Source organism: Eleutherodactylus coqui, chromosome 4 (assembly GCF_035609145.1).
Source record: "Eleutherodactylus coqui strain aEleCoq1 chromosome 4, aEleCoq1.hap1, whole genome shotgun sequence".
NCBI lineage: Eukaryota > Metazoa > Chordata > Amphibia > Anura > Eleutherodactylidae > Eleutherodactylus > Eleutherodactylus coqui.
The window spans coordinates 214813082-214936891 of record NC_089840.1 but is presented as its reverse complement, the minus strand read 5'-3'; the positions used below and the strand labels follow the sequence as shown (position 1 = coordinate 214936891).

The 123810-nt window shown below is 44.1% G+C and overlaps 2 protein-coding genes across 3 annotated transcripts; one reads left to right on the top strand and one right to left on the bottom strand.

Moving 5' to 3' along the window:
* Positions 1-5263: 5263 nt before the first annotated feature.
* On the top strand, positions 5264-15169 carry LOC136624861 (interferon-induced protein with tetratricopeptide repeats 5-like). Its single transcript, XM_066598793.1, has 2 exons — positions 5264-5350; positions 13028-15169. Exons 1-2 carry the CDS (start codon positions 5346-5348, stop codon positions 14415-14417), a joined length of 1395 nt encoding a protein of 464 aa, XP_066454890.1. The 5' UTR covers positions 5264-5345; the 3' UTR covers positions 14418-15169.
* Positions 15170-28835: 13666 nt separating this feature from the next.
* On the bottom strand, positions 28836-102444 carry SLC16A12 (solute carrier family 16 member 12). 2 transcript variants are annotated; one of them, XM_066598791.1, is made up of 7 exons: positions 102179-102444; positions 48165-48442; positions 43641-43744; positions 41596-41739; positions 34693-35278; positions 32411-32670; positions 28836-29831 (listed from the first exon to the last, which is right to left on the bottom strand). In XM_066598791.1, the coding sequence occupies exons 2-7, from the start codon at positions 48269-48271 to the stop codon at positions 29608-29610; spliced, it is 1425 nt and encodes a 474-aa protein (XP_066454888.1). In that variant the 5' UTR covers positions 48272-48442; positions 102179-102444; the 3' UTR covers positions 28836-29607. The 2 variants fall into 2 exon arrangements, with proteins under 2 accessions (XP_066454888.1, XP_066454889.1); XM_066598792.1 differs by lacking the exon at positions 102179-102444 and adding an exon at positions 56414-56528.
* Between the last annotated feature and the right edge of the window lie 21366 nt (positions 102445-123810).

Sequence of the window (123810 nt, the reverse complement as noted above, 5' to 3'; positions counted from 1 at the left end):
GGGACATAACAGATGAATGGAAAAAATCAAAATAGTGTTAAAATCGTGAAAAAATAACATAAAACCCCCTTTTTTACGCACTTTCCTGTTTGTATAAAAACAATGTTTAAAAAACCCATATTTGGTATCATCACATCCATAACAAGCTGTTTAATACACTACTTATCCTGCATGGCAAAAAAAACGTTAAAGATAACTCCTAAAAATGCTTATTTTGTTTTTTTTGTTTCCAAAAAAAAACCCAATTAAAGGGATCAAAAGAGACATATGTACCCCAAAATAGTACCACTGAAAACTGTGGTTTATCCGACAAAAAACAAAAATAAAAAAGTTATAGAACTTTGAATGCAATTATGTAAAAAACAATCCAGAAATAGTTTTTTTATTGTGCAAAAGTGGAAGTACCTAAAAAAAAGTTATAATTTTGGTATTGCCATAATCGTACCAGTCTGCAGAAAAAAACTTATCATTTCATTTATGCTGCATGATTAAAGGGGTTGTCCCGCGAAAGCAAGTGGGGTTAAGCACTTCTGTATGGCCATATTAATGCACTTTGTAATATACATCGTGCATTAAATATTGGCCATACAGAAGTTATACACTTCCCCCCTCCGGTGCTGGCGTCCCCGTCTCCATGGCGCCGACCAAAGCCTTCTTCTCCCTGGATTAGAGGCACTTGCGCTGAAGGGGCCGCTCCGGCGTGCTCGTGCCGCACAGGTCTTCTGCGCATGCGCAGAAGACCTCTGCGGTGCGAGCACGATGGAGCCGGACAGAAGAGGGCAGACTGCACAAGCGCGTCTAATCCAGGCAGAAGAAGGCTTTGGTCGGCGCCATGGAGACGGGGACGCCAGCACCGGAGGGGGTAAGTGTATAACTTCTATATGGCCAATATTTAATGCACGATGTATATTACAAAGTGCATTAATATGGCCATACAGAAGTGCATAACCCCACTTGCTTTCGCGGGACAATCCCTTTAATGCTGTAAAAAAGCCAAAAACAATGGCAAAATGCCTCACCTGGGCTTGTAAGGTTGCTAACTGGACCTGTGCAACATGTGGCCTGGTATGATAAATTGTGGTACTAATTGTTTCGGGCTGATGGCAGAGTTCATATGTGGTGGAGACCCCATAAAGCTATGGACTCTGGTAGTCAACTAGGCACTGTGCAATCTCTTGTTTTTTCCATACTGGTGGTTGGTGTGTTCTCTTGGCATAGGTTGGGTTCACTGGTCTGCCTTAACCCATTATTGACCGGTGCCCACTATGTTTCACTACTTGGTGACTATTTACAGCCTTTCAGGAATTCATATACCCACACAATCATGTGATATTCCAGCAGGATAATGCACCATGCCATTAGGCCCATGTTGCTCAGAATTGGTTTGAGGAGCATTCTGGAGAGTTCCTACAAATAGTGTGGCCTGCACGTTCGCCTGCTACAAGCCTAATCGAGCATTTATGAAATGTGGTGGAGAGGTTTATTTACACAGGAGATCCTGCACCTACTCCTTTCACAGAGAGCACACAGACCCATTATAGCCAATTAGACTATTCACATGACAGCTAATTCAAAATAAAATCACTACATGTCCTATTCTTGTTTGTAGTATGTTTCCCAGAGGAGCATGAATGGCCTTAGAAGTCTCCTCACACTTTCTAGGTGCTCTCACATCTATAGGCCTTGCAAAAAATTAGCCAAGCCAGAAACCTGCTGCACAGTTATGAGGGACAATCACCCCTGAATCAACTGTCTATGTATCTCTTCACTGTTAGGACTTTAAAACATAACCTTTAATAAAGCAATTAAAATGTAAAATAGTACTCACAAAGACTGACACACATAATACATAAAGAAAAATATTAATAACTCTGGAAGTGTATCTCAGAGGATTCTTGAAAATGTAGATGCCATATATCGTGCTTTCTAGGTATAGTGTGATGCCTTAACTGGTATCTATTCGAGGCAACGAATAACCATTTTAGGGTGATAATACACCCCCACAACGGTAGTATCTTCCTCTAAAGAAAGGTTTGTGCTTTGATTGTGGGCATGACGGGCATTTTATTTGCAGTTGTCCTGTGAGACCCAGGAACAAGCAACCAGTGATTCAGCGGGATCCACAAGTTGCTTGGTTGAATAAATCCAGGCAAGACGTCTCTGCTGAGGTAATATTAGATTTTAACGTCATATCTGCTGGTGTTTGTCTAGATAGCGGGTCGGACATTAATGTAATTAATTCTCGGTTTGCCCTAAAAGCTGGTCTGAAGATAAAGACCCTCCCTAAGCCAATGTCATTTACCACTGTACATGCGTCTCCGTTGCGTCTGAGACACATTGCTCCGGACGTGCGTTTAAAGGTTGAGCACTTTTATGTGGAAACTATATCGTTGTATGTATGTGAGGGTCTGCCCTCTGATATAATTCTTGGATTACCCCGGTTTAAAATTCATAACCCGATAGTCAACTGGGGTTCTAATGAGATTTTTGGGTGGAGAGCCCATTGTCTAACCAGGTGCATGCCTACAAATACCAATGTCAGGAACTATTAGCCCCATCCTGGTTCTGGGAAAAGTAATGAATTTTTGTTACCTTTGTACTACACCTGTTCCTTGCAGACTGTTGTGGCTGAGACCTATTGTGTAGGCACAATAGTTCTGTTCAAGATGTCATATGTATGTTTACGCTCCTTATTGTGACTGTTATGCATTATTTCACGCCGTATTCATAAGTCCTGTAAGACGTGCGTCCGTTGAAGGAGTTGGTATAAATATATATATTTTTTGTTTTTGTTTGCCTAAAGTGTCCAGAGGCCCCTTTTTCTGAGGGGGGATAATGTTACGTTTGTCTGCTCATAGTTAATTTTGCCAGCACACCTTGTTCTGTCCAGACTAGCCAGGGTTAACATCTCCTGTGCCTCCCAGTCAGGTTAATTAGGCTGCTATGTGTCTTGAGAAGTGTGCTGGTGATTGACAGGTCTATCTGCCTATCAGCTCCTCCTGCCTCCCTATAAGATCCAGCTCTTGCTGTCTGGTAGTTGCCGATTATTCTTCATTGTTCTCTGAGTAGTCCAGCTACTCTGACCTGCTGATTGTCTGGCCCTGGTACGTTGTGCCATTCCCTCAGTCTGCTAGCTAGTCAGCTAGCTAGTCTGCCTCTGTTTGTATCCTGCTTCTGTCAGCTTGTCTGCTAGACCCTGCTATTGTCTGCGGGGTTTTTCTATCTGCCTCAGTTCTGCTTTGCATTGTTCGTGTTGGTTCTTTGCATCTGCCTTTCCTGTCTGTACTATTGGGTATTAGTCTCTTGCATAGGTACGGCGGTCCCTGCCTGTCCCCCCTAGGTAGCGTAGGGTCAGAGTTGGAGGCCTGGACGTGTCCACCATCAGGGCTATCTCCAGGAAGGGATAGGGGCGTGGGTAAAGACTAAGGATCCCGGCGCCATGTGTACCTATGCACCCCACTAGTACCGTAACAGCCCTTTCACAAACTAACACCTCCTACTTTTATAGCTATTTCATCTGGTTATGTGTGCAGGTATACTTTGTGCATGTTTTGGTCAGTTCATTCCTTATGTTATGTCTGTCCTTGAGTCCAGTTCGCAGTTCTTCCCTTTGGTGTTCTGGTGTACATTGGTGTAGTATCTTCACTTTCCAGCCAGCACGTTCTGTTTGGACACAATGCCATCTTGCATCCGTGCTGTGACGTAGTGTGCCCAGCGGACGTGTCAATTTCACTAATCAATCGTGTGTTGAAAAATTCACACTTTCTCAACTTCCAGAATTCCCCCTTTAAGATGCAGATACAATTGACCATGACATTGGCAAAGCAGGAGAACGAGCACTTCCTGTTCCACCACCTTATGTGTCATTCCACATGATCCTGGCCAGAAGAGGCCAAGGCAGAAGGTGAAGGACACTATGAGAGTGTGATGGAGGTGAGCAAATTTATTTTATTTAATTGCCAGGGCACAATGGGGCCATATAGCTCAGAATGCACAGTGGAGGCTATACATAATTCAAGGGGTACAGTGGGGCCTATAAATAACTCAGAGGGCACACTGGGGCCTATAAATGACTCAAGGGGCACAGTGGAGCTTTAAATAACTTAGGGGGCTCAGTGAGACCTATAAATTACTTGGAGCAGAATGCGGCCTATAAATTACTAAGGGGGTCAACTGAGAAGGCCCAATGAGGCATATAAATTATTAAGGGGGTTATATGTGATTGTGTCGCCTAAGGGCTTATGTAAACCTGGAGCCTGTCCTGGCTTTAGACTGACATTCTGAAGAAGACTTGGTATAGCTAAAGTTCCCCCCACCCCCCACCAAAAAAAAAGGCTCCAAATCTGCCCCTGGTGCCAGCTGCAGTATATTCTTTCAGAAAGCAGATGGTTATCGGCTTATAATATAATTTTATTATTCTAAAATTCAGGTTTTATTTGAGTATATCAAAAGTATGAAAACTGTGCTGAAACTCCTGTCAGTGGAAGAGTTAGGCCTCATGTCCACGGGGAAAATCGGGCCCGCTACGGATTCTACATGTAGAATCTGCAGCGGGTCCCTCCTGCCCCGCGGACATGAGCGCCGAAAATACAAATAAATGAGAATAAACTTACCTCCGATCCGCTCCGTTTCTTCTCTTCGCGGCGGCGTCATCTTCTCTCGTCGCGGCCGGATCTTCATTCTTCGGCTCGGCGGATGTGCACGATGACGTCGGTGACGTGCCCCGCGCATGCGCCGGGCCGAAGCAAAATGATCCGGCCGCGGCTGAGAGAAGATGGCGCGGCGCCGAAGAGAAGAAACGGAGCGGGTAAGTAAAATATGATTTTTGTGTCCCGCGGATCCGGACGGCTTCCATAGGCTTCAATAGAAGCCCGCGGGAGCCGTCCCCGCGGGAGACCCGCATGAAAATGGAGCATGGTCCAGATTTTTTCATGCTCCATTTTTTTTTAAATCACTTTTATTGACGATCCGCGGGTATTTATCTACCCGCGGGTGGTCAATGCATCCCTATGGGGTGCGGATCCGCGCGCGGGAGAAGAGTTAAAATCCGCTGCGGATTTTAATTCTTCTTTTCCCCGTGGACATGAGCCCTTAAAGAGGAACATAAGACAGAGAAGACAAATAGTAGGTCTGGCAGTGAACAAGTTGGCAGAAATCCAGTTCTCACATCATAACAGGGAAAACAAAACCAGTGCATGGGAGTTGGTGTGCTGGAGTGTTTTTGCTTTGGTTTCGATTCTCTTCTTTTGTATCTGTTACCAGTTATCACATGACATATATAAAAGAGACCTCTACTGAAGCACCAGATTGCTGCAACCTGCACACCGAGACATTGAGCAGTCAAGATGAGGTAGATATAATATATCCACTATTGTAATTTAGCAATTCTCATCATATATTGTGTATATCGGCTGCACAGTACTTGAGATCTAGAAACTAGCTACTGTTCAGGAAGACATACAAATAGAGATGGAAGTAGATCATGGAGAAGTTTATTTTGTACATTGTGATAGCCAGAGGCATAACTTAAAGGGGTTGTCCCGCGGCAGCAAGTGGGTCTATACACTTCTGTATGGCCATATTAATGCACTTTGTAATGTACATTGTGCATTAATTATGAGCCATACAGAAGTTATAAAAAGTTTTATACTTACCTGCTCCGTTGCTGGCGTCCTCGTCTCCATGGTGCCGACTAATTTTCGGCCTCCGATGGCCAAATTAGCCGCGCTTGCGCAGTCCGGGTCTTCTGCTGTCTTCAATGGGGCCGCTCGTGCAGAATGCCGGCTCCGTGTAGCTCCGCCCCGTCACGTGCCGATTCCAGCCAATCAGGAGGCTGGAATCGGCAATGGACCGCACAGAAGAGCTGCGGTCCACGGAGGGAGCAGACCCCGGCGGCTATCTTCAGCAGGTGAGTATGAAGACGCCGGACCGCCGGGATTCAGGTATGCACTCTCCGGTTTGTTTTTTTAACCCCTGCATCTGGGTTGTCTCGCGCCGAACGGGGGGGGGGGGGGGGGTTAAAAAAAAAAAAACCCGTTTCGGCGTGGGACAACCCCTTTAAGGCTGCTGGGCCCCAGTACAAAATCTGGAACTGGGCCCCCAACTATAAAGCTTGATTGATAGTCTGGCGTCCGAGGAGCAGGTCCTCAGCCGAGGAGACAGCGGGGTAGAGAAATACCTTGTAACAGAGCTCTACCGTCTCCTCTCTAAGGGTAGCTCGGGACCCGTTACTGTTACTAACAGGAGGAGATCACAAATGGGGTAACAGTGGTTACCTGAAGTCCTATTTGTCACTTGTGACGCCAACATTCCATCCTCTGCAGTGAATCTTTGGAGATGGAATAAAGTAGTCCACGCACACAGAGCGTCTTTTCTGAACGAGAGCTGGGAACGTTCGGTTCTGTCCGTTTACTTAAACATTGCTATCAAATCACAATAAAGCAGTTCTTACAGTTGTGAAGCAGGGAGGATTCACAGGGTATTTGTGCATCCACAGGTGAAGTTATCTGCAGGAACTCACAATCCCGGCTACTCTCTCTCTCTCAACTATCAGTCACTAAATTGTTTCCTCGCTCTCTGGCGGTGTCTCTATCTCTCCGGATGCTCGCAGATCCTACGTGGCTGTTCCTGGGTGCGCGCTTATGCTTTCTTTGTGGTATGGGGAGTATCCCTGGAAAGGATAGGCCCAAGCGGGAACAGCAGACCACCTTTTGCCCTCCTCTATGTCTTTCTGTTTCCCACAACCACCACCTGTCTGTCTCCAACTCTCTCTGTCTGTCTGCTTGTCTGACATCTTTCCGACTAACTATCACACGATCACACTTTTATACTACAGCAAGATAAAATGATACATTTTCCAGACATGACCAGACATTAACCCATTCATGCCTGCAAACAAACATAACTGATGCAGTCCACAAACAACACAATGCACAAGACAGACATAAAACATATATTCTGAGGAGCTGAAGGGGACCCGAAACTCTGGGCCACTACAATAGTATTGATTTGCAATATGGGGAAGAGAGACTTTATTGGCCCCCTAGGGTTCCTGATCCTGGGTGTGACTGCACCCCTATAGTTACGCCCATCCATAGCTTACATAGTTGAGGTAATGTAGTAAGATTTAGTAAGATGTAGTAAGCTCTGCCACATCTCTGTTTGTATAATGTAGGGGTGTCAAACTTATTTTCACCAAGGCCACAATATAGTTGCTTTCAAAGGACCAATTATAATTGTAAGGGTGGTTTTGGAGCATAGGTGCGCCTAAACGAGGGAAATTGCCAGCTTTTTAAACTTTGCACTAGAGCACAGCAGTGTGAAAAAAAACGTTGGAAGATAAGTGCTGCCCTATCTTTCCTGCACATAGTATTCACTTTGGTGTAGGTCAGCGGTGACAGAAATTGCACTTCTGTCCCCAGGCAGGAGCTGCAGGCTGGGTTACTGGAATATGTGTGAGGCTATTCTCACACAGCGCTTTTTACAGTGTTTAGTGCAGCATTTCAAACCCCGTGCTAAAGATTGTTAAACATCTCCATTGATTCCAGTGGTATGTAATAAAAAGTGCTGAAAAGTTTGTGCGCTCTCCAAAATGATATGAATTGAATCTACATGATGTCTCACGAAAATCTAGCCCTGAGAAAGCTATATTGATGAAAACATTCATGGCAGTCAGAAGGTGGCAGTAGAATTTTTTATTTTAAAAGTATTCATGGTGGTATCACCATGATTGTACTAGCTCACAGAATAAAATTAAAACTAGACACCTCACTTCCAAGATGGCGGAATTGCATTTTTTCACATTTCACTCCACTTAGAAATCTTGCAAAAGTTTTTTAGTACACTATATGATACATTAAAAATTACCATTGAAAAATAAAACTCGTCCTGCAAAAAAATGCCATACAGCTACATCAATGGAAAAATAAGTTATGATTCTTTGAAAATGGGGAGGCAAAACTAAAACTTAAAATAACCAGGGCCACATGACTTACAAGGGGTTAATCAAGCGGCTTTTTTTTAAACTTACATTTTCGTTTTTTCCTCCCCACTTTTAAAAATACTGTAACTCTTTTATTTATCCATCAACATTGCTCTCTGAGGACTATGTACCACATAATGTACTGAAAAATGTTTTGAAAATTTGAAGTAGAGTGAAATTGAAAAAAACAAAATTGTGCCATCTTTGAGTGTGTCTTGTTTCTAAGGTGTACACATTGCAACAAAAATGACATGCTGTGTTTACTCCACGGATCAGTACAATTACTACGATACCAAATTTATATAGTTGTTTTTTTTCTGTACTCCTTTTAAAAAATAAAATATCTTTAGAAAAAAATTAAATAATTTTTTCCATCTTCTGACACCCATAACTTTTTTATTTTCCCCGATGTAGCTGTGTAAGGGCTTATTTTTTTGTGAGATGACTTGTAGTTTCTATTAAATGGCTGTGATTGGCTAATGCAGTGCCAGCTTTTATTGGCTGACGCCGCCTGAGTTAGCCAATCAGAGCATTAGCTTCCTGGAGGCGGGGATTTTTTTAGTCCCTATAGGGGACCAAACTTGTGATGGTTTGATTGCTCCTGCAGTATGATGCAATACCATAGTATTTTGTACTGAAATCTATTGAGCCAAAGGCATGGCTCAATAGGCAATCTGTAATGGCTGCCCTGAGTGCTTTCAGAAGATCCCCAACCGCCATGGCAACCGAATAGGACCCCACGATTTCATCGCAAGGGGCCATTCAGGACCCCCAAACTGTACATACTGGAGCACCAATGTGTTAAGGAATTTAACTACTGAACATCCTCTGTAAGGCTGTGTGGTGGATTTCGGTATGGATTCACGTCAAAAGTCTGCAATGGAATATGCGTATTTCAGCCTAGGTTTTGACGTAGATTTCATATCATTTAAAGAGGTGCTATCTGCACAGAAAAAGGAGGATGCAAACTCCTCACCGCAGGTCAATTTACGCTGAAGATCTTTTCAGCAACCTGTAAACACGATTTCTCAAAATCCCATGCACTTTGCTGGTGCTGTAATATGCTGCAGAAAATCCGCGGCATATCTGCCATGTGTAAACATACTCTAAAGAAGATGTACCAGCATGTCCAGGACATTATGGGCTCTCAGAGGAAATCACAAGCGTAAAATATAAGAGAGGGAAATGCAAGTCCCAGCATCTCCATATGGTCACTATGTGATATTGCAAGCAATTATTCCCCCTTTCTGTAAGAGAACTGTCAGGACTCGGGGTCCGGGAAACTGGAAGTCCCTGAAAATACCCGCAACCCCTGTCCCTACCTACTTGCCCCCCTGGGCTAAGCCCCAGGGCGACAACTGGGCGACGGTCCCTACACTCACTAAGGAAGGGGAACACTGGGACTAACAAACGGACAGACACTGGAACAAACAACAGCAAGGAGAGTCAGACAATCCGGGTTGGCAACGAGAGAGAACGCGGTACAAGAGGGGCAGGCAAAGGCAACGTCGGGTCAAAAGCAGAGAGTCAAGATCAGGAGTCAAAACATGGAGTACACTGGTGTAGCACGAAGACCAAACTAACACTGGCACTGGTCTGCAGACACAAGCAGGTTTAAATGCTGTCAGAGCTCGTGCCCCAGCAGCTGGTTGGGGCGGGGAGTCTGACAGCAGCTGAGTGCACCCAGCAGCTCTGGGGAACCCGCCCCCAGCCCTGCAGGAGGCAGGGAAAGAGACACATGGCTGGTTGCCATAATACCGCGGACACGACACGGGGCAACACCCACTGCGTCCCTAGCAACCCGGCGGCGAGGAGGAGCTTGGCGGCCAGGGGAGGTGACGAGGACCGGGGCCCCCCCTGCGCCGCACAGTAGCCGCACGTGTGACAGGACCAGCGGTGCGGGCACGACGGATCCGCGAACCGCCAGTCCTTACAAGAACTACAACTTACAGCATATCCAGGCTCTTATTTTGGACTAAAGGTATAAAAGGAGAGAAACAAACAACTACCAATTTTTTTCTGGTTATAAGATTTTACCCATCATCACGGGACCTCCAGTCTCCTACTGATTCCCCCCTTCCTCGAGATATCATCATATTCCTCAGCTCCACTGCCCAGCAGCACACATTTTAGTTACACTGCTGAGGTCCACCCCTACTTGTGACATCATCAAAGATCCTTATTCACTTATCTTCTACATTGCATGTCTTCTCTTCTCCTCTGTTTCGTGCTGCCCTCTTCCCACTAGCTGCCATCCTGAGGCAGAAGGCTCAACTTACCTCATTGAGAAAACACCCCTGTTCTCCGGTGATCAAAGGACTGGACATGTTGAATACCAACTTATCTAATCATTTTCCCCAACATCTGCCATCAGAAGAGTTTCAATATACCCATGCAAATTAGATAGGTTGGCTGAACCTGCTGATTTTATTGAATTCACCAGCTTTTATCTAATGTGTATGATCGGAATCAGTCACTTTACACAGTCTTGGCAAGATTCACAAGACATTAAAACTTCTGCCCCTAGATTAGCAAAACTAGAATTTAAGACCCTCTTACACACAAAAATAATTGCTTAAGGCTGGGTTCACACAGGGCATATTCCCGCCGGAAATCCCGCTGTTTGGCCGCAGCAGAAAACGTGAGATTTCCGCCGGGAGAACCGCCGCGGAAAAAGCCGCGGCGGCTTTGAAGCGGCCCGGCCGCTCGCTTTTCCGTTGCGGCCGGCGCTCCCATAGAGGAGAGCGCAGCCGTGACGTCAGTAAACAAAAAAGTAAAAGTAAATAGACATGCTGCATCTTTTGAAACCACGGCTGCGGCGGCCGCAGCCACGGCTTCAGCCGGACTTACCGCAGCAGATTGGCCGTCCCGTGTGGACGAGATTTCTGAGAAATCTCGTCCACATGGCTGGCTAATCCCGAGATTAGCAGCCGCGGGTGGATTTGCCGCGGCAAAATTCTGCGCGGCAAAACCGCCCTGTGTGAACCCAGCCTAAACGGGCTAAACAACTGAATGAATTGACAACATTTTTGCATAAAATTACACTTACAGATAATCCCTCATTAGCTAAAGCAAACTTTGTAGAAGGAGAACTAGTTGTTTGCTCAGGTGGGCATGATTTATGTGAGAGATTATCTGGATTCCACAGCAGAGTAAACAAAGTACTCACTGTGCAGGCAAGGCATACACAATGAGTACATTGTTTACTCCCCTCATGTCTTTCAAAATACTGAACAATTTCAGTTCAAGTGGACTTAATTCTGAGCAGCCTGACGACTATTTTTATGCTGGCAAAAAACAGCACTAAATGACAAGTGAACGAATAGTGCACAACTGCCAGCATTTACTTGTAACGATTATCACTCACTTTTGGCCGTTTGAACACATTTTGAGTGATAATTAGAGATGAGCGAGCACCAAAATGCTCGAGTGCTCGTTACTCGAGTCGAACTTCCCGCGATGCTCGAGGGTTCGTTTCGAGTAACGAACCCCATTAAAGTCAATGGGCGACTCGAGCATTTTTGTATATCGCCGATGCTCGCTAAGGTTTTCATTTGTGAAAATCTGGGAAATTCACGAAAGTGATGGGAACGACGCAGAAACGGATAGGGCAGGCGAGGGGCTACATGTTGGGCTGCATCTCAAGTTCCCAGGTCCCACTATTAAGCCACAATAGCGGCAAGAGTGCCCCCCCCCCCCGCACTGTCAGCATAAAGATCGTTCTCCACTGCCACAGCTGTAACAGCTGTGGCAGAGAAAAACAATGTTAGCCCATTGAATTCAATGGAGCCGGCAATACAGCCGGCTCCATTGAAAGCAATGGCCTGCCAGCGAGCGCGGGATGAATTTTCGGGAAGGGCTTAAAAATATAAGCCCTTACCTGAAAATCATCCTAAAATGTGTAAAAATAAAAATAAAAATGTATACTCACCTTTCCGCTGCAGCCGGAGTTCAGCCGCGTCTGGCCGGCAGTTCTCCTGAACTGCTCTGTGTAGTGTTCAGCAGCCGGGGATTTAAAATCCCCGGCTGCTGAATGAGCTGCCTCTGATTGGTCACAGCCTCACCAATCAGAGGCAGCTCTCACTCACACCCATTCATGAATTCATGAATGGGTGAGTGAGTGCTGCCTCTGATTGACAGCTGAGAGCTGCCTCTGATTGGTCCCTGCGCTGAGCCAATCAGAGGCAGCACTCACCCATTTATGAATTCATGAATGGGTGTGAGTGAGAGCTGCCTCTGATTGGTGAGGCTGTGACCAATCAGAGGCAGCTCATTCAGCAGGCGGGGATTTTAAATCCCCTACTACACTACTACACAGAGCAGTTCAGGAGAACTGCCGGCCAGACGTGGCTGAACTCCGGCTGCAGCGGAAAGGTGAGTATACATTTTTTTTTATTTTTACACATTTTAGGATGATTTTCAGGTAAGGGCTTATATTTTTAAGCCCTTCCCGAAAATTCACCCGCGCTCGCCGGCAGCCCATTGCTTTCAATGGAGCCGGCTGTATTGCCGCCTCCATTGAATTCAATGGGCTAACATCGTTCTTCTCTGCCACAGCTGCTACTTTATCTTTTCTTAATTGGTTTTCTCATGATTATTATGCTGTAAGTGCATTAAAGTGCTTTTTCCATCATATTAAGTGATGTGTATCACTAGAATATGCCATAAATCTATAATCAGTAGGGATCCAACCTCTAGGAACTCCACTGATCCTGAAATTAAAGGGTCTCCCATACAGTGAGGAGTCTACAACACTTGAATTGGGCTATACTGCAGGACAATACTGTGCATCAAAAAGCAGTAATAGGTGATGCAGCGCTACACTACTGCTGTGGCTCCTTCATTCCCAAGATTAGTAGGGTGTCAGACCACCACCAAACATGTGTGATCATCAAGTAAATTCTTATCCTAATGATAGGCCAACCCTTTTTAAGATGGGAAAACCCATTTAAGATTCTGGCCAATAAAGTTGAATATGAGCATTTATAGTTAAATTGTCATGGGTGATAGCTGCATAGTAACATCCATTTGTTTTCTTTTGTTTAGTGAAGTGTTAAAAAATGTGTTGAAGAAGCGTTTGATGAACACACAATGTCATTTTACTTGGAATCTGGATGATAAAGAAGTGGACATTGAAAAAGTTGAAGACAGACTTTATGAACAGATTCAGTTTTTGTCATTTGTACACAAATACCGGATGTACAATATGCTGGCCTTCACAAGTTATCTCAAAGAAGACTATGAAGAAGCTGTTGCCTATCTAAAGAAAGCTGAGGGACAGATCAGTGAAGTAGAGTCAGATGACACAGACGCCAAAAAATCCATAATATATGCCAATTATGCCTGGATATTCTACCACAAAAACCAAGTTATCAATGGTTTAAGGTATGCTAAGAAGATGCAAGAAATATGCAAGATGTCTGAATGCCACAATAAGCAGAATGTTTTGCTCTTTGAAATATACAGCGAACAAGGATTTTCTCTGTTAGCGTTCCATGGAAGTCATAGTGAAAGAGCAAAGGATTGTTTTCAGAGAGCTTTAGAGCTGGATCCAGAAAATATAGAACTGAATTCAAGCTATGCCATTTCTGTATTTAGACTTGAAGGCTATAGCTGTCTGAAAAAACCCCTTGATGAATCTTTTCTTCTTTTGCAACATGCTGCAAAGTTAAATCCAAAAGACACTGTCATCAAGGTCCTTCTTGGTTTAAAATATCAAGATCTGAATGAATCCAAAAAAGGACTTGTGCTCATAGAGGAAGCTTTACGAGTAACACCAGAATTTCCTTATCTCCTTCGCTATGTTGCAAAGTTTTACAGAAGAGAAGGTATGATCGATGAAAGCATTATGGTCCTTAATGAAGCTACCCGTAGAAACCCTACATCTGGTCATCTTCAACACCAACTTGGCATGTGTTACAAGAAAAAGATTATGTCTCTAAAGGACTGTGCAAAAAAATTAAAGTTAAATTTTCAGTCCACCAGGAACTGTAGAGAAGAAATTGAAGATGCAGTTTCCAAAGCAATATATCATCTGGAAAAGGCAGTGGAGTATAAGAAAACATTTGTGATTGCATACATTGCTCTAGCCTCCATGTACGGGAGAGGACAACAGTACCAAAAGGCTGAGGAAATATTTTACAAAGTGCTCAACATGGATAATGTCACAAAAGAAGAGAAGCAAGAGCTTCATTTGATTTGGGCCCAACATGAACTCTATAAAAAAAATTGTGAAATTGAGGCAATTGGGCACTTCAAAGAAGTCCTCAAGATAAAGTGTTTCACCGTCTTCAGAAGATATGCCATGGAAGAGTGTAAGAGTCTTGCTACGAAAATGATCTCAAGAAACCCATCAGACAAAGATGGTTTGGAATTGCTGGACTTTATCCACCAAAGTGATCAAGAGAATATGACAGATCAGGCCAACCACAAATAAGCCTTACAGACTGAGCAAGAGAAATATCAGGATAACTGATGTTCTCTGTAATGTTCTTCTAGATGCCATTGATCTAGATGTACACAGATGTACTTTTTGCATGTTAATAAGATGGGGAAGTTAAACTATGATGGCAAGTAGCCAAATGTCCATTGACAACAGAAGAAGGATCTGGTAGCACTTGGACAGTTCTCCTTACAAACATGGGCAACAAAGGCGATTACGTTACTGGTTAACATTGATGTACTTTAGGGACCACTGTTGGCACTACTGTGTGCTTAGCAAGCCTTATACCAATGATACAATGCACTTTTCTATTTCTATTCACGACAATTTTACACATATTATTTAATATATTATCTTATTGCATTTTCTTTTATGTTTGTACCCCATCTATGATCTACGACAGCTTTACATTATCACTATGGGACTCTGTTACATGGCTGTGATATTACATAACACACTACTAAAATATTGTAGCTCTCATTTACTCATTGAAATGTTACATTTTCTCAGATTATAGTCATAGCAATATATGTAACACATAATACATTATTAGGCCCCATTCAGGTGGTATTATTTGATTAGTGTTTTTGGAGGCCAAAACCCGGAATGGAACCTACAAGGCTAGAATATCATAGAAAGGTTTGCATTTCTTCTGTGTTTTGAACTAACTCCTAGTTTTGGCTTAAAAATACAGATGTGAAATACTGGTGTCTGAATGGGGTCCAAATAAGAAAAAAATATTTAATAAAGTGAACATACTGTATGTGAGCGTGTTTAATTTATGCACTGAGTAAATTGCAGATACCGCAACTGAAAACTAGGACTTATTCAAATATCGTCATAACAGTTGGGTGTATTTATTGACTCGTTAAACCATTAATAAACATACGGGCTTGGCTTTAATCCTGTGTCATAGTAAAAATATGTCACAAGATCAATGAGCGCTGAGTAGAGAATACAGGAAGCAGCTGTGCTGTTTCCTGTATGGGGCCAGGCGATCACCGATGACTCCAGGTATGTCAGAGCTGCAGGGTCTTAGTAAACCCCAACTCAGCTCTACCATTGCCTAATGTCACTGTAGGAGGATGTTTTCCCCTGTAATTGCGGCTCCTATGGATGCTGCTTCTATGGATGTCCCAGTTACAGTGGAAAACTGTGAAATAAAAAAAGACATTCTGAATGTCCCCCAGAGGTCTGATATGATGTCACAGAGGACATAGATGGTAAAAAAAAGTTACAAAAAAGTAAAAAATTATAATAGCATAGTTTGCAAATATATTTTAAAAAATGAAAGCAACCCACCGCTCACACCAACCTAAAGCATCACCATATCCACCCCTGTAATCCAAGACTATACAAATTATATCAGAATGTCCTTATAGAAAATGGCAAACTTATTCCTGTACATTATTTTAGCATAAAAAAAATATTTTAAAAAAATAAAGAACTACAAATTTTTAAAAATGTAAACAATTTTCTTTTTGTTCATTGCTTCTAATAAAACAAAAAAATGGGGAAAAAAATGTGAGAAAAGGTATTAAAAACAAAGCAAAATAATTTTGTCAGTTCATTGAAAAAAAATAGGACCGTAAAACCACCCCATGTATAAAAAGTATAATGGGGGCGGGAAAAATAAATAGGATGCAAGTCATGAAATGGCCAGAAATATTGTTATTCCTCACGTACAAACATGGCAGCTTATTCAGGCATGTCAGGTATGGTTTAACGGACATAAGAATAGAAGTGACAATCACTTTGCAATCAACCCCCATTGTGTTGCTTAGCAGTGTATATTGGAGTATTTTTACTGTACCTCCATATGCCCCCGGGGCTCTGTAGAAATAGCACAAAGAAGCTGTGAAGGTCTGTATTTTGGAGCTGTATTACCGGCATGCATTGCTGTACAGACTGCATGCCCATGACTCAATCGCATGTTTAAGACCTTAGAGAGGTTCTGTCAGCAACAAAAAAAAAATCTGTACTCACCTGTGCCTTACGGGGCCGTTCACTGGGAAGCTGCTGCTCTTCTCTTGTCCCTCCTGCAGCCGTGCGATCGTAGGGCAGAAGCTGGCAAAGTTCCAGCTTCCACCATTGCTTCGACCACTGTTGAACGACAAGTACTGTGAGGGTATATATATATATATATTGCCATATGTGTTTTTCATGCTTTTATACCTGTATGCAAGTTTTATTCAATTCCAAATGAGAAAAAACTTTAATACTTCGCCTTACATCAGATATCCCAAGGCTGAGAGAGATGTTCTAAGAAATTCAGAGAAGATACGGAACCAGACAAGGCCGCATGTACTTGGCCAATTTCCCAGAAGCGCTGGAACAAGATATCAAGATGTTCAAATGTACATAATTTTGACTGTCTTAGGCCAGAAATCCGGACTTCCCATATATGGATGTTAGGCCGGACTTCTTAGAATTGTGTGGGTAATTCTTTGCACTGGAGTTAATTGAATACGTGATTTTCTGTATAAGCCAGAGGCGCCTCACTGTCTAAGGCGGAAATCCGGACTGCCCATATATGGTTATGAGCCCATCACCCCCTAGTGGTGAGAGGGCAGAGGGTATAAGATCTCATGTAATCTGTAATAAAGTGCGCAGTTTTTTCTCCCGTGTGAGGAATGATACCAGATCCCTGTGTGTGGTGTCTCTTCTTACGGCCGGCAACGGGGCAAGTGGGGTGGGCCCGATTGGTGTTGCACTTAGAATTTTAACCCTCATAAATGGCGCCCGAACGTGCGGCGGTAAAATCGGAGCTTACAGCGCAATTCACCCGGATCCACGCTACTGAGAAACCGTCCTACTGCAAACCGAGCCTGATCAACTCACTTAGAACTCCAGGTAAGACAAGCATATATTTATGTTGTGTTTTACACTGCGAAGTCTTGCAGCAGGACTGACTATCTGTGGTTTGTGACCGGACGGGTTGGGTTAAGAGTTCTACACGGTAACTCGTGTGGGCTCCGGGTTTGCCGTCATGGACCACTGACCGTGATATGCGCACCAATGGCTCACCCAGAAACTAGTCTGTAGTTTATTTGTACTTTGAAGTCCGTAGCGTTTTAGCGATAGTGGAGATTGTTTGTTGTATCTGCAGAATTTTTTTCTCTTACTTTTTATTTTGTCTCATAGAAGAAGGGACCCTCGGGTTTAGTTTAGTTAGTTAATGGTTTAGCTGAGGAGGAGACGCACTCTATGAGAAGTCTCATAGAAATAGGGACTCTCGGTCGGTTTGCCTTATATATGGGGCTGACGATTTGATTTCAGAGAGATGCATTTTTATGGGGCTGGTTCCATGGAAGAAGATGTCCTCGGTTGTTTTGCCGGTATATAAGGGGCTGACAATTTGGAATTAAGAGGGATGCACTCTATGGAGCGTGTTATTATTATTATTATTGTTGATGTTCTAATATGCGTAAGATCTTATTAAAGAAGATAGAGCCCCTTAAGGGCTGCCGCCGTGTGGATGAATCTGTAGAATGTAAGAAAAATCTAATGAAAATGTGTGACACCGACCCTACGGCAGATTACAAAATGGTGTCTGGGAGGAGGTCTTTAGGACCCAGAGGTGCCTTGGAAGACCAAGGTTTGCTAGAAGGAGAGAGAGAGACAGTCAGAGAAAGTTACGTATGTACACATTATTTGTTTAAGAAAGTGTCCGTAAGTGAAATGTTGAAAAGTACAGTAAGTGATCAAGAGGGCGTCAGGAGAGTGTCTATTGAAAGTTATATTGGCAGTTAGGTAGGGGAGAGAAGTATGAGTAACAAGCAAGTCAATAAGAACGTTACAATGCATGTGATTGGTTGGTAAAGAAAGAAAATGTGTATAATACAAGATAGATAATAGATAATGTATAATCCATACTAGGTGGATATATGTGTGTATATATATATATACTGTATGTGCAAATAGTTAACAGCTTGCTCTTAGGGGAGAAGGGTTTGTTTACATGTAGCTGCAAAGTCTGTTCAGTCTCCAAGGTCAGGAAGATAACAGCGAGAGAGAAAATTCAATAACATCCTTGGTTAATATCTTTGCTTGCTTGCAATGAATTGAAATGAATTTAATTAGTTATACTGTCTTAGTAGGCAGGGAAATATAGTAATTTCTAATGTATATTCTTACTTATACAGGGGTTGAAAATGAATGTTGCAAGGTCCCAGCATATGTGTTAATTATGATTTCAAATGTTTTTTCAATAGATACGTTCTAAAACTTATTCAGTCTGTGTCTCATATTCGCGGAGAGATAAGAGATTTGTTTTGAAAAAGTGGGGGCTTTCAGAATTCACTCCAAAGTCAGGGTCACAGAAACTAAATACTTCAGCGTTTAATACAGCATATAATAGCTTCAGTAGATAAGAAATATAGAATATTTCAGTCACTCAGCAAACTTTTTCACATAATTTGTCAAAGATAGCGTTCATTTACAATCTCATCTCAATAGAATCATGTACTTTATGATAAGCACTCACCTCGGTGTTTTTCAGCTGATGTATGTATGTTTGCCAAACTTTTTTTGTCCGTGCATCTGCATGTACTGGTACACCTTCAATAGGGGGTGACGGAGCAGACTTGGGAGCATGGATGGATGAGAGTTAGTGACCCGTGTTTGGGCTGCGTGGAATGTGTGATGTGGAAATTGACTGGGGGTAAAAGTCCTACCCCATGCATGGGACTTTGCTTGGTTGAGATGTGGACGTATAGACGGTTAAGCTGAAATTAAGTTGAGAAGACGGACGCAATGTGCCAATATCGAAGGGGTGGAGCTATATGATGTAATAGTACGTAATAATGTTTCATCCCTCCTGCACAAGGGAGGGGGGAGAATTTTGAGCAGCTAGTTTTTTTTTTCCTGTTTTGTTTTTTTTCTCCTGTCTGAAATTTGATAAAGATATTGCAGGCAGGACCAGACTAATAATGAATTCACTTAAAGGGATATCACATTTCAAATATTAGTAGATGTTTTGTAGATTATTCTTCCCCGGTGTAACTCATGTTTCTGCTATTGGTGCTAACATTTTACAGGCCTTATCTGCATCCATCAAATCTTTTTACAATGTTATAATAACTTAAACCCGGCTACTATTCTTCCAATTGTGTACCCTGGTTTAAAGGGGGGGAGGAGAAGGCATAGGTGATCTAGGTATTGCAAGTCAGCCATTTTTAAATTTTTTGCAAGTCATTTTTACATTTTTAAAATTTTTTTGCAACAAGGTTCTAATCTTTTTGAAATAGAATACCAGCCTGATTGTCTAGCAGTGATGCAACAAGAAAATTTAAGTTTAAAAAGTTACTGAAGCCCTTGTTAATAATGCATATTTTGAGTTGTTTTTTATAGATGGTACCAGGGTGATTGACGACTCCACACTGGATATACGGTGGTTACACAACAAGATGTCCTAAAAAGCAGAATGTCTCCGCATGTCGCAGTACAAGAAGCGGACTTAAAAGCACTCACGGAGGCGTGTGGAGTGGCCACAGGTAAGACGGCAAACATTTACACTGACTCCCGGTATGCATTTGGCATAGCTCATGATTAAGGCCCAAAATGGAAGGCCAGACAGTTTTTTACCACAGCAGGACAGCCAATTAAGAATGATGCAATGGTGCAGAGTCTCATGGAGGCCCTACTTCTACCTGACAAAGTGGAAAGCTCACACCAATTCCTACACCAGAGAAGCAAGAGGCAACGCCATCACAGACCACACAGCAAAAGCAGCGGCCCTCAAGCCGTGGAAGAACAGAAGAAAAGAAGAATTTGATACTAATTTTGGACTTTGATTTGAACTTGAACTTTGCTAAAAACATTGGACTTTGATATGCTAAAGACTTTACAGTTAAGAAAAAGACAAATGGACTAAAAAGGGACGGCGTATGGTGAACAGTCAACAGCACTTGCTTACCATAGTCCCTGTGCCCCATGATGGCCCAGCTGACGCACGAAAAGACGCACCTCTCAAAGCAGTAATGATGACGACGCTTGAACAAGGACGGGTGGCTCCTTGGTTTTCTGTAGCTGCTGCATCATTTGTCCAGTTTTGCATGATCTTTGCCGTAAAGCAACAGGGCAGAAGTAAATTTGCCACATCACACTTGCCTAGACCACTCTACCCATTTCAGGGATTGCAAATTGGCTACACTCAGTTCCTACTTGTTGGGAAGCATGAATATGTGCTTGTTGTTGTTAATGTTTTTCAGGTTGGAGACCTACTCTGTTACCAAAGTAAATAAGCAGGTAACCGCACAGAAGCTCATGAATGAGGTAATCCGCAGATATGGGGTACCGGAAGTGATTGAGTCAAACAAAGGTACACACTTCACAGGTGAAATAATGCAACACATCATGTCTGTTTTGGGTATATTCCAGGCTTTTGACACACCCTACCATCCGCGGAGTAGTGGGAAAGTAGATACAAAAGGCGATGGAGGAAATGGGTAAATTTTGAATTGAGTGTCTTCCATTAGTTTTTCTTTTTCTCCGGAGGTGACATGCCACAGTAGACGAGTTTGGGGAATGATTTTCTTGTTAATGTTGTCATAGGTCTCTCTAAGGAATTGTTAGTAATGTATTCTGTAGTCTCTGCTTTTATCCCAGGTCCTACAGATGAGTGTCACAATCTAAAACCAGGTGACAGGGTCTATGTGGAAAAAGTTTGAGAGAGAAGCCCGGTTTGAATGTCCCTACCAGATGTTGTTCACCCAACTGCAGTCAAGCTCGAAGGAAAACCCACTTGGATCCACACTTCGCACTGAAAGAACTAATGATCCTGCATATCCTTTACATGCTATAATGTGGTACAATTCCTCTAACACACACCTTTGACTACTGTACACTAGCCCCCTGTTTCAGAACAAATTAATACAATCAAATGTGCAATATGAAGACTACACTAAGGGTGAGAATCCAACACCGCATCGTGCTAAGAGAGACATTGACGCTCCAGGTGGTAACTTTGATCCACATGTATACATAGATGCAATAGGAGTGCCAAGGGGGGTGCCAGATGAATTTAATTCTAGAGATCAGGTTAAAGCAGGTTTTGAGTCCTTATTTGCTATTGTCACTGTTAATAATAATGTAGATTAGATGAATTATATCTTTTACAATCAGCAGAGATTTGTAAACTACACCAGAGATGCTTTTGCAAGGGTTAGCTGACCAGTTAGGGCCCACTGCATCCATGGCGTTCCAAAATAGAGTGGCCGTGGATATGATTTTAGCAGAAGAAGGTGGGGTATGTAATTTCCTGTTTGTGTATTATCCCTTTAATGTGACCAAAATTTCCCTTGTTTGAAAAAAATGAAGAGCCAGTTCCGATAATGCCAACCAGGTACGTTACCAGAAGAATGGAGAGATGGACTAGTACTGTGTCTGCCTCGGTCTCATAAGATGGACTGTCAGTGGACTTCCCATTTGCCTAGGGAAAGTGCAGAAGACCTTAGGTTCCGGCGAGGGCACACCCTGTGGGGTGTTAACTTGTACAGATAGAGGGTATGGAGGCCCGGAAATAAGCCCAGGGAATCCATGGCCTCCTTCTGAGGTGAGGTAGGGATCCCTTCCCTTTTAGGAGTAGGGACTTACGGGCAGTGGAGAAACCCTGACGCAAGGGAGAGACGACCGAGGAAGAGTGCAAAGTCTGATGCTTGATCTCCATATTAAGTTTTTTAGGGGGGTTTGTGAGGGTATATATATATATATATTGCCATATGTGTTTTTCATGCTTTTATACCTGTATGCAAGTTTTATTCAATTCCAAATGAGAAAAAACTTTAATACTTCGCCTTACATCAGATATCCCAAGGCTGAGAGAGATGTTCTAAGAAATTCAGAGAAGATACGGAACCAGACAAGGCCGCATGTACTTGGCCAATTTCCCAGAAGCGCTGGAACAAGATATCAAGATGTTCAAATGTACATAATTTTGACTGTCTTAGGCCAGAAATCTGGACTTCCCATATATGGATGTTAGGCCGGACTTCTTAGAATTGTGTGGGTAATTCTTTGCACTGGAGTTAATTGAATACGTGATTTTCTGTATAAGCCAGAGGCGCCTCACTGTCTAAGGCGGAAATCCGGACTGCCCATATATGGTTATGAGCCCATCACCCCCTAGTGGTGAGAGGGCAGAGGGTATAAGATCTCATGTAATCTGTAATAAAGTGCGCAGTTTTTTCTCCCGTGTGAGGAATGATACCAGATCCCTGTGTGTGGTGTCTCTTCTTACGGCCGGCAACGGGGCAAGTGGGGTGGGCCCGATTGGTGTTGCACTTAGAATTTTAACCCTCATAGTACTACCGTCCACTGACTGGCCTGGCCGCGTCTAACCTGCGACGTCCTGTAGAGTCGACTGTGAGTGCGCATGTGTCCCCCTTCCTGGCGCGCCTGCGCACTCGCCGCCGACTCTCCGAGGACATCAGAGGTTAAACGCGGCCAGGTTGACGAGGAAAGAAGCATCAGCTCACAGGTGCTGATGGGGGATGACCCCTCACACTCCAAGTAGACAAGGGAGGGAAGAAATACAACGGGATTAAGTAAATTTACTTTGTTTTTTTAAAATGTTTTCTTTCCATAGGTTACAATGTACAGGGATGCAGGGCACAGGTAAAAAAATGGGTTTTGGTGACAGAACCCCTTTAATCTCATGCATCCTATTTCAGACACCAGAAGAAGTTACACCCTGTCACTGTCAGCCATATTAGCTGTCTTGAGGCTGCATGCAAGGCTCTAGCCAACTTCCGTCTTCATCTCGTCAACTCAAATGGGTCACGAATTTCACATAACCCTCCTATGAGACCCAACAAAATGTTAAAAGAGATGCCCAGGATTAGAAAAATGTGTCTGCTTTTTTATGGCAGTGTCACATCTGATTGGCTACATCAAAGTATTGCCGTTTCTGGGTGGTGGTGCTGTTTCTGGAAATAAAAAAGCTGATTTTTTTTCTAATCCTAACAACAACTTTAACTATAAATCTATGCCAGTACAGTCAAAGAAATGGCAAATACGTATTTTTAGCATTTAAAAGGAAATTTTTAATGAAAAAATGGGGGGGGGGAAAAGCCTAGCTTTTTCTTTTTTGTTATTACATGGCTAGTGGTGAGATGACAGTGCGATAACAGCTCATACAAATAAGGCACATTTAGACACATTAGAGACTAAGTAGTCAACAATAGAGCTGTGGTAGTAACATGAAATACCCCGCAACCTTTATTACTGTCAGCGGTGCAAAACAGCAGCATTGCTTATCTACAGTTGACGTGTTTTCCCCTTTACTAGCAAGGTGCATATAGTGTATGCAGTGGCAAAGCTTTACAACAGATTTCTGTTGCCGTTTCAAAAGTTGTAATAGTTCCAGGCATTCCAAATATGAAATAAAGCAACTTTGTAAATAGTTTTCATGAAGAATTTCAGGCCATTGCAGACCTACGTACCTCCACACCATTATGCTGCCGTGAAAATCACGCCCGCATAACGAGACAAAACCAAACCACTGATTTCATTGGTTTCATTTTCACTATTGGAATTCTCATGTGTTAATCCTACAATCGAAAAAAGATAGGACGTGCCCTATCTTTCTCGCATGTAGCTACTACTATGTACAAGAAAGCAACGGATATTCGCAGGAATTAATTTTTAACAAGCTTTAGTCCCAATCCTAATTGGCATATTTAAAGCCATTCAAACTGGGCACCACAGGGGGCATGTTAAAAAAACATGTTGAAGGGATGGCAAGTAATCATCGGAATAGATACTCTCTCACAGGGGACTCAGTGGGATTTGTTCGGTAGGGTCCTCACACTGTAGGCTTTATTTTTACAGGTGATCTTCTTTCCCTGCATGACAAAGTTAAAGAAGTTGTCTGGGCCTTTTATTTTTGATGACCTATCCTCAGGATAGTTGGTCCGCAGGGGTCTACTGCTTGGGATCTCCACCAATCAGCTGATCAATGGGCTGCTGTCACTGTGGACAGCACTGGGAGCAGATAGCGCTATCAAGAATGCAGCAGCCCAGTTGGGTACTATAGGCAAAGTTCCCATTTAATTCAATGGGAGCTTTGCTGCAGTAAAACTGGGCTACTGGAATACAGAAAGTGCTAATTGCTTCCAGCAAAGTCCACACGAAGGGCTCAACCACATGGGTGTGTTTTGGTCTCATTATTTTCTCATGATTTTCACGGCCGCAAAACGGGACGAAAACAAAACCATTGAATTTAATGGTTTTGTTTCCACTATCAGGTTTCTCACGCGTTATGACTATGCACGAAAAAAGATAGAACTTGCTTTATCTTTCTCACATATACCTAATCCTACATACGGGAAAGATAGGGCAGGACCTAGCTTCCTGCTTTTTTTTTCAAATTAACGCGCACTTGTGTGAAGTTTGAATAGTCAAATAAAAAACGTGGTTCATGCACTATGCAGTGCCCATGTTTTTCTCTCCTGACTGTGGTCCTGCAAATCAGCTAATCCGTGGACATCAAAAGTAAAAGTGCGGGACTACTACTTTAAGAAAAGAAAACCACAATGACCACCAGACTACAATGGAGACCCAAACAAAAATCACAGCTTCCTGTGCCTCTCAATTATATGTGTAGGGTTAGAACTTGGCGATAACTCAAGTCACATCTGAAATTTTCATGTGTTAACTGTGAAAACCACATAAGCTTATGTTAATTTAAAGGTCAATACAGAGGCGTAACTTGAAGCTTCTGGGCCCCAATACATAACCTGTAACAGGACCCCCAACTATAATGCTTTATTCATAGTACTGTGCTCCCTATATGGGGAAGAGAGGCCTTATGGGCCCCCTAAGGCTCCTTGTCCCAGATGCAACCGCATCCTCTGCATCCCCTATAGTTACGCCCATGGGCCTATTAGAATCACAGGTGAATAGTGTGAGGGCTTTTCCAGTGATTCAGATATGCAATTGCTCATTAAGGGTGCGTTCACATATAGTGGAAATGCTGCATATTTTCCACAGCATTTCTGCATCAAAATCTGCACCATTAGTGTGGATTTTGACAAGGATTTAGCGGTGTGTCCGCAGCTGATTTCAGAATGCCCAGCGCACCCATCACCTCCAATACTGCGTGCTGTCAGCCCTAAGATCACAGTGAACCCGGGCAACCACTAGGAAACACTGCCACTGGTCAGGTGATGAAGAAATGGAAACATGTGAGCAGCGGTGGCAGTGCTCACTAGCGACTGCTAGGTGACGATGTGCGCCGCGCTCTTGGGGATGGTAGCATGAAGTATTAGAGGTGATGGGAGCGATGGGCAGGCTGAAATCCGCTGTGGATACACAGCTGAATCCTAGTTAAAGTTGGCACTTATGTTGTGGTATTTAATGCGGAAAAGCTGCGGATTTTGCAGCAGAGATCTCCGTTATGGAAGATCCACAGTTTTTTGCTATGTGTGAACATACCCTAGAAGGGTTTTCATGGACATAAAGAAAAAGGTAAAATGAGTTTAAAATGAAGAAAAATGTAATACTCATCTATCCCGGTGGCTCCAAGCCCAGCACTGTACCCTCGGTGCCCACCTCATGGAATCTGGAAGAGAACCTGGAAGAAGCGTTGGGTGCAGGGGGATTACTATGGGGGTGCGGTCGCACACGGGGCCAGGAGCTCTAGAGGGCCAATAAAGTTAGTCTTCTCCATATTGCAAACCAATACTATCAATGAAGCCTTATAGTTGGGGGCCCAGTTCCAGATTTTGTCCTGGGGCCCAGCAGCGTCAAGTTACGCCTCTGGTTGGGTGGTCACATACTGTTCATTGTGCATGCGGCTGCTCAGCCACTCACAGGCTTCAGTGGCCATAGAAGAATCACTGTTGCAGCCTGTGAGCGGCTGAACAGTAACATGCACAGTGAACGACACGTGACCACCTGCCACTTCTTCCATGAATTGGGCACCGGGGCTGCAGCGATGAACGAGGAGACACAAGGATAGGTCAGTATTTAGTTTTAAGCCCATTTAACTTTTTTTTTATGTCCTGGAAAACCCCTTTAAAGCAATCCTCCATCCTGGGACTAAATTAAGTTAAAGGTAGCTATCACCAGGCAAGTATCATCCAGATTCTCGCTGGAAGCAGCAAATTTGAGCAAAATTCATCCTGTGTACAAGCGGCCGCCAACGAGGCACTGAACGAGAATTCACTCACCTGTCAAAGTCGCTTGGTTTCTAGCAAAACTAAAAACCAAGCAACTGTTGGGCCGTGTAAAAAAGAGCTACTCAATGTTTGAGTGACTACTGATTACTGCGAATGCAGGAGGGCGAACCATAACGATCCCGCCACGCTCCACCTCCATTCACTTGAATGACTATCATTCCTGTGTAAGCTTATGTGCCCTATAGTCATCCCATGTAAAGGGACCTTTAGACTGTGAGGATGAGTAATATTACCTGGTGCCCACCATTTATGCCATTCTGTTGAAGATCTACCTGTTCCCAATATCCTTTTGCGGCCATAGCATTTCTTTGCCTACTGGGCATTGCTAGTCTAGATGCTGCTCTCTGCTTGGCCACTAGTGTGCATCAGGAAGTTAGAAGAGCAGTGCAGGCATTTTAGTAGATAGAAAAGGGACTTGGAACTAACAGATCCATGGCAGAACACTACAAGAAGTAAGCACCAGGTAACATTGATCCCCCATTCAATTGACTCTTATCACATAAATATTCATAAATACATATCATATCCATGTAAATATACATTTTTGGTGGAAATCCTCTTGAAAGTGAATCTCCAATTTTGAAAAACATTTTGTTAGTTATATCTAAATAAGTTTACAATTCTGTGCTGAATAATTTCTTACTATATCTTTATAGTACTAAGAATTCTGTCTTTCTGATATAGAGCTTCAAATCACAAACATAACAGGTATAAAAGATAACATTCAGGCTACCTGCAGCCACCACTAGGGGGAGCTTAAGAGCTAAGTGTATACTGTTATACAGGGTGTCCCACTCACTGTAGACCCGGAAAAATCAGCTATAACGACAAGACTAATGAGCACATTTTAATTAAGTTTGGTCAAAACATACCTTACTCAATGAGAATCAGGAACCCCTTCATAACATGAGCTGGAAGTGTCCTCCTCAGTTTGCTTGCAGGCATGCTCTAGATTGATGAACATACTGATAAGCATGTTTCACTTAACTGCAGCTATTTCCACGACGATGTTCCTTTTTAATTCCTGGCTAGTTTGTGGTTTATTTCAGCAAACGTTCTTCTTCAAGAAGCCCTACAAGAAAAAGTCCAGTGGGGTCAAATCAGGTGACCACAATGGCCAAAGTCAGTTAGAAATAATTTGATGCAGGAATTGAAAAGAAATATCGCTGCAGTAATGCTTACCAGAATGTTCCACAATATGGAGAGTTGAGTTCAGGCATGCTTGACCACAAATGAAGGACACCTAGAGCACATTTGCTAAGGAGTTCCTGACTCGCATTACGTAGGGTATGTTTTGACCAAATTTTATTAAAATGTGTTCATCAGTGTTGGAGTTGTAGCTGAATTACCTGACCTCCAGGGACATTCCCTAGATTGAATTTAACAACAAGACAGTATACAGTACAATCCCCCCTGCCTCCTCCCCCCCCCCCCCCCCCCCCCCCACACACACACACACCCAACCCTCCACTGCCCTAGTGATGACTACTGGCAGCCAAAATGTGATCCATGGCAATTTTCTTTTTGCATTTATTATGTAGCTAGACCCCCTAGTATATATTAATGGGCTAGTATTACCATGGTAGGTTATTCCTTTCCAACTGAAACTTCTGGAGTCCTTCTCTTCAAATGGTCATGTGATCTCAATTCTGACCAGCTAAGATTCACTGTCTGAAAATAGTCACTTTCGCAGTCTGTGTGATGCTGATACATTGATCTTACCACAGAAACTACTTAAAGAAGGACACCAACACTCCTATCACAGTTACTGATGATGATCACACAGTTATAATAGAGGAGATCACAGCTCATCCTCCTAACTGTATACTTATGCTCTGTAGCTTATTTAGGTCTATACAGAAGGTAGTGATAATTAAACTGCCCACCCAGCAGGCAAAAAATGATATAGCATCTAGCTAATGCTATGCTGATGCATCATTGGATTGATGTGAGAGTGAAAGCAAAAATCTCATCAAGATGGTGCCTGATAAGCATCAGACAGGAGGCTGCACTGCATGGAAGTGACTGCAATACATAGAGGAGCCCATCAGAGTCTGATAGGCAATCATGTGAAGGAGCAGGGATGGAAAAATATGTTTTCACTGGAGTGTCCCTTTAAATCTATGTCTACACAAGGAATTTGGAGCTCTGTATCAGATATCATCATCATCAGAACAACAGGGCTCAGACTGCTAAATAGATATATGAAAAAAATCAATCAGCACAGATACCATGTGTAGATTCACTTTAATGTATAGCATCCTCATACATGAAAAATGAATAAATATCCAGTTAATCAGTCACAGTAGTAATATATTTGTACCAGGGCACACAATACACTTGTCAGCTTGTCTGTTACTGAGACAGTGAGCTGTTCATTCTCCTGACCACCCAAAGTGTGGTACATTGGCATACAGAAGGTGCAACTACTTTCTCTGTGAAAGCAATCGTGTATGCCATTTCCACGCCATCTCCTTAGTGCATAGCATGTTCTACCATATACGTCCCACCATGCATCTGCTCTACTGACATCAGGATGCTTCTACCATAATTAGCCCTCATTGTATCTTGTAAGAAGTAAAGCTTTATTTTGCACTTGAGTTCTTAATTCGTCTTCTTTTATTGCATTGCATAGGAATAAAACCATCGCTCATCCACGTAGGTCTAGCTCACCGCGGGACGTCAAGTTTAAGATATACTGTAATACTTTAAAAACTGTTCCCATTTAAGTCAACACAGTTTATCTAGATTTCAAGAATGTATCTCATAAAGTGCAGGTTTTCTGCATTGGCTATGCAATAGAGATATCGTCCAGCAGGAAAATGCTTTCAAATTGTGCAATTAACGATATGTGAAGTCAGAAAAGAAACCGTCTGGTACTTAAAATAAATGAATATGTATTCCAATCCAGAACAGATATCGTTTGTTTTCAATTTTCTGCCGGTTTCTAAAACTCAAGGCATCTAAATCCCCGTCATTTATCCCACTTTGTCCAGCGTGATCTAAACCTCCTTGTGGTTACATTCGTCAGTGGCTGCACAAGTCACATCTCCATTAGTCCATATCTCTTGCTTGGTGTCAGATGTGGGCACAGTCCTTGCTGGCTGCTTGTGCTTTAAACTTTTTACTAGTTTGGCAAATGCTAATAAAAGGGCGCAAAATATCATAGAAAACCCGCTTAAAAGGAATGCTGCTGTATAGTTTCCAGTTGTGTCCACCAGCCAACCTGCAGAAGACAAAAGAACGATTAGAAAGGAGCAATCAGCTTCCAATAGTTGTATTTGAATCAAATTAGTTTGGGACACTAAAGGCCCATTTACATGCAAAGACAATCTTTCAAACGATTGAAAGGTTGACGATTCTAGCGATCATTTTGCATAAAGTGATAATGGACACTGTCCATTAATACTTTATCAGCCTCATTTGTGTGTAAAAGGGCCTCCGGCAGCTGTTTGCGGAGCTCAGCATGTGATCTGAGCTCTGCACACAGCCACTTTGTTCTTGCACGTGCCGTCAGCTGAATACAATGTAATCTCCAGATTACACGTGCAGAACACAGCGCGTGGTCCCTGTTATCTCTCTCCGAGTCAAAGATCATTTTTAAACTCACCTTAAAATCATCATTCAGCCAAAGAGTGAACGATGGCAGTGTTTACATGTAATGATTATAGCTCATATGCCATTGTTTGAACAAATTGTGAGCAATAATTGTGTGTAAATGGGCCTTAAGGCAAAACTCAGACACTGTGTTAGGGGTTAAACAGATGAGCGCGTTTTTGTCCTGTTTTGCAACCATGAAAATCACATCCGCAAAACAAAACGATTGATTTCAATGGTTTGGGTTTCACTATAAGGTTTCTCGGGCGTTAATACATACTCACATGTAGTATTTCTACTTCAGAGATAGATAGGGCAAAACCTATCTTTCCGTTTTTTTTTGTCAAACTCGCAGAGTTTGAACAGTACAAAAAAATACACTTTACCTGGTCCATGCGCTAATATGCTCCATAGCAGCTAGCGTATTAATGCATGCACCTGTCTGTTTAAGCCCTTAAGCCTTGTGTAGGGTCGGTGCATGACACACATTCTCTCCTAGGTATTATTTGTATGTCTTTGTCATGGAGAACCCCCTTAGGCACAATACTAGACACAACACAGTGTGTATGCTTTGCCTAATATGTTCCTTTAACCCCTTGAGGACCAGACCCTTTTTTAGGGATTTTGCCCATGTGGTGATTTTACTGCCCTATTTTTTTTCTACAGCTACCAAAATTCTTTTTGATCCATTTTTCCATGACATAAAGGGCTATTTCTTTATACATTTTTTCACTGACTTTTGTTTCTGTTTTTAAATTTTAATAGGGGCAAAAAGCTCAAAAAACATATTTTTTTTAAATGTATAGATGTTTATTTTTAAAATTTGTATATTTACGCTAAATCAGTTCCTCATTGTACTTTTGCAATTTTCATATATAATTCGTATAGTCACAAATTACAGAGCGCAGCAGGAAATTGGCGTAAATTGTGTGCAATCATTGGTAGCTTGTTGGAGGCCATAGATTTGTTCTTTGCAACAGGACCGAGGAATATTATATCACAAAATGTGCCAGTGATATAATATAAATAAAAGGAGACTGAAGGGTACAAAAGGATAACAGGCCACATAGCAAGAAGCTTTTTTTCTCTACTGCTGTACTAATTTTACGTTGAGAGGATAGTTCATAAATTTAAGACCCCCCCGCTTTTTTAAAGTTTAGTTTACATATATACTGATTGCATTAAAGTATGTGGACTCTTCTCCTAGTCATTGACTTTAAAGGCCCTTTTACACGCAGCAATTATAACTCAAAATTCATTCAAACGGCTGAAGTGAGCAATAATCGTTATGTGTGAAAGCGAAACTATCACTCACTCTTTGTTAACAGTCATTTAAGCTGACTTTTCTGACTTTGTTAGCACTCCCTGGCTCGCTGGTTTGTCGTGCTGTCTGAAAGTACCCCCACAGTGCTTCCCATAGGAAGCACTGAGCAGGGAGCAAGAAGCTGACGAGAAGCCCGCAAGTGGCCGGCAAGTCGTTCAGTGTGAAAGCACTGCACAAACGCTAACGACCTTAGCGGTGACATCAGCGCTCGCGCAGTTGCTGAGAAGGCTGTTGACCTGTGTAATAGGGCCTTTGGTGTTACACTATAGCTTATCCCATTGCAAACATATGCATAAAATTAAGCACACAGCCCTGTCATCTCCATAAACAAGTACTGGTAATAGTATGTTTGCACTGAAAAGCTCAATGGAAGGAATTTATTAAGACCAACATTTCAAATGTCGGTCTTGATAGTTTTGGGCCACACAATTAAGTACCAACAGTTTGGAGAAGGTGCTTCGCTTTTCCACATGGGAACCCCTAGTCTCTCAAAGTGAGATCCATAAAGTGTGGCTTGGAGAAGCTGGAGTCCCTGCACAGAGTCCAGTCCTCAATCTCATTGAACACTTTTAGGTTGAACTGGAATGCCAAAAGCCTACTAGATCTTCTCGTCCATCATCAATTACCAAGCCTTACAAATGCTCTTTTGACTGAATGGGCAGAAATTTCCACTGACGCCACAATCTTCCCACAAAAGTTGAGGCTGCTATAGTTGCAAAGGCAGGTCCAACTCCATAGGAACAGCCATGTCTTTGGAATTAGATGTCTAACAAGCTCATATAAGTGTGACAGTTGAGTGTTCATGTACTTCACTACATAGATCATTGTACATATGTGTAAATAGGAAACTGAAAATGCTCATGTAAATAATGAAACAAGCTCACCTGATATTGGTGGGCTCACCAGGTAGGGTATCGCATGGAGAAAGAACACCACACCAAGGGCTGATGATAAGTTGGATGTACCTACAACATCTCCGGTCACAACAGGAATCAGGGCAACGTAGGCTCCATCGAAATAACCAAATGTAACAGAGAAAGGCACGAGTAGTTCAAAGCACCTCAGAATCGGAAGGAAAAGGCAGCTAAGACCATCCAGTGCCACGGCTATGAGGTAGCAAGTGTATCGGTGCTTCTTTAGAAACCTGAAAGACAATACAATTTCAGTATACACTTGTATCCATGAACTGATGAAAAACTCTTGAACATAATGATGTCCCTTTCCAGCATTCAGTTCTGCTTAAAGTAGGTTTCTCACTACTTAAAATTGCTCCACAACCACTCTGTTCTTCCTGATTGCTGCTGTCCAGGACATGTGACTGCTGCAGCCAATCACTGGCTATAGAAGGTCACTGTTGTGACCAGTGATTGGCTACAGTAGTTACATGTCCTGGACAGTAACAACCACGAACAACAGAATGATTGTGATGCAATTTGAGGTAGTGAGAAAACTCCTTGAAAGTATTATGTAAGGAAAATGCAAAAAATAGCAATTGTACAAAATATGAAAGGAGTTTGGAGAAAGGTTAAAAGGGTTTATAGAACTAGTAAAACACATAACCGCTGTTTTTCAAAACCTGTGCATGTGTTGTGTCTGTATTGCATTCTACCGCCATTGTGCTCCATCCTATGGACAGGTGTGGCACTCTTTTTGGAGGAAAGAATATACTTGTGTGAATCAGGCCTTAATAATAAAAAAAACACAATTATAGAATAGGTCCAGATCTGCTGACTAAGACTGGGCTCACAAGACAGTGTTGGTACAGCGTTTTCCGCGTGAGTATCTTGCGTGCGTAATACGCTGTAACAATCTTTCATAGGCGGCCATGTTGCTGCTCACATGAACACATGCGCAAGAATAGTTGCAGCATGTTCTATCTTGGCGTGTTTTACACATGCATGGGTGGCGCCCAACATCTTTATGTACTTCCTGCATACCGCGCAGGTGCCACTCTCAGGTGGCACGCTGCGAATTACGATTGTGTGAGCTCAGTCTAAAAACTGCAGAACAAAAAGCAGGAATCAAAATAAAAACATCAACAAAAAATATTTAACGTCAAATAAAAATGAAAAGGAAACGTCCATATACGCTGAGCAAGTAGATGAACAAGGAAGAAACTGAAGGCCATGTGTCTTCTATACTACTTTAGCCAGTAGAGGGCACTATTGTACTGCACAGAACATTGAACTTGAACGGTATGTTTTACTAGAATTTTGCATATAAAAATAGTAAACCAGAATTTATCCCACAAAAAATAACCCTCATAAAGTTATGTTGACAGAAAAGGAAAATATTTATGACCCTCTGAATGTGTTGACACTAAAAAAAAAGTCAGTGTATGTGTATGTTGTGATACCCCGCAAAGGGACCTGCTGAGCCTCTATCATACAAGGGCCCAGATGAACCTACAGCTGGCCCTGCAGTGCACCACAAAGCTGTAGGGTGACCCTGTATGACTGCACACAGAATCTATGTGGATAGTTTTACCCATGTGCAATGCCTGGACTGCTTCTTGCTTTTCTGGTTCTTTGCACACAAATGTCTGATATGGTCTTATAGCAAGCTATAGGTGTAATAAAGCCATGTTGTATGAGCCATGAGAACAGACTTAAAACTTGTTTCACTCATCTGCATGCATGGTAACGGTCTATAAATTGATTTAGGAACTTCAAGCTGAGAAGTTATCATTATGGTTCTTATCCATATCTGGAACAATTACGTATCTGGCATGACTAATATCATGTCTGCAGTGGAATAACGAGCATATACTGCAATAATTTCTATTTGTGCAATGCTCTGTTCACACTAGCGCCGCAGCTTCCATCCATAATAGAACAATGACAGCTATGACGGATCGGTTCTTGAACTGATCCCAACGAATGATGACCTATAATTGGGTCAATCAAGTTTCTATTGCGGTTCCAGCGATTTTCACGGCATGAATAAACCTGATTGAAACAAGTAACAGTAGCATGAATAGAGCCTTCACTAGGTTTAATTTGGTATTTTAGGGGCATGTTAGTAAGAGGGCTCCCAATAAATCGGATTTACTCATGACCTAACCTAACTTTGTCACTACAAGCCACAGCGTCTTTATCCATTGTGTCTATAACTCTATGGTTATTATGTGTAGAATATAGTAAAGAATAAAGTAAAGAACAATTACCTTCTGTCCGTCAGCCATCCAAAGGTGATGTTACCAACAATGTCTACGACTCCCAAGATAGACATTAAGAAGGCCGCTTGTTGGTGATTCACGCCAACACTTAGGGCGTAAGGCACAAGATAGACAAAAGGGGGGCTACATCCGTAAGCTAGGAATAAAAAGGATATGGCAAGAACGATAAAGTTCGATTTCAACAGAAAGTTGTATTCCTTTTGAGAACAGTAGCATAGACTCTTGTGAGTGCAGTCCTGGCCCAGCGGTGAACACTTGGAAGAAGGGATGATACTTTGGTTTGACTCGTTTGGATTATGCTCCTGTTTAAGTGAATAGTGTGCAAAGTCCTCCTTTATGTTTATAGGTCTCATTAACGCCCCACAGACACAAAGGTTGGCAACAAAACCGCCAAGAATGAGTAAAGCTCCACGCCAGGAAAACTGTTCAATTAGCAGCTGTACCACAGGGGCCAATATAAAGGTGCCAATCCCACTTCCAGACATGGCAATTCCATAAGCCAAGGCTTTCCTCTTGTCAAAGTACTTTCCCACCATGGCAATAGCAGGACTGTAACAAAGTGCAAATCCAAGACCTGGAAAAAGACAAATGATTATTTAGTGGAAAATATGACAAAGAATGAAAAGTAATGGATGTTGTCTGTTCTTGCTCTAAACTACAGGAAATGTATACTGTACACACTTCAATATGGAGAGTATCTGCATAAATCATTTATTACTAGCTTTATATAGACATCAAAGGATAGCTGTAAGTCAGGTTTGATTTCTGCAATCACTTTTGGTGCTCGAAGTGGTCACCTTTACCAGCCAGACACTTCGGACTTTGGCAAACTACTGTACTATTTTCTGGAGCTCAAAAACACAATGTTGACAATATAGTATGAACATAGTATGCTACACTGAAAAAGGCATATGTCCATCCTGTTCAGCCTATTACCCCTAGGGTTGATTCAGAGGAAGGCAAAAAAAAAGCCAGTGAGATAGAAGCCAATTTTCCCTATTTAAGGGGAGAAAATTCCTTGCTGACTCCACTCTAACAATGAGAATAATCCCCGGATCACCGACCCTTCTGTAATAATCAGTGATATAATGTGTAATATTTAGAGATGAGCGAGTATACTCGCTAAGGAACATTACTCGAGCGAGTAGTGCCTTAGCCGAGTATCTCCCCGCTGGTCTCTAAAGATTCGGGGCCGGCTGGGGGCGGGGAGTGGCGGGCGAGAGCGGGGAGGAACGGAGGGGAGATCTCTCTCTCCCCGCTCCCTGTCGCAGCTCACCTGTCACCCGTGCTGGCCCCCGAATCTTTAGAGACGAGCCGGGAGATACTCGGCTAAGGCACTACTCGCTCGAGTAATGTGCCTTAGCAAGTATACTTGCTCGTCTCTAGTAATATTGTATCGCTCAAGAAAGGTATCCAGGCCCCTCTTGCACCCTTTTATCAATTTTGCCCTCACCACTTCCTCAGGCGGAGAGCTCCATAGTCTCACTGCTCTTACAGTAAAGAACCCCCTTCTACGTCTGTGTAGAAACCTTTCTTTTTAAATTGTGTTTCATCAGAAAAATGCTACGTTGGATAATTGTTATCACTACTTTGCATTCCTCTATATAACCTGTGCAATAATAAAGACGCTTCAAAAGAGCTTGGAAACATCACTCGAGTGTTTCTCATTGTGTTCTTTTCCGATGCATCGCACATACAACGAATACTCCAACAGACTCTCCTGATGGCCACATGGTGGCTTTAGCAATTGTGTGACTACTGACATCTTTAGTGACAACATAATACTACGTATTGTTGCCATAAAAAATTCGGATTTAAGAAAATATATTACCATTATTTAAGTGCGTATATTATGTTTGTGGCACCCTATATTTCATTAGATTTCTGTTATATCAATTTAACTGACACCAAAATTATTGAATATTAACATAATATTCTTGATTACAAGTCTGTATGAATGTCATAGAGACCATCAAAATACAAAAGGATATAATTATACGAATACATATAAAGTTGTACTGTATATGTGGTGTGACTATGTAATTGAAGCTACCTGCCTCTAGAGGGAGCTCACAGCACACAGATTTCTACAGCTCCCATTGGGGATGAATGTATATACAGTCAGCCACCCCTTAAGGTGGTGAGGCAGCGCTCACAGTGGTTATTGTTACATAGGATGTTGCTCTACCTTCATACAGTATTCCCTTGCAATGGGAACAATTAGGAAATTGCTCAATATGAGACCAGAAGAAAAGATGCTCAGAGATTCTACGTTCTTCAAGTGGGGCTCAGCAGTCTCCTCTACACTCTAAATACATATGTACATTGATTGGCATTTTGTAAAATGAATGAGATGTAGAATTTGAAGGTGTCTTTCCATCTCCGACATTTACGGTATATCCAAAGCATACGTCATAAATGCCTTATAGACGTGTGTCCCAACTCAGGGACCCACTTTTATCTTGAAAGCTACCCCCTGCCCCATCCCAGGTCACCTCAGCTGCCCTAGGTGTCTGGGATTATGGAAATAGCCGAACTGTCTGTTCCACTTTGTCTTTGTAACTCCCTTAGAAGAGAGTAGAAGTTGCGTAAACAGCACAACTCAGCAAGCGACGCTGTTTACACATCTCAGAAGTTACGGACACGTTGGAGCTCGCTGTGCTGTGTTGTTTCTGTAACTCCCATTCATTTGTATGGAAGTTGTGGAAACAGCATGGAACAACCAGCTTGGCTGTCTCTGGCATAGAGGAAAGTATTCCCATCCCAGATGGCTGAGATGGCATTAACTCTTTAAACTGTTAGTCCTATTGAGGATAGGGCGCACGGTGAGCTCTGTGGAACAGATCAGTGCGTGGACAAAAGACTAAGAAATATACATGTATAATAAAACATGGAGATGCTGTAACAGGAATAAGAATCAATCTTTTCTGCACTTCAGTGACTGTGGAGTTTAACCCCTTAAGGACCAGACACTCTTTAGGGGATTTTACCCATGTGGTGATTTAACTGTCCTGTTTTTTTTTTTCAGCTATCAAAACTTTGTTTGCAGTATTTTTCTTTCTGTAACATATAGAACTATTTTATTTTATTTTTTTGTCACAGAATTTTTTTTCTATTTTTTCCAGTTTCATTAGGGGTAAAACGCAAAAAAAAAACTTTGAAAATTTATAGTTTTTATTTTTTAGAAATAATGTTTTTGATTCCAAAATAAAGTACAGGATTGGGTTCCTTTTGTTTCGGACGTTTTGATATATAATCTGTATAGTCCCGGATTACAAGCGCATATGGCTTTGTTTTAGGTTGGCATTGGGTCAGTTTCATATATATATATATATATATATATATAAAATTCTGTAATTTAAAAAAAAATAAAAAATTGTCGCCCATGACGTCATATAAGATTTGTCTTTTTTTTTCTGAATTTTACACTTTTTCGCCGTAACTGGGGCTTCTATATGAGCCCCTGTTACGAGGCAAAACATCCCCCTGTAGTGACAGTAGTTACTAACAAAGCTGATCTGAGTCATACTCATGCATTAGAGACTTCATTGGAATGGGTGTACTCACATGGCTTTTTTTTCTTGGACAAATAGTGAGAGTAAAAAAAAAAATCTCAGCATGACCTATTCTTGCCTGATTTTTGGATGCGAATACCACGTGCCAATGCCCGATCTCCCACATGAGCTGTCTGATCCGAGCTACGCCCAAGAATCTCGGTACAACATTTTCTTTCAGTCCGTGTGCCTGTTTCATCAGTCTGAAGAATGTTTATTCTGCCCATCAAACTATTTTCTGGCTCAACCCATTATGTAATAACTCCAGTAAAGTTCGGCCTTCACGTCGTCACATTTTGTCAAATAGACACAGAAGCCACGACCCGTATGTTGATGCAGGTGGCCTTTGATGCACATTTTTCCTTTGTAAATGTCTGGCAGTTTTCCATGCAAAAACAATAGTAATGCCAGATTATTAATACTATCCTCTAGGAGACCAAATACTAAGCTTTTAATACCGCGGCTACTCTGAGCTAATAATGGATGTTATTATTCTTGTTTCCATTTAGTTAGTGAAAAAGCTAATTTAAGCCAACGGTCATTTGGCACCTTTTTATAGAATTATGTGACATTCTGTAATGTTGTGTCTGTCATTTATGAAAATGTATCAGTAATAAAAGCGCACTGCCGACATACTTGGGTAATAATATAATATACTATAGAGGTTCACCCACAAGTAATGTTGCTGTCAGTCTCACAGGTCTCAATGGTGTGAGAGCGATCGTGGTCAACTGCCCTCCTTCTCAGACTCTTCCTCATTGCACAGCCAAACAGGGTACTAGGAACCCCCACTGTAGTGATTATGGGGTATCAAGGGTGGCATCGCCATTATCATAAATCTATCACCTATCATGTGGACAGGTGATGAATGTCATTAGTGAGAAAACCCTGTTAGAGTGCTTTTATGTGTGGCAGAAAAATCTATCACAGTCAAATCCTCAAGAAAATCTCCAAGTGCGGGTTTTGCTGCAGATTTGTCACAGAACTGCTGCAGATTTCGCCCCATATAAATCCACGGCAATTCTATGTCAAAATTCACATCAAAGGCGTCTGATTTTGGATTGTCCATGGTGGATTTGTCTACCCCATATAAAAGCACTCTTAAAAACTGCGCCAAAAACTGCAACGCAAGTCATATACTTATACCAGACAAGCACTGATCGATGGTATAAGAAGTGGATGTCACTAGTCTAACCCAGGAAGAATAGCAGAGCTGCCTTAAAAAGATTAAAACAGACAAATCACCGATCCCGATGGCATACACCCCTGGGTTGTAAGGGAATTAAGCAATGTGATACACAGACCCTTATTTCTGATATTTAAGAACTCTATGACAATGGCCGTTCCACTAGATTGGTGCATAGCCAATGCGGTGCTGATATTCAAAAAGGAGTAAATAAAAGTGACCCTGGAAACTACAGGCCAGTAAGTCTAACTTCTATTGTGGGTAAAATGTTTAAAGGGTTTCTAAGAGATGCCATCCTGGAGGACTTCAAGGAAAATGGCTGTATGACTCCGTATCAGCATAGGTTTATGAGAGATCGCTCCTGTCAAGCCAACCTGATCAACTTCTACGAAGAGGTAAGTTCTAGACTGGACAGAGGAGAGTCATGGGATCTGGTTTGTCTGGACTTTTCAAAGTGTTTGATATTGTGCCACATAAAAGGTTGGTATATAACATGAGAATGCTTGGTCTGGGTAAGAATGTGTGTAAGTGGGTATGTAACTGGTCAGTGATAGAAAACAATGGGGGGTTATAAATGGTACATACTCTGATTGGGTCACAGTTACTAGTGGGGCACCACAGGGGCAGTATTGCGCCCTATTTTTTAAAATATATTTTTAATGTCCTGGTAAAAGGATTGTACTGTAAAATATCAATATTTGCAGATGACACAAAACTATGTAAAGAAATTAACACAAGAGGACAGAATGGGGTTACATATAGATGTGTATATGGTTGCAGGAGCATCTGGATAAATTGGGGGATTGGGCAGAAAAGTGAAAAATGAGGTTTAACACTAATAAATGTAAAGTTATGCACATGGACAGAGGGAATACGTTACCATTACACACTGAATGGGAAACCACTGAGAACACTGCCATGGAAAAGGACTTGGGTATTTTAGTTAACTTAACTGGAGCAACCAGTGTCAGGCAGCTACTGCCAAGGCAAATAAAATCATTGGGTCACTGGTTAGACCTCACATGGAATATTGTGTAGAGTTTTGGGCACCAATACTCAAGAAGGACATATCAGAGCTTGAGCGGGCACAAAGATCGGCAAGTGAAATAATAAATGGAATGGGCGGACTACAATACGCAGAGAGCTTATCAAAAGAGGGATTATTTAGTCCAGAAAAAAAAAACAGTGACCTACTAACTATGTCTAAATATATCAGCGGACAATACAGAGATCTCTCCCACCATCTATTTATACCCAGGACTGTGGCTGTAACAAGGGGGCGCCTTCTACATCTAGAGGAAAGAAGGTTTCTACACCGACATAGACTAGGGTTCTTTGCTGTAAGAGCAGTGAGACTGTGGAACTCTCTATCTAGAGATTATTCCGATTGCCAGGTTAGAGTTGGGAAGGATTTTTTTCCCCCTTAAATGGGGAAAATTGTTTTTTACCTCATTGGGTGGTTTTTTGCCTTCCTCTGGATGAACACTGGGGGTGGGGGGTAGGGTGGGGGGGGGGGGGTAATAGGCTGAACAGAATGGACCTGTCTTTTTTCGACCTTACATACCATGTCATTATGTTGCTCATTCAAAAGCCATTTAGACAGAATGAACATCACCCAAACAAACGGCCACACAAACAATTGTTGGCTACTTGCAGTTCCATGTTTGTCAGTAGTGCATGCCCGTTTACACGAGGGGATTTGCTGCCAACAAACATGGATTTTTAAACCAGCATGAAAGATCTGATCAACCAACAAAAGAGCATTTGCTTGTTTGTTGACCGGCTGGCAGCAGTGACCGGGGGAGCTAATATTCCAGTGAGCGTTTGTTCTCAACTATCAGCCTGTGTAAAAGGCCCTTATGTATTGCTTGCTTTATGTAATTGTCCAGTTTTGGGCTGAAACCAGACAGTTCCCTCAACTAACACTTCATATCTGTAATGATCTACAGTTAGGGTAATGTATCACGTGCCTCAGTAGACATTGCAAGAGACAAATGAGACGGACAGTGTTGCAATGTATGTAATCATTAATCTTGTAGCACATCCATGGAGTCTATGAACAGCAGTGCTAATGTTACTTGTGACTACAAGAAGGTTCCATTATGTTTCTCACATTGCAGATACATATAAAGCCAGGGAAAAGCAGTTTACCTGTGAGGACTCCCAGGGTGAGGTAGAGATACTCCAGGCTCGTTGCAAAGGAACTTAGGATAAGTCCGGTGGAAGCAAGAAGACCACCAAGCATGATTCCCATTTGGCAGGAGACATGATTGCTCACATAGCTTCCCAGGGGGGCTGCATAAGTAGAAAGCAGAATCATTAGCACCTTTGTAAGGACATTAGTATGCGTTTGCAGGCTTTGGGCCATTTTCTTTTTTCATGGGAAGAGGGGTATTTCCCTTTGTCTTCTGGTGTCCTGCTGGGGTTTTGTAAAGCTGCAGGTGATAATGAGATGGACAATCCTGGTCTGATCTACATTACTGGACATATAAAGTAAGCTATTTCAAAAAATTTGCAAAGCAAAAACATTCTTATGGCTTAACCCCTTGAGTGGCGGGTTTCCTACCACCCTGTCGTGCCCACCAGGGCAGGTTTTTTAAAATGGTCTAATCATTGAATTTCAACTAATTTTGCAGTTGCGTCTCAAGAGCCATAACTTTTTCATTTTTCCATTGACATGGCCAAATAAGGGCTTGTTTTTTGCGGGACAAGTTGTGATTTTTTAAACAGGGGGGAGAAAAAAAAGAAATGGGGAAAAAAGAAAAAAAGGGGCCATGTCACAAAGGGGTTAAATAATGCATTAACTTCCTTCTCGGGGTCATTACGACGCACATGGATGCCACATGTGTAAATTTATTTTTGATTTTTTACCAAGTAAAATTTTTTTACTTTTGTTTTTTTTTTCACATTTTTTTTTTGTCCCTTTAGGGGACTTCCACAGGGACCCATCAGGACCCCCTGATCACATTCCGGGGGTCCAATGGTGACAGCCCTTTACATGCTGCAGTCACATAGACTGCAGCATGTAAAGGGTTAACACAGCAGAGATCGGAGGTTTTCTCTGATCTCTGCTGTAAGAGCAGGTACCTAGCTGTCCTCTCACAGCCAAGCACCAAGCTCTCTCTGCCACAGAGACCATCGGCTTGCTTCTGACAAGCCAATGGTCTCTATGGCAACCTGTAAACAAAGCAGGAGATTGCCGGCATATCTGCAATATCTTCTGCTGGTTTTTCAAAGCCCTTGCTTTGTTCTCTGTGGGACAGTGCAGGCAGAGCACACTGTCACAGCTTGTGGCATTGTGCTCTGCAGCTCCCATAGTGATACATAGCCCGGAAATCTTCCGGGCTATATCGCTATGAGCAGTGGAGTTCGTCCCGGGCGTGCCACTCAAGGGGTTAAACAGATGAATGTGATACACCGCGATTTAGCGTGCCGGGAAATTTCCACAAGCATAACGCAGAGAATGGAATCCAATGATTTCAAAGGGTTCATTCTCACTTTTTTCTTTTTTTGCGCCCGTGAAAAATAGAACCTACCCTATCTTGTGCGTGACTGCACACCAAAGAGCCCCATAGACCCCATGCACATCTGACCGCACGGATATGCGCTAAACACAGCGCATACCTGCAATCACCGGCACCTCGTTAGGCAAATTAGCAGTGTGAACAAGCTGTGCTTGTGCAAATATGCTCCATAATTGCACATGCACAAGTGCAAGATACACTAGTTCACTGCGCAAAAAAATGGCACAGGAGCGAGCACATTACATTACCCTGGTAAAGCCTTTATTTAGGTGCTTTCTCTTCATCATTACATCCTCTCGGCTATGGCAGAAACATCCCTTGCCTAACATGAGACTAGACCTTTCTCTATCAAGTCTTTACGTCTTTGAAATTTTTCATTGATGGAATAATTTGAGCCATGTATACCTTAGGGCTGTCTCACACGAATGTGTTCGGATAGCAGATTCCGCAGGCGGGTTATATGTGCAGAATACGCAGCACCAATCTCCCATAGGCGGCCATGTTGCTGCTCACACGAATTGTATGAAGTTTGCGCACAAGACAAATCGCAGCATGTTCTATCTTGGAGCGTAAAAAGCGCACATACACACCAAGATAGTACATGGCAATTGCGAGATACGCTCGTGTGAGACTGGAGTTTTAATGTACTAAGGACATCTTCACATGACTTACCACATAGCATTGTAGAGCAGTCAACTATGGAATGTATCCAAGCCGTTCTGGAATAATCTTGACCAAAATATACTTGGAATTCGACAAAGAATATTGAGATACATCTGCAGAAGGGGAATAAAAACATGGTTATGTTACTGTCACCGGAGTCCAGCAGCACATTCCCAGCCTCACTTTCACGCGAATGTATGCACAATTGCACATGACATGAATGAGTCTTTTTTGCACTTGTATCAGCATATTTTACTGTACTTTTTCCATGTGCTATGTAGGCTAAGGAATTCCAGATGTGTTCTTCTTTCTGTGGAATTGTGCAGCATGCTGTGTGTTTTTTTTCGCATGGGCAAAAAAAAAATTGAGAGCGAACTCAATAAAATCAATGGCTTCTATCCTCTGCGTATTGTGCATGCAAAAATGCACGCACATACGCCTGTGTGAAGACGCCATTATAAGGTTAACTTGGTGTCACAAGTATCAAAATGGTTTGCATTTTGTAACAGCGTTTACATGGACATTAAGAACACAAAGATTAATTGATATAGGGTGCAAGCTGTCAAAGTTCATGCGGGTCGCATGCATGGGAAGAAATCGCAGCCTGCTCCATTTTCCTGTGGGTCCCGCAGCAATGCCTTCCATTGAAGTCAATGGAAGCCACACCCACAGCTGTCACTGTGGAGGTGCTGTGGATCTGTGGGAGAGCAGGGGATTCAAAATCAAAAAACCGAGCACTGCGCATGCGCCGGGCGCGTTGCCCGACGCCCCTGGACACATTTGCCATGCTGACATACAGTTCGGCAAACTCAGTATTTGCATATTTGCTGATTTTCTGCAGTGTCCAAATACTTTTGTCCATATAGTGTATTTTAAGGGCTCCATCAATTTGATAGTAGGATGTCTGATAGGTTGAAATTAGAGCTTTGGTCCTAGTTCCCAGCAGATAGGGGTCAATGCAAGCACTGTCACTTTCCATTTATGTCTATTGGGGGCTCCTATAAATGGGGGGAGCCAAGCAATGTACAGTCATTCTTCACTGTAAATGACGGGAGATACAGAAACAGTTGGTTGCACAGCTGTGTCCACATTTGCCATAAACTATAATGTTGAGTAAATGCGCAAATACAATCACCTCTCAGCTGGGAAAAAGGGGCTGGCTGAAAGCTTCTTGGGTGAGATAGTGGGGGATCCCGTGCCGAGGACCCTCCTCTACAAGTCATAGCAGAGCGCTGCTAAGTACAATCGCCTCCCACTCTGGCAGACTATATGTCACATGGGAATCTCACCTGCAGCATTCCCTTTGTTACCTTGTGTAGGTTTGTTGATCCATATATATATCTCGCTGTGTATATAGAGGTAGTAAATTTAAACAGTTTCAGCAAACTTTAAATTGACCCCCAATGCAGATTGAAATTAGCAATTGGAAATTTGCTGCAACTGTGTATTAAATGTGTTACATGTAATAAAGTTTGCTACGTTAGTATCTGCATATATACGAATACGCATGTCTATATTCAGCCTTCTGTCTGCTAATAATATGTCACTGGTTGAATAAGAGCGGGTTCACATTAACGTTTTAAACCTCCATTGCTTATTTCTGCTTAGAAAACAAACAGGACAAAATAGCAGAGCATGCTGCACTACTTTATCCTGTAAAACGCCGGATGGCTTTACGAAAATTGAATGGACCCTACTGTAGTCCATTCGCCAGGGGTTGCTGTTTTACTGCTCTTCAAGCAAAGCAGAATAAAACGGAAACTCCTAGCGCTAGTGTTAACCAGTACTAAGAGCTTTTTCACATGAGCGTATATCGGCCACTGTTTTTAGGGCTGGCTGGTATATGCTACCAATCTGATGCATTGGATTCCAATGCATCAGATCAGATGGCCGTTTTTCCGTAGTGTAAAAGTGCCCGGCTGGCCAATACTAGGCAGGTCGGACACCCCATGTGGGATTACCGCAGCAGTTCGACCCTGTGCCCGGCCAGTGACCCCTGCATACCTGTCCAGCGGCTTCTGCTCAGCACTGTGGATGTGCCCTGGCTGGCACTCTGCGATGCTGCGGATCCCGCGATACTTCTGCAGTGCTCACTGTGAAAGTGCTGTGGTTCGGAAGGCTTCCATTGACTTCAATAGAACCCAGCCGTGTGTCTCCCGCACGAAATCGCAGCATGCTGCAATTTCTCACCAGCGAGCAGAAAATCACTCGGCCGCCGGATCAATGAAAGGAGTCCCTGCAGGGATGAAGTACGTCCCCACGATGATGAAGGGAATCATCGGAGGGATGAAGGGAGTCCCTTCCGGGAATGAAGGGAGTCCCAATGGGAATATTAAACACCCTTCTCCTCCCTTTGCCAGCCGGCTCAGATAGACTCCCACAGGAGTCTATGGAGCCAGTGGCATTGTGCCATCTAAAGATAGGACAAGTCCTATCTTTTGACGGAGAGAAATCTCGACATCAAAAAAATCGTTCATCTGAAAGAACCCATAGCAAGCATTACGTTCTTTTAGATGTGATTTTTTAATGTGCGTACTCTGTGTCAAAATGACGCTCGTATGAAAGAGGCCTTAGGCTAGTTTCATACGGGCAATCGCGGTTTTGCCATGAGAAAGACGAGGCGATGTTCAGCTGCGTAAAATTGGGCGATGTTTAGCCGCGTAAAATCGGCCTGCCAGAAAAGTTAGCACATATGCTGCCGAATCCGGTGAGCGAACTTTGACGCAACCGGCAAAGATAGGTCTTGCCTGATCTTTTGGCTGCGATCGTCCGGCAGCTTATAAGAGCTGCTGGTTAAGGGACGGGGAGGGAGTTTAGCAGTGGCTAGCAATGCTAAACTATGTCAGCTGGCTCTATTGAGCATGTTGAAGGATTTCTCCCTGGCCAATGGAATTCCGGGCTGTGGCGTATATATGCCACACCCAGCCGTGTGAATGAGCGAGAAAACACAAGATTTTCCTTGGACTTGGTCACGGCTCTTTCTCCCATACGCGTGTTTTTCGGCCGCAATGCGGCTGGCCGAGAAACGCAATGCCTGTGTGAAAGAGGCCTAAAGGTGATCACAATGCAGTACTGGCCCAACTGACTTCGGAGCTCTTAAATGGAGCTCCTTGGTAATAGGGCAATATGATAATACTGCAATTAGGTCATTTTGGAACTATCTGCACTGCTTTGTCACCTACGAGGGGCTGCTGCTAAGTCTTTGGCTTTGTGTTCTTTTTTTGTTTCTATGGTAAAGACTGTTACATCACATGAAAGCCTTATGTGTCTAATATATGTTTTCAAAATTTTGTGTTTGTAGCTTATGGCAACAGTGATCTAGGCACACGGGAAAACAAAATGGCGGAGTCTAAGGCGATATCCACAGCAAATGAGAGCAGAGGAGTGATAAAATTCTTGTTTCTGCAAGGAAAGTCCGCAAAGGATATTCATGGTGATATGTCACAGACATTGGGGGATCAATGCAATTCATATTCTACAGTTAGGAACTGGGTTGCCAAATTTAAAACGGGCCACTTCAGCACCAATGATGAGGAACGTCCTGGATGACCGAGAGGGGTTGTTGTTCCGGAGATCGTTGATGCTGTGCACAACCTCATACTGGAGAATAGGCGAATTTCAGCTAAAGGAATAGCAGACATCATGGGGATTTCTCGTGAACGTGTTTGTGTCATCATTATCCATGAACATTTGAACATGAAGAAGCAATCTGCACAGTGGGTCCCCAAATGTTTGACAACAGATCAGAAAAGCATGCGAGTGAAAACTTCCCGGTCCATTTGTCAGCGTTTCCGGACTGATAAGAACTTCCTGGATCGACTGGTCACTATGGATGAGACCTGGATTTATTTGTATGACCCTGAAACCAAGGAGCAGTCAAAAGAGTGGAGGCACAGTGGTTCTCCTCGCCCAAAGAAGTTCAGCCACTAAAGTGATGGCGTCTGTGTTCTGGGATAAGGAGGGCGTGCTGCTAGTGGACTACCTTCAAAATGATTCCACCATCAATGCAAGGTTTTACATTGAACTTTTGGACCAAGTAAAGGCAGCTCTGAAGGCCAAAAGGCACTGCAAGTTGTCCAAAGGAATCTTGTTCCTGCAAGACAACGCCTCCGCTCACACTGCACAAGCGACCACGGCAAAACTGGTGGAGCTAGGCCTCCAGCTGGTTGACCACCCACCTTATTCACCAGATCTAGCTCCCTCCGACTATCATCTGTTTCCACACCTGAAGAAACACCTCGAGGGTACCAAATTTCACACCATTTCTGATGCCATGGCTGCTACAGATGACTGGTTTGAGGCACAACCGAAATCCTTCTTATTGCAAGGCTTACAGAACTTGGAATACCGATGTAAGAAGTGTGTTGGCATCAGTGGGGAGTATGTGGAATAAATCTAAAGTTTCATCTTCCTATCTTGTTTCTTTCGGGTTAAAGCCAAAACTTATCAGCAGCCCCTCGTATATTACACATTATTCCCTATATGCAGACAGTAATGATATATATATAACACATACAATAGTACATTACACACCTTGTAACAGCACGGGTGCAGACTGTAACGAGAAAGCAGCCAACTACAATCATCCACCCCCAGCCGCCATCAGGTGGGGCTGTGTGCAGAATCGTCTTCTTTGTCATGCTTGACAATGGTAGACTCCTCTTCAGTCCAAGCTTCCCGCCTTAAGCAGGTATATAAAGTGGCAGAGCTTTTTTGTCCACATAAGATCACACCCAGAAACAGGGCATTTATGGGCGACATGCGGAATACTCCAGGGATGAAGTCTTTTTATGTGCAAGTTTATTCACCATCTGAAACAGTAACAGAGAATAAAGTTAGAGGAGTCAATTCAGTTATTTGCATCATAAAGACAAAAAATTGTATATGCTATTACAATTTAAAGGGGTTGTGCGGGACTTTTACTATTGACTAGCTATGCTCAGAATAGGTCATCAATAGTTGATCAGTGGGGGTCCGCCACCTGGAACTAATGGTAATCATCAAGCTGTCAGTGGGGACAGTGTAGAAAGAGATAGTTCTGTCAACATTGCAGCTGCCCAGTTTGTTACTATAGGAACAGTTCTCATTCAATTCAAAGGGAGCTTAGCCTGCAGTACCAAACCGGGCCACTGCAATGCAGACAGTGATATCTGCTTCCAGCACTGGCGATCAGCTGATCACTAGTGATCCTCAGTAGCAGACTCCACTTGATGAACTATTGATGACCTATCCATAGGATAGGCCATCAATGGTAAAAGTCACGAAGAACCCCTTTGACAAATTTTGCTGTTTTTAATGCAAACTTTTATTAATAGGTATTAACTTTGCATTTTAAAGGAACACTCTTGGCATAAAATATATATTATGTTATGGGGTGCTGAATGACACGGGATTTCAAAGATCCCCAAACAGATAATCTCTTTGCCATGTACTAAGACTCTGCACATGATTTAATACTGTGCTGACACTTCTGTTTTAGTAAATATTCACATTGTCCATTAATGGTCCATTTAGACAGGATGAATGTTGGGCAAACGACGCCCAACACTCAACCCTGCACATACTTGCTCTTGTGCTGCTGCACGGGAGCTAATATTGCTGGTTCACAGCGGGGCGGCTGGAGGTGATTTCTCACCTCGCTCCCCCCCCCCTCACCCTTCTCCATTGACATAATACAGCGGCCGTTCAGTACTGAACAGCTGCTATTTACACTGAGCGATCAACGCTCAGCTGATCGTCCATCATTTATGCAGCATAAACATACTGAACGGCCACAATGTAAAGTCAATGGAGAGGGGTGGGGGAGAGCGAGGAGTGAAATCTCCTGCAACCTCCCCGCCCCCCCGGCTGGCTGCTCTGTGAGCAAGCCAGCGCTACTAGATACCGTGTGACAGCACGGGAGCGAGGACACACAGGGACGAGTGTCGGGCATTGTTTACCCGACATTCGCCCCGTCTAAATGGACTTTTAGGCTGCCTTCACATCTGCATCAGGGGTTCTGTTTTCCTGCTCCAATTATTCGGAGCAGGAAAGAGGAATCAATCCCCTGGCCGAATGGATTCATCCAATGATGGAACTGAACAGCACCAAATGGACCCCATTGACCATAATGGTGTCTGTCTGGTTTTCGCTCAGCTGTCCGACATTGTACCGGATGAAAAAATGCTGCATGGTATTTTGTGCCAGATCTGCAACGGAACCTCCGAACGAAGGTTCCAGCAAAGATGTGATAGCGGCTTTAGCAACAATTCTAAAGCACATTTTCTATGAAGACTGATTTTGTTCCTTTATTATTCCTCCTGGAAATATATGAATAAATTATCAACTGGATGTTCCCATTCCTCTAGTCAATAGAGAGTGTCTCTACTCACTCTGATACTGTCCAATCAGCATTAAGAGTGTAGGAACACCCAATATTGATAAGGACAATGGTAACACCAGGGGCATAGCTGTAGGTGGTTCAGATGTAGCAGTCACTAACAGGCCCTGGAGTTTTAGGATGTCCAAATACCCATCTATCATATAAGAAAGCACCAGTATTATATATGGCACTTGGATTGTTGAGGAGCCATGTTACAGATTTTGCATTGGGACCCCCTACATTTAGCCTAATCTTTTAAGATTCTAGCAATGTCTCTCCTGCTAGCGTTGCATCAATGGACTTCTTAAGAGACCCAACAATGCAAAAGAAAGTTGTGGGGAGGCCCATGCTGAACTTTTGCATTTGGGCTGCTGAGCCTTTAGCTACGCCTCTGTGTAACACCCATTTATACATTGCCAGGAAGAATAACAGAAGGACTACAACACAAAGTACTAAGATAATGGGTCTCCAGATTTACTGTTTCATTGTATCACTTCTCTTTCAGGAGTTACAAGTAAACAGAAGATGCTATGTGATTACTCAGTCCATTTGGTTTTAATATCCATTCTGAAGATCTACAAATATTCATTGTGATAAATATGTGATAATTGGCGATGTCTGAGTAGAAGAGGGGCTCATGCTTTTCAAACCCCCCAAAAGTTGCCTTATGGAAAATTGAGCAAGAAAGTAAAGTGAAATAATAAGAAATTAACATTCCAGAAGAAACCACTACAAAATCCAAATATCTTAATGAGAACACTTAGCTTCATCAGGAATAAGGCAAAATAGGAAATTCTTGGCTAAAGAACTTAGCAAACACAAAAACATGTAGAGAACAACATCTGCTGACAGCATGCAAGCACCAGGACAGCCAATGGGCAATGCTCATCTGTGTTCTCCGTGAGCGGGGTAAAATGTAACAAGCAACAGGTTATCTGCTATGTCCACTTTATATGATTATGTTGCCTAAGCATCAATCAATTCCATACAATAATAAGAGTAGCATGTGGGGTTGAATGGACAATACCCGTTCATCCCGTCTTCCCTACTCTTCAGTAGACTGTTGTGCTTATAGTCAGGAGTTTATTCTCAGTCTGCAATCTGCTGATATATCTTCTAGATGCAAGGAATCTCCAATTCTTCCCTGCTACATATTCAGATTACTGATATTGCAAAAAAGTATGTTGGTGGAGAAGTTGACAGACAGGTTAGACCAGACATCGAAAACCTGTCAAGCATATTCTACTGATAGGTCATGGATAGATGTCAAGTAGATCCCAGGTTGGGCCGTTTTTAAGTTCAATGCTGTAAACAATTTACTAATTAATAAACTAATGTAGGAGGTGAGGATTCATAGAGAGCAGAGGCATAGCTATAGGGGGTGCAGAGGTAGCAGCTGCTCACCTCTGGTTCCCAAGGGAGGCCAAAGGCCCACTGCTACATAAGAAGACACAAGTAAAAAATAAAAATGTAAATCTTGTTATTTGTATAGCAGTAACTTATTCCGCCGCACTTTCAGGTAATTTATTATTACACCCCACCAAGCTGGGTACTCATTTTACCGACCTCGGAAGGATAGAAGGCTGAGTCAACCTTGAGTCGGCTACCTGAACCACGTAGGGATTGAACTCACAACCTTCAGTATTTAAAATAGCACATGGTCAGTGAAGGACCCTGTTATATTAGGCTCCAAAAGCTTCAAGTTACTGTTCGTCTCTGCTTCAACCACTCCAGCCATTCTTCCTACAGATGGTCCTATTGCTGTCATTGTAACAGGGGGTACAGGTTAGTTATTAGTTCACTGCCCCTTTTATATGCCTTCCTGACCTGGATTATAATACCCCACCTAATATTCACCTCTCCAGTTCCCCCTTCTAAATTCATTCTATTGACCTAGGGGCCTTTCATAATGATGGTGCCATGAACAGGATGAAGGGTAAGGTTGGGATATCGAAAACCGATATATCAAAATATCGATATATCCGCTAATACTTTGGCGATACTTTTCATCGATATTGTTATGTCCGATATATCGGTAACATCAATAGTGTAAGGCGATATAATATCGTGTCTTGTGGTCTGGTGACCAGATGTTCTTTCTTTAGATTCTGCCCTTTCCTTTGTGTTGGTACAGGATGCAAAACCATTCTCAGAAAAAGTGGGGTCTTCGGCCCCTTCTCCACATGCGTTTGTTCATCACGTTAGACGCAGGTTCTGAACGCTTGTGTCTAATGCAATGGCTGTGGGCAATGCTTTCTAAATGAAAGCACTTCCACATGCAGATGGAGAGCTGCACTGAACGCACGAAGGTCGCGTCCAGAAAAGGAGACGCGACATGTCGTGCGTTCAGCATCTAACGTGAAAGCAGTGCCCATAGAAAAGATAGGAGACCCATCTAACATAATTACAATTGTGTTCGGAACACTGCATTCACGTTACCAGGCGCTGCATTGTTTACAAGTTGCCATGGAGACCGTTGGTCCCGTAGCGGCAACTTGAAAAAATGCAGGCCACGCAGCCCCACAAACACACACAAAGAACATGCCAGCAAAATAATATTTCTTGGCTCATTAGATAACGATTATTGGGGCCAATGATATTTTACAATAATCGATAGTTTGTTCTGCGATAGTCGATACTATCGACTATCGATATTTTTGTGTCGATATCCCAACCTTAATGAAGGGTATCCCTCCTATTGTTTCCAAGGAGGAAGAGGAGCTCCCCGTTGGACTCTTCGGTGTTGCTGCAGGAGATGGACATTGTTAATCTATAAGAGGTAAGTCTCAGCTGAGCTACCTTGCGTTATGGAGATGTTCCCAGATGATAGTCAGGAAGATACTTAACTACAATGCCAATGGGACTTGGCTTTGTGGAAATGCAAAAGAGAGGAATTAGAAACTTTGGCCCATTTTCACTTGACCCTTTATACCTTGGAGAAGCACTGACGCCTACACAGCTATGGAAACAGACCTTAAAACTACGTTTACAGTTTTTGTTTTCTGTTCTGATGATGCGTTGATGATAATTTACAGTCAAGGGTGACTGATGTCTGGAGGGTGGGCACGAGGAAGAGTTGTTTCCTGCCAACTAGTACCCCTTGGTAGACCCTCAAATGCCCCTGTCCTGTTTCACTAAATATCCATGAGGGCCCCTTCTAAGCCGACTCCATCGACCCAGGGGCCCTTCATCACTGTTATGAGGATCCATGGCTGTAACATTTTCTGGAGATACTGTGGTCATCACCATTATTACCCCTTTCTGAAATGCGTTGCAATAATACAAGGTTGTAAGGGGTTCGTTTCTGCACCGCGCTGTACTATTACAGCACAGGGATGGCACAGACACAGGAGCTGTGCCCAGGTCATCGGTAGCATCTATCAACTGTGTAGTATACAGCTGATACTATTCTGCATTTGGTGGAATATAAGATTTTTCAATTCCAATTCCAACTGTTTAACAATTTGGTTGCTGGAGTCTACAGTGACTGTGGCACATCAGTGAATTTACAGTCAGGTTTTCTCTGTATCGCCCACTGGTCACCCATGTTGCAAATGTTGGGTTACTGATGGGTTGTGATGGCACTTGGGAACCTAAGAAGGACCCCAAAGGTCACCAGGTGCATAAACCTATAAGGTCCTGCCATAATGAAGCATTGCAATAGATTATTAAAATGATCATAGGATTACATGGTCAGGGATACCAGTCGGACTAAAAAGATTTTAAAAAATTATATAAAGTTTATAGGAAATGACAAGTAAAAAAAAGAAAAGCAAAACAAAACTTTTCTCTTGCAAAATGCTTTACTGCGGGAAAAATGTAACAAAAATAAATAAACATAATTGTTATTGCACGCATCTGTAATGACCCTTACTATAAAATTAGCATAGTATATTATCCCGCACAGTAAATGCTGTAAAAGCAAAAAAGCTGCAATTGCAAGGATTGCATTTTGTGATTTATTTTTTTGTTCCTTTCCCTCTCAAAAAAGAATGAAAGTTAATAAATAAGTCTTATATAGGGCGCCTGCACACAAGCGGAAATCCCGCGGCGGGATTTCCCGCAGGATTTCCGCCACTCAAAGCCTGCATAGGATTGCGTTAACAAACACAATCCTATGCAGACGTCCGCGGTTTGGCCGCACGAAATCTCGCACGGCAAACAAACCGCAGCATGTTCTATTTCTGTGCGGCGCTCGCCGAGCCCCGCACAGAAACGTCACTCACCCGGCCGCCGGCTCCAGTCTGCGCATGCGCTGGCTGCCTGGCAGCCGACACATGAAAGAGCTGGAGCTGCGGGGCGCAGGTGAGTACGCGCTGGTCCCTGTAGGCGCTCGGGTCGGGTCTCGCAGCGAGAATCCTAGCCGCCGGATCCGACCCGCCCGTCTGGAGGCGGCCATACCTGAAAATGGTATCAATAAAAACTACAACCCATCCTGCAAATGATAAGCCTTCATAATGCTATGTCAATAGAAAAAAAACTCCTGGTCCTTGGGATACAGCGAGACCAAAACAAATTATCTAAAAAAAAGTATTTATTTTTCAAAAGTAGTAAAATATAAGAAAACTATATAAACTTTGTATTGCTGTAATGAAAATGACCTGAAGAATAAAAGTTGCGTCTCTGGGGATGCAGTGATGAAAAAGTCCTTGCGGACCAAACTTGGCCATGGTATTAGTGTAGCTTGACGCCACCAGGAAGACCTGGTGGAGTCAAGAGTGACAGGGGGTGACGCCCCCTGTACATGATTGGATGCACAGGAGCCTGCCGTGTAGGTCGTGGAAGGGCAATAACGGTGTCCTAAAAGTGCATAGAGCAGGTCCCCCATGCAGCATGTCTAAGAGGCTTCCTCGCTACGGAACCCTGAGGCCCCAACCCCCCTGACAGTAAAGCGGCTGCTCGTGGCCCAACGCCGCGTTTCCCCCACTGCCCTCCCCGGCGATGTTACTTTGTGCCCGATCCAGGGAGGACACACTGCCACCGTCCAAACACTGCTGCAACACACGCCGGTCCCAAGCGAGAAGCGGCCAGTGCTGCAGTCCCGCACCTTTTACATCACCGCCACTAAAGGGAGGCCACATGACTGGCAGACACTGTGAGACCTGGCGGCCGCAAGTGCTGCAGCTGAGCGGCGGCTGTCCCTGTGGCTTCCCTGCAGTGGACAGATTCTCACATCCGCTGGGAGAGCGGAGTGGTGGTGGGGCTCTTGTGGTTGTGCAACGACGGTGGCAGCAGAGGAGAAGAGGCTTTCTAATCAGGCAGCTTGCGCCTTCTGGGTCCCTAGCGAGGATGCCCCTTGCTACGGCTATAGTATGCGTTGACCATCTTCAATGGACTTCCAGGACCTACAGCCCTGCCAGCTCTCCATCCAATCACGAACAGGTGTCACTGTCACTCTTGACCCCACCAGGACTTCCTGGTGGCGTCAAGATACACTAATACACTAATACCCTTGGCCATGTACTTAAGGAGTGAAAGGTTCACTGTTTTTTGGAATCTCCACTAGAGTTATTGGTGGAATATCACTTTCAGCACTATTTGGGGTTCTGTGGCCATCAGTGTTAATGGAGAAACAATATTTTGATGATATAATTAACGTGGCGCATTAAACTAACAATATAAAAAAAGGGAAAAAAAGTAAGTAGGTTTGGTAGGCACCAACACAACGGCCTCACTGACCAACACTTCTTTCTCAAGATGGCGTTGAGAAACCCATTTTTGGTATCATCAACTTTATACAGGTGACATGCCAATTACAGTACATTGGTTTGCTAATTCTTACCCAACACGCAAGACAGGTGTACAGACTCTGTGGGATGCAACACCACTATGCAGTACAACAATATGTAACTATAACACCTATAGACAGTTCTCAAAGTCATATGTACACATAACATATTCTGTAAGGAGGTGCAAATGTGGGTCATATACAGTTCCTCCCCCCCTTTTACAGACAGACCCTTAAAAAAGTTTGTCCCAAAAAAATATTTTACATTTTCATTACCCTGTTAGTCAAATCCATCGTACAGTGTGAGACATTTGCATAGATATATATTTAGATTAAAAAAAGTTATATCCAGAGAAAACTATCCCGGAGACATCTTATGTATAACTTCCGCTATATACCAAACACACATTAGCTCTATGTCATATTTATCGATATGGACGGTAATGACCGGAGATTTATAGAACTCGAATATCAATAAATTATTCTCTAACATAGTGCAAAAGTTTGACGGTGCTGAACATAAATATGGCCCCTCATAAGTCCAATCACAGGGACATACAATATATGCAATATCCACCTTTACCCAGAAACAGTAACGATTCATAGTAGTTAAGAAGTGAAACAAATGACACAATGATCACCATAGTAACATAGAAACCCCTAAATTAACAGCCTAGTAAAAAATCCACTTACCAAAGAGCAGCATGTTTACCTTGTCCTTGTACTTGTACTTTTTGTGAATCTCTCCCGGACAGTGACATAGTTTTTAGAACTATAGGCAGCTGCTATACAATCTACAAACCCTTGTTTTTCAACTTTGACCCGTTACTATCCAGTGAAGGGAGGGGGGATACCACCACATGTACTTCCTAAAGGTCTAAGGTTCTCAAAAACAGAGATCAGCGACATACGATGCGTTACACAATCTACCCACAGAGACCGCACTTTTACGTGAAGGTATGTTCATTCTGTATGCAATCTGCAGGGGCGCATTGGGATCTTACAGCGACCCTGAAAAGAGATCTAAAAGTGGCCTCCTGTTGTAGGTGGGTCCGAATTACTAGCGGAGGGGGCTAACAGACGTATTACCTGATGCTGGATCTGTCTGGAGATGTCATCTGTTCATTGCACGTTTCTCTGTGCCAGGAAAAGCTGAGCACAGGGCACAATTGCATCAGATTAGCTCTTTATGGCGCCAAAAAGATGCAGAGGGGGATATTTAGATTGTACAAGATGCCAAAGTAAGCGGGAGAACATGGCATATAGCAAGGGATCCGTCTTACATGAACCCTAATTTAGCTGCAGTCCACTGGAGTGCTGATGGTTTGGGTATCTGCCCAGGTATTTGCCTGATCAGACAGGTTCATGACCTGACCGGCCTACCCATATTTTCCCCTGTAGAGCCTATAGCCGATCTGCCTCTGGCAGCATGAAATTGTAGATTGTATTGAGAATCTTTGCTGGTGCTTGTAATAATTTGTATCCAACAAACCTACAGGGGTGTTGACTGTGTTAATGAATGTCTCAAAATGGACTGAGCCTACATTCTATGCCTTATTTTTTTCTGGATGAACCCATGCAATTGATATTAACTAGAGATGAGCGAGCACCAAAATGCTCGGGTGCTCGTTACTCGGGATGAACTTTTCGCGATGCTCGAGGGTTCGTTTCGAGTAACGAACCCCATTGAAGTCAATGGGTGACCCGAGCATTTTTGTATTTCACCGATGCTCGCTAAGGTTTTCATTTGTGAAAATCTGGGCAATTCAAGAAAGTGATGGGAACGACACAGAAACGGATAGGGCAGGCGAGGGGCTACATGTTGGGCTGCATCTCAAGTTCCCAGGTCCCACTATTAAGCCACCAATGCATACCTTAGCTAAGCACCACACTACCTCCAACAAAGCACAATCACTGCCTGCATGACACTCAACTGCCACTTCTCCTGGGTTACATGCTGACCAACCCCCCCCCCCCCCCCATGACCCAGTGTCCACAGCGCACACCAAACTGTCCCTGCCCAGACTTCAGCTGCCCTCATGCCACGCCACCCTCATGTCTATTTATAAGTGCGTCTGCCAGAGGAAAAGCAGGCACACACTGCAGAGGGTTGGCACGGCTAGGCAGCGACCCTCTTTAAAAGGGGCGGGGCGATAGTCCACAATGCTGTACAGAAGCAATGAGAAATCCAATCCTGTGCCACCTCCATCTGGAGCTGCACACGTGGGCATAGCAATGGGGAACCTATGTGCCACACACTATTCATTCTGTCAAGGTGTCTGCATGCCCCAGTCAGACCGCGTTTTTTTATAAATAGTCACAGGCAGGTACAACTCCACAATGGGAATTCCGTGTGCACCCACAGCATGGGTGGCTCCCTGGAACCCACCGGCTGTACATAAATGTATCCCATTGCAGTGCCCTGGACAGCAGAGCTAACCTCAGATTAAATGCAGGTGGGCTTCGGCCCACACTGCATGCCCCAACCTGACCGGGGTTTTTAATTCATAGACACAGGCAGGTACAACTCCCTATTGTGAAGTCCCTGTGGACCGACAGCATGGGTGGGTGCCAGGAAGCCACCGGCGGTACATAAATATATCCCATTGCATTGCCCATCACAGCTGAGGTAATGTCATGTTTAATGCAGGTGGGCTTCGGCCCACATTGCATGCCCCAGTCAGACTGGGTTTCTTTAGAAGCTTACACATGTAGTTACAACTCCGTGTGGACCGACAGCATGGGTGGGTGCCAGGAAGCCACCGGCGGTACATAAATATATCCCATTGCATTGCCCATCACAGCTGAGGTAATGTCATGTTTAATGCAGGTGGGCTTCGGCCCACACTGCATGCCCCAGTCAGACTGGGGTTCTTTAGAAGTGGACAGATGCAGTTACAACTCCCTGTGGACCCACAGCATGGGTGGCTCCCTGGAACCCACCGGCGGTACATAAATATATCCCATTGCAGTGCCCAACACAGCTGATGTAACGTCAGCTGTAATGCAGGTGGGCTAAAAATTCATTTGATTACACTGTAGGCGAGGGCCCCCAAAAATTGGTGTACCAACAGTACTAATGTACCTGAGAAAAATTGCCCTTGCCCAACCAAGAGGGCAGGTGAAACCCATTAATCACTTTGGTTAATGTGGCTTAATTGGTAACTAGGCCTGGAGGCAGCCCAGTTAAAATAAAAATTGGTTGAGGTGAAAGTTTCAAGGCTTTAATGAGCATTGAAACGTATAAAAATTGTTTAGAAAAATTATATGACTGAGCCTTGTGGGCCTAAGAAAAATTGCCCGTTCGGTGTGATTATGTGAGGTTTCAGGAGGAGGAGCAGGAGGAGGAGGAGGAATATAATACACAGATTGATGAAGTAAAAAGGTCCCCATTTTGATGGTGATAGAGAACGATGCTTCCATCCGCGGGTACAGCCTACGTATTGCTTAGGTATCGCTGCTGTCCCCTGGTAAAGAAGAGAAGTCTGGGGAAATCCAGGCTTTGTTCATCTTGATGAGTGTAAGCCTGTCGGCACTGTCGGTTGACAGGTGGGTACGCTTATCCATGATGATTCCCCCAGCCACACTAAACACACTCTCTGACAAGACGCTAGCCACAGGACAAGCAAGCACCTCCAGGGCATACAGCGCGAGTTCAGGCCACGTGTCCAGCTTCGACACCCAGTAGTTGTAGGGGGCAGAGGCGTCACCGAGGACGGTCGTGCGATTAGCTACGTACTCCCTCACCATCCTTTTACAGTGCTCCCGCCAACTCAGCCTTGACTGGGGAGCGGTGACACAGTCTTGCTGGGGAGCCAGAAAGCTGGCAAAGGCCTTGGAAAATGGTCCCCTGCCTGCGCTGTACATGCTGCCTGATCTCTGCGCCTCCCCTGCTACCTGGCCCTCGGAAATGCGCCTTCGGCCACTAGCGCTGTCGGATGGGAAGTTTACCATCAGTTTGTCCACCAGCGCCCTGTGGTATAGCATCATTCTCGAACCCCTTTCCTAAGGTTCTCCTTATACCGTGGGTCGAGCAGTGTGTACACCCAGTAATCCGTAGTGGCCAGAATGCGTGTAACGCGAAGGTCACGAGAAAGGCATCCTAACATGAAGTCAGCCATGTGTGCCAGGGTACCTGTACGCAACACATGGCTGTCCTCACTAGGAAGATCACTTTCAGGATCCTCCTCCTCCTCCTCTGGCCATACACGCTGAAAGGATGACAGGCAAGCAGCATGTGTACCCTCAGCAGTGAGCCAAGCTGTCTCTTCCCCCTCCTCCTCATGCTCCTCCCCCTCCTCCTCCTCCTCTGGCCATACACGCTGAAAGGATGACAGGCAAGCAGCATGTGTACCCTCAGCAGTGGGCCAAGCTGTCTCTTCCCCCTCCTCCTCATGATCCCCCCCCCTCCTCCTCCTCAATGCACTGAGATATAGACATGAGGGTGCTCTGACTATCCAGCGACATACTGTCTTCCCCCGCCTCCGTTTCCGAGTGCAAAGCGTCTGCCTTTATGCTTTGCAGGGAACGTCTCAAGAGGCATAGCAGAGGAATGGTGACGCTAATGATTGCAGCATCACCGCTCAGCATCTTGGTAGACTCCTCAAAGTTTCCAAGGACCTGGCAGATGGCTGCCAACCAGGCCCACTCTTCTGTAAATAATTGAGGAGGCTGACTCCCACTACGCCGCCCATGTTGGAGTTGGTATTCCGCAATAGCTCTACGCTGCTCATAGAGCCTGGCCAACATGTGGAGCGTAGAGTTCCACTGTGTGGGCACGTCGCACAGCAGTCGGTGCACTGGCAGATGAAACCGATGTTGCAGGGTCCGCAGGGTGGCAGCGTCCGTCTTGGAGTTGCGGAAATGTGCGCTGACCCGGCGCACCTTTCCGAGCAGGTATGACAAGTGTGGGTAGCTTTACAGAAAGCGCTGAACCACCAAATTAAAGACATGGGCCAGGCATGGCACGTGCGTGAGGCTGCCGAGCTGCAGAGCCGCCACCAGGTTACGGCCTTTGTCACACACGACCATGCCCAGTTGGAGGCTCAGCGGCGCAAGCCAGCGGTCGGTCTGCTCTGTCAGACCCTGCAGCAGTTCGTGGGCCATCTGCCTCTTCTCTCCTAAGCTGAGTAGTTTCAGCATGGCCTGCTGACGCTTGCCCACTGCTGTGCTTCCATGCCGCGCGACACCGACTGCTGGCGACGTGCTGCTGCTGACACATCTTGATTGCGAGACAGAGGTTGCGTAGGAGGAGGAGGAGGGTGGTTTAGTGGAGGAAGCATACACCGCCGCAGATACCACCACCGAGCTGGGGCACGCAATTCTGGGGGTGGGTAGGACGTGAGCGGTCCCAGACTCTGACTCTGTCCCAGCCTCCACTAAATTCACCCAATGTGCCGTCAGGGAGATATAGTGGCCCTGCCCACCTGTGCTTTTCCACGTGTCTGTTGTTAAGTGGACCTTGGCAGTAACCGCGTTGGTGAGGGCGCGTACAATGTTGCGGGAGACGTGGTAGTGCAGGGCTGGGACGGCACATCGGGAAAAGTAGTGGCGACTGGGAACCGAGTAGCGCAGGGGCCGCCGCCGCCATCATGCTTTTGAAAGCCTCCGTTTCCACAAGCCTATACGGCAGCATCTCCAGGCTGATCAATTTGGCAATGTGCACGTTTAACGCTTGAGCGTGCGGGTGCGTGGCGGCGTACTTGCGCTCGCGCTCAAACAGTGGCACTAGCGACGTCTGGACGCTGCGCTGAGAGACATTGCTGGATGGGGCCGAGGACAGCGGAGGTGAGGGTGTGGGTGCAGGCCAGGAGACGGTAGTACCTGTGTCCTCAGAGGGGGGTTGGATCTCAGTGGCAGGTTGGGGCACAGGGGGAGAGGCAGCGGTGCAAACCGGAGGCGGTGAACGGCCTTCGTCCCACCTTGTGGGGTGCTTGGCCATCATATGTCTGCGCATGCTGGTGGTGGTGCCTCCCCAGCTGATCTTGGCGCGACAAAGGTTGCACACCACTGTTCGTCGGTCGTCAGGCGTCTCTGTGAAAAACTGCCACACCGTAGAGCACCTTGACCTCTGCAGGGTGGCATGGCGCGAGGGGGCGCTTTGGGAAACAGTTGGTGGATTATTCGGTCTGGCCCTGCCTCTACCCCTGGCCACTGCACTGGCTCGGCCTGTGCCCACACCCTGACTTGGGCCTCCGCGTCCTCGCCCGCGTCCACGTCCTCTAGGCCTACCCCTACCCCTCAGCATGGTGTATTACCAGTAGTGCAGAAGGCCCTGGAGTATGTCAAAGAACTGCAGAGTGTTGCACTGTGAACTGCAATACAGCGGTGATTTCACAGCCCAGACAGAGCCAGGAAATAATTTTGCGCAAGCCTGCTGTAACACTTAGCTGGCTGCGTATGAATTTGGAGAACTACTACACCCAGCAGAGACCCAGAACACTGAGGACACTCCCAGGCAGCCCAAATAGATTTTTTTCCCCAAATTGTTTTGCAAAGGCCCACTGCCTTTATTCAATCAATAATCAATATGTCTTCTGTCCCTGCCTAAGCGCTTCTGGCCCTGGAGTATGTCAAAGAACTGCAGAGTGTTGCACTGTGTAAATGCAATACAGCGGTGATTTCACAGCCCAGACAGAGCCAGGAAATAATTTTGCGCAAGCCTGCTGTAACACTTAGCTGGCTGCGTATGAATTTGGAGAACTACTACACCCAGCAGAGACCCAGAACACTGAGGACACTCACAGGCAGCCCAAATAGATTTTTTTTTCCCAAATGTATTTGCAAAGGCCCACTGCCTATATTCAATCAATATGTCTTCTGTCCCTGCCTAAGCGCTTCTGGCCCTGGAGTATTACTGCAGGGCGCAATGCTCTGCACGGCCGATATACCAAAAAAAAAAAAGTGCAACACTGCAAAAAGCAGCCTCCACAGTACTGCACACGGTTAGATGTGGCCCTAAGAGGGACCGTTGGGATTCTTGAAGCCTAAAATACTCCTAACACTCTCCCTATAGCAGCTCCACCAAGATAGCACTTTCCCTCATCTATGTCAGAATAAATCTGTGGCGAGCCGCGGGAGGGGCCGATTTTTATACTCGGGTGACATCTGATCTCGCCAGCCACTCACTGCAGGGGGGTGGTATAGGGCTTGAACGTCGCAGGGGGAAGTTGTAATGCCTTCCCTGTCTTTCTATTGGCCAGAAAAGCGCGCTAACGTCTCAGAGATGAAAGTGAAAGTAACCCGAACATCGCGTGGTACTCGTTACGAGTAACGAGCATCTCGAACACGCTAATACTCGAACGAGTATCAAGCTCGGACGAGTACGTTCGCTCATCTCTAATATTAACCCATTAAGGACCAATTACCGTAAATTTACAGCACTTGGTACTGGGCTTTAATCCTGGCTGCTAGAAAAAGTATGGCGTGGGATTAAAGCTCATGCTCCTGTGATCAAGCAGGAGCAGGTTGGGTCCTCGGCTATCAGACACAGCTGAGGACCCTGAGGAGAAGGCAGAAGCGGCTTTTAATCACTTCTGCCTTCTCCTTTCCAGGGTACATAGCACTCAATGAGCATTATGTAATGCAGAGAGAAAGCAGAAGTGTTAATTCTGCTAATCGACCAGGTGGTCACATGACCACTAAGTGCCCTAGCATGCCCAGATCACCTCAGTCAGTGACTACTGTCACTACAGAGGGATGTTTTCCCTTGTAACTGCGGCTCCAATTGTTTCTCCTAGCTACAGTGCAAAAGTCTTAAATTAAAAAAAAATGTGAATGATCCCCAGTGGTATTGAAATAGTTCTGCAGGAATATTGGCCCATGCAGACAGTAGGTTCTTGCAGTTGCCACAAATAAGATGAAGGTGTTGACATGCTCTGAACACCTAATAGGAAGGGTTCATCAATTCATGCTGCTTGTACCCAATTCTGACCCTCCCATCAGCATGGTGCAGCAGAAATCTTGATTTATCAGACCAGCTGATGTTTTTCCACTGCTTAGTGATCCAAATTTTGTGTGGAGTCTCGCCTTTCTGTTTCTCTAAGGCTAGTTTCACACGGGTAAGTGCAATATCGCTGCGAGAAAATTCCAGCAATAGCGCATTTTTGTGCTCGAGATGTTTGAGCGCTAGCGATGCTTTATCCTGCAAATAATCTCACATCGCAGCCCTGCCGATCAAAAAACGGAACAGAGAAATGGAAAGCCATAATGGAGCCCAAACTCAGATGTGAATGGGGCCTAATAGAAATATAGAAACCACTTGTAGACCAGGAAACAGAATGTTTGAAGATCATAATGTAAAAAGTTGTGATTTTTTTTTACCACATAATTATCAGTCTATATTTGACTCTATAGTTTGATTTTCTCTTACGTATATCCCTTACTATTAAATGCATGTACAGGCAGGAAGTAAATAAGTTTACCTGGAAAACACATAGATATGCTGTAAGTTACTACATCCATATATCTGAATCCATACCTGCCCAGTTTCCTTTTAAGAGCACCTAGCCTGGATACTATATATTATATATAGTATATACAGTACATATATTATATATATTATATACAGTAATGTGCAAAAGTTTGAGACAGGGTTTGAAAAAGGTGCAAAATGCTTTAAAAATAGGAGTATTGATAGTTTTTTCTCAATTCACAACACAAAACGAAGTGGATGAACAAAAGAGAAATCTAAATCAATTCTATATGTGGTGTGATCGCCCTTTACCTTCAAAACAGCATCAGTTCTTCTAGGTACGCTTACACAAAGTCTAGGATTTGGTAGGATTCTAGTTAGGTGTATGATAAACCAGTTACACTAAACAGATGATAATGATCATAATTTTCATATGTAGGTTGAATCATAGTCATTAACTGAAACAGAAACAGCTGTGTAGGAGGCTTAAAACTGGGGGAGAAACAGCCAATCTCTCCTACAAGGGTGAGGTTGTGGAAGACAGTTTCATGTCACAGGTCATACACCATGGCAAAACTGAGCACAGCAACAAAACACAGCAAGGTGTCTTCCATGCAAAGATTTCAAAGCAGACTATAATTTCAAAATGTCCCGTTCAGGTTTTTCTGTAGAAGCATAAAAAATGGTAACATTGAGGACCAGAGACACAGTGGTTGGCCAAGGAAACTTTGTGAAGCAGATGAAAGACACATCTTACTTACTTTCGTTCGAAACTGGAAAATGTCCAGCAGTGCCATCCGGTCAGAACTAGGAGAAACTAGTGGGACCCAGGTACACCAATCTACTGTTCGGAGAACTTTGGCCAGAAGTGGCCTTAATGAAATTGCAGCCAAAAAGCTATATTTGCAATGTAGAAACAAAGCCAAGCGACTAAACAATGCACTTAAACATAGGGGTCAGAAACGCTCTTTTCTCCTTAGGGAGAGCAACAATATACTATAAACTAAGTGAGGAGACTCAAATGGCCACGCACGCTCCTCTGGGTAATATGCAAATAAGGGAGATGGAATAAATCCTCCACAGTGCCACCTATTGAAAGGCAGTATTCCTTCGAGTCAAAGTGGGACTTTTTATACAAGTCTTCTTACAATGACTGGGAATCAAAAGCAAAGCCAGACTCCATGTACATACAGCTGTTTCCGGGTTATTGCCGATCATCAGTGTACAGTAGGAGTCTGGCTTTTGCTAGTGAGAGGCCTGGGACAGGGGTCAGAAACGCTCTTTTCTCCTTAGGGAGAGCAACTATATACTATAAACTAAGTGAGGAGACTCAAAGACTCTAAGGAATGCTGCCTTTCAATAGGTGGCACTGTGGAGGATTTATTCCATCTCCCTTATTTGCTTAAACATAGGAACATGCAGAAAAATGGCAACAAGTGTTGTCGACTGTTGAGTCAAAATATTTCGCTGTAATAGATGACAGTTTGTTCATCGAAGAGCTAGAGAGCGGCACAATAATAAGTGTCTGCAGGCAGCAGTGAAGCATGGTGGAGGGCAGTACAATAATGAGTGTCTGCAGGCAGCAGTGAAGCACGGTGGAGGGCAGTACAATAATGAGTGTCTGCAGGCAGCAATGAAGCATGGTAAAGGGCTGAACAATAATGAGTGTCTGCAGGCAGCAGTGAAGCACGGTGGAGGTCAGTACAATAATGAGTGTCTGTAAGTAGCAGTGAAGCATGGTGGAGAGTGGTACAATATTGAGTGGCTGTATGCAGCAGTAAAGCATGGTGGAGATTCATTACTAGCTTGGGGCTGCATTTCAGCAAATGGAGTTGAGAATTTGTTCAGGATTAATGGCATCCTCAATGCTGGGAAATACAGACAGATATTTATCCATCATGTAATACCATCAGGGTGGAGACTGATTGGCTACAAATATATTCTACAGCAGGAAAATGGCCCCAAACATCCAGCCCATGTCATTAAGAACTATCTTCAGTGTAGGGGCTCAGTCAGACAAGCGTGGTTTTACATGCTGCTACAGCAGCGTGTAAACCACGCTTTTATAGCAACCAATAGGTTGTTATGGAAGCGCTCACATGGGCCCTTTCTAGAAGCGCAGAATCTGTGCTTCTAAAAAAGAACAGACAGCGAGTGCCAACTCTCCTGTCAGCTCCTTTGTGCGCAGTGGTGCAGGGTGCTTTCCATAGGCTCCTATGGGATCTGTGGAAACACGCAGCCCCCACCACGGATGTGTGACTGGGCTGCTCCACAGAGCTAGAAGCAGTCAGGTCATGCGATCTTTTCCTGCATGTTAGGAGCGTGGTTTACACGTTGCTTAGCAGCGTGTACACCGCGCTCGTCTGACCGAGCCCTAAAGAAAAACAAAGAGTTCTGGAAGTGATGCTATGGCCCCACAGACCCCTGATCTTATCATCATCGAGTCTGTCTGGGATTACATGAAGAGACAGAAGGATCTGAGCGAACCCACATCCACAGAAGATCTCTGGTAGTTCTCCAAGATGTTTGGAACAACCTCTCTGCAGAGTTCCTTCCTTCAAAACCTGTCCCCGAGTGTACCTAGAAGAGCTGCTGCTGTTGTGAAGGCAAGGGGTGGTCACACCAAATATTGATTTGATTATATTTCTCTTTAGATTCGCTTTAGATTTTGTTAATTGCCAAAAATAAACTAATAACACCTCTATTTTTGAAAACATTCTTACTTTGCAATATTTTTTCCACACCTGCCTAAAGCGTTTGCCCAGTACAGTATGTGCCCTGTGAAACATTGTATGCATACAGTCCCCTAGACAGTTCTGAGTACATACAGCATTGTATATAATTACTGGCTGAGGGTATAATTAGACTTTACTATTATTAGATGACTTCTGCCAGACTAAATACAGCTGTTATAGATAGCAACAAAAACACTTCATGTTTAGGTGGTTTGGGGTTACCTTTGATGAACTTACTGTAATATAGGGTATATAATTATTAGGACTTTAGCTACATGGTGGTCTATCAGCAAACACAGGCTGCTTTATGACAAGCTTGCATCTTGCTGAATGATCATAAATTTACAACTCTTACTTAAATAAATCCCCAATATTACAATAAAGTGAGGCGCCCCTATCTACTAAACTTGCTTTGCAAGTTGCCTATTAAGAAGACAATGCTTCTTACCTTAATAACTCTCCTTGCAGTTCTAAAGAATATGGAAAAGGAACTATATAGAGGAAAGGCAGACAGAGCGGGTTAATAATTGTCACCCGTGTTCTGTAGGTCAGTTGGTGCACTGGTAAAATACTGCACTTGTCAGGGAGAAGAGGTAACCATTCACCAAACTACAATCAGCAGTTTTGAAGTCTCCACATATTCTCGGCATGCATTATCATCCATATTACACATTGCTGAAGGACAGCGCCAATAATTACCTAAATCCACAGACGTTTTCCCTGGAATGTTTCTTTTTACCCACGCTGGGTCACACTTTGTGTACTCAGCACAATTTAATAAGGCTGATTTGCACGGGGGAGGAGGAGGGGGGCAGATTTGCTGCAGAATTCCCATATGGACCCTCCGCAGGGAAATCCTGCAGCATTTACAATAGCAGTAAAGTGGATGAGAGTTAGAAAATCCCATCCACATGCTGTGAAAAAATCCACACAAAACCCGTGCAGAAATTGACGTATGGTGCGGAATTTAATTCTGCAGCATATCATTTTTATCGTCATTTACACTGCGGAGTTCACCTCTTCTCGGCAAGGGGGGGGGGGGATTCCATGCAGAAATATGCAATAAAATCTGTGTCAAAATCCGCACAAAATGGTTTGGGTTTGGAGTCAGCTGATCTGCTGCAGAATGTCCATTGCGGTACTTCCCACCCTCTGAGGACCCAAAAGATACCACATTGTGTCCTGCTAAGCAAACCAAATACATTTTTTTTCTCTAGGAATGACCATTATCCCATCCACTGATATTTTCATCTGGCAGTTTAATTGGATTAATACTTGATGTAGTAGTGATGAGTTTGCTATTCATCATAGCATATTGAACATATTATAATGTGTTACGCAAGGCCAGCCTTAGGTTGGATGGTATCCTGTGCGGTACCTCCTGTTAGTGCCCATGCATACAGTATGTTGTACTGTCATACAGGGGGCAAATAATTATTCAGAGCCAAATTATCAGTGTCATACCGGATGACATAGCCTGATATTAGCCACTGGAAAAATGCAGCAGTGCCTCACTCCCCCTTTCCTCTTGGATGGACCAGCACTCATCAGGCAGGATATCTCAGCCCACAGAGGCACACTGTGCAGAGGATAGTCTCAGAAGTTAGTGGCTAGCTCAGATGAAAGCAAAGGGGACCAGGAATTGGCGTATCCATGGCAGACTGACTGTAGGGGAAGCCATCAGGTAATTTTACTACACATTCCCCAGGTTATGCTGTATTTCATGGAGAACTGGAGGTCACTTTAAAGGAACACTGTCATCACATTTGAGCCCCATAAACTATGCTGTGGACCCCAAAGGTAAGGGAGCAGTGAGCCCTGGAGCTGTGTTTTATACTCACTGGGTGCCCTGTTCCTGTGCCGAGTTCGAACTTGGTATTACATACAAAGTTCCAATTCACTTCAATGCCTGCAATTCCAAACCTGGCCACTGCAGTTGGAATGGAGCTGTCTACTTCCTGCACGAATCAGTTCCGCACACCAAGACAGCTAACAGCTGAACAGCAGGGTTACCAGGCGGCAGAACGCCACCGATCTGTTGCTGACATCAATTTCTAAATAAGTTAATTAAAAAAAAGGAAAAAGGTTTCCCTTTCACCTTCTGATATGTGTTCTATGTTCTATTGTGAATAAAATATGGTTAGATGAAATTTACAAATCATTGCATTCCTTTTTTCTTAACAGTTATTTACATTTTACACAGCGTACCAACCTTTTTGGAGTTGGGGCTGTGTTATTACAATGTCACCTTATGTATTTCAGTGACAACAACATGACTGTAAAACCATCTATAAACATAGAGACATGGGCCAAACAGGGTTGCCAACCTGAGATGTTTTATCTGGACAAATGATCAAAAAATCACAGACTAATAACATTTTTCACAGAAACAATGCAAAACCACAATGAATGATAAAGATTATAAGTAGAGATGAGCTAGCATACTCGCTAAAGGCAATTGCTCGAGCGAGCATTACCCTTAGCGAGTACCTGCCTGCTCGAGACGAAAGGTTCGGGTACCGGCGCGAGGGAGCGGTGAGTAGCGGCTATCAGCAGGAGGGAGCGGGGCGGAGAGAGAGATCTCCCCTCCGTTCCGCCCCGCTCTCCCCCGCAGCTCCCTGGCTGCCGCCGGCACCCGAACCTTTTGCCTCGAGCAGGCAGGTACTCGCTAAGGGCAATGCTCGCTCGAGTAATGTGCCTTTAGCGAGTATACTCGCTCATCTCTAATTATAAGTGATACATATTTATAGGTTGGATACTGATAAGAACTTATTACCAGCATTTATACGGTTAAAATAACCCACTGAAGTACCAGCAGCCTCAAAAAAAACTTCAAGGACACCCCTTTTATTTTTTGTGGAAACTGGATAAAAGGGCCCTGATTTTATGGACTCTCCAGGAATTTCTGGATGTTTGGCAACTCTGGTCCCAAGGACAACAAGCAATTTATTGTACACTCAGCAGAATGACAGAACATTTATCCATGAGATATTTCATCACCCTACTAACGGACTCACAAAGGTCCCGTATTCCACCACTAGTTATGTAATATTAGCGCACCAGTGCATTAACGCTACAGTATAGCATTCAGAAAAGGAAAGCTCTATAGTCATCTGCTACTCTGATGTGTGATAGATAGATAGATAGATAGATAGATAGATAGATAGATAGATAGATAGATAGATAGATAGATAGATAGATAGATAGATAGATAGATACCGTAGATAGATAGATAGATAGGAGATGGATGGATAGATGCATGGATAGCAGATAGATAGATAGATAAGGAGATAAATATTAGATAGATAGATACTATAGATAGATAGATAGATAGATAGATAGATAGATAGATAGATAGATAGATAGATACTATAGATAGATTAGATAGATAGATAGATAGATAGATAGATAGATAGATAGATAGATAGATATAGATATGAGATAGATAGATAAATAGATAAGGAGATAAATATTAGATAGATAGATAGATAGATAGATAGATAGATACTATAGATAGATTAGATAGATAGATAGATAGATATAGATAGATATGAGATAGATAGATAAATAGATAAGGAGATAAATATTAGATAGGTAGATAGATAGATAGATAGATACTATAGATAGATTAGATAGATAGATAGATAGATAGATAGATATAGATGGATATGAGATAGATAGATAAATAGATAAGGAGATAAGTATTAGATAGATAGATTAGATACTATAGATAGATTAGATAGATAGATATGAGATAGATAGATATGAGAGAGATAGATAGATAGATAGATAGATAGATAGATTAGATAGATAGATATGAGATAGATAGATAGATAGATAGATAGGTAGGTAGATAGATAGATAGATAGATACAGGGGCGTAACTAAAGGCTCAGGGGCCCTGATGCAAAAGGTGAGCTGGGGCCCCCCTCTATCTGTATCTGTACCCATACCTAAACCATGCTGGACAGAGGCATAACTTGAAGCTTCTGGGCCCCAATGCAAAACCTGTAACAGGGCCCCCAACTATAATGCTTTATTCATAGTACTGGGCTCCCTATATGGAGAAGAGAGGCCTTATGGGCCCCCTAAGGCTCATGGGCCCCGGTGCAACCGAACCGCATCCCCTGCACCCTCTATAATTACGCCCCTGGGTAGATAGATAATGAGATATATATGAGATAGATAGATAGATAGATAGATAGATAGATAGATAGATAGATAGATAGATAGATAGATACTATAGATAGATAATGAGATATATATGAGATAGATAGATAGATAGATAAATATTAGATAGATAGATACTATACATAGATAATGAGATTTATATGAGATAGATAGATAGATACTGTAGAAACATAGATCGATATTAGATATATACTATAGATAGATACATAATGAGATATATATGAGATAGATAGATAAATATTAGATACATACTGTAGATAGATAGATAGATAGATACTGTAGATAGATAGATAGATAAATATCAGATAGATACGATAGATACATAGATAGATAATGAGATTTATATGAGATTGATAGATAGATAGATACTGTAGAAACATAGATAGATATTAGATACATACTGTAGATAGATAGATAGATAATGAGATATATATGAAATAGATAAATATTAGATAGATACTGTAGATAGATAGATAAATATTAGAAAGATAGATACTGTAAATAGATAGATAAAATAGATAGATAATGAATGAGATATATATGAGATAGATTAATAGATACTGTAGATAAATATATATTCGATAGATACTGTAGATAGATAGATAATGAGATATATGAGATAGATAAATATTAGATAGATACTGTAGATAAATAGATAGATATTAGATAGATACTGTAGATAGATAGATAGATAGATACTGTAGATAAATAGATAGATATTAGATAGATACTGTAGATAGACAGATAGATATTAGATAGATATATACTATAGATAGATAATGAGATATATATGAGATAGATAGATAAATATTAGATAGATAGATACTATACATAGATAACGAGATTTATTTGAGATAGATAGATACTGTAGAAACATAGATCGATATTAGATATATACTATAGATAGATAGATACATAATGAGATATATATGAGAAAGATAGATAAATATTAGATACATACTGAAGATAGATAGATACTGTAGATAGATAGAAAGATAGATAAATAATAGATGGATAGATAGATACGATAGATACATAGATAGATAATGAGATTTATATGAGATTAATAGATATATAGATAGATAGATACTGTAGAAACATAGATAGATATTAGATACATACTGTAGATAGATAGATAATGAGATATATATGAAATAGATAAATATTAGATAGATACTGTAGATAGATAAATATTAGATAGATAGATACTGTAAATAGATAGATAAAATAGATAGATAATGAATGAGATATATATGAGATAGATAGATTAATAGATACTGTAGATAAATATATATTAGATAGATACTGTAGATAGATAGATAATGAGTAGAGATGAGCGAGCACCAAAATGCTTGGGTGCTCGTTACTCGAGACAAACTTTTCGCGATGCTCGAGGGATCGTTTCGAGTAACGAACCCCATTGAAGTCAATGGGCGACCCGAGCATTTTTGTATATCGCCGATGCTCGCTAAAGTTTTCATTTGTGAAAATCTGGGCAATTCAAGAAAGTGATGGGAACGACACAGAAATGGATAGGGCAGGCGAGGGGCTACATGTTGGGCTGCATCTCAAGTTCCCAGGTCCCACTATTAAGCCACAATAGCGGCAAGAGTGCCCCCCCCCCCCTCCCAACAACTTTTACTTCTGAAAAGCCCTCATTAGCAATGCATACCTTAGCTAAGCACCACACTACCTCCAACAAAGCACAATCACTGCCTGCATGACACTCCGCTGCCACTTCTCCTGGGTTACATGCTGACCAACCCCCCCCCCCACGACCCAGTGTCCACAGCGCACACCAAATTGTCCCTGCCCAGCCTTCAGCTGCCCTTATGCCACGCCACCCTCATGTCTATTTATAAGTGCGTCTGCCAGAGGAAAAGCAGGCACACACTGCAGAGGGTTGGCACGGCTAGGCAGCGACCCTCTTTAAAAGGGGCGGGGCGATAGTCCACAATGCTGTACAGAAGCAATGAGAAATCCAATCCTGTGCCACCACCATCTGGAGCTGCACACGTGGGCATAGCAATGGGGAACCTATGTGCCACACACTATTCATTCTGTCAAGGTGTCTGCATGCCCCAGTCAGACCGCGGTTTTTTATAAATAGTCACAGGCAGGTACAACTCCGCAATGAGAATTCCGTGTGCACCCACAGCATGGGTGGCTCCCTGGAACCCAGCGGCGGTACATAAATATATCCCATTGCATTGCCATCACAGCTGAGGTAATGTCATGTTTAATGCAGGTGGGCTTCGGCGCACACTGCATGCCCCAGTGAGACTGGGGTTCTTTAGAAGTGGACACATGCAGTTACAACTCCCTGTGGACCCACAGCATGGGCGGCTCCCTGGAACCCACCGGCGGTACATAAATATATCCCATTGCAGTGCCCAACACAGCTGATGTAACGTCAGCTGTAATGCAGGTGGGCTAAAAATTCATTTGATTACACTGTAGGCGAGGGCCCCCAAAAATTGGTGTACCAACAGTACTAATGTACCTGAGAAAAATTGCCCATGCCCAACCAAGAGGGCAGGTGAAACCCATTAATCGCTTTGGTTAATGTGGCTTAATTGGTAACTAGGCCTGGAGGCAGCCCAGTAAAAATAAAAATTGGTTGAGGTGAAAGTTTCAACGTTTTAATGAGCATTGAAACGTATAAAAATTGTTTAGAAAAATTATATGACTGAGCCTTGTGGGCCGAAGAAAAATTGCCCGTTCGGCGTGATTACGTGAGGTTTCAGGAGGAGGAGGAGGAGGAATATTATACACAGATTGATGAAGCAAAAAGGTCCCCGTTTTTGATGGTGATAGAGAACGATGCTTCCATCCGCGGGTACAGCCTACGTATTGCTTAGGTATTGCTGCTGTCCGCTGGTGAAGAAGAGAAGTCTGGGGAAATCCAGGCTTTGTTCATCTTGATGAGTGTAAGCCTGTCGGCACTGTCGGTTGACAGGTGGGTACGCTTATCCGTGATGATTCCCCCAGCCACACTAAACACACTCTCTGACAAGACGCTAGCCACAGGACAAGCAAGCACCTCCAGGGCATACAGCGCGAGTTCAGGCCACGTGTCCAGCTTCAACACCCAGTAGTTGTAGGGGGTAGAGGCGTCACCGAGGACGGTCGTGCGATCGGCTACGTACTCCCTCACCATCCTTTTACAGTGCTCCCGCCGACTCAGCCTTGACTGGGGAGCGGTGACACATTCTTGCTGGGGAGCCATAAAGCTGTCAAACGCCTTGGAGAGTGTTCCCCCGCCTGCGCTGTACATGCTGCCTGCTGACACTTGCCCACCGCTGTGCTGCGATACCGCGCGACACCGACTGCTGGCAACGTGCTGCTGCTGACATATCTTGATTGCGAGACAGAGGTTGCGTAGGAGGAGGAGGAGGGTGGTTTAGTGGAGGAAGCATACACCGCCGCAGATACCACCACCGAGCTGGGGCACGCAATTCGGGGGGTGGGTAGGACGTGAGCGGTCCCAGGCTCTGACTCTGTCCCAGCCTCCACTAAATTCACCCAATGTGCCGTCAGGGAGATATAGTGGCCCTGCCCGCCTGTGCTTGTCCACGTGTCTGTTGTTAAGTGGACCTTGGCAGTAACCGCGTTGGTGAGGGCACGTACAATGTTGCGGGAGACGTGGTCGTGCAGGGCTGGGACGGCACATCGGGAAAAGTAGTGGCGACTGGGAACCGAGTAGCGCGGGGCCGCCGCCGCCATCATGCTTTTGAAAGCCTCCGTTTCCACAAGCCTATACGGCAGCATCTCCAGGCTGATCTATTTGGCAATGTGCACGTTTAACGCTTGAGCGTGCGGGTGCGTGGCGGCATACTTGCACTTGCGCTCAAACAGTGGCGCTAGCGACGTCTGGACGCTGCGCTGAGAGACATTGCTGGATGGGGCCGAGGACAGCGGAGGTGAGGATGTGGGTGCAGGCCAGGAGACGGTAGTGCCTGTGTCCTCAGAGGGGGGTTGGATCTCAGTGGAAGGTTGGGGCACAGGGGGAGAGGCAGTGGTGCGAACCGGAGGTGGTGAACGGCCTTCATCCCACCTTGTGGGGTGCTTGGCCATCATATGCCTGCGCATGCTGGTGGTGGTGGCTCCCCAGCTGATCTTGGCGCGACAAAGGTTGCACACCACTGTTCGTCGGTCGTCAGGCGTCTCTGTGAAAAACTGCCAGACCTTTGAGCACCTTGGCCTCTGCAGGGTGGCATGGCGTGAGGGGGCGCTTTGGGAAACAGTTGGTGGATTATTCGGTCTGGCCCTGCCTCTACCCCTGGCCACCGCACTGGCTCGGACTGTGCCCGCACCCTGACTTGGGCCTCCACGTCCTCGCCCGCGTCCACATCCTCTAGGCCTACCCCTACCCCTCAGCATGGTGTATTACCAGTAGTGCACAAGGCCCTGGAGTATGTCAAAGAACTGCAGAGTGTTGCACTGTGAACTGCAATACAGCGGTGATTTCACAGCCCAGACAGAGCCAGGAAATAATTTTGCGCAAGCCTGCTGTAACACTTAGCTGGCTGCGTATGAATTTGGAGAACTACTACACCCAGCAGAGACCCAGAACACTGAGGACACTCACAGGCAGCCCAAATAGATTTTTTTCCCCAAATGTATTTGCAAAGGCCCACTGCCTATATTCAATCAATATGTCTTCTGTCCCTGCCTAAGCGCTTCTGGCCCTGGAGTATGTCAAAGAACTGCAGAGTGTTGCACTGTGAACTGCAATACAGCAGTGATTTCACAGCCCAGACAGAGCTAGGAAATAATTTTGCGCCAGCCTGCTGTAACACTTAGCTGGCTGCGTATGAATTTGGAGAACTACTACACCCAGCAGAGACCCAGAACACTGAGGACACTCACAGGCAGCCCAAATAGATTTTTTTCCCCAAATTTTTTTGCAAAGGCCCACTGCCTATATTCAATCAATATGTCTTCTGTCCCTGCCTAAGCGCTTCTGGCCCTGGAGTATGTCAAAGAACTGCAGAGTGTTGCACTGTGAACTGCAATACAGCGGTGATTTCACAGCCCAGACAGAGCCAGGAAATAATTTTGCGCAAGCCTGCTGTAACACTTAGCTGGCTGCGTATGAATTTGGAGAACTACTACACCCAGCAGAGACCCAGAATACTGAGGACAGTCACAGCCAGCCCAAATAGATTTTTTTCCCCAAATGTATTTGCAAAGGCCCACTGCCTATATTCAATCAATAATCAATATGTCTTCTGTCCCTGCCTAAGCGCTTCTGGCCCTGGAGTATGTCAAAGAACTGCAGAGTGTTGCACTGTGAACTGCAATACAGCGGTGATTTCACAGCCCAGACAGAGCCAGGAAATAATTTTGCGCAAGCCTGCTGTAACAGTTAGCTGGCTGCGTATGAATTTGGAGAACTACTACACCCAGCAGAGACCCAGAACACTGAGGACAGTCACAGCCAGCCCAAATAGATTTTTTTCCCCAAATGTATTTGCAAAGGCCCACTGCCTATATTCAATCAATATGTCTTCTGTCCCTGCCTAAGCGCTTCTGGCCCTGGAGTATTACTGCAGGGCGCAATGCTCTGCACGGCCGATATACCAAAAAAAAAAAATGTGCAACACTGCAAAAAGCAGCCTCCACAGTACTGCACACGGTTAGATGTGGCCCTAAGAAGGACCGTTGGGGTTTTTGAAGCCTAAAATACTCCTAACGCTCTCCCTCCTCTATGTCAGAATGCATCTGTGGCGAGCCGCAGGAGGGGCCGATTTTTATACTCGGGTGACACCTGATCTTGCCAGCCACTCACTGCAGGGGGGTGGTATAGGGCTGGAACATCACAGGAGGAAGTTGTAATTCCTTCCCTGTCTTTCTATTGGCCAGAAAAGCGCGCTAACGTCTCAGAGATGAAAGTGAAAGTAACCCGAACATCGCGTGGTACTCGTTACGAGTAACGAGCATCTCGAACACGCTAATACTCGAACGAGTATCAAGCTCGGACGAGTACGTTTGCTCATCTCTAATAATGAGATATATGAGATAGATAAATATTAGATAGATACTGTAGATAAATAGATAGATATTAGATAGATACTGTAGATAGATAGATAGATACTGTAGATAAATAGATAGATATTAGATAGATACTGTAGATAGATAGATATTAGATAGATATATACTATAGATAGATAATGAGATATATATGAGATAGATAGATAGATAAATATTAGATAGATAGATACTATACATAGATAATGAGATTTATATGAGATAGATAGATAGATAGATAGATAATGAGATATATATGAAATAGATAAATATTAGATAGATACTGTAGATAGATAGATAAATATTAGATAGATAGATACTGTAAATAGATAGATAAAATAGATAGATAATGAATGAGATATATATGAGATAGATAGATAAATAGATACTGTAGATAAATATATATTAGATAGATACTGTAGATAGATAGATAATAATGAGATATATGAGATAGATAAATATTAGATAGATACTGTAGATAAATAGATAGATATTAGATAGATACTGTAGATAGATAGATACTGTAGATAAATAGATAGATATTAGATAGATACTGTAGATAGATAGATAGATAGATAGATAGATAGATAGATAGATAGATAGATAGATAGATAGATAGATAGATAGATAGATAGATAGATAGATAGATAGATAATAGTCAGGGTAGTTGGGTCCAGACCCAAAGAGTTGCTTTAACTGGGTTGCACCAAAAAGTGGCAAATAACACTGCGAGGAATGCCACAAAATACGTTATGGATGAAAACACCATTATACAAACGCATATAATGACATATTCACTGTTTATATTATTTTTTGCTATTTTGTGTAACTACGAGTACTTCGGGGCATTTGAGGCAAGTTTATTTGTTGACTTCCACAGTTACAAGAACAATCGTATGTGAAATATCCTGGGACTTGGTGTATTCTGTGTTTATGCCATGAAAGTCCAATTGATGCGACTCACCTGTCAACTCTATTGACTTCTATAGGACTTATGGAAACACCATTGTAAATAAATCACCAAATTTATCATCGATAAAGAAAAATCTATGAAGCTGAAAAGTTTTGTGGAAGTAACTTGTGAGGAAAGTAGGAAATATACCTACTCTGACATCAGTCTGTCCCTGCTGACAGGACAGTGAGATTGATTTGTTCTTGCTGTTTGTGGGAACAAACCACATGTGCTTTGCTTTTGTACCGCCTGAGGTTTGGCTTAACTCTTTCCAAGGTAAATACTTTACTCGGCATCTTTAGCGTTCCTTTGCTCAGAGTCCAACATGAGCGCAGTCCCAAGAGATACTGTACATGCTGGTGACCAATGTCTTGGTCAGAAGCGGTGTTGTGTCTCCTTAAGGAGAGCACCCAAAAAAGTGTGTGGAGACACCTAGGGGGTGAGTGGGTCAGGGGATGGTATTGTCTCTCCCTAAGGAGAGCACCCGGAAGGGGTGTGAGGACCCCTAAAAGATGAGTAAGGGGACTTTATCAGGCAATGCTTCTTTGGGAAATTTATGCAAAGTCTCCTTACTCATCTTTTAGGTGTCTCCACATCTCTTCTGGGTGCTTTCCTTGGGGAGAGACTATATCATCCCCTGATCCACTCACCCCCTAGATGTCTCCACACACTTTTTTGGGTGCTCTCTAGAGATGAGCGAACGTACTCGTCCGAGCTTGATGCTCGTTCGAGTATTGGCATGTTCGAGATGCTCGTTACTAGAGGCGAGCACCACGCGATGTTTGAGTTTCTTTCACTTTCATCTCTGAGACGTTAGCGCGCTTTTCTGGCCAATAGAAAGACAGGGAAGGCATTACAACTCCCCCCTGCGACGTTCAAGCCCTATACCACCCCCCTGCAGTGAGTGGCTGGCGAGATCAGGTGCCACAGATGCATTCTGACATAGCTCAAGGAAAATGCTGCTGATGCTGGAGCTGCTATAGGAAGAGTGGGCTTTTCCAAAAAAATTTGGGGAAAAACAAATATTTGGGCAGCCTGTGACCGTCCTGACTGTACTGCGTCTCTGCTGGGGGTAGTAGTCCTAATTAATACGCAGCCAGCTAAGTGTTACAGCAGGCTTGCGCAAAATTCTTTCCTGGCTCTGCGTTCCCCGTTACATCATTGCTGTCATCCTGTCCAGAGGGAAACAGTCTGCACTGCAGTAATTTTACATAGTTTAGGGCCAGTAGTGCTGAGGCAGGGACAGTGAGAAACGTGAAAGACATATACTGTCTATATAGGCAGTGGGCTTTCCCAAAAAAATTTGGGAAAAAAAAAAATATTTGGGCTGTCTGTGACCGTCCTGACTGTACTGCGTCTCTGCTGGGGGTAGTAGTCCTAATTAATACGCAGCCAGCTAAGTGTTACAGCAGGCTTGCGCAAAATTCTTTCCTGGCTCTGCGTTCCCCGTTACATCATTGCTGTCATCCTGTCCAGAGGGAAACAGTCTGCACTGCAGTAATTTTACATAGTTTAGGGCCAGTAGTGCTGAGGCAGGGACAGTGAAAAATGTGAAAGACATATACTGTCTATAGAGGCAGTGAGCTTTTCCAAAAAAATTTGGGAAAAAAAAAATATTTGGGCTGCCTGTGACTGTCCTGACTGTACTGCGTCTCTGCTGGGGGTAGTAGTCCTAATTAATACGCAGCCAGCTAAGTGTTACAGCGAGCTTGCGCAAAATTCTTTCCTGGCTCTGCTGTGCGTTCCGTAAGCGAAGTCAGCCTCCAACCACAGGCCAATAAGCGGCACATTTAATTACAGCATTCTGTTTCTGCACTACTGGTAATACACCATGCTGAGGGGTAGGGGGAAGCCTAGAGGACGTGGACGCGGGTGAGGGCGCGGAGGCCCAAGTCAGGGTGTGGGCACAGGCCGAGCTCCTGATCCAGGTGTATCGCAGCCGACTGCTGCGGGATTAGGAGAAAGGCACGTTTCTGGCGTCCCCACATTCATCTCACAATTAATGGGTCCACGAGGTAGACCTTTATTAGAAAATGAGCAGCGTGAGCAGGTCCTGTCGTGGATGGCAGAAAGTGCATCCAGCAATCTATCGACCACCCAGAGTTCTGTGCCGTCCACTGCTGCAACTCTGAATCCTCTGGCTGCTGCTCCTCCTTCCTCCCAGCCTCCTCACTCCATTACAATGACACATTCTGAGGAGCAGGGAGACTCCCAGGAACTGTACCCGGGCCCCTGCCCAGAATGGGCAGCAATGGTTCCTCTCCCACCGGAGGAGTTTGTTGTGACCGATGCCCAACTTTTGGAAAGTTCCCGGGGTCCGGGGGATGAGGCTGGGGACTTCCGGCAACTGTCTCAAGAGCTTTCAGTGGGTGAGGAGGACGATGACGATGAGACACAGTTGTTTATCACACAGGTAGTAGTAATTGGAGAAAGCCCGAGGGAGGAGCGCACAGAGGATTCGGAGGAAGAGCAGCAGGACGATTAGGTGACTGACCCCACCTGGTTTGCTAAGCCTACTGAGGACAGGTCTTCAGAGGGGGAGGCAAGTGCAGCAGCAGGGCAGGTTGGAAGAGCCAGTGCGGTGGCCAGGGTTAGAGGCAGGGCCAGACCAAATAATCCACCAACTGTTTCCCAAAGCGCCCGCTCGCGCCATGCCACCCTGCCGAGGCCGAGGTGCTCAAAGGTCTGGCAGTTTTTCACTGAGAGTGCAGACGACCAACGAACAGTGGTGTGCAACCTTTGTCGCGCCAAGATCAGTTGGGGAGCCACCACCACCAGCCTCAGCACCACCAGCATGCGCAGACATATGATGGCCAAGCACCCCACAAGGTGGGACGAAGGCCGTTCACCGCCTCTGGTTTGCACCACTGCCTCTCCCCCTGTGCCCCAACCTGCCACTGAGATCCAACCCCCCTCTCAGGACACAGGCACTACCGTCTCCTGGCCTGCACCCACATCCTCACCTCCGCTGTCCTCGGTCCCATCCACCAATGTCTCTCAGCGCAGCGTCCAGCCGTCGCTAGCGCAAGTGTTTAAGCGCAAGCGCAAGTACGCCGCCATGCACCCGCACGCTCAAGCGTTAAACTTGCACATAGCCAAATTGATCAGCTTGGAGATGCTGCCGTATAGGCTTGTGGAAACGGAGGCTTTCAAAAGCATGATGGCGGCGGCGGCCCCGCGCTACTCAGTTCCCAGCCGCCACTACTTTTCCCGATGTGCCGTCCCAGCCCTGCACCCCCACGTCTCCCGCAACATTGTACGCGCCCTCACCACTTAACAACGGACACGTGGACAAGCACAGGCGGGCAGGGCCACTATATCTCCCTGATGGCACATTGGGTGAATTTAGTGGAGGCTGGGACAGAGTCAGAGCCTGGGACCGCTCATGTCCTACCCACCCCCAGAATTGCGGGCCCCAGCTCGGTGGTGGTATCTGCGGCGGTGTATGCTTCCTCCACTAAACCACCCTCCTCCTCCTCCTACGCAACCTCTGTCTCGCAATCAAGATATGTCAGCAGCAGCACGTCGCCAGCAGTCGGTGTCGCGCAGCGTGGCAGCACAGCGGTGGGCAAGTGTCAGCAGGCCGTGCTGAAACTACTCAGCTTAGGAGAGAAGAGGCAGACGGCCCACGAACTGCTGCAGGGTCTGACAGAGCAGACCAACCGCTGGCTTGCGCCGCTGAGCCTCCAACCGGGCATGGTCGTGTGTGACAATGGCAGTAACCTGGTGGCGGCTCTGCAGCTTGGCAGCCTCACGCACGTGCCATGCCAGGCCCACGTCTTTAATTTGGTGGTTCAGCGCTTTCTGAAAAGCTACCCACACTTGTCAGACCTGCTCGGAAAGGTGCGCCGGCTCTGTGCACATTTCCGCAAGTCCCACACGGACGCTGCCACCCTGCGCACCCTGCAACATCGGTTTCATCTGCCAGTGCGCCGACTGCTGTGCGACGTGCCCACACGGTGGAACTCTACGCTCCACATGTTGGCCAGGCTCTATGAGCAGCGTAGAGCTATTGTGGAATACCAACTCCAACATGGGCGGCGCAGTGGGAGTCAGCCTCCTCAATTCTTTACAGAAGAGTGGGCCTGGTTAGCAGACATCTGCCAGGTCCTTGGAAACTTTGAGGAGTCTACCCAGATGGTGAGCGGCGATGCTGCAATCATTAGCGTCACCATTCCTCTGCTATGCCTCTTGAGAAGTTCCCTGCAAAGCATAAAGGCAGACGCTTTGCGCTTGGAAACGGAGGCGGGGGAAGACAGTATGTCGCTGGATAGTCAGAGCACCCTCCTGTCTATATCTCAGCGCGTTGGAGGAGGAGGAGGAGGAGGTGGAGGAGCATGAGGAGGAGGGGGAAGAGACAGCTTGGCCCACTGCTGAGGGTACCCATGCTGCTTGCCTGTCATCCTTTCAGCGTGTATGGCCTTAGGAGGAGGAGGAGAAGGAGGAGGAGGAGGAGGATCTTGAAAGTGATCTTCCTAGTGTGGACAGCCATGTGTTGCGTACAAGTACCCTGGCACACATGGCTGACTTCATGTTAGGATGCCTTTCTCATGACCCATGCGTTACACGCATTCTGGCCACTACGGATTACTGGGTGTACACACTGCTCGACCCACGGTATAAGGAGAACCTTTCCACTCTCATACCCGAAGAGGAAAGGGGTTCGAGAGTGATGCTATACCACAGGACCCTGGCGGACAAGCTGATGGTAAAATTCCCATCCGACAGCGCTAGTGGCAGAAGGCGCAGTTCCGAGGGCCAGGTAGCAGGGGAGGCGCGGAGATCGGCAGCATGTACAGCACAGGCAGGGGAACACTCTCTAAGGCCTTTGACAGCTTTCTGGCTCCCCAGCAAGACTGTGTCACCGCTCCCCAGTCAAGGCTGAGTCGGCGGGAGCACTGTAAAAGGATGGTGAGGGAGTACGTAGCTAATCGCACGACCGTCCTCCGTGACGCCTCTGCCCCCTACAACTACTGGGTGTCGAAGCTGGACACGTGGCCTGAACTCGCGCTCTATGCCCTGGAGGTGCTTGCTTGTCCTGCGGCTAACGTCTTGTCAGAGAGGGTGTTTAGTGTGGCTGGGGGAATCATCACGGATAAGCGTACCCGCCTGTCAACCGACAGTGCCAACAGGCTTACACTCATAAAGATGAACAAAGCCTGGATTTCCCCAGACTTTTCTTCTCCACCAGCGGACAGCAGCGATACCTAAACAATACATAGGCTGCACCCGCGGATGGAAGCATCGTTCTCTATCACCATCAAAAACGGGGACCTTTTAGCTTCATCAATCTGTGTATTATATTCATCCACCTCCTCTAGCTCCTCCTCCTGAAACCTCACGTAATCACACCGAACGGGCAATTTTTCTTAGGCCCACAAGGCCCAGTCATATAACTTTTGTAAACAATGTTTATACGTTTCAATTCTCTATTAAATAAAGCATTGAAACTTGCACCTGAACCAATTTTTATTTTAACTGGACTGCCTACAGGCCTAGTTACAAATTAAGCCACATTAACCAAAGCGATTAATGGGCTTCACCTGCCCTCTTGGTTGGGCATGGGCAATTTTTCTGAAGTACATTTGTACTGTTGGTACACCAATTTGTTGGGGCCCTCGCCTACAGTGTAATCCTAGTAATTTTTAGCCCACCTGCATTAAAGCTGACGTTACCTCAGCTGTGCTGGGCACTGCAGTGGGATATATTTATGTACCGCCGGTGGGTTCCAGGGAGCCACCCATGCTGTGGGTCCACAGGGAGTTGTAACTGCATGTGTCCACTTCTAAAGAACCCCAGTCTGACTGGGGCATGCAGTGTGGGCTGAAGCCCACCTGCATTTAACATGACATTACCTCAGCTGTGATGGGCAATGCAATGGGATATATTTATGTACCGCCGGTGGTTTCCTGCCACCCACCCATGCTGTCGGTCCACAGGGAGTTGTAACTGCATGTGTCCACTTCTAAAGAACCCCAGTCTGACTGGGGCATGCAGTGTGGGCCGAAGCCCACCTGCATTTAACATGACATTACATCAGCTGTGCTGGGCACTGCAATGGGATATATTTATGTACCACCGGTGGGTTCCAGGTAGCCACCCATGCTGTGGGTCCACAGGGAGTTGTAACTGTATGTGTCCACTTCTAAAGAACCCCAGTCTGACTGGGGCATGCAGTGTGGGCCGAAGCCCACCTGCATTTAACATGACATTACCTCAGCTGTGATGGGCAATGTAATGGGATATATTTATGTACCGCCGGTGGCTTCCTGGCACCCACCCATGTTGTCGGTCCACACGGAGTTGTAACTGCATGTGTCCACTTCTAAAGAACCCCAGTCTGACTGGGGCATGCAGTGTGGGCCGAAGCCCACCTGCATTTAACATGACATTACATCAGCTGTGCTGGGCACTGCAATGGGATATATTTATGTACCGCCGGTGGGTTCCAGGGAGCCACCCATGCTGTGGGTGCACACGGAATTCCCATTGCGGAGTTGTACCTGCCTGTGACTATTTATAAAAAACCGCAGTCTGACTGGGGCATGCAGACACGTTAACAGAATGAATAGTGTGTGGCACATAGGTTCCCCATTGCTATGCCCACGTATGCAGCTCCTGATGGCGGTGGCACAGGATTATATTTCTCATTGCTTCTGTACAGCATTGTGGGCTATCGCCCTGCCCCTTTTAAAGAGGGTCGCTGCCTAGCCGTGCCAACCCTCTGCAGTGTGTGCCTGCGGTTCCTCCTCATGGCAGACGCACTTATAAATAGACATGAGGGTGGTGTGGCATGAGGGCAGCTGAAGGCTGTGCAGGGACAATTTGGTGTGCGCTGTGGACACTGGGTCGTGCAGGGGGGGGGGGTTGGGCAGCATGTAACCCAGGAGAAGTGGCAGCGGAGTGTCATGCAGGCAGTGATTGTGCTTTGTTGGAGGTAGTGTGGTGCTTAGCTAAGGTATGCATTGCTAATGAGGGTTTTTCAGAAGTAAAAATTGTTGGGAGGGGGGGGGCCCACTCTTGCCGCTATTGTGGCTTACTAGTGGGACCTGGGAACTTGAGATGCAGCCCAACCTGTAGCCCCTCGCCTGCCCTATCCGTTTCTGTGTCGTTCCCATCACTTTCTTGAATTGCCCAGATTTTCACAAATGGAAACCTTAGCGAGCATCGGCGATATACAAAAATGCTCGGGTCGCCCATTGACTTCAATGGGGTTCGTTACTCAAAACGAACCCTCGAGCATCGCAAAAATTTCGTCCCGAGTAACGAGCACCCGAGCATTTTAGTGCTCGCTCATCTCTAGTGCTTTCCTTAAGGAGACAACAGTGCTTCTGACCTATGTCATAGGCCCCTCACAGACTAAGCCAGAAGCCTGCTGCACACTGATGAGGGGTAATCACCCTACAACAGTCTGTCTGTGCATGGTTTTCTGGCTTAGTTTCTTATTATCAATCAATGATAAGAATTATAAAGTCACTTTGATCTGAGAGAATGCTGCCATCCAATAGATGGCGCTATAGAGGTATTTTTCCATCTTTCTTATTTGACCAATGTCTGTGACCTGCTTCACCTTCATCACATTTTGCAATCGCAAAAATAAAACTTAAAGGGGTTCTCTCACTTCTAACTTTTTTCAGACAGCTCCTTACATTATGCAGTGGCCCAAGTTGGTACTGCAAGCCGAGTCCAATTCACTTCAATAGGACTCAGCCTGCAGTACCAATTTAGACCACTGTACAATGTAATGAGCTGTTCGAAAACAGCTGAAGCGGGAGAACCCCATTAAATAAAAAGGAGAAACAATTGATCAAGCGATCATTAAACAGAGTTATCCACTTTTTAGACAAAAAATGTTGAAGATGCCCAAAAACAATTAACATCGTAACCGCAATGATCACTCACTCAACAGTCCTCTTGGGCTGTACAAACTATAGAGCCTGTAGACAGCTATATCCGTCAGTCTCATAGAGTTTGAAGGAGCAGCAGCATATATGCTGCACTGCCACTCTATTCAGTTGGGGATATGGGACCCCGTTCTCTCTTGATCAGTGGGGGTCCTAGCAGTCAGATATTCACAAATCACACACTTGTAACCTATCCTGTGGATAGGTGAAAAGTTTTAACTCTGGGAATAACTTTTTAAGTCTCTTATATAACTAGGATTGTGGGTAAGGGTGGGCGATGGAGGCATTTTGCTGTTGCTGTGATGGAAGCTCTGTCTGGTAATGGTTCTTTACCAAATGGTGAGAACTCTTACCTGTTTAACCCCTTTGCTCTCTGCCCTCCAGTGCTGGGGGATGTATGAAGCAGGCCAGGAAGCCGAGCCCGCTCCATACCCAGCAGGTGACAGCTGTATTAAAGAGCTAATGCCCACTATCAACAGTAACAATCTGTGCTAGCACCAGTCGCTGCTGTTTAACTCCTTAGAAGTCGGGCAGGTGCTGATGGTTGCATGGCAGACTGGGACCTAGTGAAGGCCCTGCCATGAAATCAAGCCTATTAAAGGGGTTGTCCCGCGCCGAAACGGGTTTTTTTTTTTTTCAATAGCCCCCCCTTTCGGCGCGAGACAAACCCGATGCAGGGGTTAAAAAAGAAAACCGGGAAGTGCTTACCTGAATCCCCGCGCTCCGGTGACTTCTTACTTACCTGGTGAAGATGGCCGCCGGGATCTTCATGCTCGGTGGACCGCAGGTCTTCTGTGCGGTCCATTGCCGATTCCAGCCTCCTGATTGGCTGGAATCGGCACGTGCCGGGGCGGAGCTACAAGGAGCAGCTCTCCGGCACGAGCGGCCCCATTCAGAAAAGAAGAAGACCGGACTGCGCAAGCGCGTCTAATCGGGCGATTAGACGCTGAAAATTAGACGGCACCATGGAGACGAGGACGCTAGCAACGGAACAGGTAAGTGAATAACTTCTGTATGGCTCATAATTAATGGACAATGTACATTACAAAGTGCATTAATATGGCCATACAGAAGTGTATACCCCCACTTTGTTTCGCGGGACAACCCCTTTAAGCCCTGCCTGATTGAGCATTATCAAAGCCCTTTCAGTCCTTATCTCTACTCTCCTGCACTTTTTATCAGCTAATTTATGACCAGAACAAAAATAAGCTTTGGTGGTCATGAATTAGTTGATAAGAATGTTCAGGGAAGGAGAGAGAATAGTAAAACTCAACTCAGTACAGGCTCACTGTCTGATATGCTTTTAAGATTTGGACTGCAGTTTCTATATACAGAGATATGCAGAAGTTGCAGAAGACAAACTGTGCAAAATTATTAATCAATCTCTATTGCGAAGATGGCTGCTAGCCAAAAATACATATATTTAGGCAAAAAAATAAACCGTCCCCAAAAGGTGTCCAGAGCTTCTACGTTTTCTGTATGTAATATGCAGTATATGAAGAAGTCACTTCTCTTCTTACTAAGGGCAAAACACTTTAAAACTGGAAGTGAGAGAAGAATTTCCAATGCTGCCTTAAGCAAATAATGTGAATAGTCTGAAAAGCTGTGACACATTACTGTAATCCACCATATCTCCGTCCTAACATAATTAATTAACTTCCAAATTAAGAACATGCAAGGAAACGAAACTGAGTCATGAGGGGAGACACCACATAGAGAGACATCACATGTCTCAATCCTTTTACTTCACATATAATGTAGAAAATAAGCAAGAAGTCACCAAAGATGGGAGAAAAAGTAACCAAGGATATACTGTAAGTACTGTTTCACTTGAACCACTTCAGGACCGCCGAATGACTATAAGTGTCCTCCGGTCGTAAAGTGTGTATGTAGTAAGCTTGGGAGCAGAGTTCACTCCGTACTTGGCGGCTATCCACTTTTAATATTTCACAGGCGCCGATAACTGCTAAATCTGATCGCGGCAGTTAACTGTTGCACAAAGATGACTGCATGTCTAAACAGTCATCAGGAAGGGGGCGGATCCCTTCCTGCACCCCATCGGAATCCCCTAATGCATGATCAGAGTGTGTTGATGGGTTAGTGTGGAAGCCTGAGTCTATTAAAGGTGCCACGGGCTGCAACACATAAATGACTATGAAACGCTGCCGAAGACAGAGCATGAAAGGCAACATTAAAAAATTTCTATATCCTGCAATACTGAAGTACTGCAGTATATAGTACATTTGAACAAATAATTGCAAGTTCAATTCTCCTTTAGGGACTAAATAGGGTGGTTATGTGAGCGGTTGTTCATCAGTACTTTGCACCTGTTATAAACTCCTCCATTTAGCAGTTAGGCTCCCTGTCCACGGTCGAGGCGGAATATCGCTAGCGATATTCCGCCGCGGGGAAGGAGGGTGGAACACTGACAGGTTTCCGAGATAAGCCTATCTAATAGATAGGCTCACTGTGGAGAATCGCGGCAATCGCAGCATGCCGCGATTTAAATCCCGGAAGCGGATTCAAATCTAAATCCCGAGAGCTATGATTCTCCGCTCATGGGCGTCAGTGCTCCGCTTTCCATAGTAACCCTAAGGAAAGCTTTACAAAGCGTGATCCGCAGGCAATTTATCACAAGCGGATCATCGCCCGTAGACAGGCAGCCTTAGTCTATCTGCATCTCATGGGAGGTGGTGAGCTTGCCTTCCTATCCATGTCCTATTAGTACTTTGGTAAGTAAATATGGTCATACTTTCATTAATTTCTTTGCAATTCTCCTGTAGGGACTAAATAAAAGTGTAAAAAATGATTTAAAAACATTTTTTTAACAGTTAAAAAAAATTTAAAGTTTAAAAAAAATGTTTTATTTTCCTATAAAAACTATGCAATTAAAAAAACACATATTTGGTATCACTGTGTACATAAAAGCCTGAACTATTAAACATCACAATATTTGTCCCATACAAAAAAGGAATGTCAGAATTGCAATTTTTGTGGGCATGGAGGCTCTAGTACCCCGTTGTACTGCCTCTAGCATTGATGGAAGATGTGATACAGGTGGGCATGGAGGCTCTAGTGCACTGTTGTACTGCCTCTAGCATCGATGGAAGATGTGATACAGGTGGGCATGGAGGCTCTAGTGCACTGTTGGGCTACTTTTAGCTTGGATACAAGATGTGATATGGGGGGCATGGAATCTCTAGTACCCTGTTGTACCACCTCTAGTTTGGATACAAGATGTGATATGGGGGGCATGGAATCTCTAGTACCCTGTTGTACCACCTCTAGCTTGAATACAGGATGTGATATGGGCAGACATGGAGGCTCTCGTACCCTTTTGGGCCGCCACTAGTTTGGATGCAAGATGTGATACAGGCGGGCATGGAGGCTCTTGTACCCTATTGTACCGTCTCTAGTTTGGATGCAAAATGTGATACAGGCGGGCATGGAGGCTCTAGTACCCTGTTGTACCACCTCTAGCTTGTATACAAGATGTGATATGGGTGGGCATGGAGGCTCTAGTACCCTGTTGTACCGCCTCTAGATTGGATACAATATGTGATACGGGTAGACATGGGGGCTCTAGTACCCTGTTGGGCCGCCACTACTTTGGATGCAAGATGTGATACGGGCTGGCATGGAGGCATACGGGTTCTGTATGGTATCCTGCAGTATATCGCTCCACATTTCCTGTAACTGAGCCTCTAGATCGTGCAAATTTATAGGCTGTCAAGGTTGGTGTCCCAGTCAGTCCCATACATGTTCTATTAGCGATAAATATAGGGACCGTGCAGCCATGGAAGTGTGACAATGTTGTGGGGACATACCTGTGACCCCCATGTGTGTGCGGCCGAGCATTATCCTGCTGGAAAATGCCTCTTGGAAGCCGCCATGAGAGGAACACATGTGGCTGCAGGACTTCCTGAACATATCGCTGAGCGGTTATTGTCCCTTGTACCACTATTAGGGGTGACCGACTGTCGAACGTGATGGGTCCCGTCCCCCCCTAGACCATCACACCAGCAGTGGGGGCAATGTGCCGCTCCACAGCAAAGGCAGGATTAAGGCATTCACCACTAACACAGCGTATTAGCACATGAACAAGGTTTGAAGAAGAGCATAATCAGCGTGTTGCGCGTATCTGCGCATATTACTGTAATTTTTGTGCATTTAAGGCCAGTTCACACACACACGTGACACTCCCTTTCCGTGGCATTTAATAGCTATGGAAGCCAAATAAGGTCCAGCTGTCTTCTTTTTCCTGCAGTTTGTGCAGTGTCACATCCTTCCCCTTGCATATTTTCGCACTCCCATAGACGTCTATGGCAATTTTGCTGCACAAAACACAGGCAAATAGAGCATGAATTATTTTTTAATGTGCGCATACAAAATGTGCTCGCAAAACAAGGGTGACCCCATTGAAATCAATAGCTTCTATTCTCTGTGTCTAGCACGCAAATACCTGCGCCAACATGGCCGTGTGACGTTGCCTTGTGGTTAACACAGAGGGGAATATATGTCTAGCAGAGTTTAAAAAGCTGGCGAAGGGGAAGTGATTCCCCTCATTCAGGCGCAACTACTCACCGTACCGCCGAGCGTAAATGTGCCCACACTCGTCTGAATCCACCCTCAGCCCTAATACTTGGGACAAATACGCCCATGTGAGTGCGCCCATAGTCTCATCTTATAATTGCACACCTGAGTGACCCTAATCCAAAAATTGGATATTAACAGTTTGGATAAAAGCTTCATGTCTGGACCCGCCAAGTCTGTCATCTCCTGATTCACAAGATGAGTAAGCGTTACACAAGAGGATTGTTCTTCACTAGGGCTCGGCTCAGTACATGCTTGCTAGCAAGTGACGTGGCATTTCGGAGATATTGGTAGGATTCAGAGGAGGTCATGGGCATCATATCAAAAGGATGATTTGGAAACTCTTAAATCCTGCTTTGCAACCATAAGGGTAAATACATAGATAGTACTGTTGCATGGAGAATCTGCAATGGATTGCAGCACAACACATGTGGATGAGCCTCCATAACAAATCTTATGTATTTACTACCGGGGTATGAAACATTTTCTGCACGGAAATTGACATCAGGTGTGGAGTCTTAAATTCATAGTAGTTAATGACTGATTTGGAGCGGACACAGATTTGCTGCAGATATTCCCCATTGAATTCAATGGGAAGCAAGAAATCTGCAGGTAAACCCTATTGCTACAGTTATTGCTGTGGATCATGCCTCTTAGCCACGTGCGATAGCGATATCGCTGCCATGTACACACGATGTGTAGCGTCAGTGATGCTTTTTTTCTTGGGAAAAATGTAGCATTGCGTCGCTGTTATCCGCGTTTTTCTCGTGCGGATTTTATAGCGAAAAAGTTTATAGAAGTTTTTAATGTTAAAATTGCATCGCACAAAAATTGCAAGTTCATGCGATGCGCTGCAATAAACAATGAGGCTCCATAGGAAAACATGGGCTACAAAACATTACAAATCGTGGCTGTATAGAGTATACCGCGATTTTAAATTCTCGCAATGTAGCAAGCTACAAAACATCGCTCGTGTCGAGGAACCCATAGGAAACCATGGGCTTCCCATATATGCAATTTGCAGCGATGTCGCATCACTACAAAACTGTTCGAAGTCCGCGTGAAACCAGCCTAAAATAACCTCTTTACTCAAAATGCTGCTTCTACGGATGCCGCAGCTACAGTGGAAAAGTGCGGTATTTAAAAAAAAAAAAAGACAATGTGAATGACCCCCGGAGGTCGTACATGACGTCATGGAGGACAAAGATGGTAAAAAAAATAGTTACAAAAATAAGTTGAACCCCTTCCCGCTCCAGGACGTACATTTACATCCTGGAGCATCGGGGTATGTATGCAGAGAGGTCACGGGGCGACCTCTCTGCATACAGCGCGGGCGTCAGCTGTTTACTACACCGGACATCCACGGGCAATAGCCGCGATCAGCCGTTCGTGGCTATTAACTCTTTAAATGCCGCTGTCAGCATTCTGACAGTGGCATTTAAAGCCCCCGAACAGCATTCGAGGGTCCCATACAGCCCCCCCCCCCGTGCGGTGAGATTGGGGGAGACGTGCAGGTGTCATGGCTGCCGGGGGCCTTCTGAAAGGTCCCAGGGCTGCCTTGAGAGACTGCCTATCAAGCCATCCCCGTGGGGTGGCTTGATAGACTGCCTGTCAGAATGCAGTATGACGTAATGCTATTGCATTACGTCATACTGCAGGGGCGATGAAAGTATCGCATATTGTAGTCTCCCACGGGGACTTTAAAGTAAAGTAAAAAAAAGAGCAATAAAGTTTTTTTTTAATTGTAAAAAAAAAAAGTAATAAAAGTTTAAATCACCCTCCTTTTGCCATTTCTATAATTAAAAAGTCTAAATCATAAAATAAAAATACATATTTGGTATCGCCGCGTCAGTAAAAGTCCGATCTATCAAAGTAGTGCATTATTTACCTCGCACGGTGAATGTCGTCCGAAAAAAAAAATAAAGACCGCTAGAAATGCACTTTTTCAGTCACCCTGTCTCCCAGAAAAAACGCAATAAAAAGCGATCAAAAAGTTGCATGTATTCCAAATTAGTACTAACGGAAACTACGGGACATTCTGCAAAAACTGAGCCATCGCTGAACTACGTTGACGGAAAAATTAAAAAGTTATCGCACGCACAAAATGACTGCAGAAAATAATTGAAAAAAATTAAATGTCTTTGAAAAAAAAAAGAGGAGTATAGTAAAAAAAAAAACTATACAAGTTTGGTATCGTTGTAATCGTACTGAACAATAGAGTAAAGTTATCATGTCGCTTTTGTTGCAGTTGGTGCGCCGTAGAAATAAGATGCACTGAAAGAAGTCAGAATGTCGTTTTTTTTTCATTTTACTCCACTTAGAATTTTTTAAAAGTTTTTCAGTACATTATATGATACATTAAATGGCACCATTGAAAAATACAACTCGTCCCACAAAAAACCTCAAACAGCAACGTTGATGGATAAATAAAGGAGTTATGATTTTTTTATGGGGGGGGGAGGGAAAAACGAAAAAAGGGAAAAAAGGGGCTGCGTCATGAAGAGGTTAAAAATAAAAATATATATATGAAAAAAACAATCCACTGCCGACGCCAACCTAAACCGTCGCCATATGCGCCCTGTGATCCGAAACGATCCAAATTAGATATCAAAACGTCCAAAATAAATCTATAGGGTGAATCACATGGCCATATTTTTCACAGACGTTTTTCAAAAACGCAGCGTAAACTATTTTTTGCGTATTCGCCTCAACATTTGTATTCTTTTCTCTTGGGCAAATGCGGATCAGTATTTACCTAATAGAATATAATAAAAGTATGCTGATAAATATGGATTAAAAATTGATGCAGACGGATATAATATCTCCTGAAACACGTCCGTAATATGGATCTGAATTACATATATTTTTTTATATGCTCATATGAAACCGGCCTAAAACAGAAAAAAACCTTAATATAAAGGGATCAGGAGGCGATATAGCATTAGCATGTACACCCCGCTCAGAGCGGTGGCTTTTCCATAAGATTCCATGCTACCTGGAATGACCTCTTTGGCGTGGAATAACTATCTGCTGTCCAGTTCCCAGGCTCTCTAGTGATAAATGATGGCCAATAATAATATTTGTTAACCCTTAGGGCTTATTTACACGGGCGAGCGCGATATCAGGCCGAGAAACTATTATTGCATGAATAAGCCCTTATGGTGCATTCGCACGACCGTACGCGTATATTGGTCCGGAAATATGCAGTGTATTCATGGGTTAAAATATGCTGAAACTTTGTGTTTCTGCCTTATGGCATTTTTTCCCACGCGTAAATATGTAACGTATTTGCGCACGTAATAAAAACACGCATTAAGAGCGGATTAAGACGAACGTATTTGCAGAGGCATTTCTGTACATGAAAATCTCGCCCGTATAATGCGACAAAGTGATGCTTTCAAATTCAATAGATTTTTTCATAAGAACGTGTTTTTCCACACAATCTTCGTCCGAGAAAAGAGAGGACCTGCCCTATCTTTGTCCGTGTTACGCAAAAAAAGCTGCCATAGACTTCTATGGCATGTCAAAAATAGGGAAGGGGTTACCCAGCGTACAACAGAGGGAAAAGAAGACAGCTTCTCCAATTAGGCATTTAATTGCCATTCTATTTCACAGGATGGTGTAACGTGCCAGAGCGCAGGAGTATGCAGATAACCGCGGGAAGACAGGCACCGCCTGATCTATGTTTTGACTCAGATTTCTCGTCCATTAATACTACATGTGCAATAAAAGATAGGACTTGCCCTATCTTTCTCAGGGCTTATTCAGATGGGCGTATATCAGTCGGGTTTTCACGCCTGGCCGATATATGCTGCCCCTCTGCAGGGGGAGGAGTGTACTGAACTCCCGTCCCCTCTCTGCCCCTCGCCACTGTTTGCAATGGGAGGGGCGGGGCAGAACTTAGGCCGCCTGCACACGGGCGGAAATCCCGCGGCGGGATTTCCTGTGGGATTTCCGCCACTGAAAGCCTGCATAGGAGTGCATTACAATACGCACTCCTATGCAGACGGCCACGGTTTGGCCGCGCGAAATCTTGCGCGGCAAACAAACCGCGGCATGTCCTATTTTTGTGCGGGGCTCGCAGAGCCTCACACAGAAACGTCACTCACCCGGCCGCCGGCTCCGGTCGGCGCATGCGCCGGCAGCCCGGCAGCCGGCACATGAAAGAGCGGGGGCCGCCGGGTGCAGGTGAGTACGCGCTCGTCTCTGCAGGCGCTCGGGTCGGGTCCCGCGGCGAGAAATCAATGGTTTCATAATTCTGCGTTTTCACTCACTCTCGCATCGCACAAAAATCGTGTCATTTTATCGCCAATGTGAGGGCGCCCTAAGGAAAAATGATTGTGGAAAACTCCTTCAATAATGAAAACTTGGAGTAGTTTTAACCCCTAATATCTGCTAAACCCACTTATTTCCAGCATGTTTTCCAGCTGTCAGTAAGCAGACACATTCATGTAAAATTAATGATTACTTGACTTACTGCGCAGATTTCAGCATCTACAAAGTCATGTGAATTTTGCAACACTCTGTAAATGAAACACTGGTTAAGTCAGGGAACATTTTTGCCATTATTGTAAAAGTTCTCATCCCATTTTGGCATATGTAGTGTTGAACAATGTGTACCTAATGATACGAGCTGAATGTTCAAGGCAGTGCAGAGTTTTTCAGGAAATGTGCATTGTGTAATTATTGGGTGACTAATTGCATGTGATAGTTGTGATAGTAGAAGGATGTCTGAAGGCAGGAAGCCGGCCAGATTCAGACAACTCTAGCCATTAGAATTAAAATGACATTTTTGTAATATGTATGTCAGACTGATGGATGGAAGGTCTGAACAGGAGTGTAGTGGAGAAATAGGCTGGAGTCAAGGCTGTCGGTACAGGTGCAGTAATGAGGTCCAGGCAAAATGTTAGGGCAAGAGTAGGCAATAATGACGTCCAGAGTACAGAGCCGAGGTCAGGGAGCACAGAAGTTAGAACAGTGAGGCAAGGGTCAGAAAGTGGGGCTTTATCATAAATGGCAGAATGAGACCAATTGCTTAGGCATCCACCCTAGGTTGGGGATGCCTAATATAGGCGGTGCAGGGACAGGATCAGAGAAGGAGTAGAGAGAGTGCATGAGAGTATTGTAACACGTCCATAATATGGATATGTAATACAGACATGCTGCAGATGAAATGTCATCCATATTACATCAGTATTTGATCTGGATTTACTTACATTGGGTTTATTTTCTATTGTGCAAGTATGAATCTTTTTTTTGCCCAACAGAAAATAACAGCAATGACTGTATAGACGATAACCTGTATCCTCCCCTCAGTCTCCTGCGCTCAGTACAATGTTCTGGAGCACAGGAGACAGTTTAGGTTCTATACAGACCTCCCGTCATCCAGCGACAGGAAGTGGGGCCACAGAGGAGAAACTCTCATACACACAGGATGGAATGGCTGCAGAATGTCTGCAGCGGACGTTCTGCAACAGATCTACAACTGAAAGTCTGCATCAAAACTTGCAACATTTGGTGCGGATTTTGACACAGTTTTAAAAGTGGATTTTGTAGCGAATTCTCCCTCTAATTGAAAAGAGGTGGATTTCACAGTGTATCAGGCTGATTCACACAAGTCACAAGTGTATATTGGCCACCGTTTTCACAGCCAGCCGATATACACTACCATCTGAGCTGTCTTCCCCCTTCCCTCACCGGCTCTCTGCCTCTCTCTTCCCCTCCAGCTGTTTGCAATGAGAGGAGGTGGAATGTGGCTGAGCTAAGCTCCACCCCCTCCCATTGCTGGCTGCAGACAAGGGGTGGGGAGGGGTGGGAGCTAAGCTCCACCCCAATCCTGCCACCTCCCATTGTAAACAACCGAAAGGGAGGAGAGAGGCAGAGAGCCAATGAGGGAGAGGGAAGGGGAAGACAGCTCAGATGGTAGCATATTTCGGCCGTCCGTGAAAACGGACGATATATACACACCTGTGAATAAACCATATCTATTGCAAAAACTGACATGCTGTGGATTTAAATTCCACATCGAATGTCAATTTCTGCACAGGTTTTTGCAGATTTTTTCTGCAGCATATAGACAAGATTTTGAAAATCTCATCCACTTGCTGGCTACTGTGAATGCTGCGGATTTTCTAACCAAAGGCTCCGCATGGAAAATCCACAGCAAATCCATACTCCTAGGCCACACAGGTACAGAGGGTGTAGAGAAATGGAAGGAAAAAAAGGTAGAACAACCCCAGTGGAGAGGAAACGGGAAAAAAAACTTTAAGTAGGGAGCTAAATTGCTGCCTCAAAATGACGTTATACCCAAAGGGTAAACATGTAGAACAACAGGTGAGGAGAAGGAAAAATGTATTTTCTGGAAGAGTGAATGTGGCGCAACCTTCAAATGTGATAACAATACTTGAGATTAGGTATTTTGCCAAAAATATCTCAGTTTATTATTAAAACCAGCTTCTATGCACGTTTTTGAGGTATGGGAACCTCTTCCTCAGCACTTGCTGGGGTTACACATCTAAAATGCAATATGTGTATCTGACACAGATTTCTTTTTGGCAAAATACCTAATCTCAAGTATTTTTACCATATTTGAAGGTCACATTCACCCTTCCAGAAAATACGTTTTCTCCCCCTCAGCAAAGGTACAGAGGGGACACAATTACTGTGTTTAATATGCAGATACCTGTTTATTGAAGACTAGCAGCATGCAGTCACCCATGGGGGGGTTGTGGTGTTACAAACTGCTCAGGGATGCCACATGGTCATCGTTGAAGAACAGCATTTGTATAAACTACTGTGTTTCCCCGAAAATAAGACAGTGTCATATTAATTTTTGTTCAAAAAGGTTTAACTTTTTTACATGTATAGCTGCCTGGACACTATTTAAAATGACTTTTTTAATTAACTGTTAGCAGGGCTTAATTTTGGAGTAGGGCTTATATTTCAAGCATCCTCAAAAAGCCTGAAAAATCATTTTGCATCCTCAAAAATTCTGGAAAATCATGCTATGTCTTAATTTCAGGGTATGTCTTATTTTCAGGGAAACAGGGTATATATGATGTAATGTATGATAACGGTGGTTTTACATCTGCGGTGGGGGTTTTGGTTTCCTTCTCCATTCGGTGAGCAGAAAAGGGGAATCCCTGAGGCCGAATTGCTCCGTCTTGGGACAAACCGAACAGCAGCAGACGGACCCCATTGACTATAATGGGGTCTATTCGCTCTCTGCTCAGCTTTATCCCTGCACAGTTTTTTCTTCCTGTGATTTGTGCCACATCCACAACGGAGTCTCCAACCTGAGTTTTTAATGCAGATATGAAACCGGCCTAAATTGTCTCTGTCCATATTATATCTGTATATGCTATAGACGCAATGTCCGAAAATATTATTTGATGGAAAGAGTAGTAGATGCTCGGAACAAACTTTCAGCAGATGTGGTGGGAAAATCAACAATAATGCATGTAAGCATGTCTGGAGGAAATAACATAAGGGCAGACTAGACGGAGCGTGTGGTTTGTCTCCCCCTCAATCTTCTATATTTCTACAAACATCAAAGACGGACCCTAATGACAAAGCAGATGGGTTTTCAGCCCTTGTTTTTGTGACTTCTTAGCACATTCCTCATAGGACACGCAGGGCCACCAAATGTTTCAGATGTACTTTTCCCAGCGTTACTCAGTGCTGCCACCTAGTGTACGTTCACACTGGTTATTACTTGTTTGCAAACGACCATGTGACAGAAATCGTCTAAGTACTGTCACTTGACGAGAGAAATCCACACATTTGGATCAATGTCAGCCAGAAAATTTGAGCTACATGAACCTAAATAGTTGGAATCTGTATTTTGTTATTGCAGCCTATTGGGCCGGCTTCACACGGCCATATTTGCACACCAGAAATTTGCATGCGTAATATGCAATGAATAGAATTATTGGGTAACGCAAATAAAAAAAAACACAGCATGCTATATTTTGCTGCGCATAAGTCAATGCGGCTGTGCAATTGCATATGGAATATGCTGGGAGATGGATGAAAAACTGCGTAATTGCGCACGAAAGAAAAGACATCTTCAATTTATTGCACTGATTAGCCATTTCAATGGCTGGGAGCATGGGGTCTTTTTTTGGCGCACGCAATGCATATACAGTAAAATATGCTGATGCGCGTGCAAAAAAAGCAATGTTCATTTCGCAAAAAATCCATCACTCATGCGTGCAAATGCGCACATGCTCATGTGACGCCGCTCCTAATGAAGGTTAAGTGGGCTATTTCCAATACAAGGACCATTAATGTAAAATCTACACTCTGCAGATAAACTAAATAAAGATAAGGTACAGTTCTAGAAAATTGTATAACAGCTGATAGAATAAGCTCATTCATTTAGTCTTCATTAGTTTAGGCTTCATTCCCATCTGTGTCGGAGCCTCCAGCACAGATCAAACACAAAATGCTAGACAAAAACAATGCCGCATGCTGCACTTGTTTGCCCATGAAAATGCCAGAGGGCTGGATTGGTATAGTCAATGGGATTCATCTGGCATGTTCCATTTTTTTAGTTCCCATGATGAAGCAGAAAACCGGAATGCCAAACACTGCTATGAATCCAGCCTTAGATGACAACATTTAGTGTTTGATATTACATGACATCACATGAGCGTAGGCGCTTTTGCGCACGCCCGAGCCCTGCATTTTTGCATTCTATGGGGACCTTTGGTGCGCAAAAATGCAGAAAAATAGAACACGCTCTATAGGGTTTTTTTGCATGACTGAAATGTGCGCATAGAATTCGGAAGTGTGCATGAATGCGTGGAAATCAATGGGTTCTGTTCTCTAGGTATTGAGTGCACAAACCTTGTGCATGCAAATTTGTTTGTGTGAAGCTGGGCTGAGACAGGATACACACTTCATTCATTCATTACATTGGGTGGGAGTATTTGAAACATTCTGCCCAGTATATACAGACTAAAGGCTCATTCACCCAGGGAGCTAGGCGCGCAAAAATCACTCACTTAGAAAACACGTGGCTATTAGACCCAATGGTTTCCTATGGGAGCGTTCAGATTCCCATAGGAAACCATTGGTTCTTATAGCTGAATGTTTTTGAAGCACGTGATTTTTGTGCGCCTAGCACCCCGTGTGAACGAGGCCTTATGCATCAGTATTCCTATACTGCTGTATGTCAGGCATGCACATCCGCTGAACAAAAACATATATCATGCGTTCTTTGCAAACAGTTGTATCGAGAAGTGTAGTCAACCATACTTTTCAATGCAGTTGTTGCAAAGGTATAGCCATGAATGAATTTTTGAGCCGATCGAGTCCCTATCTTATTTAGCATATTTTAAACCTTTCACACGGGACGCTGCTGCGTAAATTAAAAAAAAACACGCTGAAGCGATGGCAAGCAACGATCAGCAGAAATGTTCAGAATGGCATTACAATGCCTAACTAGGGCAGCTGTCTTATTTTCCCAGCATTGTATGCAGAATAACTCCCCCCCCCCCTCTCTTTTTTCCAGCTGCCATAGAAGTCTATGGGAGCTTACTGCGTATCACAGTCAGGGCTCTTTCACATGAGCGTATATCGGCGACCATTTTCACGACCGGCCAATATACGCTACCATCTCATGTATGATCACATGGCCATATTCCAACAGCGTAAAAGCCCCCATCTGGGCCAATATAGCGTTGAGCTTTCACACCAGGCCAAAAAGATAATCCTGGAACTATCATGCATTGGCTGCTGCATGAGCTCCTATGGGAGCCTATGTCAGTGGCCAGAGAAGGGAGGTGGGAGGGAGTTTAGCAGCGTGATTGCTAAACTTGCTCCCTCTTCTCTTCTCCTCTCTCCTCCCCTCTGGCTGTTTGCAATGGAAGGGTGCGGAGCTTAGCTTCCCCCCACCCCCTCCTATTGCTGGCTGTGGACAAGGGACGGTAAGGGGGCGTGTGCTTAGCTCCGCCCCATTCAGCCCGCTTCCACTGCAAATAGCTGGAGGAAAGGAGAGAGGAGGTGAACTAGCGAGGAGGAGGGAAGGGGAGGCAACGGCATTGCGGCCTCAGCGTATATATGTGCTGGGGGCCGTGCCATCTGAACGGGTGCACAAATGTTAGATTTCTGTGCCCATTCGCACACTTCTATGGCGCCGGCAGGCACCCCAGAAACTCCTATGTCCGTGTGAAAGAGATCTGAAAGATAGGGCAAGACCGTATAAAATATATGGCCGAAAAAGATCGAGTAAGTCTTATTTCTTCTCATGCAAATATTTTGCACAGAAAAAAACCACATTCATCTGTATAAAGCCATTGAAATCCAATGCTTCACATAGTCATGTTTTATGTGCAAGTTTTTTACACGCCAAAATGCCCACACAAATATGGTCGTCTAAGCCCTAAATCTGACTGGTGAGCGACTCATGCAGTTTAATCTACAGTACCCCGTTCATATAAAACATGGCTGGACTATTGCATAGAACAAACACTTGTATCTTTTGTGTTACCCCTACTTCCTCAAAGTTTGTAAACTCCTGCAGGTAGCCCCCCTTCCCACTCCTATTGTTCATATAGTTTATTTTGTACATTCCTGTTCCCTCTGACTCGTAAAGTGCTGCGGAATATGTTGGCGCTACATAACTAAAGAATATTGTTATTACTAGTAGTGCAGGCATATAATCCACTGCTTTATAGACACTGCCTCTCCCCAGCCCCAGGCCGTTACCTGATCTGCCCTCTACTGTTGGAACATTAAGATCAGCATTGCAAACATCTTTCCAGATGATGGCGAGGTCATGTAGACTAACACATAGGATAAGTAAATAACAAGCCAGAGAAAACAGAGAATACTGAGATAATAAAATGTAGCATTCCTATTATTCGCACAAACCTATTTTTTTGTGTGTCCTTATAAATGTAGGTTTAAAGTAAAATATGGTGAAAAACATTGTTTTGTGGGAAAGAACATACTATAATGAATATCAATTAGAGAGTTATATCCAAGATGAACGGACAGTTCTGAAATAAAACTTTTTAAGACTTTTTGAAAGAATGGCAAGGGGGGACATGATCGAAACTTTCCAATATATAAAGGGTGTAAAAACGGTCGAGGAAGGAAGTTTTTAATAAGAAAATGAACACTATAACAAAGGGGGACAATCTGAGGTTAGTTCGGGGAAAATCAGAAACAACATCAGGAGATATTATATTACTGAACCAGTAGTAGATGGTTGGAACAAACTTTCTGCAGACGCGGTTAGAAAATCAACAGTAAGTGAATATAAGCATGTCTGGGATGAACATAGGTCTATGCAAAGAGAAAGATACAAAGGGAATAATATAAGGACAGACTAGATAGACCCGAGGGTCTTCATCTGCTGCCAAGCTTTTGTTTCTATGTATAACACATTGGGAGACATTACCTGTAGCAAATATCCCGTCTATGAGAGATTGAGACAAAGTTGCAAAACTTTCTTAGACCAAAAAGTGACATCCAGAAGAACAATATCAACCTGCAACCACCCATTTCATACAATACTTTTCCCTTCTGGAAACATAGTTGCAAGGTAGACCCCAGCCGGCATACTCAGCTATACAGATTAAAGGAATTCCTGCCATAACTTCTGTAGATTAAACTGAGATCTGCTTACCATAGACTGAGTTCCAGGGTAGACAGCAGCAGCTTCAGCTCTATATATCCCTGTGTGTTATCTAAGTCCACACAGATCCAAAGAAAGTTTGCCAATCCTCCACATGTCAGCTCCTCGTCTCTCATCTCATGCGGAGCTACATGTATTTAAATTCAGGTGCCTGTATTCTAATGCTAAGTACTTTCTCTCCAGCCCCCTGAACTAATCTTGCCAATGCAACGCAATGGTGTCCCCGCTCATAATTCACTAGAATCAGGTTACATGATGTTTTTTTTTTTTCTTTTTCTTCAGTTTCCTAACTCCATCACATTTTCTTCCTCTACAAACCTGCTTGCCCTGTTCTTTGTCCTATGTGTCTGCTGCTTGGTAATAGGCAATCCATGGACTGTACATACATAGAAACTGGATTTATAGTACTTTTCTCTAAGGACTAAAGATTTTTAGAAAACAGAAACTAAACATTTCGAACAAGGGGCGCAATCTGAGATTAGTTGGGTGAAGATCAGGAGCAACGTCAATTGGAAATGCTTGGAACAAGCTTACAGCAGATGTGGTTGGAAAATCAACAGTAAATGAATTTAAAGGGGTTGTGCCATGAAAAGAAGATGATCTGTGGGGTTCTAAACACTAGGACATCCAACTATTATAAGAATGGAGATCCTGAAGGTCCCCAAATGAATGAGGTGGCAGTTGAGCATGTATGGTGCAGCTCAGTATATCTCAACTGGACTGACGGAGATAGCAGAGCAGTTGAACGCAGGCTTATCAAACAGTCCCATTCAAAAGGATAGAACAGTGTTGAGTATGTACAACCATTGCTTCATTCAAGGACCTTCGGGACCCTATTCTTGTGCTCACCAAGGGTCCCAAGAGTCAGACACCCAATGATCAACTAGTTATCCTCTCTAGGTGGGACAACTTCTTTAAACATACTGTATATCCTAAGATAAAAATTAAAAGGTAATGAATAATATAATGGCAGACAAGGTGGAGCACGGCTTTTCTTTCTGCTATCAGTCTTCAATGCTGCTATGGGTATTGTTACACAGGATGACTGTGGGGTCACTGAAGCTCGAACAACAGTCGAACCAACAACTATCACTCCTGTGCTATTACACAGGAGCAATAGTCGTTCAGTGAATGGAGGCAGAGCACGTCAGAGATCTCTTCCCACCACTTGCCTCCATTCGCTGTGAACAGGCAGTCATTCAAAGATGAATGAATGGCTGTTTATACTGTGTGAAAAGTCGTTCAATAGTTGTTTAGTTTCGGTGAGCTGAAATGAAGTGACTGATGACTAATGAACGATTTCTCGCTCAGTACCCTGTCGGGATGAGAGCTTTACTGTAGTAAATAGAGATGAGCGAGCACCAAAATGCTCGAGTGCTCGTTACTCGAGTCGAACTTTCAGTGATGCTCGAGAGTTCGTTTCGAGTAACGAACCCCATTGAAGTCAATGGGCGACTCGAGCATTTTTGTATATGACTTGTGCTCCGCTAAGGTTTTCATTTGTGAAAATCTTAGCAAATCACCAAAGTCATGTAAAAAACACAGAAATGGATAGGGCAGGCGAGGAGCAACATGCAGGGCTGCATTTCGGGCTCCGAGGTCTCACTATTAAGCCACAATAGTGGCAAGAGTGAGACCCCCCCCGCACTGTCAGCATAAAGATCGTTCTCCTCTGCCACAGCTGTAACAGCTGTGGCAGAGAAGAACGATGTTAGCCCATTGAATTCAATAGAGACGGCAATACAGCCGGCTCCATTGAAAGCAATGGGCTGCCGGCGAGCACGGGATGAATTTTCGGGAAGGGCTTAAAAATATAAGCCCTTACCTGAAAATCATCCTAAAATGTGTAAAACTAAAAAAAAAATTATGTCAGCATTAAGATCGTTCAGGAGAAGAACGATGTTTGCCCATTGAATTCAATGGAGCCGGCAATACAGCCAGCTCCATTGAATACTACTCAGAGCAGTTCAGGAGAACTGCCGGCCGGCCGCGGCTGAACTCCGGCTGCAGCGGAAAGGTGAGTATACATTTTTTTTAAATTTTTACACATTTTAGGATGATTTTCAGGTAAGGGCTTATATTTTTAAGCCCTTCCCGAAAATTCATCCCGCGCTCGCCGGCAGCCCATTGCTTTCAATGGAGCCGGCTGTATTGCCGGCTCCATTGAATTCAATGGTCAGTGCTTGTTTAATCGAGACGAGTACCGCGTGGTGCTCGTCTCGAGTAATGAGCATCGTGAGCACCCTAATACTCGAACAAGCATCAAGCTCGGACGAGTATGCTCGCTCATCTCTAGTAGTAAATATCCACCTTATGAGACATTTTTTTTATGTGGCTGAGAAATATTTTTAACACTTTATCATATTAAAAAATAACACCCAGAATGTTTGTTTTTAGTATTTTAATAACAATACGGAGAAATGGTAAGAGATTTTAGGGAAGAGAATTCTTAATTCTTTCCTTATGATCCATTATACAACATTCCATAGAGAAGTACAGAACAACTGGTCAACAAATCCCCCCCCCCCACCACCCGAGAAAAATATTGTTAACCCCTACCAATCCAATTTTGGATTCAGGGTTTCCTAAAAGGCTTTCTCTTTTTGCTGTTATACAATGGTGCCATCTGCTGGTTAAAGCCAGTGTGTGTGCGCCAGAGAGGCTCAGACAGAGGAGTGGCTTGCGATAGACGGTAAGAATACCCTGTTGAACGTCTTCTGACATTGGAGCTGTACAAGCTTCATTAAGAATGTAGGAAGACATCAGACAGTGGCTTGGAAAGGGTTAATCAGTAGGTGCATAGTTTGCCTATATTTAGTTATATACTTTTATTTTACAACTTTTCTATAACTTTTTACCACTTTTACATTTATATCAGTGTTCCTAATTTTCTTAGGCCCTGCTCACATGGTGAAAAATCCATGTCAAATCCATGCCCCATTGGTTTTAATTGGAATCCACAGTCTATACTACGTGGATTAATTTTTGCATGCACATTTGAAATCCATATATGGAGAAAAATACTGACATGTCACATCTTGATGCAGATTCTGCACCGGTTCCACGCAAAAATCCATATTGGGATTTCCATACATGGATTTTCCAATTGAAAAGGGCTAAATCCACGTGCAGAACTGCGGTCATACAATTGCCTAGCTGTGGTTGTTAGAGGCGTAATCTGTGCTGAAAAATCCATATTGGATTCTACCATGTAAACATACCTTTAAAAAAGCAACAGAGTTTATGTGGTAGAACCCTTGAGTCCATCATGGTGGAAAGCTCGTCTACGTAGATGTTGCATACTTACAGTATATCATTTTCATAAATATGACTTAAAACTGATCCCCTAATCTTCCCCAGAGATGTTATTTTTTTGTCAGCAGATCTTACTGTTTTTGGTGCGATCTGCCAGCAAATGCCTGTTAGTTCACAGTTAACACCATTGATATTAGTAAGATTTCATTGTCTTGCCATGCAACATCCCTACAAGCATTCTGCTCACCCAAGCTGGCAACTCCGGTCTAGCAGCAGCTGTGCAGAGTCTGTGACTGCTGACCTCTGACCCCCTCATGTCTGTGTGCCCCACCGTGTATACAGCGCAGATGTTGAGGGGAGGGATCAGCAGTCACAGACTCAGCAGCAGCCTCCACGGGACTGAAGATGCATGCTGGGTGAGTGGAATGCCTGTAGGGGTGCAAACCCAGCCAGAGGCCAAAAGGGGGTCACTTACTACTGGGACCACAATGAGGATCACTCACTTCTGGGGCCACTATCGGGGTCACTATTATTACTGGGGTCCCTATGGGGGTCAGTATTACTGCTGGAATGGCTTTAAGGGTTACTATTATTACTGGGGCCATTATGAGGGTCCTTATTACTACTGGGCCACTATGGGGGACCCTTTCACAACTACACGTCCGGCATCACAACACAACTGGAAAAGGAGGCGTTAGTGGTTGTCAAAGGCCGTACATGTAATGGGCGCCATAAGACTAAATGTCCTTCCGCCAAGTGCCTGGAAAAGGTTCCAACAAAAACAGAGGCCTGTAACAATGGTGCCACCAGTCTCTAGATGGTGGACAACAAAACAATTGGTCACGCTTGTAAGACGATCAGTGATGAAGGTTAGGGTGAACTTTTCATGACAAATATGACCTAACATGGGGCAGCATAGAGCACATGGTATACAGTAGGCTTACTGCCTGATGTACTATGGCACAATTGGAGCAGTTCTACATTGTGGGCTATAATAGCTTGCCTTAGACTGTATGATAATGCAGGTATTATGTCAAGTTAGTAAAGACAAAAGAAGTGGGAGGATAATAGAAAAGGCATTGTAAGCTTGTAAGGAAACTCTCATGAAAATGAATGGTAAAGGCTTGGACACCGGTGACCTTATTTCTCTGAATACCAAGAACCTACTGTTCTGCCCCTGAGGCTATGCTCTCCCTGCTGATTTAAAACCCATATAGTTAGCATATCCTAAAGTCACTTGGGGAATATCAATGATGCCAACTATGCTGGGAAATGACTAATAATGTGATGCATGTCATGTGTTAACAGTACGCAACTACTTAATATGAAATTAAAATTAAATATTATATATATTTTTTTACAGGGGGTGGACATAAATATGTAAACACCGTAAGAAATGCATGAGAGCTTTCCTGCCAGATTTGTGTTTACTTCACCTCTTGCCTTGCTCTGGGTGGTTTGGGGAGCCTCGATGAATAGAGCTTTGTTGCTCGGGCAGATATTCACAACTGCCCAACAGCATCTGTGTCCTATTACCTTCATCGGTCTCTACATGTTTTACTGAAATATGATTTGTAATCCTATGTAACTTAAAGCATGCATTTCGTACAGTGTTCCCATATTTCTGTACATATACAGTATGTGCCTTTGGCGAGGAGAATATATCTTGGGTGAAGATCTGCAGATACTGGGCTAAAAGAATTGCTTTGAAAAATATTCAATCCTTCATTTTTTTCTAATTGCCTGGTCCCTGATTTTGGAGATTCCAAATAATTTTTATATGCAAGCTGTACGTCTACTATTTTGAGGCTATGTCTTAAAGGGGTATTTCAGGCATTTACTATTGATGATCTGTCCTCATCAATAGTTGATCAGTGGGGGTCGCCGCTTTGGGATCCCCAAGATCAGCTGATCTCTGGCCGCTGTCAGTGCAGCAAAGCCAGATGTCTGCATCACTGGTCAGGGATGAAAGTGTAATAGACAGTTTCACTCCCATTGAAATCAATGAGAGCGATGTCTTCTATTTCTCTTCTGGTTCCTCATTGCGGTCAGAGCCAGAAGTGTAATTTCAATGGGAGTCAAGCCTTCTATTATACTTTCACACCTGTCTACTAATGCACACGTCTAGTCCCACTGCACTTGCCAAAGGATCAGCTGATTAGTGCGGATCCTGAGCAGCAGATCAACAGTAAATGGCCAGAATACCTTTGAAAGGGTTGTCCAAGAGATTTTTTTTTCTAAATGTAGCAAATGTTATGAAATAAAAAAAAGGAAACAACACTCACCACATCGATCCAGCACTGCTCCAGCACCACTAGTTTAGTCTTCCATGACAAGCTGGTGGCCATTATGTTGCAGTTGCATTGCACCACATTTGTATACAGTCACTATTTGATCACATATGATCATATCCCTGCATAGGCCTAGTCTAAAGGGTAACATCAAAAAAGTACAAGGCACCAAGGCTGTAATACCAATCAATCCCCAAATGCCTATAGTTTGAAATATTGCCTGGACGACACATCGATTTTTGGCAATGCAATCATGAAGAGTATACAACTATAAAATATATTGATTGGCTGACCAGCACTAACCAAGTAGTAATTTTCTTACAATTCAAAAAGAATGATGTAGGAGTAAAGCTGATCTATTCATACATATATTGGCATACAACATTCGAAATGATATGAAGACATAGGAGAACTCTTCAAGCTTTTATTGCACCTTACAGATGTTCAATGTTGGTGCCGTTGACGACGCTAGACAGACTTAAACAAGACATCTACATTGCAGTAGAATTGATGCTGGCATGCGTCTGCGCAGAACTGAACAACCAACTTGACATCTGTATTGTCATCGATGGTGCCCACGTCGAAAATCTATGAGGTGCAATAAGCACTTGAGGAGTTCATCTATCTATTCATATCAATCAGGCTGTTGTATATCAGTTCATTATGAATAAACCAGCTTTACTTTTGCATGATTTTTTAATCACCCTGTATTTATTATGTAAAAAGAGTACCTGCACTTTCACACTAGAGCGCTCATCCTCCATTGGCCATTTTCAGCTCCTTCGGGAAGCTGAAGACGACCCCATATAGCTGTGCTCTGTCAACCGTTTTCGGCTCTTTCCAACGGCTGAAGACGACTCCATGTAGCCCCATACAATACTTATATAGCGCTATACAAGGCTGTCTTCAGCTGCCAGAAGGAGCCGAAAATGGCTGACGGAGCACGAGTGCTGCAGTGTGAATGTACTTTTTAAAGGAATACTATACCCAAGATATATCATTTTCATGTTACATTGTAAGCTTACCCATGGGATATATGTATACACACATCAGTCCTGATAACTTCATATGATATGACTGTTGGTCACAACCCCACCTTATTATTACTGTTGATGGAGTTTGAACACTACATTAGCTCTGTCCCTTTAATTTCATCCTACATGTGGTGTATGACATCCACTACATAGTTGCTGCAGAATGTTCATCATTTTCATAAATTTCATAATGACATTTTCATTGCGTGGCTAGTACTAATATATATTCTTTGTGCTAGTTTCTTAGGACACATTCAGTACCTTCCCGTTGCAAAATACACGGTGCAAGAAAACACAGGACCGCTATCCAACACCACTATTTATGTGTTGTGGAAATGTCTAGTGGGCCATAGCACAACGTGTCCAGTCCTCGGGTCCTGTACCTGACTATAATTCAATAACATGTCAGGCGAAAGAAACCTGAAACATATGAATTGTGTGTTTGGGGGGGGATGCATTTGAAGTACATATTTTGTGACGCTAATACGTCTATATAATATATACTGAAATACCCTGTGCTGCAGTTTATAGTGTAGATACTTAATAAAAATTCAACAGATGCTGTGGACTAGTTAATCAAACATGAATATGTGTCTGTTTGCTTTGTGTCCATCCACATAAACAACATAAACCCTTAGACCGCATGCACACGGGTGGGTCGAATTCCACATGCGGAATCCCGCAGCGGAATTGGACCCTGGTAGTAGTGGCGTCCGCGTGTACCTCCTTTCATTTTCTTCTTTCTGTACTGTGGGTGGTCCACATGGATTTTTATTTTTTTTTTAAACTTCTGCTTTTCCCATGGAATCCACAGTCCATCCGCGATTGACTTCAATGGAAGCCGTCCGTGCGGAATCCGCAGGAAAATGGAACATGCTGCGATTTTTCATCCGTGAGCGGAAACCACAATTGTTTACGGCTCGTGTGCATGAAGAATAATGTTTGTATTGCATGCTATGGGTGGTATTTGCTGCCAAATCTGGAGGCGGTCGCCTGCTGCAGATTCCGCAATTTAAATACACCCATGTGTAATCACCATTAGGGCTCTTTTACACAAGCATACCGATTTTTAATCGGCTGTGTCACGGCCACAGCGCGATCGAAAATTGTGTGAATGGGGACGCAAATCTGCCATTTCTGCGCCCGTTCAGAGCCCGGATTGCCGTCAGCAGGGGGAAACAGTTTAGCACTACTAAACTGCCTCCCCCTCCCACCACCTCATTGACTATCCGCAAGGGAAGGGGAGGGGCGGGGCTAGTGTGCTAAGGTCCCACCCCCTCTCCACCCCTTGATGGCTGCCAGCAACAGGATGGGGCGGGACAGGGTGGGAGCTTAGCAGCTAGCTCCTGCCTCCTCCCATTGTCCCATCCCACCTCCTCCCATTGCAAACTGCGGGTAAGTGGCAGAGAGGAGGGAAGGGGATAGGAGTTTAGCAGGCACGCTGCTAAACTTCCTCCAACCTCCCTTCTCCGGAGGATCTCATAGGTTCCCATAGGAGTCTATGGAAGCCGCCACCATATTCCAGCCAGAAGATCATGAACGATCTTAGCCGGGCAAAATGCGCTGCTCTGCGCTATCTTGGCCAACAGGGCACTTTTTCACCGCGGGAATACGCCTATCTGATCTGATGCATTGTAAACCAATGCATCAGAGGGGCAGCGTAGATCGTCCAGGCGTGAAAACGCGGTTGACATACGTGCGTGTGAATGAAGCCTAAAGGACACAGTCTATTTTGCCCATAAAGACTCAACAAATTTTGGAGGATTTTCATCTCCACTTTTAAAAGCCATAACTGTTTTATTTTTCCTTCTACACAGCCATATGAGGGCTTGTTTTTTGTGTGTCAAACTGTAGTTTTTATTGTTACTATTTTTGGGTATATGTAATGTATTGTAAAATATTAATACATTTTTTTTGGAGGGCAGGGAGAGAAAACACATCAATTCTGGCATAGTTTGTACAGCTTAGGGCTTATTCACACAAGCATATACTGGGCGGTCATGTGATGCACGCGGCGGCGTATACACCGTCGGGCGGGGGAAGACAGACCTTCCCTCGCCAGCTCTCTGCAATGGAAGGAGGTGGGATAGGGCGAGAGCTAGTGTCCTGAGCTCCTGCCGCTCTCCGCTGTTTGAAATGGGAGGGCGGGAAGGGGTGGGGCTTAGCTCCACCCCCATCCTGGCCCTCCCATTGCAAACAGCGGCAAGGACAGAAGAAGAGAAGGACGACGGAGTTTAGCAGTCAAGCTGCTAAACTCCCTCCCACCTTCCTTCTCCTGCAGCTGTCATTGGCTCCCATAGGAGTCAATACAGCTGCCGACATAAAGGCGCCCGACCGATCGGGTGCTTTTACGCTGCGGAGATGCGCCCCTGTGCACTGATGCATTATAAACCAATGCATCAGAGAGGTGGCGTATATCGGCTGGGGTGTGAAAACTGGGCCGATATACGTCAGTGTGAATAAGCCCCTAGGGCCCTTTCACATGGCCGTAGGTGCTTTTATGTGTGCCTGCCAGCGACGTAAAAACATGTCAACGGGCACACAAATCTAATGTTTATGCGCCCGTTCAGACAGCCTGAGCCAACTGCATATAAACCGAGACCGCAATGCCTTACCTTCCCCTCACCAGCTCTCTGCCTCTCTCCTCCCCTCCAGCTGTTTGCAATGGGAGGGGGCAGGATGGGGGCAGAGCTATGCTCCCGCCTCTTGTCCGCAGCCAGCAATGGGGGTGGGGGGAGCTTAGCCCCGCCCCCTCCCATTGCTAGCAGCAGAGAGGAGGAGAGAAGGGGGAGTGAGCTTAGCAGTCACACTGTTAAACTCCCTCCCACCTCCCTTCTCCAGCTGCTCTCATTGGCTCCCATAGGAATCTATGCAGGGGCTTACGTATTCCGGCCAGGAAGATATTTTCAGGACAATCTTTCCTGACCGGCATAAAATCACTGCGGGAATACGCCTGTGTAATCTGATTCCATTTATACGCTCGTGTTAATAAGCCCTTAGGCTGGATCCCAATGGCAGGAGGTGGGATGAGGCAGGAGGTAGTGTGCTAAGCTCCTGCCCATTGTCGCAGCCAGCAATTGGAAAGGGTGGGATGGGGACAGAGCTTAGCTCTGCATCCTCTAGTGCAAGCAGCCAGCAAGGGGCAGAGAAGAGCAGGAAAGGGGGTGGGAGTTTAGCAGTCACACTACTAAACTCCCTCCCACCTCCCCTCTCCAGCAGCTGTCATAGGCTCCCATAGGAGTCTATGTAGCCGGTGGTGGCGTAAAAGCGCTTGGCTCAAATGCACTATCTTGGCCAGCTGGGCACTTTTATGCCGTGGAAATACGGCTAAACCAAAGCATCAGAGGGGCAGCGTATATCAGTTGGGCATGAAAACCCGGGCCGATATATGCTCGTCTTAATCCAGCCATAACCATGCAGCATAAATGAAATGATACATTTTTTTTTCTGTGAGCTGGTACGATTTTGACGATACCAAGATAATTATTATTTCTTTAGGTTTTTCCACTTTTGCACAATACAAACTTTTTTTTTTTACATTGCATGACTATTTTACTTTTTCACGGACGGAGCTCTGTGAGAGCTTTTTTTTGCGTGATCAGCTGTAGTTTTTCTTTATTGTAGCGTTTGCTACGGATATAAAGATATCAAACATATGGTTGTTCTTACACAAACGGGAAAGTGCACGTAAACTGTGGGGCTTTCTTTGTTTTTTGTTTTTTTAAAACACTATTTTTCTTTCTACATTTATTTATGTCCCTGAAGGAAACTTGAACAACAAAAGCTAGGAATGCTATGATAATGCATTGCAATACTTATGCACTGCAATGCATTATCACAATAGCGCTCGCTACTCCTGTGAACCCTTTACATGCCATGATGTACATGGATCAAACAAGGACACACCAATCGAAATGGCTAATTAGTCTAAAGAGTTCCAGTTGTGTTCTTTTTCTACGCGCGTATTTTACACGCATTTGCGCATCCCCATTGACTTCACTGAGGACATTGGGTGAGCAAATGCTCAGGAATATATGGCCTGTCTTTTTTTTTTTGTGTGACCGAAATGTACAGGAAAAATGTGTACATTTAAATATACACATTGAGATCAATCAGGTTAACTCTCTGCTTATTGCGCATGCAAATTTTCTGTGCACAAATACGCCTGTGTGAAAGAGGCCTTAGTAATCTTTTCTAATATTTAGGGCTGCTGCACACAGACATATTGAAAAATACACTCACCTCTGAGCAACTTTTTTGCACAGTGAACGAGAGTACTATGTGCACGTACCTGCGCACAACACTGTGCGTATTTGGGTAGACACCAATAATTCAAATGGTGCGGCAATCACCCTGCTATGATTTAATTGGCTATTTAGCCAAACCAGGTGCCGGTGTGTATGGGTTTGTGCAACGTTTACCCGCTTGTACATATGTGTGCATTCACGCACCTCCCATGATCTCTATGGGGCTCTTTGGTGCGCAAATGCACATAATGCAGAGCTAGTCATATACTTCTGTGCCAGTGAGAACAATGCACTAAAAAAAGACATGAGAATGAACTCCTGGAAATGGGGTCTATTCTCTGTGTATTGCAGGCACGATTTTTCTGTGCGCAAAAATGTACTAAAGTACAGCTGACTGAAGAAGCCCTTAGACAGTGTAAACAGACCATAAAGTACTGAGGCCAGTGAGGGCTTATTCACATGAGCACATATGCGCACACATTGTGCAGAGAACAGAAACCATTGTTTTCAATGGGTTCGTTCACACGACCGCTTATGTGAGCACATTTTGCGTACAAAAAAAATGCAACATGTGCTATTTTTCACGCATTTGTGCACCTAAAGCACCATAGGAATTAATAGGGTGTGCAAATGTGCACACAGTCCCTGAGAAATTGCGCAATAGACTGTGCAGATTCCCGGGGAAATAGATAAGACTGGGCAATAATTCATCTGCCCAGCTTTTTTAATTGAAAGTACAGTTAAAAGTGCACGATAGCGTGACCTATACAGCGCAAAACATTGTGCTATCGTGAGTGCATCTGTGCTTAGGCTCATCTGCAGGAGCCCTGATTGTCTGCAGTCTGCATGTTTGTATGTGGGAACGCCACCGTTGAAGTGATGTGAAGACAGTCTGTCAGCAAGGACTGGGGCGGCAGTGTGAGGACCTGGGGACTGACCGGGTGAGTGCACCTTGTTTTGTTATTTTATTCAAATCACTTTTCCTGATTTTTTTATTTGAAAAAAAAACAAAAAGAAAGTACCGGTAAGCGCAAAGTAGGCACGTCAAAACATTGTGTCTATTGGAACCCATTGTTTCCACAAAAATTGTGCGTCAAAAGATAGGACATAGGCATGATATTTAATGCTGATATTCCTATCATGTCAAAAGATAGTTCTTGTCCTATCTTTTGACGACAAAACGGCAACGGCTCCATAGACTCCTAAGGGAGTCTATGGGAGCCAGCCAGCAAAGGGAGGGGGAGGGAGTTTAGCAGCGGGGAGCGCTGCTAAATAAAGACAGGTGCCTCTAGTGAGGCATTTCATGTCATTTTACATTGTTCTGACAGCTGAGGGATTTCGAGGTTGCAGCGTTAGTGCACTGCAAGACGCCACAGCCAGCTGTGTAAAATCACGAAAAGTAGTCACGACTATTTCTTCGTTCACGCAATTTTAGGGCTTATTTACACAAGCATATATCAGCCGGCATTTTCACGGCTGGCCGATATACGCTTCCATCTGAGCAGTTCCCCCCTTCTCATCGGCTCTCTGCCTCTCTCCTCCCCTCTGACTCTTTGCAATGGGAGTGGCGTGATGGGGGTGGAGCTAAGCTCCCGCCCCCTCCCTGCAGCCAGTAATGGGAGTGGGCGGGACAGAGCAGAGCTCTGCCCCTATCCCACCCCTTCCACTGCAAACGCCGGTGGGGAGGAGAGAGGTAGAGAGCCAGTGAGGGAAGGGGGGGGGGGACTGCTCAGATGGAAGTGTATATCGTCCGGCCGTGAAAACGCCGGCTGATATACACTTGTGTAAATATGCCCTTAAGGTCGGATAGCTGCGTCACGGCAATCGGAGCCCCAAAATGATGTTCGTGTAAAAGAGGCCTTAGGCATTATTTTGATGCTAAGCAGGCTACCCAAAAAATATGACCATTAGAGCCAAAGGTTTCCTATAGATTCCTTCAGATGAACTATTTGTTTGATACGCCAAAAAAATTGGACCACAAAAGATGGCACATAAGCTCCTTATTTCAACAAGTCGAAGGAAAGGTTTTGTCCTGTCCGAGGACTGCAGAACGCAAGAGGCTCCATAGACTACTTAGGCATTTAAAGTGATTAAAAAGTAGTTCTGACGACCGAGGGATATAAGGGCTGTGGTGTTATTTCACTCCAGCCAGCCGTGTGATGGATGGAAAAATTACGAATAATAGCTGCAACCAAGTTGCCTTCCTGTGGTTTACTGCTCCGATGGTCATAATTTGATAGCACGGCTAACATAACATCAAAATAAAGCTTTATTCACACGAGTGTTTTATCGTAGCCATCTGAAGCATTGGATTCCATTGCATTTATTGAGATGGACAATTTTTAGGTCCGGACAGCCACTTTTACGCTGACCGGAATATGCTCAGCCAATCAGACCAGCACTTTCAAGAGGCGGGAATTTTTAAATCCACGGCCAGAAGAAAGTGCTTTAGATCAGTGCTGAAATTGCAGAGAGAAGATGCGCTGGCACCCGGACAGGGCTGCTAGGTGAGTAATGTTTTTTTTTTTTCTACACCTAGGGATAATTTTCAAGGAAGGGCTTATATTTCAAGCCCTTCTCTGAGAATCACTGTGGGGGTCGCCTGCATCCCATTGCTTTCAATGGGGGCGGCCGGCCCCAATGAAAGCAATAAGCACGGAGAACAATCCTCTGCCACAGCTGTGACGGCTGTGGCAAAGGATTCCTTCACCCCTCTATCTTTTGCAGCTGCAAAGATTTTGCGCCTGTAAAAACGGACATGTGAACACTGCATAGAGAACCAATGATTCTATCAGATGAGCTTTTTTTTCCACACATAGGTGCGCACAAAGAAACGCTCGTCTGACTGAGCCCTTAATAGGAAATTCCAAGAAAACCCATTTAAGATTGACATGAGATACCAGATAGGAATGACATCAGACATTGCTACATACAGCTTGGCTGATGTTGCCAAATGAAAAAAAAGACATTGCTGTAAAGCCGTTTCACACGGAACGATTATGGTTCAAAAAATGGTTCAAACAAGCTTATATGAATATCGTTCAGTGTAAACGCAGCCAATGACCAACGATGAACAATAAATCACCCGCTTTTCGTTCATCGTTCAATTTATGCTGACATAAAACCCATCATTGGCTCGTTCACTTATCGTTCGGTTTAAATAACGCTCATTCAGTTGTTATCAGCGAATCTGAAAGACTGAAGGATTCTCGGCAGGCCTAGACGGACCCTTCCCCTCTACTGACACACTGTGCTTCTGCCTACATAGCACGCATGTTGACCCTACACAACCTTGAGTTGATCAGCGCTTTCTGCCGGCAGCGCCCAGCTCCACACCTTCTCCCCTGCAGTGCTGCACACCTGCGCTCTTTTACTGATCGTCATCTTTCCGGTGGTGTTCAGCCCACTTGCTGTCTATTTTTCTACTACATTCATGCTGGCGTATTCACGCAGCATGCCACGCACACTAATTTTGTGCACATAATATGCAGTGAATAGAAGCCATTGACTTCAACAGGTTGTGCGCCGCTACATCCCATGGAAATCAATGGGCGTGCATTAATGCGCACGACATACACAGACAACGTGAGTATGTGCATATACGCATAAAATCAAAGTGATTCTGTGCGCTTCTTTGCGTGTGTGCAAACATGCGGTGCATTTGCGCACATAAAAAATCTATGAAACAGCAAAAAAATGCTGCTGTGAGCGATCTTCAATTGCACAAATTTGTTGCATTCTTGCTTGCCAAAAAATTGTTTATGCCCATTTCTCATACAGATATCACATTCTATACACAACCTTATGTGCAAATACATTCGCCTCAGCACAAGGCTGTTGAGGCTGATTTGTGCATATGTCTGCGCCTTGTACTGTACTGTTTGCGCATGCAGCGCCAGTTCATACGCACACGTCACACCCCTTCTGTGGATTAAAAGGCTATTTACCCTAAGGAGATCCACATGTGTACTTTTTTCATGCATTTGCGCAGTGTTTCACGCATCCCCTTGGGCATTCATGCACCTCTCATAAATTTCTATGGGGGCCTTTACTGCGCAAAACCTATGAAAGATAGAGCAGGTCCAACTTTTTTCCAAGTGCGTAAAATATGTGCGCAAAGCACGCTCATGAGAACGAACCCATCGAAATCACTGGGTTCTATTCTCTGTGTTTTGCGTACGTATATTGCAAAAACATGTGCAAATGCAGTCGCATGAAGAAGTCCTAAAACCTGCAATTTCTATGCGAATGTGATGTGTTTTGTGAGACAATCCCATTGCACTCACATGAGACTCGCATGTAGGGAATAATGGACGAGTTTTCAGCGGTCTCACTGAAAAAGGGAACATACGCCAGTCTTTTCTTCTCACGCCATTGCTGCAAGATCAAAGGCACCTGTGCAAAGAAACCCAGTGGAAACAATGGGTTAATACATCCCACAAGTTTTGTGCGTTATAGCACTCCTGCAATTTTAACGCCCTTGTAAAAAAGCCCTAGATTGTAGCTTTCCTAATTACTTTTTTTTTTTTTGTGGAAACCGACAAAAATGAGCTTTTATCCATTTATATATTGTTACACATTGGAGAATTAAGACTACTTGGGCTACATTCACACTGGCGAGCACGCTCTCAGGCCGAGACTCACACGAGCGCATTTGCACATGAAAATTTTGCGTGCACAATACGCAAAATTAGAACCCATTTATTTCAATGGCTTCATTCGCAAGCGTGTATTTCGGTTGTGCAAGAAAATACCCAGCCTGCTTTGTTTATATAAAAGAGCACATAATGGCCATTTCAATGGCTGGTAGCATCGGTGCGTAGTTTTTTTGCATACGAAATTGCACATGATTTGCGCATGAAAAAGTACAGTAAAATACGCCAATGCGCGCACAAATACGCACCGCCTTTTTTGCAGAAACGCATGGCAAATATGTGCACTAATACACTTAGGCCTCATGTCCACAGGGAAAAGCAGGCGCCCTATGGATTCTCCATGGAGAATCCGCAGCGGGTCCCTCCTGCCCCGCGGATATGAGCGCTGAAATCAGAATATACTCACCTGCTGCGGACGGTGCAGGTCTTTCCTTCTTCGCGACCGGATCTTCTTACTTGGGCCCAGCGGTTGTGCTCGGCACGCTGGCTGCATGCCGCGCGCATGCGCCAGGCACATCCGCCGGGCCGAAGAAAGAAGTTCCCGGCCGCGAAGGAAGTAAGACACGCATCGCCTGCAGCAGGTGAGTTTAATTCAGGCGCGGGTCTCCTGCGGATCCGGACGGCTTCCATAGGCTTCAATAGAAGCCTGCGGGAGCCGTCCTCGCGGGAGACCCGCACCTAAATGGAGCATGTCCGGATTTTTTCCTGCACGCGGGACCCGCGCCTGCAGGGAAAAATGACATCCGCAGGTATTTAACTACCTGCGGGTGTCTAATGCATCCCTATGGGGCGCGGATCCACGTGCAGGAAAAACGCTGCGGATTTAAAATCTTAATTTGCCCGTGGACATGAGGCCTTACGCTCCTGTGAATCTGGCCTAACTAGGAAATGAACAATTGAACACACTAGGTAATGCGGTCAGAGTTCTGCTACTTGTCCATGACCAAGGCAAGTCAACGACCTCTATGGAGACAATGCTACACATCTACTGCTGTAAACAAAAACTAATGGCGTTTTGGACTTCCAGAGGTAAAATAGATGCAATCTCTGTAATTATGGATGTACTTACCAGTCCTTACAGGTTCTTCATTGAGCTGTAACAAGACAAAAGGATGGACTCACCTCCAGGTGTTGGAGCTTCCTGTTTGCATTGACTTTACATCTAGAGACATGACAGACCTGTTTTTCAGCAGGCTTTAGTAAGTGACATGTAAGGTACCCATGGGGCTGCCATCCTACGGGGCTTTGTTATGTTGTTTTTCAAGTAAAGAGATCATTGTCCAGAAGTTATCTTTTAGCTGTGGATGGAATGGAACATACGAATTTAAGTGCATGTCAATGGTGTTATAGAGGATTCTGCATTCTGTCGCAATATGTTCTGTTTTGGCATCACTAGAAGTTCCGGGTGTGTTTTCTAAGAAAAAAGCACATAATAAAAGGTGTATGTAAAATATATGTACATTTCTTCCATTTAGAAATCTGCATGGTTTTCTATTGAAACATGTCTACACCTCCATGTTGGCCAGCAATTAGTCACAGCGGTTGGGTGTCATGTCATGACCCTAGATGAGATATCATCATAATAGTCACAGTGGTTTGTTGGCATGTCATGACCCTAGATGAGATATCATTATAACAGTTACAGCGGTTGGGTGGCATGTCATGACCCTAGATGAGATATCATCATAATAGTCACAGTGGTTTGTTGGCATGTCATGACCCTAGATGAGATATCATTATAACAGTTACAGCGGTTGGGTGGCATGTCATGACCCTAGATGAGATATCATCATAATAGTCACAGTGGTTTGCTGGCATGTCATGACCCTGGATGAGATATCATCATAATAGTCACAGCGTTTGGGTGACATGTCATGATCCTGATTGAAATATCATCATAATAGTCATTGTGGTTGGTGGCATGTCATGACTCTGGATGAGATATCATCATAATAGTCACAGTGGTTGAGTGGCATGTCATGACCCTGGATGCAATATCATCATAATAGTCACAGTGGTTGGGTGGCATGTCATGACCCTAGATGAGATATCATCATAATAGTCACAGTGGTTTGTTGGCATGTCATGACCCTTGATGTGATATCATCATAATAGTCACAGTGGTTGGGTGGCATGTCATGACCCTGGATGAGATATGATCATAATAGTGACAGCATTTGGGTAACATATCATGACCCTGATTGAGATATACTAATAATAGTCACAGCGGTTGGGTGGCATGTCATGACCCGGGATGCAATATCATCATAATAGTCACAGCGTTTGGGTGACATGTCATGATCCTGATTGAAATATCATCATAATAGTCATTGTGGTTGGGTGACATGTCATGACACTGGATGATATATCATCATAATAGTAACAGTGGTTGGGTGGCATATTATGACTTTGGATGCAATATCATCATAATAGTCACAGCGGTTGGGTGACATGTCATGACCCTGGATGCAATATCATCATAATAGTCACAGCGTTTGGGTGACATGTCATGATCCTGATTGAAATATCATCATAATAGTCATTGTGGTTGGTGGCATGTCATGACTCTGGATGAGATATCATCATAATAGTCACAGTGGTTGGGTGACATGTCATGACACTGGATGATATATCATCATAATAGTAACAGTGGTTGGGTGGCATATCATGACTTTGGATGCAATATCATCATAATAGTCACAGCGGTTGGGTGGCATGTCATGACCCTGTTTGAGATATATTCATAATAGTCACAGCGGTTGGGTGGCATGTCATGGCCCTGGATGCAATATCATCATAACAGTCACAGCGGTTGGGAGGCATGTCATGGCCCTGGATGCAATATCATCATAACAGTCACAGCGGTTGGGTGGCATGTCATGGCCCTGAATGAGATATCATTATAATAGTCACAGTGGTTTGGTGGCATGTCATGACCATTGATGAGATATCATGATAATAGTCTCAGTGGTTGGGTGGCATGTCATGACCCTGGATGAGATCTCCCCATGCAGGGTTTTCCATAGAGGGCAATTTCATTCACGCATGACTGTAGCGAAAAGTTTAGTATTTGTAAATTTTAAGCCTATAGAGCTGTGACTCTCAACGGGGGTGTCGTGAGAACCTGTAAGGAGTGCCGCAATGCTCAATTCAGGGAGAAGTCAGCCGCCATAAACTCTTCCCCTTCCCCTCCTCTATAGTACTTGCTGAGTTAAGAAGTGATAGACGAAAGTTCTACCCACAGCCGCCAGAACTGCGTTTGGTAGCTCTCCCTCATGCAGGTCAGACATGGTGCAGTGTCCCAGAGTCCCTCCGTCCCAGGCTCTATGGGTATATCAGTGATGTAAAGAAACAGCACAAAAAATAATACAAATAATATGTAATATAATATATGACAAAATGCATTTCTATTATTGAGTCTTACATTCTTAGTAACATTTGAAAGATTCACTTTAACCCCTTAAGGACCAGTGTGCTTCAGTCCTAAAGGATCAGGCATTTTTTAATGATTTTACCCATGTGGTGGTTTTATGGTTTTCCTTTTCTTCAGCTACCAAATGGTTTTTTTGCTGCATTTTTCCCCTTGCGCCATGTAGGGCTATTTTTTAATATCTTTTTTCACTAACTTTTTTTCAGTTTTTTTTAGTTTTATTAGGGGTAAAAAGCTAAACAAAAGTGTTTTTTTTTTTTAACATTTATAGTTGTTTATTTTAAAAATTGGTATATCTGTGCTAAAACAAAGTACAGGATTGGGTTCCTCATTTTGTACAGTCTCGGATTACAGAGCGCATACGACGACGGTTTTGTTTGGCGTCAGCAGTTGGTCATTTTCTTTTTTATATATTTATTTTTATTTTATTCTGTAATTGTTTTTGAATTATTTTTGTAACTATTTTTTATATGCTTAAAAATATCCAGGATTTAACATATCAGCTATAATGTCAGAACCCAGTCTATTGATTAGATACCAGAGGTGATAAATTCCTCATTAGACTGCTAAAGATCAATCAATATCAATCTCCATTGAATGATCCAAGAATTGTACTTCTCTAAACCCAACTCTGATACAGTGCTCCTAGTACGATTACCCAAATTAAAATATCCTAATAGAGGGAGGGAAAAAAAAACCATCCACACACCTTACACACATCAATGGGATAGAAGGAACAATGCAAAAGTGGAGCAACAGCTGGAGGAATTCTTTTATCCAAAAAACTTTATTATGCCCAAATAGACAACGTTTCGACCACAGACAGCAGTGATCTTTGTCAAGTCAGTATGACATACACTACACCACATGCTTATAAACAAGACAACCCCACCCCCACAGCCAATAGGAAAAGACAATACAGGTACAAGGTGTAACACATTACACAATCAGTGCTAAAACAGTGATATCCATTGGGGAACCAAGATAGGGATGCAGGTCCACTGCTGTCTGTGGTCTAAACGTTGTCTATTTGGGCATAATTAACCCCTTAGTGACCAGGCTTTTTTGCTTTTTTCCATTTTTGTTTTTTCCTACTCCCTTTTAAAAAATCATAGCTCCTTTATTTATCCATCGACGTCGCTGTATGAGGGCTTGTTTTTTGCGGGACGAGTTGTATTTTTCAATGGCACTATTTATTGTACCTTATAATGTACTGAAAACCTTTTAAAAAATTCTTAGCGGAGAGAAATGGAAAAAAAACGACATTCCACCATCTTTCAGTGCGTCCTGTTTCTACGGCGCACAAACTGCAACAAAAACGACCTGATATTTTTATTCTATGGGTCAGTACGATTACTACGATACCAAACTTATATAGTTTTTTTTTTTACTGTAGTACTTGTATTTTTTTTTTAAGATATTTAATTTTTTGCAATTATTTTCTGCAGTCATTTTGTGCGCGCAATAACTTTTTTATTTTTCTGTCGACGTAGTTGTGCGAGGGCTCAATTTTTGCGAGATGTCCTGTAGTTTCCAATAGTATCAATTTGGAATACATGCAACTTTTTGATCGCTTTTTATTGCATTTTTTCTGGAAGACAGGGTAACTAAAAAAGTGTATTTCTGTCATTCTTTTTTTTTTTTTGGACGACGTTCACCGTGCAGAAAAAATAATGCACTACTTTGATAGATCAGACTTTTGCGGATGCGGCGATACCAAATACATATTTTTATTTTATGATTTAGATTTTTTAGTAATTGATATGGCAAAAGGGGGGTGATTTAAACTTTTATAACTTTTTTTTTTTACAATTTAAAAAACTTTATTGATCTTTTTTTTTACTTTACTTTGAAGTCCCCCTGGGGGACTTTAACATGCGATGCTTTTATTGCTCCTGCAGTATGACGTAATGCTATAGCATTACGTCATACTGCTTTTTTACAGGCAGTCTAACAAGCCACCCTGTGTGGATAGCTTGATAGGCAGTCTGCTAAGGCAGCCCTGGGGCCATTCATTAGACCCCCGGCTGCCATGACACCTGCACAGATCCCCCGATCTCACCGCGGGGGGGCCGTGCGGGACCCCCAAACAGCGTTTGGGGGATTTAAATGCCGCTGTCAGAATTGACAGCGGCATTTAAAGGGTTAATAGCCGCGATCGGCCGAACGGCCGAGCGCGGCTATTGCCTGCGGGTGTCAGCTGTAATAAACAGCTGACGCCCGCGCTGTATGAAGGGAGAGAGCGCCGCTACCTCCCTCCATACACGTCCTGCAGCTGCAGGACGTAAAAACACTATAGCGTGGTCACTAAGGGGTTAAGTTTTTGAGATAAAAGAATTCCTCCAGCTGCTGCTCCACTTCTGCATTGTTTGGTCGTATTGGATCCAGAACTGGATTAGGAGCGTGCATCCCTCTACCCTAAGCAGGATTCCTCCCTTCTAACATTGAAGGTACGGTGTGTGCTGATGTCCACAACCCCAATGGGATAGAAGGGATACTTATTTTTTTTACCATCTATGTCTCCCATTACGTCATATAAGACCTCACATTGTCTTCTTTTTTTCTTTTTAAATTACACACTTTTCCACTGTAGCTGGGGCATCCATAGGAGCCACATCCATATGAGCCCCAGTTACAGAGGAAAACATCCCACTGCAGTGACAGTGGTTACTAACAGAGCTGATCTGGGTCTGCTAAGACCCTACAGCTCT

Coding starts and splice junctions, on each gene's coding strand:
- SLC16A12 (XM_066598791.1), bottom strand. CDS start 48,271: ATGACAAAGAAGACGATTCTGCACACAGCCCCACCTGATGGCGGCTGG. Junction 43,745..48,164: donor TGCACCCGTGCTGTTACAAG/GTGTGTAATGTA, acceptor CCCCTTCTGCAG/ATGTATCTCAATATTCTTTG. Junction 35,279..41,595: donor CACCCTGGGAGTCCTCACAG/GTAAACTGCTTT, acceptor GTCTTTTTCCAG/GTCTTGGATTTGCACTTTGT.